The sequence below is a fragment of the Carassius carassius genome, chromosome 47 (assembly GCF_963082965.1).
Source record: "Carassius carassius chromosome 47, fCarCar2.1, whole genome shotgun sequence".
Classification (NCBI taxonomy): domain Eukaryota; kingdom Metazoa; phylum Chordata; class Actinopteri; order Cypriniformes; family Cyprinidae; genus Carassius; species Carassius carassius.
The window spans coordinates 23,605,474-23,743,068 of record NC_081801.1 but is presented as its reverse complement, the minus strand read 5'-3'; the positions used below and the strand labels follow the sequence as shown (position 1 = coordinate 23,743,068).

Sequence of the window (137,595 nt, the reverse complement as noted above, 5' to 3'; positions counted from 1 at the left end):
AGCTGAACAAATACTTAAACTCAAATGGATACCTGGACATTTTTCAATCTGGTTTTCGACCGCATCACAGCACAGAGACTGCACTCATTAAGATAATAAATGATATTTGCTTAAATTCTGACTCTGGCAAAATATCTGTGATGGTATTGCTAGATCTCAATGCTGCGTTTGACACTGTCGATCATAACATACTTCTACAGAGACTGGAAAACTGGGTCGGGCTTTCTGGGATGGTACTCAAATGGTTCAGGTCATACTTAGAAGGGAGAGGCTATTATGTGATTCTAGGAGAGCATAAGTCTAAGTGGATGTACATGACATGCAGAGTCCCACAAGGCTCAATTCTTGCACCGCTCTTGTTTAGCCTGTATATGCTCCCACTAAGTCAAATAATGAGAAAGAACCAAATTGCCTATCACAGCTATGCTGATGATTACAATCTGCAACTAGATGGATGTACTGTTACTTCCTCTACAGTCAAAAATCTGGGTGTTATATTAGACAGCAACTTGTCTTTTGAAAATCATATTTCCCATTTTACAAAAACTGCATTCTTCCATCTTAGAAGCAATGCCAAGCTACGAAACATGTTATCTGTTTCTGATGCAGAAAAGCTATTTCATTTTTATGACCACTAGAGTGGACTACTGAAATGCACTTCTAGGTGGTTGTCCTGCTTCTTCAATAAACAAGCTACAGGTAGTCCAAAATGCAGCAGCTAGAGTCCTTACAAGGTCAAGAAAATATGATCATATTACCCCAATTTTACAGTCTCTGCACTGGCTACCTATTAAGTTCCGTATCAGTTACAAATTATCATTACTTACCTATAAGGCCTTACATGGTTTAGCTCCTGCATACCTAAATAGCCTTCTACCACGTTACAATCCATCACGCTCCCTAAGGTCACAAAACGCTGGACTTTTGGTAGTTCCTAGAATAGCAAAGTCCACTAAAGGAGGTAGAGCTTTCTCACATTTGGCTCCCAAACTCTGGAATAGCCTTCCTGATAATGTTCGGGGTTCAGACACACTCTCTCTGTTTAAATCTAGATTAAAAACGCATCTCTTTCGCCAAGCGTTCCAATAATGTATGTCTTAAATTGTGAGTGTAGTTGCATCTGATCAAATGTGCATTCTTATTCTTTAACTTGGGTTAAACTAATTAATTTTACTTTGTTGGATCAGCAGCTATGCTAATGATGTCTCTATTTGTTTCTATGTTTTGCCATGGGATTTACATCCCGTGGTAACTAGGATTTACACAAGCTCCAGTCTGGATCCAGAACACCTGAGAAGAGATGATGCTGACCCCTCAGAGGACCTCAGATGATGCTAACCCTGAATCAACAAACAGAACTAACAAATATTGCTACAAGTGTGACGGCATCATATAATAATTATTAATTATTAATAATATTAATAATGTTCATCGTCTGGCTGACTACGTCTTGTATTAAATTTTCAAAAAATCCTGTCATACATGCACAAACTGACAGTCACCATTTATAAGCTACTACTAAATATAGTAGAAACATAATTTTCTGTAAAGTTGCTTTGTAACGATTTGTATTGTAAAAAAGCGCTATACAAATAAACTTGAATTGAATTGAATTGAAATACCCAGATTTACCTAGCCTTATCTCCAAATGACTACAGCCCCATTGACTCCCTCTGCCAATGCATTGATGAAATTAATAGTTGGATGTGCCAGAACTTTCTTCAGTTAAACAAGGAAACAACTGAAGTCATTGCATTTGGAAACAAAGATGTAGTTTTCAAGGTGAATACATACCATGACTCTAGGGGTCAAACAACTAAAAATCAAGTCAGGAATCTTGGTGTGATTCTGGAGACAGATTTCAGTAGTCATGTCAAAGCAGTAACTAAATCAGCATACTATGATTTAAAAAACATTGCAAAAATTAGATGTTTTGTTTCCAGCCAAGACTTCCAGCTCCTCACCGGCCTTCCCAAAAAGTCCATTAGACAGCTGCAGCTCATCCAGAACGCTGCTGCCAGGATTCTGACTAGAACCAGAAAATCTGAGCATATCACACCAGTCCTCAGGTCCTTACACTGGCTTCCAGTTACATTTAGGATTGATTTTAAAGTACTTTTACTTGTATATAAGTCACTAAATGACCTAGGACCGAAATATATTGCAGATAGGCTCACTGAATATAAACCTAACAGACCACTCAGATCATTAGGATCGAGTCAGTTAGGGTTCACCAAGGGTTCACAAAAAACAAGGGGAGTCTGCCTTTAGTCACTATGCCGGCCACAGTTGGAATCAGCTTCCAGAAGAGATCAGATGTGCTAAAACACTAGTCACATTTAAATCTAGACTCAAAACCCATCTGTTTAGCCATGCATTTATTGCATGAGCACTGTGCAATGTCCGAACTGATTGCACCATATTTACACAGTTTTTTTTTTATTATATTTTTTTAATGTAAAATCATTTTCTAACTGTTTTTAAATTCATTTTAATTAAGTAAATGTTTTAATCATTTTAAAATTGCTTGTTTTATTTTTGTTATTTTTCTTCATGATTATTTTACTTTCTTTTATGTAAAGCACTTTGAATTACCATTGTGTACAAAATGTGCTATATAAATAAACTTGCCTAGCCTTGCCTTATTCTTGCCTTCTCCTCAGCAGTGGTCCTAGCTGCTGCCACCCTATGCTCCGTAAATCCTTGTACTTTGACATTCTGCGATTGGGTCTTTCCTTCCAGTGCCTGACAATAACCTAAAACGGATCTTAAGAATCCTAGTTTGTTGAAGTCCCAAGGTAAAAGTGTCCACCGGTGTGTGTATATACAGTCCACATAAAGTAATAATCTAAAATAAGTGAAATACTGGAATGATTAGTCTATAAAATTACGCCTCAATCCAGATGCAGTGTTTGGTCAATGACCCTGACTGTTTGACAGGCTGTTTGCTTTGTACTGGTTTACTTCCTTATTCCTGTCATGTGATTGATCACATGACAGGTAGACCCATGAACATTTTAAAGACATACACACATAAAATAATTAAGAGGATTAAAATGGCTAAGACAACATGTAAAACCGTTAAAATTAAAATGTATAGATATAAAACCATCTTAATATAAATTGAGCGGTAAAAACATGTCACTGATGTGACATGGATTATATAAACAATGCCCTTACTACTTTTCTGGGTCTACTATTCTGGGTTTTCTCTCTCTTGTTAATTCATTTTTAAAAATATCCTCTTGGTGCTACTTCTAATTTCACATCTAATGAGCTGTAGATAAAATAGCCTAACAAATTCAAATTACTGTTATTTTCCATTATTTATCCATTCGGTAAGAGATTCATGACAAAACATCCATGATAGCCATTGTCCATGCTGGCTCGACATGAATTATATAAATTTGAATAGCACGGCCATTCAAAGCCTGAGGGTCTACCAAGTGCATAGTAAAGCGATAACTTCAGACGATCCTTTTAGCTGGGAATTAATTTAAACACAGATACAGATATCGGATACCAATCGTGTCTAAAGTGAATGTAAACAGAGGCGGGCCAAAAAATCGGATATGGTCAAAAGATCGGATTTGTGCATTAAGACTTGCAACAGCCAAGGATATACATCAAGACCCCTAAACCAAACACAGAATGTGGGTGCCAGGATCTTGTCTCCAAACTTTAAACAGAACAAACCAAAAGTGACAGGATCCTGACACTCTCATACCTTACTGTCATCCCAACCCTACAAACATATAATCAAATGCATTTACAGTATGCGTGTACATGATCTATAAAGATGCTAATGCACAGCAAAAGTAGGCTATTAAGCTACAGTAAACACACAGGCCCATTTACATAAAGGTATGGAATCAGTCATGCATCTACAGCAGGCTTCACAATCGAGGCAATCAACAGTGAGATCCTGTGTCAGCAGTTTAATAGGAAGGCTGTACTGCTCCTCCTGAGATGCTAAACGTTGTCTCCTAATGGTGTCCTTCCTGCTCCCACAGTTTCCAGCTTGGTGTATGCAGTGGGATCAACTGTGCTGATAATAGCTTCACCTGCTAAAGCTGTCGCATTGCCAGCACGCCCAATGGTGCACTGCACCACACATGACCTAGAGCTCAATTGTATTCAACACATATGCTACACTCAAATTAGTTACATGGGGGCAGTTTAGAGGCTGGTTAGGCAGACTGGGCAATGTATAAGCTAAACTTCCATTACTTTTATAACTTGTATAAGGTCATTGATAAATTATATTAAATTATAATATATATCTGTAAGCTCTAAAGGACTTTTATTTTTATAACACTGAAAGGTAAAGTATTGCATTTTGTTAGAGGCCAGGTGGAGGCCTCATCAGAGATTGATTGGCCATAAAGAGGACTGAAACTGTGTCTGCTGGGCTTGCTGAAACCACAGTTATAATACAAAGAGGGAAGAGGGAGAAATGTAAGTTCCAGTTGTTCATCTTACTTGGCCTCTCAGTCCAAATTCATGGCCACCCATTATAAAGTAAAATCGCAAAAGTTCGAAAAATAACAGGAAGGAGTTGTTATGGATTGACAGTGCATCATGAAATTTAAGCTTTAGTTAAGGAAAGTCAATAGAAAAAAAATAAAATAAAGAAAAGTGTGGTGAATAATTGTATACTGCCATAACGATCTTTCCTAATTGGTAAATGGTAAATGGACTGCGTTTTATATAGCGCTTTCAACAGACCACATGGCCATCCAAAGCGCTTTACAATTTGCCTCACATTCACCCATTCACACACTCATTCACACACCGACTGCGGTGTCAGCCATTCAAGGCGCCATCCAGCTCGTCGGGAGCAGCTGGGGTTAGGTGTCTTGCTCAAGGACACCTCGACACTTGGTCAGGTGGAGCCGGGGATTGAACCACCAACCTTCCGGTTTGTAGACAACCTACATTTAGACCATATTATATTAGAGCTAGTCGAGAAGAAACAAAACAAAAAAAAACTGTAGTTAATTTTCACTATTTTACTGATTTTGTGAGAAGAACACATGCATATTTAATTTGGATGAGATTAAAATCACATAATATGCTTGCAAAACTTACATTTACCAAACCTACCCATGCAGGAAAAACTAGTATTGTCCAAATATTATCCTACAATGCACACACACACACACACACACACACACACACACACACACACACACACACACACAACCACATGAAATAAATATATATAACTTATTAACACTTTAATTGACATTTTATAACAAGGCTAAATCCCATTTGTTTAGTCTTGTTATGGTGAAACTAATGTTAGGGTGAAATTGACTTTCAAAGCAACACCACAAACACAGAGATGGCTGCTCTCTATTAAGCTATTCTCAGCAGAGCAACCACTCCAGCAAAAACCAGTCATTAGGCTTTGATTAGAGTGATTACAGCCCAATTTGATCAGTCAGCACATCACAATTGTGTTGAATCTATTTCAGCTTTTCCTCTGCTGCAGAACCAGCTGGTCAAAGAAGAAGCCCTCTCTGGGTCTGTGAAGGCCAGCACAGCATAGCACAAGTTATTAGCGAATAGCCGTCAAGATCTTAAAGCAATCAAAATACTTTATCTCTACCATACACTTTCAGAAGCATTTATTTTTAGGGCCTTTGGAGAGTTTTCATTCTGCTCTTTTTCATACAATGAATGTCAGTGGTACCCCGGGGGTCACACTGCAAAAAAATACTTCAAGTAGTCCATATAAACTTGTGCACTATAATTCAAGTTTTAAAACCCAATTCTTATTTATTTAATCAATTATTATTATTATTATTATTATTATTATTATTTATGCATGCCCATATTCGAACTGTTTGTTGTGATTACATGAGAATGAATTTGCTTGTCACAATGTGTCATATTATATATGTGATAATGTCATATTTTTAGGGTGTATTTTGTTTCTTTTGGAGCTTGGAAACCCTCGGTCACCATTTTCTTTCATTGTATGCAAAATAACAGTTAGGAAATTGTGGCAGGGGAGGTGTGGTTTAGTGAGGTCTGCGACGGGAGAGAGAGTGAAGAGATCAGCGGTGGTAAGTGAGTTAAGTGAGAGACAAGTGACACCTGCTTCTCATTGCAGTGATGGAGCAGGGGAAGCAGTATTTAAGCCAGCCGCTAACCGGAGACGAGAGACCTGAGGACTCATGGGAGGAAGCAGCATCAGAACGCGAGAAGCACCTGAGAGTATCAAAGTGAACGTTATTATTTATGCGCATGTGGCGCGAGTTTGTTTTTCCTTCCTTTTATTTTGTGTGAATAAAGTTCCCACGAGTCTTAGCACGCCGACCCTGGTCTCCTTCCTTCTCTGTCATACGAACATTCCTACACTGGTGCCCGAAACCCGGGAAGGAAGGAGAACGACGCCGCCATGCTAACCTGTCAGGATCATCGGGAACGCCGTTTGCAGAGCTCATTACATCGCTTGCGGGCCTGCATCAGGAACAACATCAAGCCCTGCTGAAGATGCGAGCCGACCACGAACATCGGTTTCAGGCAATGATGCAGGTCCAGCGGGAGGACCGCGAGCTGTTCCGGAGCATGCTGGACCGGGAGGTTCGGACGAGGTCGGCCTCCCCCAGTTCCAGCCCTGCTGCCCACTGCATGCCTCTTACGAAGATGGGGCCAACAGATGATCCGGAAGCGTTGCTCGATCTGTTTGAGAGGACGGCCGAGGCGTGTGGGTGGCCGAAGGACAGCTGGCTGGTCCAGATAATTCCTCTGCTGTCTGGGGAGGCCCAGAAGGCTGCTCAACAACTGCCCGTCCAGAACCTCCTGGTATATGCAGACTTAAAAAGAGCAGTGCTCCAAAGGGTCGGCCTCAGCCCCGAGCAGCACCGTCAATGCTTCCGGTCGCTAGAACTGACCGAAGCGGGCCGGCCCTTTGTCTTAGCCCAGCAGCTCCGGGACTCATGCCGCAAATGGCTGTTGGCCGGAGGAAGCGACGCCGAGACCATTATCAACACCGTGGTGCTGGAGCAGTTCATCTCACGACTCCCGAAGAGGACTGCTCAGTGGGCCCAGTGCCACCGGCCGGCGTCGCTGGATCTGGCCATCCAACTGGCGGACGATCAGCTGGCGGCGTGTTCTGGGGTCGGCGAACCCCTTCCATCTGTCTCTCTCTCTCTCTTTCTCCAAAGCCTGTCCCTTTACCCAGGTCTCGGTACACGGGGCCACCGAGGGCGCACCCCGCTGGAGAGCAGGGACGGAACCGGCCGCTATGTCATGGGGTCCTGCCAGAGGAATGGGGCCGCCGCACGGGGAGGGACTGGCTGAGCTACTTGCTGCTTCCCCACGTCAATCACCTGACCCTCTTCCAACCACTAGGGTGGCGGGAAGGCCTGGGCCGGCCTGCTGGCGTTGCGGGGATCCGGGCCATTTCGCGGACCGGAGCCCGGTCATGGAGGTGGGGACATTGGTCCGGATCCCGGACGACCCGCAGGCTGCCCCCGATCAAGCCGGGTTGTACCAAATACCCGTGAGTATTAAGGGGGGGTACCTATCAGGCTTTGGTGGATTCTTTGGTGGATTCAGGTTGTAACCAGACCTCCATCCACCAAAGCCTGATACAATCCGGGGCATTGGATACGGGCCGCGTGGTTAAGGTGAGGTGTGTGCACGGAGATATAGTGGAATACCCCGTAAAAACCATAGGCATCAAATTTAGGGGACTAGCATTATGTGGAGGTGGCTGTTAGTCCGTGCCTCCGGCATCCACTAATCTTGGGGACCAATTGGCCAGCTTTTGAACAATTATTGGGGTGTTAAACAGTGGATGCCTCTGGGAAGAAGAGAGGCCCGGTGGGCGGGGCGAGCGCTCAGGTGGGAGAATCTGTACCAGGACCCAGTGGGGAAGCTTCAGGGGAACCGAGCGATTTGGCGAGGCTAAACCTTTCCAGTCGCAATGACTTTCCTCTGGAGCAGTCCCAGGATGAGACCCTTAAACACGCATTCGAACAGGTCCGTTCCATCGATTGGCAGGTCCTCCATATTTTGCCGTTATTAAGGACCGGTTGTATCGAGTGACCCATGATGCTCAGACAAAGGAAGATACGACCCAATTATTAGTACCTATGACACATTGTAATCCAATGGCGGGGCATTTAACCACGCTAAATCGTCTAATGACCAGATTTTTTTGGCCGGGCATTCACGAGAACGTCCGCAGATGGTGTGCGTCGTGTCGGGAATGTCAGTTAGTTAACCCACCGACCACCCCAAAAGCGCCGTTGCGCCCTCTACCTCTAGTGCAGGTCCCCTTCGAACGAATTGGTATGGACCTCATCGGGCCATTAGAACAATCTGCACGGGGACATCGTATTGCGTTAGACATAGTGGATTACGCAACACGATATCCCGAAGCAGTGGTGCTCCGCAACATCTTGGCGAAGAGTGTGGCGGACGCCCTGTTTCGTTTAATCTCCCGCGTGAGAATCCCAAAAGAGATTCTCACGGACCAGGGCACCACGTTTATGTCACGCACATTACGCGAATTATACGAATTATTGAGCATTAAAGCGGTACGGACCAGTGTCTATCACCCACAAACGGACGGACTGGTCGAACGATTTAATCGCACTTTGAAAACAATGATTTGTAAATTCGTACAAGAAGACGCAAAAAAGATATTTTTTTTTTTGAGTGAAATATCCCTTGTGAGAAAGAAGTGTACTTAAATGTATTGAATGTGTACTTCAAATCTTATTATCATTAAACTAATTACATGTATATTATAATGATAATGAAAAATAAGAGCACTTAAAGAAAGTACACGATGGCTAATGTTGTCTACTAAGTAACGTTGACTAGCTTGCAAACTTAAATTTTTTGAAAAGTACATATTGTAATCTACTTTAAAGTTCATTTTAAGTCATTAAGTTGACTTGATCTGTTGACTACCTTTAAAGTCAAAATATTTTAAATTTACTAAACTGCTGCTTCATTTGTTGGTATGAAGGAGTACAAACAAAGAGTTCTTTTAATAATCCATAGGAGAGAATGGGTACAACCAAACACAAATCCAAACATAGTAGACAAAGCACCAGTGAAAAAATAAAAAAAATAAAACAGAACTTAAGTACTAAGTACTTTTTTGCTCTTTTTGTTGTTTTTGATTGCTTCCACTGTCCTCATTTGTAAGTCGCTTTGAATAAAAGTGTCTGCTAAATGAGTAAATGTAAATGTTAATGTAAGTACCAGAAACTTAATTGGGAGAACTGAAACAGGTGTGGAGCTTATTAATCAAAAACCATGGAAACAAACTAGGCAGGAGACAGGAAACACAATAAACTAAACTAAAACAGATCATACATGTGACAATCATCACAAATGTGTAATTATGAATATACTGAATATTTAAAAATATGCAAGTATTACATAGAAATAAGATTAAACTATGTTTTTGTTTACCATTAATTCTTGTCAGTACATTCATCAGTGCACTTTAACCATATTTCACAGAAAACAGAAGTTATAAAATTGCATACAAAAAGATACATAAAGCCTTTTTAAAGGTGCTCTAAGCGATGCCGGGAGTCGTAACGTCTTGTTGACGTTCAAATTGTTGTCAAACAAAACGGAGGCTAGCTAGACCCTCCCTCCTCCTCATCCGTGCACTAACCCCCCAAACCCCACCCCCAAATATTTCTTGTCGGTTATTGGCTGGAACAGTTTGTTATGTTTTGTGGTGCGGTTGAGCCTAGTTTGTTTTTCTTGTTGTTTGTTGAGCCTGTGGTGTCTAGAGAGACCCCGTTTTTTACAGTGTGTTCAGGGGACAAGCAGCTAACGGATAGTGAGGAGATGTTTGCTGGATGTGACAAAAAATGTTTTGGCCTAAAAAATGTGTGACATCACTTAGAGCACCTTTAAGTAGGTTAAAAAGCAATGTTGGTTTGATATATTGGATTTAATATACTTAATAATTTAAACTAATTAGATTTAATATGCTTAATACTAAATTAAAAAACAATACACTTTCATTTAATTGTAACATGCAGTCAAGTGTCCAGAAAGATTATATCCAATTTGCACTTAAGCATATTCTTTGACACTATATTGTTTCCATTAAAAACACTCTTTCTAAGTATGTTAAAGTTTATTTGTTAAACTTTATTTTCACAAGGTATTCCTTTCTATAAATTTGCAAGTAAGATATACGAGTCAAAAGTCATGTCCTGCCAGTTAGACAAAGATAACTATCATCCTTGAAACCAAAACTACAACTGTCCTCCACCTCAAAGCTATCATTTGAACGACAAATTTACACTTCTAAGTAAATCCATTAAGTGACAAGAGGCCAGGACCTTGGCATTGGTCCCTTACTCTACACTACAGTAAAATGCTGCAGACATAAGCCAGTCACTCGAGCGTGTTGGCACCTACTCACTCGCCCGTCTGTCTTCCCATCTCTACAACACTTCCCATCTAACAACCCCCCCCCCCCCCCCCCCCCACCCCCGCAGCAGCCAGCCACGGTCACCTCACTTCATGAGGATTCTGTATGCATCGATACAATCTCCAAGAGTGCTTCTCTTGCAAAAATAATAATATAGACCATCTAATGCATGGGAGTGGTGAGAGGGTCATGACCTCACCGCAGACTGAGTGACAAGTAGGCAATCTGCAACAGATGTCCCAGGTCACGCGCCACTGAAATACTGCCTGATCAATAATGGCAATGAGAGGTTACTGTTAGGGGGGCTGCCTGTCAATAAGCAGGCTTAACTGCCTCCCAATGCTGAGGGCAGAGGAACGACTCACGTAAATCAATCTTGTCATTCAGGTCGGGATGTCTCTCTGAGTCTTTGGTAATCTGGAGATGAGATGAGGCAGGTGGGGTTGTCCACCCCCATGGTGGAGTGATATGTTTGTGCAATGTGGGATGCGGCTTCCAGGAAGTGCCTCTTGAAGGGGAAAGAGAATCATGACGAACTACATCGAGCCAGATGTAGTGCTTACTTTTGAAAATTCCAGTGGATTATATATCTGTTGTAAGTGCATATTTATGACATTACAGCCTTGCCATATGACTGTCAACAAAGTGAGGTGCATATTCATACACATGCCGAAATAGTACAACCAAGCATTTAATCTGACCTGGTTATAGCTTGACTGTCTCTTTTTTTTTCAACAATAAAGGTGTATTTTACAGGCATCGCTGCCAAAACTAGGAACCAGAATAATATATGCTATGGGGTGGGCTTTTTGTTGACTGTAGCAACAATGTCCTGAAAAATACAATCATGTTTGCAGTTCAATTTGGTGCTGCTAATGGTGCAGAAATTGTACATAACAGCTATAAACACCATACAAGTAAAGAGTGCTTATTTATTCAAATGCTAAGCTGATAGATGCTATGGAATGATATTCCGGACATTATTCAAAAGGAATTGCAAATTGTATTTGCAATTGCGTTTTCAATTTGTGGACGCATAAAATGTGACATAATCCAAACGCAAATGCAAATCGCGCATTACCGTTTGCATTTTCGTTTAAGCGAACGCACAGTGTCTGCCAAATTTAAAATGGAAATGCAAAGTCCATTTGCAATTGTGTTTCCCATATCTTACGAGCTATGAGCCTGTCATATTTAAATAGCAATATTAATTACCACATTTGCCTTTTCACTCTCTCTGCACTGTGCATGTAAACTGCCAAAACTGAAATGGAATCGTCTACACGGAAACCTGTCAATCAAGTGACAGGGGTGGGGCCATTTTTTTATTGGGCGTGTTTGCATTGGGAAGTGACGTCACTCACAGTCGACGGTAATAAATAATTATTAATTAATTAGTGTGGACTTTGTCATCAAAATACTTAATAACCAGTAAGGTTAAGGATGTGTCTTAAAAATTACTTCATCTTTTCTATCCTGTGAAGCTTTATTTAAAAAAGATGTTTTCTGATATTGACACTTTATGTTCTTTTTGTGGTGCTGAACACGAATCCATTTCTCATCTCTTCTGGGAATGCACATATACAAGTCTGTTCTGGAAAATTTATTGTATCTTCGATCATACTAAAATGTACCATGTTTTATAATGGTAAATATGAGTTATCGATAGTGTTTATAATTAAACCACAGTAGCCACAAATGTACAGTTGTCTGAGACGTTATGAAATGTTCTTTAACATCATGAACCATAAAATGTAGTCAGTGGTCTGCTACGGTTTACATTCATAATAGGTAAACACAGGTCACGAGTTAACACGGTCACATTTCCTTGATTCAGCAGCTGCACGATGTGAAGCCGAGAGTCCTGTCTTCAATCGAGAGATCTGGAGCTAATTTGGTGTAGCTCGATAGCTCGGTGGTTAGTGACTCGCAGCGCCGTCTTTTAGCGCGTGTTCGAAACCCGGGCCAACACAGACGTTCTTTATTCATTTGTTTATCCTACTTACTTCAGCTGCGAAATGGGCGATCATACTAATAACTTGTAATCTTTACAATAATATCTGAATCATGCAATGAGCAAGTCTGCGTTAATTAAACACTTAATATCGCGTCAGTTTGTGCTTTCAGAATCGCCTAATCTGCTGCCGTCATTCCAGCACATCTGCAGCAGAGACCTGAACCAAGTTGGTCACCAGATAACACGGTATATATAATGTCAAGATGGCGGCGCGCATAGTCGCAGCGGCTCAGTGCTCCTTAAAACAATGCGTTATGTGGCTGCTGTTTGTATTATTTTTTGTTGTTAAGACTTCCCGGGCTACACCATATATAATCTACAACAGAGAGGAATTATTGTATATCAGGAGAATATGCAAAGTTCCTGTAACGAGTGTCTTCCAACACTCGCATAATATCTTACCGGGAATAGCCAGAGCACCGGCGTCCCCATGGATTGTTACACCGAATGTCAAGCGCCGGAGGCGGCGGAGGGAACGAAAACAAAAGCGGGGCTGCAGGTGAGGCGTCTTGGCTAGGCTAAAGAGGGCTCCTAACAGACCACCACTTCCTAGCCTGTATGTCGCGAACGCCCGATCCCTGAGGAATAAGATGGATGAACTACATCTAGACATATCAAGCCGGACAACCACACGGGACAGCTCTGTGATAATTATCACTGAAAGTTGGCTACACCCGGGGATCCCGGACGCAGCAGTTGAGCTAGCGGGTCGCTCATTACATCGGAGCGACAGAACAGAGAACTCGGGTAAGAGCCGCGGAGGCGGACTGTGCATATATGTGAACAAAGACTGGTGTACAAATTCTACTGTTATTTATAAGCACTGCTCACCTGATCTAGAGCTGCTAGTTGTTAAGTGTAGACCTTTTTATTTGCCACGTGAATTTACTGTCACCGTGGTAACAGCGGTCTACATTCCACCAGACGCAGACCGTAATTTAGCATTGGGTCATGCACTAACAGCTATAGACAAACAGCAAAACAATTATCCAGAAGGCATTTTTATTGTGGCTGGTGATTTTAACCATGTTAATCTTAAAACAGTGTTACCCAGTTTTTATCAGCATGTTAAATGTGCAACACGAGGGAATAACATACTGGACTGTGTATACTCTAATATAAAAAAGGGATACAGAGCCTTCCCCCTCGCACACCTGGGCCAGTCCGATCACTTGTCACTATCCCTGATTCCGGCATATCGCCCTGTCATTAAAAAGCAGAAGACTACTGTGAGAACTGTTAAGAGGTGGCCTGAAGACGCATCTCTACAGCTACAAGACTGCTTTGAGCTAACAAACTGGACTTTGTTTTTTAATCAGGATGTGAATGAATATGCTTTTACTGTTCTCTGTTACATCAGGACTTGTGTTGAAAATATTACTATCAACACACGCATCAAGATCCCTCCTAACAGAAAACCTTGGATGACGGTGGAGGTCCATGCCCTTCTGAGGGAGCGCAATACAGCATTTAAATCTGGGGACAGAGCACTATATAATACATCAAGGTACAACTTGAAAAAGGGCATCAAGCAGGCAAAAGCAGCATACAAGGAAAAGATAGAGGGTCACTTTACTAATAAAGATCCAACACGTGTGTGGCAAGGAATACAACAAATAACTAATTACAGGGCCAGCCGTGAACCAACTACAAACATCAATGCCTCCTTGGTAGAGGAGCTCAAACACTTCTATACCCGTTTTGAAACATCAGGGTCAGATAATGGAGCTGCTCCCCCCCCTGCTGATACAGATTTTACATTTACAGTAACAGCAGAGGAAGTGAGATGCAGCTTTAGGTCTGTAAACACTAGAAAGGCAGAGGGACCGGACGCGATCCCAGGAAGAGTGCTCAGAGAATGCGCCTACCAGCTCGCAGATGTCTTTGCAGACATATTTAATATGTCTCTGGCCACATCAACCGTACCGACCTGCTTTAAAACAGCAACTATCATTCCAGTGCCTAAGAAAAGTCACATCAGCACCTTGAATGATTATAGACCTGTAGCGCTCACCCCCATTGCTGCAAAGTGCTTTGAGAGGCTGGTGATGAAGCATGTTAAATCTGTTCTTCCCATCAACCTGGACCAGCATCAGTATGCCTACAGGGAAAATAGGTCCACAGAAGATGCAATCATTACAGCCCTCCATAAAGCGCTAACACATCTGGACAAGTGGAAGACATACGTGAGACTACTTTTCATCGATTATAGTTCAGCGTTTAATACTATTATTCCTAATCAGCTGGTCACTAAACTTCTTGACTTGTGTCTTAGCAGCAGCCTGTGTATGTGGATAAAGGATTTCCTGACAGATCGATCACAGACAGTGAGACTGGGCTCATACCGATCTTCATGCCTGTCCGTCAGCACTGGAGCACCGCAAGGCTGCGTGTTGAGCCCGTTGCTATATTCCATCTACACGTACGACTGCATCTCCACCCACCCCTCGAACACAATGATAAAATTTGCGGATGATACAACTGTGGTGGGAGAAATCTCAAACGACGATGAGAATGCATACAGAGATGAAGTTGACAGATTGACAGGATGGTGCAAAAACAACAATTTGACCATGAATGTTAAGAAAACAAAGGAGATAATAGTGGACTTCAGAAGGTGTAAGGAGGACCCTCAACCCATCATAATTAATGGTGAGGAAGTGGAAAAGGTATCAAATGGGAGATAAATACTACCGCTATGGTTAAAAAGGCGCAACAGCGACTTTACTTTTTAAGAACACTCAAAAGGAGCCATTTGCCTGCTGAGCTTCTTAAGATCTTTTATCAATGTGCCATAGAAAGTGTCATAACATACGGGATTTCTGCATGGTATGCTAATAGCACAGGGAAGGACAGGAAATCTCTTGATCGAGTTATAAGATCTGCTGAAAAAACCATTGGACTTCCCCTGAACCGACTGGATGATATTTTTAAGATCCGCTGCCTCCGCCGAGCACGTAACATTCTACAGGACGAGACACACCCTTCAAACCATCTTTTTTCCTTGCTTCCATCTGGCAGGCGGTACCGGGCTCTTAGTGCACGGACTTCCAGGCTGCAGAACAGTTTCATTGCAAGGGCCATTGCAGAACTGAATAATTATACACTCCTACCTCCCAGTCAGCACAGTTGCACTTTATAGGAACGGACTTTATGTAATGGAACTTAAGTGTAATGTTGGATGCCCTGTTATTTTTAACTATATTTATTGTGTGAATGTGTATATGAATGTGAGCATTGTTTTCTTAGAGGATGCACAAGCAAATTTCGTTGTATGGTACTACTGCACAATGACAATAAATTTACTTACTTACTTAACCAGTTAAACCGTAACACCCGGAAGATTAGGCAAATAGACTGGTGATGTAGGTCTGTGCGCGTTTCTCAATACAAAGTATGCTGATTTAGGACTTGCATCCTCGGTAGTTCAGACGTTGTGCATTCGACTCGGGAGTGTGATATCTGCGAGGACGCAGGTCCGGTAATTCTGCAAACAGCAGCATACTTGATAACTTCAATCAGCTCGCCTTGACTACTGCAATTTTCGTCACTGTATTTACAATAAAACAAAAAAGAATATGAAATACCACTGCCTCCTTTCATTTTTCATTTAAACATAATAATAGCAGCAGAAATGTACTTAGTTCAGGGAAATGTGTATATATACAGTCATTACAAATGAAACTAAATATTATATCAATTGCCTCTTTTATTAACGTCGACTGTGAGTGACGTCACTTTCCAATGCAAACACGCCCAATAAAATGGCCCCACCCCTGTCAATTGATTGAAAGGTTTGCGTGTAGATGTTGGAAATTCAAATGCAAAAGGAATTGCGATTCCATTTGAGTTTTGGCAGTTTACATACACAGTGCAGAGAGAGTGAAAAGGCAAATGTGGTAATTAATATTGCTATTTAAATATGACAGGCTCACAGCTCGTAAGATATGGGAAACACAATTGCAAATGGACTTTGCATTTCCATTTTAAATTTGGCAGACACTGTGCATTCGCTTAAACGAAAATGCAAACGGTACTGCGCGATTTGCATTTGCGTTTGGATTATGTCACCTTTTAATGCGTCCACAAATTGAAAACGCAATTGCAAATACAAGACAAACAAAACAGGTTATTTACTCTCTACACCTCATTCTTTTGCATTTAGCATGATCGTTTACTTTCAACTCTTGTTCTCTGGAAACTAAAGTGGTGATGTAAGACATATGATGGAATCACTAGATCGATAGACATAGCTTGCTACCCGGGACGAGCTATGCACGCTTCATTGCTTAGTAGTTAGTTCCTCCCTTTAAACTGGGATTCTGCTCAGTTGTAACCTTTGGATCTTTGAACAGGATGGATGCTACATGGGGGCGGGGTGGGGGCTGTGCTGGGGGTTGGTGGGTTTGTGTCCGCTGTATGAGAAAAGGAAGATGATTTACTGAGTTCTGATGCCCTCTACCTGAAGAGAGAGTAGACCCAGTGTGTCTTTATTTGAACCTACATGTGTAAATGTGGAATACTGCACAGTGTGGATGATAGTAATGTTACATTTGGATGGTCCAATGCCTCATAACAGTAAGCAAATTTATATATACATAGTGGTTAATAGCGGATAACAGCTCACTGGAGGGAAGGATTATCAGTGAACTGACAAAGACAAGAAGCTTTTTCAGAGATAATGTTACAAAATACAGACCAAAGGACATGTATTATTTGCGAAATTGATGCTTCATCAATACGTATTTTATCATTTTTGTGTTGTCATAATTGATGATGGTGAATGTAGTTCCGTAGTACAAGCCCATTGCTTCATAAACCAATTAAATAAGTACTATTTATTTACTCTGGCAAGGTTTGTAATTATTCATCAACAGTGACAAAATGCTTACTAAAATTGAATATAATTATTAAAATAATTCCAACTCCAGTTTATGGCTGCATATAACCCTCAAGTTTTGCCTGAGGAATTGTGCAAAGCAAATATCTGCTATAATTACTGTACTACTTATTAACTTATAGACTCATGCACTGCTCCATACATGGAACCAGATTTTCCATTTAATGTGTATGCCATCATGATACACTTACAATTTATTCAAGAATGTTAAAATGTAAATATTTGATATGAAGCAACAAATAAAATAAATGATTGGTATTCTAATTATTTATCACTGCTGTCATTTCATGTAGTTCATAACTTTATTTTTATAAAAGTTTATAGAAAGCGGACAATCAGATAATACTGTAAGATTTACAAATGTGAACACGCAGGGGACTAGTGATATTACACATGTTTGTATGCATCTGTCTATTTTCTAAGACAAGGGCACAACTCTGACCTTTGGTCTACAAAGTACCCTCTACTGGGAAATCAATCATGCACGTGTCTGGACATATACTTGTGTGAGAGATGGCAAAGTGACAGACAGTATTCATAACTCCCCCAAGACAATCTCTTCGCAAATGATCATGCCATTTTTTTCCCACCTATGTTGGTCAAATTAAAATTAACACAAGTCAAAAATATAAGGCATGTCTTCCTTTCATTACATGTCTTGCAATAAAAATAAAATAATAATAATAATAATAAAACATGTATTTATTTATTTATTTATTTATTTATTTTCAGTATGGCAAATGTGGGGAAAACATCAAATAAAATAAAAGGGATGATATAAATGCGAGATCTTGAGTATTAGAATGTTGAATATCAATTTGTCATAACCATTCACCATTATGATATAAAAAGACAAAAAAAATAAAAATACTATTTGCCAAATGATATAAAATGCCAAAATAGTGATATATTTATAGTGTAACAGAAAGTTATTTATGATTCTTATTTTAAAGCAGCAAGCAAGATAATTTTAACGCTCCATTTCAGCCATGTCACCGGAACTTGTGCTTGGCAAAAATGTCGGCCAGTTCCCAGTGAGAACTGAAAGCACTTTAGGCAGCTGCTAACCAAGTGTCCTTAGAGAGAGACTCTCCGCTAGACTGAATTAGATGAGCGGCTGAAGAAAAGTAGTGTTTCTGAGATTACCTCGTATTTCTGCTGCAGTTCATTTGTTTAAGCTCATATGAGATGTCCCCTGACATAGACAATTTAATGACCTTTGCACTTACTGCTCTGTTGTTGTTCATAGTTGTGCTGAAACATGTTGAGACAGGAATGCAAAGGCGATTCTAAATCAGTTGTTAAGAGCAGGGAGCCGTTCAGACCCCTTGGGCCACGGGCACATCAGGTCATGCAAGGACTTGGTCAAAGTAAAGGACAAGGTAAATGTGCTGCTCCAGTCACTGTGAAGACTATGGCTGCATCCCAAAATGTATACTTCCCTACAATATAGAAGGCGAACAGTATGTGAAAAGAGTAATATGACTGAAATCACAGTGCTCATAAAACTGTAGGCAAAAAAATTACCGTATGACCTACTACTTCCAGTGAGATTCTGAAGTGCGCATCCAGTGGACACTTTACTATCCCATTATACCACGAGAGAGGAATTGTGAATGGCAGTGAAGCGTCGAAACTGACACTGGTTGGACACATAACAATGACAAGTTGAGGAATGTAGCATGTCCGGTTTATATTTATACACACATTCATACTGTATCAAGCTCAATCAACACACTTGCCTGGAAGTATCTAGTGACCGTGAAAACATTAATTAGGTGGTTCAGATGTATTTAACTGGGGATGGAGCTAAACTCTCAATCAGCTCCTCAGTTCAGTAGTCAGGGCACTGATAAGAATTGATCATTTTAAGGGCTGTGTCGATTGCAAAATCCTTCCAGTGCACTGGAACTTTTGTTCCCTGAAAAATCCCATAAGGAAGCACCAATGCTCACTATATTCTCCTTACTGGAAATTATGTCATATTTCTCAAGCACAAAACATAAAATGCATGAGCCAACTCAAAAATATAATTAACTTATGTATGTATGTATGTGTCTGTGTGTCGGCATAAAAAGTTAACATTTATAATTAATATTCAGCTAAAAAATTGTTAGGATGTGTAACAGAGCAATGTGTTTAAAGAACATTAAAAATACTATCAAAAAGATATAGCTCCAGCCTGTTGTTAATTAATACCAACAATATTGTACATTGACTTTGTATGTACTCATGTTGGCAAAGATCGATTGTTCACTGTCCCAGTGAGTAGTGACCCAATGGTTTTTGTGCCATGTAATGGTTTAGAAATCAAATACTCCTTTGACCTCCCATTTAAATCCCTTTGCAGAATTTATTGCATACTGTATACTATTTGCATTTTATTAATAATAAGCTATATTTATAGATCCACATAGATTACAGTCCACCTGTACAACAATGTTTCCAAATTGAAACCTTTATTACTGAATTTCTCTATATCTTTCATAACACATAGGGAAAAGAGCCTAGAGCGTTCAAATGTGTTTCTTAACATTCAGTGCTGTTGCTGCTGCTATCGGCTGGGGAAGGGATTTGTCACCATGTGTTCGCTTCTGTCTCAAAAGATTCAAGATTCAAGTATGGGGCCTGACCCAACAGAACCAGCCCCTGGCTCCAGCATTTCGTCCATCCGCTGAGATGTTGAACTGAATCTATATGTGCCATTATACAGCAAGCAAGGCAGAACAAAAAGCCCTAGGGAGGTTCTCTACCCCCAAATTAGCGACCATTGAAGGCTGCATTACGGAAGAGTGCATAATCATCCTTCGAGAGTGCTTAGTGCAATGCTGACCAATAATAGAGACAAACACACGCACACACAAGTATGCAAAAGAGCAGCCATTCTCAACTGGTTTTTCTTCAGGAACCTTCAATTTCATGTTGGGTATGGTGACCTAACATTGTCTTAAAACTGTTTATCACACAATAACATCAAATTTAAAAATGTTTTAGTCAAACTAATTTCATAATATAAGATTCATATTATCATTTTTGAGGATGGTTGGGGTTCGGGTGATGCAGCCTGCCCATTTTGTTGTCTTCTTAATTTGGCCACCTTCTGAAAAATGTAATTACTTAACATCAAAATAATGCAGAGCTTATTTAGACACATAGCCTTAGACATCACCAGCATTAGAAATGTGAAGAGTTTCCCCTCCTTTTTAAAAACTGATGGTTAAATAAATGATTCACATTTTAATTAAGTACATTTAGCTTTGTATTTTATAGGGAGCTATCAGTGATCTGTTATTGGTGTTTAACCTACCAACTGAGAACCCTGCAACAGTGTTTGTCCTTTGTTAAAGTACTGTGACCTTGATACAGCCATGCAAAAACCATGACTATATTTACATATGTAAACAAAACATGTTTGGTTAATACAAGCACTTTGAAGATGAGATGTATAAGAAAAACTTTTGTGTGCTGTTGATTAATCTATGAAGAGCGTGTCCAGTTTAAGCACTTCGGTGAGTGAGGAGCAGCAGCTGTCCTCTAAATGCAACAGTCCCCGGATGTGATGTTCCTCCAGTCCCCAGACAGTGACTCCTACAGCTGTTCTTCATGGGAAAACATTCCACGATTGGAATGGACAGCCAATGTCCACACCCCATGGGCAAACTGCTCTGGCAAAACAACATAAATATTTACATTTGGTATGGCAGTAAGTCAGCAAGGAAAATAATGAGCCTGTTTGAAGAAAAGACCAAAATTATGTTTTCAATTATCTAATTCAATGATAATGTCTGAAATGTAATTCATGTTTAAGTCATACACTTTAAAGGGGTCATATGATGCGATAAAAAAAATGTATTTCTCTTTGGAGTAATACAAGCTCTTGGTGCATGAAGAAGATCTGTAGTTGCAAAGACTAAAGTCTCAAATCCAAGGAGATATTCTTTATAAAAGTTAAGATTCATTAACGCACTGACATCGGCCATGCCGAGTCTTTCAGTAAATGCAGTTAGTGTTTATGTAGTCATGTCAGGGAGATTGTGTGTTTCTAGGCAAAAGTAAAAACACTTTATTTGGCCTTTCGAAAGTACATGCATTTAGGAATCTTTAAGGTGCTTTCAAACTTGATTCGCTTGCCTGGTCCGAACCAGAGTTCGATTGTACCCCCCTCCCCTGCCACCACTGGACTGCGTTCATATTATTTTATTTGGGTCCGAACCGCGGTTTGCTTTGCGTCATCAAACCAGCAGCTGTTTACCCCATTGCTTAGTAATGATGGCGCAGGAGAAGGCAGCAAATGCATAACATTACTCTCTGCACTTTTATGTATTTACGTTTTTGAACCGTTCGATTTGTTTACAAAACTTCGGTACATAACGGCACTTGCGTCTTTCTTACGAATGTACTGCAAATGCTCTAAAGAACACTGAAGGCGAACAGAAATTAGATATACAGCTCTCTGCTTGCAGGGCGTCAATCACGCTTGTGAGGAAAGAGAGTGAAACACACACACAAACACATTTTCATCAAATAATACTTCAGTGATTGCGATTCACTTCGCGATTTGGTACGATTGCATTCACATCAGCAACGAATCGTACCGGAGTTCACATGAGTTCACTCGGGTGTGCACCAGCGAACCGTACCCAAGTCTGCTTAAAAAGTGTGGTTTGGGGTACGGTTCGCTGGTGCACACCCGAGTTCGGAAGACAGCGTTCACATCATCCAAACGAACCAAACTCTGACGAATCGAACAGCAACACATTTTATGGATGACCGTTTCGTGATCCTAGGAGAGGAGGTCATTCTGACTGTGCTACGACAATCTGGCGCTTCTGAATCAGCTACTGTAAGTATGTTTTATTATTAGTTTAAGTATTTGCTATTGAATGTTCAGATGCAGAGTTTTGCATGTCATGTATGTCTGTACGTGCATGCATGTGTATGTGCGAGAGAGAGAGAGAGAGAGAGAGAGAGAGAGAGAGAGAGAGACGGTGCAAATACATAAGAGCTTCATCACTGTGTCTATCACGCTACTCTGTTCCTCTTTAGGCTTGAACTGATGGTAAAACTAAGAACATTATGTATGTAGCTCACGATTATGGAAAGGGGTGTTACATTTCTGATGAGTGCTTGCGGTGTTAGGCCAATCACAATGCACTGGGTCAGTTGGCCAATCAGAGCAGACTGCGCTTGTGGAAGGAGGGACTTTGTAGAAAACTACGTGCTTGAGAGAGGCAGGGCATAGAGGACCTACAATAATGTATAGTATTTTAAAAATAATGTGTTTTTGAACATAAAAGCATGTCAACATATTCTGTTACACAAAATAATGATCTTTAAAAAAGCATATGACCCTTTTAAGGTTAGTTGCATGTAATTGTGAATAATTTAATATACTATAATAAGTACATGTAACATATATACAAGGACACTGTAAAATAAAGTATTGCCAATGATGTTACTTTAATAAAACCATTCATTTTGTTACCAAATATATTTTATAAATTGATTGTTCAATTTGTATGCAAAATTGACTATTGGACCATTGCAATTCCCTCTTGGCAGGTCTTCCAGCCAGTTCTATCAACCTTTACAATTAATCCAGAATGCGCAGCAAGATTAATTTTTAATGAGCCGAAAAGAATACATGTCACACCTCTGTTTATCAGTTTGCACTGGCTACCAATAGCTGCTCGCATAAAATTCAAGGCATTGATGTTTGCCTACAAAACTACCTCTGAATCTGCACCCGCTGACCTAAATTTATTACTTCAGACTTATGTGCCCTCTAGAAGCTTGCATTCTGCAAGTGAACGTCACTTGATTGTGCCATCCCAAAGAAGCACAAAGTCACTTTTACGGACTTTTAAATTAAATGTTCCCTCCTGGTGGAATGACCTCCCCAACTCTATCCGAGCAGCTAGAGTCCCTAGCCATCTTCAAGATTCGGCTTAAAACCCATCTCTTCCATCTTTATTTGACCCTCTAACTTTTTCACTCACTATTCTAATTCTATTCTAAAAAAAAAGTCTAATTACCTTTCTAATCTTTTTGTATTCTATTTTATTTTCATTTATTATGCAATATATATATGGTACAGACCAAAGGTTTGGACACACCTTCTCATTCAAAGAGTTCTTTTACGAGAGCTCTCTCGTACTGCGTCTTAGCTAAGACGCTACGGGAAAAGTCTCTTTTCACGAAATACTGAAGCAAAAAATTATCCTTAATTTTGTATTTTTGTAAAGCGCATTTGCAGCAGTACACAGCCATAGGCGAGACGGCTCGTTCGCTCATTGGCTTGTTCTGCGGCAACTGCACAGCCTATCAAGCGCGGGCTGATGCAACATCAGACCAATAAGGGCGCTTCGCGCCCTTCTTGCCACTTCCCGCCGAAACGGGTGTGGCCCAACCTATAAAAGGAGCTCGAAAAGGCTGACTCACCTGATTTTTCATCTCTTCAGCGAAGCTCACGCATCGCTGGATCACGGAGGAAGCAAGCGCCGTCTGAGAAAGCACATCAGCAGGACGAGCCATTCTGAAGCTGCTGGCATCGCCGCCTTCCACTGCCGTTCCTGCTGCGCTATCCGGCGCCTATATCCTTTCAATCCTGTTATATCCAAGCTTTTCTTTATGTGTGTGTGTGTGTTCGCCCTGCGACACACACTCGTAAAAGAGCTCGCGTCTTTTTTAAGATACCTTCCTGCGCCTCGTCAGAGCCCCACTCAGCGAGGGAGACCGGTACGTCATCTGTGTCTCCTGCCTGGGTGAAGATCATGCAGTGCTCGCTCGCTGACGGCGGATAACCCCACTGCGAGCTGTTGCCATGGTGACTCTGAGGACTCGCCTGGCCTTTTTCTCTGAGCCTGCATTCTCCGCTGCGCTGAGGCGCCGTAAAAGCATCGCTTCCAGCGGATTCCGGAACCGTCTTCAGCTCAACCGAGCTCGCCGGTTCGCCCTGCTTCACCGGCCCCCCCTGCATCGCTTCCCGGTGGGCAGCGCCCGCTGTTTGCCGGCGCGTCGTCCGAGGAAGTCGATCTCAGGGCCGCGTCGGGGGAAGAGGACACGCGCTCTCTGCTAGCTTCGGGCAGTGAGGGCTGGGCGAGCTCCGAGGATCTCGCGCCTTCTGCTCAGAAGCCCAGCAGACGAGCTGACATCGAGAAGGAGCTGGGGCGAATGCTCGTGTTGGCCGCGATGAGTCTCGGCCGCGAGTGGTTTGCACCAGCGCCCCCCCCCCTCTCGTTCCCGGCTGGATGGTATTTCCCTTTCGGATGAGCGCACTTCTCAAAGCCCGCCTCTTTTCTTCCTGAGCTTCACGAAGAGGTGGCGAAGGCTTGGAACGCTCCATATTCGGCACGAACTCGTTCGTCTGTCTCACTAGCATTCTCCACACTGATGATGCTAAAAACAGGAACTACCACTCACTTCCGCCGGTGGAACAGGCGATAGCGACGCACCTTTGTCCGCCCTCTGCTGGACGGCGGCAAAAGCGGTGTTGCCATCTAAAGCCTGCTGTGTGACGCTGCGTCGGCACTACTAACGATGGCTGCTTCATCGAAGCGCAGGTGTACGAGTTCCGCTGTGGCCGAGCTCTCACCCAAGCGCGCCGCTGTTTCAGTTCCAGGAATTGTGACTGTCTCAGCGTTTTCTGCAATGCACAAGCCTGCACAGTTGCCCGCTTGCCTGCACACAAAAGCCGTTATCACAACAGCTTCAGCAACGCAGCTCGAGACCCCCGTTCTCGCTCTACTGGCCGTCGCCCCGCGCCGCGGGGACAGCGGCAGAAGATTACGGTGAGGCCGGGAGCCCCGAAGCCATCCTAGGAAAGCCATCTACGCATGCTGCATGACGCTGCGTCGGCACTACACACGATGGCTGCTTCATTGAAGCGCCGGTGTACGAGTTCCGCTGTGGCCGGGCTCTCACCTAAGCGCGCCGCTGTTTCAGTTTCCAGAGATTGTGACTGTTTCAGCGTTTTTTGCAATGCGCAAGCCTGTACGGTTGCCCGCTTGCCTGCACACGAAAACCGTTATCACGGCTACCCAGATATTTCCCGAAAAATGTGTAATTTCTGGTGTCCCGGCCACGGCCGATGGTGCTATAAATGTAGTGACGATGCCCACTGCTCAGTGCCCATCTCCACATATAAGCACAGCCCTTCACACAGGGCTCGCGCCCATAAAAGCGACTCAAGTCGATCACGCGCACTACATAGTAGACGTGCCCACTCCTCAGTGCCCACAATCACTATGTCACACGCGTCATGTGGTTTCTGTAAAAACGAAACCCGTGCACGTTCGTCCGGCCACGGCCGATGGTGCTATAAATGTAGTGACGATGCCCACTCCTCAGTGCCCATCTCCACATGTAAGCACAGCCCTGCACACAGGGCCTGCGCCCATAATGTCGACTCAAGTCGGTCACGCACACTGCATAGTAAACGTGCCCACAATTACTATGTCACACGCGTCATGTGGTTTCTGTAAAAACGAAACCCGTGCATGCTCGTCCGGCCACGGCCGATGGTGCTATAAATGCAGTGACGATGCCCACTACCCAGTGCCCATCTCCACATGTAAGCACAGCCCTGCACACAGGGCTAGCGCACATAAGATCGACACAGATCGGTCGAGCGCGCCGCATAGTAAACGTGCCCACTTCCCAGTGCCCACATACACTATGTCACATACGGCGCGGGGCTTCTGTAAAAACGAGGCCCGTGCACGTACATTCTGCACAGGCAGACAGCGAGTTGAAAGTGGTAAAAGTGCACACATGCAGCCCACGGTTACTCGCAGATATATCGAGTCCCACGGGACCCGCTCAGCCTCCCTCCAGTCGGTTAAGTGCCGGAACGGGGTCGAGGAAGAGCGATCTGCCCGCTGTGATCAGCGCGCTCCCCGCCTCAGATGCGCAGCACACTCGAGCGCCGCCGTTGCCCAGTCAACAGAGCGCGTTTCGCATCCAGCCCTTAGCCATTCATGCAGATGCATGGTCAGTGCTTCCAGGGGTTTCGGATTGGGTGCTAGGCATTATAAAGAGAGGCTACTCGCTACAGTTTTCTCGACGCCCACCGCGCTTTTCAGCGCGCGTCGAAACTACGGTCAAAACAGAAGTAGCACACATACTTCGGGCCGAAATATCAAAACTGTTGAGCAAAGGGGCTGTAGAGCCTGTGTCTCAAAGCGAGGGGGGGCTGTACAGCAGATACTTTCTGGTGCCCAAGAGAGACGGGGGTCTCAGGCCCATACTGGATCTAAGACAGCTGATGATGAAACGCAGTTTCAAAGTGCTCACGACCAGGAAGCTCCTCGCGCAGATTCGCAGAGGGGACTGGTTCATGTCAATAGATCTGAAGGACGCGTATTTTCAAATACAGATAGCGTCAAACCACAGGCGATATTTGAGATTCGCCTTCGAGGGCCAGGCATACCAGTTTGCAGTCCTGCCATTCGGCTTGTCCGTAGCTCCTCGTACGTTTACGAGGTGCATGGATGCAGCGCTCGCTCCTCTCAGACTCAGAGGCATACGAGTGCTGAATTATTTGGACGACTGGCTGCTTCTGGCCCGATCATGAGCGGAGCTCGTGGACCACAGAGCCATTTTACTCGATCACCTCGAGAAGCTCGGCCTCAGTGTCAATTGGGCGAAGACTTCGCTGAACCCCAGTCAGACGATCCTGTTTCTGGGTATAGTTCTGAACTCGTGTTCCATGACGGCGCGGCTTTCACCACAGCGCGCGATGGGCATTCAGCGTGCAGCGAGTTCTTTCCGCTGTGGCGTGACTGTGTCGCTCAAACACTGTCAAAAGATGCTGGGTCTCATGGCCTCAGCATCTCCGGTTCTGCGGCTGGGCCTGCTCCGCATGTGCCCCCTGCAGTTCTGGCTGAAGGCTCAGGTGCCGCGCAGAGCGTGGGCGTCTGGCCGGCTGCATTTCAAGGTCGATCAGAGCTGTGTTGCGGCTCTAGCACCTTGGACAGCGAACGGCTGGTACCGATCAGGTGTAAGCCTGGGGACTTCCCCGAGTGTGAAAGTGGTGTCGACGGACGCCTCCACTTCGGGATGGGGAGCGCTGCTCGAAGGCAGACCGTCCTTTGGCCTATGGACAGAACGGGAAAAGCTCCATCATATCAACTGCCTGGAAATGCTGGCAGTGGAGAACGCGCTGACGCGCTTTTGTCCCCATATCAAGGATCACCACGTCGTAGTCCGTTCGGACAACATGTCCGTGGTGTCCTACATAAATCGCCAGGGCGGTCTCGGGTCCCGAAACCTGTGCAGGCTGACGGAACACCTCCTGATTTGGGCTCAGCGCAACGTGCGCTCGCTGAGAGCAGTGCATGTGCCTGGACTGCAGAATCTGGGTCCAGACAGGCTATCCAGAGGCAATGTTCCTACGGGCGAATGGTCTCTACACCCGCAAACAGTCCGGCTGTTGTGGGAGAGATCTGGCATGGCGGAGGTGGACCTCTTCGCGTCCCACGAAAACGCTCACTGCCCCGCGTTCTTTCCAAGAACAAAAGCGCGCTGTCACGGAGATGGCCGTGCTGCCCGCTTTATGCGTTCCCTCCCGTCTCCCTCCTTCCGCAGGTGATAGAACGGGTGAGAGAAACGAGATGTTCAATACTGCTTGTAGCACCTCTTTGGAAGAACCAACCATGGTTCCCAGATCTGATGCAGTTAGCAGATGTCGCCCCGTGGCCGGTACCGTTGAGGAGAGACCTCCTCTCGCAGGCCAGGGGCTCGATTTGGCACCCTCAACCGGAGTTGTGGTCCCTCTATGTATGGGCACTCAACGGTTACCCGCTGATCTCGCAGTGGGAGTGCTAAATACCATCACTCAGGATAGAGCTCCGTCGACACGACGTCTGTATGCCTCGAAGTGGTCGGTGTTCTCCAGCTGGTGCACAGCTCGAGGTTATGCACCCCTTAGTTGTGAGGTGACGGAGGTCCTCTCCTTCCTTCAGGAGCTGTTGGATAAGGGCAGAGCCCCATCCACGCTCAAAGTTTATGTGGCTGCCATCGCGGCGTTTTCTGAAACGGCGTCCGGTCAGTCAATAGGAAGGAATGATTTAGTCATCCAGTTCCTCAGATGAGCTAGGAGGCTGAATCCTCCCAGACCTCCGTCAGTCCCTATGTGGGACCTCGCGGCGGTTTTGGAGGCCTTGAAGGGTCCCCCTTTCAAGCCTATCCAATCGATTAGCCTTCAGCATCTGTCGTTCAAGACAGTATTCTTGTTGGCTCTCGCTTCTGTGAAGCGTGTGGGTGATTTGCACGCGCTCTCGGTGAGCCAGTCGTGCTTGGAGTTTGGGCCCAATGACTCAAGAGTCATACTCAAACCTAGGCACGGTTATGTGCCGAAATCCCTCAACACACCGTTTCGGGCTCAGGTTATTGCCCTGTCTGCCCTGCCGGTGTCAGGGGAGGATGGAGACTCGAGTCTTCTTTGCCCTGTCGGGGTTTTAAGAGCTTATGTGTCTCGCTCTGCTGCCTTTCGGCAGACGGAGCAGCTATTTGTCTCGTTCGGTGGGCGTTCCAAGGGAATGGCTGTTTCGAGACAGACGCTATCCAGATGGATTGTTGACGCCATAGCGTTAGCTTACGCTTCCAGGGGCCTTCAGTGCCCGTTGGGCGTCAGAGCACACTCCACAAGAGGCGTCGCCTCGTCGTGGGCGTGGTCTACTGGGATCTCCTTGCAGGATATATGTATGGCGGCAGGTTGGGCCTCGCCGTCTACATTTATCAGGTTCTATAACCTGGAGGTTCCCGCCTTGCAAGCAAGGCTGCTGTCGGTATAGGCAAATCAGGGCCCTGAGGGGAATTCTGAGTTCACGAGCGCTATGCGCTGCCGACTGTTATATGGGCAGTATTGCGTAAGACCCGCATTGCCACATTGGTCAGGCCTTGCCTCGGCTGTGTGATGTCATATTGCCGCATCTACGGATGCTGCTAGATATGGGACGGAGGGCTTTTTCCCTTTTCTGTCCTGGACTCTCTGTGAGTCCCTCAGGTGACTGTGCACTGTAAATCCTGGGCGTTGCTTCAGGTTTATTGGTGTGTGATCCCTGCGTGCACGGCGTTTTACATTGGGTTCCCATAGCGTCTTAGCTAAGACGCAGTACGAGAGAGCTCTCGTAAGAGAACGTACTCGGTTACTAAACGTAACCTCGGTTCTCTCTAGAAGAGCGAACGAGTACTGCGTTCTCTGCCGTGCGCACGATTCACTCTGGTTCACTTCGGCGATGAAATAAATCAGGTGAGTCAGCCTTTTCGAGCTCCTTTTATAGGTTGGGCCACACCCGTTTCGGCGGGAAGTGGCAAGAAGGGCGCGAAGCGCCCTTATTGGTCTGATGTTGCATCAGCCCGCGCTCGATAGGCTGTGCAGTTGCCGCAGAACAAGCCAATGAGCGAACGAGCCGTCTCGCCTATGGCTGTGTACTGCTGCAAATGCGCTTTACAAAAATACAAAATTAAGGATAATTTTTTGCTTCAGTATTTCGTGAAAAGAGACTTTTCCCGTAGCGTCTTAGCTAAGACGCAGTACTCGTTCGCTCTTCTAGAGAGAACCGAGGTTACGTTTAGTAACCGAGTACGTTTTCTTTATTTTCATGACTATGAAAATTGTAGAATCACACTGAAGCCATCAAGGGCTATTTGACCAAGAAGGAGAGTGATGGGGTGCTGCGCCAGATGACCTGGCCTCCACAGTCACCGGACCTGAACCCAATCAAGATGGTTTAGGGGTGAGCTGGACCGCAGACGGAAGGCAAAAGGGCCAACAAGTGCTAAGCATCTCTCGGGGAACTCCTTCAAGACTGTTGGAAGACCATTTCAGGTGACTACCTCTTGAAGCTCATCAAGAGAATGCCAAGAGTGTGCAAAGCAGTAATCAAAGCAAAAGGTGGCTACTTTGAAGAACCTACAATATGACAGTTGTTTCACACTTTTTTGTTATGTATATAATTCCATATATAATTCCACATGTGTTAATTCATAATTTTGATGCCTTCAGTGTGAATCTACAATTTTCATAGTCATGAAAATAAAGAAAACTCTTTGAATGAGAAGGTGTGTCCAAACTTTTGGTCTGTACTGTATATATATATATATATATATATATATATATATATATATATATATATATATATGTAAAGACCTCTAACACTAGCTTGCTCTATTCTTTTTCTATTTCTATTTCTTCTATCTGTTTTCTTTTTATTTATTATATTATTTAAAAGCCCTTGCTACGTGTACTGTGTGTGTTAAGCTAACTGTGACTTGTTATAGCACTTATATATCATTGCTTTTTTTGTTGTTTTTGATTGCTTCCTCTTTCCTCATCTGTAAGTTGCTTTGGATAAAAGCGTCTGCTAAACGAATAAATGTAATGTAAGAATAAAATTGGAAATAAAAAAGGTAGCATCTAAAACAACTGGCTTTATTCAAATAAAAACTATTATTAGGCATCACTTAATACTGTAAATTTATTTAAACAAAATGTATCTTTATGGGTTAAAGGTACAGGTTGTAGGAACTGCCACAAGAGGGCACACTACCAAAACAGACGCATTCTCGCGCCAGTCTAGAAACGCAATGCCCCGCTTTTAGCGCCCCATAATACTAATCTTGTTGATCGTTACAACAGCATACGTTTTCTGTAAAGATAGGAATCAAAACAACTCACCTTTTGTGTAAAACACAAGCGAGATCGGCATCTCTTTCTAGTTGAAGTTTGTCGCGAAGCTACATCCGCATTTGTCCACGACACTGTTGTCATGTGGTTTCTACGTCAGTAAAGGCAGTAACAAAGAGTAACTAACGTCATCGATAGGCGACTGGACTGCCCCGTGTCACTGTTTAGACTGTGAATTTTTTCATGATTTACAAGTAGTTGATAACATTAGAGCTATTGTTAGTAATCAGCTGGACAAAATACAGTATATAACACTAAACTAGTGGTTTTTGGATATTTTACTGCAAAAATCTTACAAATAATACCTTTAAATCAGTTAAAGTTTGTTCTTTAATGTACTACAGTTTACAGTAGTTCAAACGCCCCCAACATGACCTCTATATTGTTTACGGTTTCCTTAGTGTTGTGGTTTTTAAAATGGCAAAAAATTATAAAAACAAAAAAGTCACTTAAAGGGTTAGTTCACCCAAAAATGTAAATTCTGTCATTGATTACTCACCCTCATGTTATTCCAAACCCGTAAGACCTCCGTTCATCTTCGGAACACAAATTAAGATTGTTCTTTTTTCCTATTGTGACATACTGTATATCCAGATGAAACTGCTTCTTTCATAGCACATGACAAGAAAAGAAAATACGTCGTTTGTAGGGGGGAGGGAAGGTTAATGTATTTGTTTAAAGATTATGAGGACACATGAATAAAAAATAAAGTGCACAGATAAATCATTTATAATAAACACTACAATATTACATATAAACAAAATAATTTTTCATTTGTGGCTCAAGTGGTAGAGCATTGCGTTAGCAGCACAAGGTTGTGGGTTCGATTCCCAGGGAACACGTTAGATAAAAAATGTTAGCCCGAATACACTGTACAGTAAGTCACTTTGGATAAAAGCGTCTGCTAAATGCATATATTTAATTGAATTTAATTGAGGTAAAATATGGTCAGAATAATAGCAACTAGTTAATAGTAAGGATTGGGCCCAAATATAAAGTGTTACCAATGTTGTAATGTAAACAAAAATGCAAATAAAATGTTGTTGTTGTTGTTTTTCCTTGGGATTTTTTTTCTCCCTTCCTATAGAATTTCCCATTGCATGCCTAACATGTCTGTGTGACATAAACGTGACTCTAAACAACTGTTTCCAATCCCCTTTCCCTGCTGTGGCTATTTATATCCTAATATCATGGCAAGTACTTTATCTTGCAGAGTTTAATTGACCTTACGGGGGGGCACAGGCACCCCAGGACAAAGCTGCAGTAAGATTAATGCAGCAGAGTGTTCAATGGGCTGGCGTTGAGGACTCTCAGAGGACACTGCATGCTGATTCTATACATTGCCAAGACTTGTCTCGCAGGCTCTTTAGAGAAGGTGGATGTTCCTGCCCCTGTTTCTCTGGTCGGAGGCCCATGTGTCCCAGGCTGCCGACTGCATGGGTGTCTTATCGGAGGGACAGTCCCTGCAGCTTTTGTCATTGTCAGTGTTGACATTACCTCTTTCGTCCATCCTTTTGTTTTGGTTTTAATTACATGTCAGACGATGAAGAGCCTGTCAGTGTATTTTTGTCTAGAGAGCATGCTAGTGTTTGGGACTCCATTGTTGTTGTGAAGCTTGCAAAGATTAGCTTTTTACCATATCAGTAGGAAGTGCATTATTTTAAAAGCACTATTGAGATTCTGTGCTTTGTACGAGCCACAATAACAATGCTTTTTATGACTTAGGTTTCAAATTTTGTTGCATGATAAGGTACCTTAACCTTAAAGACACGAGTTTGCTTGTATTGCTTGTATCAAGACTTGCCTGCAAAAAAAAAGTGTTTATAGTTCCGCTGTTTGTACAAAATTGGAATAGGAAAGGCTAATTTACTAGTCTTTAAACAAGTGATGCTCACTAAGGAGATTGTTTAAAATATATACATTTATTATAAACTGAGTTAAAGTATATTTTTGTTTGAATATCATTGAGCAGCAGTATGTGTAAAGCTGAAGTGTGTGCAAAGCTGAAAATGTGACTGTGGATACAAAATGGTTACAAAATAATTACACCTACACCAAAACCTACCCCAAATCTAACTGATAGTGTTACCAAAAGCAAAAGGGAGATAAAAGCACATTGTCTTAATCAGCAATGCCATTTTAGCTTCTTTATACAAAGTTTTTATCGTTTTTTTTTTTTTTTTTTTTAAGTGTTGTAGTTCGTATTCCACTGGACTTGTTCCAAAGTGCTTCGCACCACCATTGTGAAGTACAGCGCAAACTATAAAAGCAATATAAAGCATTTGCAGCAGATAATGGCATGCAAAGGTTTAGAAATCATGCATGGTAAATGTTTTATGAGGTAATAGCATAGTTTTGTGCAGTGAACCAAGCAAATAATCTAATAATCAATGAAATCATTGAAATGTAAAATTAAAATGAATACTTTTTTTAAATGACAACAATCAAAATACAATGCTTGATAAAAATAAATAAATATAATACCAGTTTGCGTGCATGTCATGTGACCCTGTGAATAATATGTAATCATGTAATTAATAAATAATAATAAAAACCTGTAAAAACTGTAGCCTAATTATGGGTATTTTAAAATTTAATATAGTCTAATTACAAGTGCTTAATTTTTGGGAATCTGATTACATAATCCAGATTACATGTAATCGTTTACAGCTCAGCACTTTATACTGTATATTATTCTGGGGTATGACACCACACAGATGTAGAGAAGAAAAAAAAGATAATATATATATGAATAGGAAATATGAATAAAAATACGTAGTTACACATACCTGGCACAAAAAGCATTACATGTTCTCAAATAAATCAAATAAAATCAAATGTCACTTGCACCTACACAATGGCTGGGGAAATGCTTTTAAATGCAGATACAGTACAACATGTAATCTCACTCTACCTGTCTTGCTTGATCTTATCGCATCTGTTAATCCCTCCCCTTTCTATTTGTGACCATGCCATGCTTAAATGTCACGAAACATGTGGTCTGTTTTGTCACCATAGGCTTATAAAAGCATGTATTTGTTTGGAAACAATTCTGTCCTCCACACATATAACTCTTTTCCTGTCTGTCACTCTCTTCCGCTCTCTTCATCTGTATGCTTGTGGGGACAGCCGGCCAGTGACTTATTTGTGTAATCCATCCCTGCTGTGCATTGCTTGTCAAATTAATGAGTCATCATTCACTAGGTATTAAGGATCGAGAAGGCCTCAAGTGTCAGTCCCCTCCTCCTTTATCCACTGTTCCATCAATGCATCCATCCATTCCATCAGTCCCAGTGTGGGACCTGGACATGTCAGTCCTCTCCATTGATGATGACAATATTCACTGAAGATCATTCAAACATAGGATTCTAATCCATGTTTCAAAATTAGAAAGTCTGATTCACCAGCAATTATGAGATTGGACAAAAAAAAAAATAAAAAAAAATAAAAAATAAAATAAAATACATTAAAATAAAATAAAATAAAATAAAATAAAATAAAATAAAATAAAATAAAATAAAATAAAATAAAATAAAATAAATAAATAAAACATCTTAGGGTCATACGCTATGGGATACTGGTTTATTTCGAGGAGTGACTGTCAGGCACGTCAAAAAGTGAGTTTTCACTGAGTTAATTGAAGCTGAGTCATGTCATACCCATATTATTTCTATATTAGCCTGATTTCTATGGTATTCTGGTAGATATAGCTTGGTATTGCATACAAATACAAAATTGCTCTGCTGTTGTCAGGGTGTTTTGGGTGGTTGCTAGTATGTTGTTAGGTGGTCACTACTGATGCTTTTAGGGTAATGTAATTGGAAGCTTGGTAGTGTATTCTGGGTGTTTGGTAGGACATTGCAAGGCTCTTGCTAGGGTATTGCAAAATTGTTTCTTACTGGTTTAAGTCAAAAGTGGTACAGGGTAAGAGGTCTTTATAATTCTTGCACTTTTCAATTGAAGTACATATAGGGACATTTTTGTTTACAGTTATTTTTTTTATTTTTTTTGTCTTCCAGGCAATATTTACTTGGGTCATATTACAACCCTTCTTAAAAAGCCACATTTGTGGCATATTGTAACATGGAGTCAGAGACGTTCAGATACATATGCAGTAGTTTATTATGGAGAATGGTCAAACAGGCAGAGATGAGAAAAGAGTGTCAGGTATATCAGGGGATATGCAAAATCAGCAACAGTAACAAGCAGAGGTCGGGGCAGGCAGCAGAGAATCACAGTCGGTATAAAAAATCCAAAGTCAAACATGGAAGGAACAAACACGGGGAAAACACTCGGAAATGCTAGACAGGACTGAACAAGACTTTGCAGTGAGCTGTCATGACTGTGCTGCTTATATATATATATATATATGTGTGTGTGTGTGTGTGTGTGTGTGTGTGTATTAGCTGCAGGTGTGTGTGTGTGTAATCAGTCCCAGGTATGAGTCAGGATGGGAATTGAAGTTCGGAAATGGGAATGGCTCAGAAATGCCAGAGTCCTGAGTGGAGTGCCCTCTATTGGAGTTTATGGGCACTCCAGCTGATGATCGTGACACATATGTTATGTGCAAAAGTTTTATCTGAAAAATAATAATAATGTTTTTTTTTGTTAGTTTTTTTTGTTTTTGCTTTGCAAAAACCACTGATTAAACAGAATCCAAGATGTTCAGAGAATTCCTCACTGCCAGCTTTTGTCGGTCTCTCTGGGTCCATGCCCTCCCATTCCTGTTTTGCACCGCCCCCACCCTCCACCCCGCTCTTCATAACGCCTGCGGAGAAATGTGAAAAAAACATCATCACCGAGTCTCCAAATATAACCAAGCTCACACTACAGACAGATGCAGCAGCAGATACAGGAGAGCCTGCACTCTGATATGTGTGACCTCAAAGAAAGTCTTGTCCATGGATTCATAATGCACAAACAAAACACATTTCCACTCTGTGACATATTCCCAGTCCACTGTGATGTCCAGGGTCCTTGGTCAACAGATGATGTGATATCCTCCAGCTGTGGATACAACTGCAATTGTAATCGCATGACTGTGCACAAAGTGTACAGGGATTATTTATAGCCCATCTGTTTCGGTCTCCAAAGCGGGTCCGCATGTGATGCTTCCTAAATGTGAGGGATATATATATATATATATATATATATATATATATATATATATGTGTGTGTGTGTGTGTGTGTGTTCATGCACACATTACTTTTATTACGTATGGCTGTTAGTGGTGTTGGCTGATCACAATGGGTCTGCAGACTTCAGATGAAAAAGCTTGTCTATATAGGATTGATACAGTCTTGTGCTGTGTGTTTTATTAAGGAGATGGCCATGCTTCTCGGTAACCTCAGCTGAAACCATAGTTCCAACAAACATTCAGAAACAGCATTGCAGACTTGTGTAGTTGGACCTACAACATAATACCTGGTTAGAATCTTCCAGTCTGTATGTTAGCATGTCAACACTGTGTTTTTTTCAAAGGATGCATGTGCATAAAGCTTTGTGTGAATAAAGTATAATATTCCATCATTATTTGCAGTCTGGGTTTCATTTTATTTTGATGGTCCCTTTAAAACGTTCTGTTGATTATAAGTAACGTTGTACAGTACCTATATGTCTACTAACTCTCATTAGAGTATTAGTAGAGTACTAGTAGACTGGTTGGGTTGGGTTTATAATAAGTTGACATGTACTTGCAAAGTTAATTATAGTCAGTAAAATGTCTGTTTTACCATGACAATAAAGAGTTAGCAGATAAGAATTAGTAGACATGTAGGTGCAACATTACTTATTGTCAACATAATGTTAAAAAGAGACCATCAACATAAAGTGTTATTGCGATCTTGAATCCATTAATTAGCAGAAGTTATTCCTCTACCACTGCACATGACATAATTTCTATATTACTGAATCAATGTAGTTAAAACAATGGAGGTGTGACAATGTTACAGTATTAAAAAAAAAAAACGCTGTGACTGGCTAGTTAATTTCTCCAACTGTGCATTGCACTATAGCAATTAAGCAGTGTGTTATGTTTTTGTGTGGAAAATGCACCCCAGATTGTTTAAAAAATGTACAAACAATTATTATTATTATTTATTTATTTTTTTACCCAAAATGTATTCACTACCTATAATGTATTATAATTCCATGGATGATAATAGCACCATGCTAATTGTGCAAGGTACAGCATATAGTGTTGAGTTTTGTGAATAAAGCACAATCTATAATTAGCCTAATTACTTAAATGAAAGTAATTGACTTAAACTCATGTGATTAAACTAGATTAGGGCACCAAGACACCCTAGCGATGCCCCTGTGTGCAATAACTGTGCTTTACGATGCTGCATGTCATCCATGTCCTACTTCCAGTTGCGATCTCCTTTAACCATGATTTTTACATTGAAAGTATTCTGTAGCAGTCAACACAATGCAATAAATGTTTATTTACCCTAAAAAAAAAATTACTTACCCATACAGTATGTCAGACTCATAATACTTTTGACAATCTACAAAACACAAATTAAGATATCCCTCTATTCAAAATCCATGCAACCAAAGCGCTAGTGCAACTCTTGAGATTTGGGAGTGAGGTTTTCCTGCACAGCTCTTAGCAACTGGCCTCTGTTAAACATGCATACACCATCAAATATGGTAAATGGAAGCTCAAACATACTTGTTTGACACATATTGTAAGAACCAATAAAGTTTGTATTCATGTGTCATGCAAGAATGTTTGAACTTCTGCAAGCATCATCAGGGTTTTTGGGCAAGTGTGGTTAAGCTTCTGTGTTTACCATACATTTAATGTGCTCTATGTATGTGTTTTGATCCTTTGTATGTGAATAAAAGCTTAAATTAACTAAGCCAAGTCACTTTTAAAAGACTTGTATGAAACCTCTTGATTCATATGGATTCATTATACTGCACAGTGTTTTTATGAACTTTTTGAATCGTCAAAATTTGTCTTGTGTGGACTTTCAGTGGAGCCTTATGGGTTTGAAATGACATGAAGGTGAATAAATGATGACATAATTTTCATTTTTGGGTGACCTAACCCTTTACCTCATACTAAACACAGAACATTCCTTTAAGTGTAATAGGAATCTCCAAAGTCATTTTTTTAACCTGTAATGTCTATTTAATTGCAAAAATCAGATCTCATTGACCCTTCTTTATGAGTCACAAGGAAATATAACCATTACTTTCCATTTGTTTTGCATGCACAGGCACATGAACAGTATAGCAATCTTTATGGTCAGTAACACGTTTATGGTCTTATCTGTTTGTTCTCATCATCAGACCGATGCTAGGTGATCACTTCTAGAAGTCAGCATTAGTATCCCTGCATCCTGGAGCAAAAATACATAATTAACATCTGCCTAATGTAGGAAACTCTATTTTTAACTATATTTCTAAGTCTTCTTTATTAAGAACATGATATGTGGCGCTGAAGTTATCAAAGGTCAACTAAGTCAGGCATACAAATATATTTTAGAAGCATTCAGTTCTTAAACCAAACCCTTAGAGCCACTCCGACTGTGAGCTCCAGCAGACTTAGTCCCTTAAGATAACAGTACCCCAAAGGGTTTAAGCAGCACCTGTTCACAAAAACTAGAGCCAGCCATCATGTTCACCTTGAACGGCCAATCCGTTGTAGTACACCTTAGTTTTCCACGTGATTTTATGTCAGGAAGAAGGATCAGCAGATCTTATAAAGACTCTTCAATTTGTGATCCAACACTAATTAACAATATGCTCAATGACTTTGTCAGTCCACATTGAGCATGGCCCTTTAGGTGCCTGCAGGCCTGTCATCATACTAGTTTACCCTTGCACATTACTATGCATATAGATAGGTCATCATGTACACACACACACACACACACATGCTATTCAATTAGCTTCAGCTGAAAAGCTTTAAAACAGATATGGAGGAGGTATTTCACGAACCACTTGCTCCTTGGCTCTGGATTCATGAATGGACTCCAGTGAAGTGGTAACATTTCTTGACTGATTGCAATCAATTTGGGTGACCTCTTGCAAAAAAAGAATACTCAACAGTTAACTGAGTGTCTTAGTACACAATGGAAATTGGATGCATATCAGGGTGCACCCAAAACATCTTCTTAAACATGTAGTGAATGTAGAATTGTTGTCCCATTGGCGTAACTTCCCTGTCAAGTGGCACACAATGATGCATGATTGATATGAACACCCCTGGCTTTACACTGGTGAGTCAACAACTGTTAGACCCCCACTGGATGCAAGAACAGCAGGTTTAGGCCGGAACACAGCCCATCAAGATCTATCAACATTATGTGACATTGAGTTCATCATAATCCTGGCTATGAGATAATGCAATGAGCACCGCAATAGAATGCCCTTGTTCAGCTATAAGTCGATTTTGCATATGTGAGTCTCACATTGGGTTTCTATGACAATTTACGTTTATGTTTGTAGCAGATTTATATTTAACATGGTTAAAGATGTCCAAAACTATTGTCACACAAAAATGTTTCAATGCTCAATTTAAATTTCAATTATTTGAAGGCTATTACCCAAAATAAATATGTGGTTACAATGGTTATTTATTGTCACTAACCCTGAGCCAAACATGAAAATTATACTTGCATCAAAACAGCACTATTAAATTATTATTTTTTCTAAACATGTTTTATGCCAAGATTAAAAATATTTTGAAATTGAATGGTACTGGGTTGAAGGTAAGTGTTACAAACACGCCAGGTTCCACCTCCACGCAATCCCTATGCACGCCCTCACCGGAATACTAAGCACATCCACCTGATCCTCATCACCACCCAATCACCTCAGCACCATAAAAACCACACACACGCACTCAATCGATGTCTGGTCTCGTTCGCAACAAGGTCTTACCTGTATGCTAACTCTAAGGACTAACTCTTCTTCTACTTACCTCTCACCAGCGATTCTCCGAAGATCCAGATCCCCAGTGTGTGTGTGTGTGGTTCACCTTCTTCCTCGGACGTCTTCCCCCAGCCCGCACAGATTCATCCCTCACTCCACCCTACACTACCTGCTCCTCTGCTTGTGTCTGTTCAATAAACCATTCTGTCTGTTACTCCTCAGCCTCCCGAGTGATCCATAACAGAAGACCGGACCAACACCGCCAGACACAAGCATGAGCCTCACGGACCCCTTTCAAGATCTGGTTAATGCACTCCAAAGGACACTCACGGCTACTCTCAACTGCAATTTCCAATTTCTCAACTGCAAGGTAGGGCACAACTGTGGGCAAATAAGGATTACACACACTCTGCTGCTCTGTGTTTCACGGAAACCTGGCTGAATGACGCCATACCGGACAGCACGCTCCATCTGCCGGGCTTTCAGCTGTTTAGAGCGGATCGCGACGCAGAATCAACGGGGAAATCGCGCGGCAGCGGGACATGCTTTTACATCAATGAACGGTGGTGTACAGATGTAACTGTGTTAAAGAAGATGTGCTGTCCTAATCTAGAAATGCAGTTTGTCAACTGCAAGCCGTTCTATTCGCCGCGGGAGTTTCACTCGTTCATTCTGGTTAGTGTTTACATCCCTCCGCAAGCGCAAGTAAGCCTGGCTTTACAGAAACTCGCTGATCAGATCACAGACACAGAACAACAACACCCGGACTCTGTTTTAATCATTCTTGGGGACTTTAATAAAGCCAATCTCTCCCGTGAACTGCCAAAATACAGACAGCATGTTACCTGTCCCAACAGAGACAGTAATATATTGAATCACTGTTACACAACAATAAAGGATGCATATCACTCAGTTCCACGAGCAGCTTTGGGACGTTCTGATCACCTTCTGGTTCATCTTATACCGACCTACAGGCAGAAACTAAAATCAGCTAAACCTGTATTAAGGACTGTAAAAAGATGGACTAATGAAGCAGAGCAGGATTTACAATCTTGTTTTGACCTCACTGATTGGAGTGTTTTTGAAGCTGCTTCCACCGATCTGGATGAACTCACAGAGACCGTAACATCATATATCAGTTTCTGTGAGGATATGTGTATTCCTACCAAGACTCAACTAAATTACAACAATGACAAACCGTGGTTCACTGCAAAACTCAGACAGCTCCGTCAGGCCAAGAAGATGCTTACAGGAAGGGGGACAATGTCTTGTATAAACAGGCTAAATACACACTGGAAAAGGAGATCAGAGTGGCAAAGAGGAATTATTCTGAAAAAATAAGGACTCAGTTCACTTCGAACGACTCAGCATCAGTGTGGAAAAGTCTAAAGAAGATCACCAATTACAAGACACCACCCCCCAGCACTGTGGAGAATCAACGACTGGCAGACGATCTGAACGAGTTTTACTGCAGGTTTGAAAGAACACCCATCACCTGCCCTGAACACCTCTTCACACAACCGTTCACACCATTAACAGCTCCTGCAACCCATCCTGAACACCTCTCCAATCAAGCACTCTCACCATTCACACCTCCTGCATCCCCCCTCTCCCCCACACCTGCAATACAGATCAGCGAGGATGCGATGCGCCAGGTCTTCCGGAAGCAGAAAAGGAAAAAAGCACCAGGCCCAGATTGTGTTACACCAGCCTGTCTGAAATCCTGTGCTGACCAGCTGGCCCCCATCTTCACAAAGATCTTCAACAGATCGCTGGAGCTGTGCGAAGTCCCTTCATGCTTCAAACGCTCCACCATCATCCCCATCCCAAAGAAACCCAAAATTACAGGACTAAATGACTACAGGCCTGTGGCTTTAACATCCGTAGTCATGAAGTCATTTGAAAAACTGGTGCTGGCTCACCTGAAGGACATCACTGGACCCTTGCTGGATCCTCTTCAGTTTGCCTACAGAGCAAACAGGTCTGTGGACGATGCAGTAAACATTGGACTGCATTATGTTCTGCAACACCTAGACAGACCGGGGACCTATGTGAGGATCCTGTTTGTGGACTTCAGCTCGGCTTTTAACACGATCATGCCAAACCTCCTCCTGCCCAAGCTAACTCAGCTCTCCGTGCCCACCTCCGTCTGTCAGTGGATCAACAGCTTCCTGACAGACAGGCAGCAGCTAGTGAGGCTGGGAAAATACACATCCAGCACCCGTACAATCAGCACCGGAGCTCCCCAGGGCTGCGTTCTCTCCCCACTGCTCTTCTCCCTGTACACTAATGACTGCACATCTAAGGACCCCTCTGTCAAGCTCCTGAAGTTTGCAGACGACACCACACTCATCGGCCTCATTCAGGACAGTGACGAGTCTGCTTACAGGCAGGAGGTTAAAGAGCTGGCTGTCTGGTGCACTCTCAACAACCTGGAGCTTAACACGCTCAAAACAGTGGAGATGACTGTGGACTTCAGGACAAACCCCCCTGCACTCCCCCCACTCACCATCATGAACAGCACTGTGACTGCAGTGGAGTCATTCAGGTTCCTGGGCACCACTATCTCTCAGGACCTGAAGTGGGACATTCACATTGACTCCATTGTGAAAAAGGCCCAGCAGAGGTTGTACTTCCTTCGCCAGCTGAGGAAGTTTAACCTGCCACAGGATCTGCTGAAACAGTTCTACTCCACCATCATCGAATCCATCCTCTGCACTTCAGTAACTGTCTGGTTCAGCTCAGCTTCTAAATCTGACCTCAGAAGACTACAGAGGGTAGTCCGGACTGCTGAGCGAATCATCGGTTCAACTCTCCCATCTATTCAAGAACTGTACTTATCCAGAGTGAGCAAAAGGGCTGTTAAAATCACTCTGGACCCCTCACATCCAGCACACTCCCTCTTTGAACTGTTGCCATCTGGTCGACGCTACAGAGTACTGAGCACCAGAACGACCAGACACAGGAATAGTTTCTTCCCTCAGGCAATCCATCTTATGAACAGCTGATACACACTGAACACACTACACTTTATATGTATATACACATACACTTAATTTATCTAACACACATACTTAGTATACACTTAAATTTTGCACATAATATACATGTACATACATAGCTGCATTTTTGGAATATACCTGCCTACAATTGTCAATTTGTATATTGTCATTTCTTATCTACTTATTTGTATTTTTTGTATTTTTATATTCTTTTATTATGTGTTTTATGTTCTGTCGCTGTCATTCTGTTGTACTGCGGAGCTTCTGTCACGAAAACAAATTCCTCGTATGTGTAAACATACCTGGCAATAAAGCTCATTCTGATTCTGATTCAGATTCAATATGGACTCAAAATAACCCAGTTACCCAGTCTTATTCCAGCTTCATCTACCATTTCTGTGAAGTTTTCGGCAGACCAGCTTGGGACTCTTCCATTGGTCAGAAGCTGTATAATCTCAAACAGGGGAAAATGTCTATCAATGAATATGCCCTTCAGTTTAGGACTCTAGCAGCCTCCAGTGGCTACCACGGCAACGCCGTCAGCCTACCAAGTCCACATTATCACCGGCAAGCCGTTAAGCAGGAGATGCGTGCGTCATAGTGTGGGTCCCATATCCCTCCAAACCGGACTACTCCAACATGAGGAAATCCATCTGCTGGTTCTGGAGGAATCCACCGCTGACGTGATTCTAGGGCACCCATGGTTAGAGCAGCAGAAACCCGTAATCTTCTGGAAGACAGGTGAAGTCCTGAAGTGGGACGATGCCTGTTTCAAGAGCTGCATCTCAGGTTTTCCAGTTCCAGCCACACCTTCCCCTGAACCTCTTCCAGTCTGTTCCACATCAATAGAGAGCCCAGTGGAAAACCAATCCATCGCCATCCCTCACTGCTACGCCCCCTTCAGTGACGTCTTCTGCCCCAAACGGGCCTCCAAGCTGCCTCCACACCGGCCCGTGGGACTGTGCAATCGATCTGCTGCCGGGTGAACCAGTGCCTAAAGGAAGGATATACCCCCTATCCATTCCTGAGGAGAAGGCCATGGAGGAGTACATCAAGGAGGCGCTGGCTCAGGGTTATATTCATCCATCGACCTCCCCTGCTGCTTCGAGTTTCTTCTTTGTGGAGAAAAAGGACGGAGGTTTAAGACCATGCATTGATTATCGGGCTCTCAACAATATAACAGTGAAGTTCAGGTACCCACTTCCCCTCGTCCCAGCTGCCATGGAACATCTCCGTGGTGCCACTGTGTTCACCAAGTTGGACCTCCGCATCGCCTACAACCTCATCTGGATACGAGAGGGGGACGAGTGGAAGACCGCCTTCATAACCCCCACAGGCAACTATGATTACTGTGTGATGCCGTATGGACTTGTTAATGCCCCCTCAGTATTCCAGGACTTCATCCACAAGGTGCTCCGGGAGTTCCTCCACAAGTTCATCCTAGTCTACATTGATGATATCCTCATCTACTCCCAGAGCCTGGCAGAACATCAACGCCACGTTGCAGAGGTCCTGCAAGGCCTGAGGGCCTACCAACTGTATCTCAAGGCCGAAAAGTGCTCTTTCCATCAGCCCACAGTGCAGTTCCTTGGATGCAACATCAGCAGCAGTGGCATCCGGATGGACGAGGGGAAGGTAAAAACCGTCAGAGATTGGCCCACTCCAACCACCATCAAGGAGTTACAGCGGTTCCTTGGCTTTACCAACTTCTATAGACGGTTTATACAAAACTTCAGTACCATCACCAGCCCTCTGACCAGTCTCCTCCGTAACAAACCAAAATCTCTCTCCTGGACTCCTGTCGCCACAGAGGCCTTCCACATCCTTAAGGAGGCCTTTACGACCGCCCCACTCCTGGTCCATCCCGATCCCGACCGACCCTTCGTCGTGGAAGTCGACGCATCAACCACCGGAGTGAGAGCGGTCCTTTCTTAGCAGCAGGGGAATCCCAGTCGCCTCCACCCATGCGCCTTATTCTCCCGGAAACTCAACCCGGCAAAGGTCAACTATGATATCGGCAACCGGGAACTGTTGGCCATCAAACTGGCCTTGGAAGAATGGAGGCATTGGTTGGAGGGAGCCAAACACCCCTTTCTGGTCCTAACAGATCATAAGAACTTAGAGTATCTTCGAGTGGCCAAAAGATTAAATCCGAGACAAGCCCGCTGGGCGTTATTCTTCACCCGCTTCCATTTCACCATCTCATACCGCCCAGGGGTAAAAAATGTGAAGGCTGACGCCCTCTCCAGGTGTTACGCTCCCGAAGAGAATCCCGAAACTCTGGAAACCATTCTTCCAGAAAGAGTCATCGTCTCTCCTATTACCTGATCCGCTGAGACCCTTCCTCCTACCGAGCCTACCACCAACACCCCACCGGGTTGCCCACCGGAACTTCAGTATATTCCCAGGACAAAGCACACTCCACTCATACACTCCGCTCATCGCACATCGCTTGGCACTGGTCAGCTGGGGGTCAATGAAACCCTCTCGTTGCTGAAGGAATGCTTCTGGTGGCCCAACATGGCCTCAGATGTCAGGAGGTATGTGAATGGATGTACAAGCTGCGCCATATCCAAAAGCCCTCACCATCTTCCATCAGGCAAGCTCCATCCTCTGCCCGTTCCCAATCGCCCGTGGTCACACCTAGGGGTGGACTTCATAACCGATCTTCCTCCTTCAGATAACAATACCTGCATTCTTGTCATAGTGGATAGATTTTCTAAATCCTGTCGTCTTCTACCTTTGAAGGGTCTGCCCACAGCCATGGAAACTGCTGAACTGTTATTTAATCATGTCTTCAGGTACTTCGGCATCCCAGAGGATATCGTCTCGGAACGAGGCCCCCAGTTCATCTCCCGAGTATTGAAGGCTTTCCACTCACTCCTAGGTTTGGCCATCAGCCTGTCCTCCGGGTACCATCCCCAGTCAAACGGGCAGACGGAGAGGATGGTTCAGGAGATTGGACGCTTCCTCCGTACCCTCTGTCACGGCCACCAGAACTCCTGGAACCAGTTCCTTGGGTGGGCCGAGTACGCATAAAACTCCCTTCGTCAACCTACCACCGGACTCGCTCCATTCCAGTGCAACCACCTCTATTCCCCTGGTCGGGTGAACCCTCGGATGTCCCTGCCATCGACTACTGGTTCCGGGAGAGCGAGAGGGTCTGGGACTCGGCACACCACCAACTCCAGCGGGCTTTACGCAGATGTAGAATGATACCCGACCTTCGCCGATCAGAGGCCCCAACGTACCAACCCGGTCAGAAGGTCTGGCTGTCCACCCGGGACATCTGCCTGCATCTGCCCTGCCGCAAGCTAAGTCCCAGATTCATTGGCCCATTCACCATCATCCAGCAGATCAATCCGGTCACGTACAAACTCCAGTTACCCTCTGAATACCGGATTCACCCCACATTCCATGTGTCTCTCCTTAAACCTCACCATCCTTCTGTCTCTCCCTCCACAGAACCTGGCAAAACGGAAGCCCCTCCTCCACTCCTCCTAGATGACGGCGCAGCCTATGCAGTGAGTGACATCCTGGACTCCCGGCGGCGTGGTGGACAACTGGAATATCTAGTGGACTGGAAAGGATACGGTCCAGAGGAAAGTTCCTGGGTCCCACGCAACGACATCCTGGATCCTAACTTACTCGACACCTTCCACTTCAATCATCCTGACCGACCAGCTCCCAGGGGAAGAGGACGTCCACCACGTCGTCGGGGTCCTCGGCCCTCAGGAGTGGGCCGTGGGGAGGGGGGTACTGTTACAAACACGCCAGGTTCCACCTCCACGCAATCACTACGCATGCCCTCACCGGAATACTAAGCACATACACCTGATCCTCATCACCACCCAATCACCTCAGCACCATAAAAACCACACACACGCACTCAATCGATGTCCGGTCTCGTTCGCGACTAAGTCTTACCTGTATGTTAACTCTAAGGACTAACTCTTCTTCTACTTACCTCTCTCCAGCGATTCTCCGAAGATCCAGATCCCCAGTGTGCGTGTGTGTGGTTCACCTTCCTCCTCTGACGTCTTCACCCAGCCTGCACGGATCCATCCCTCACTCCACCCTACACTACCTGCTCCTCTGCTTGTGTCTGTTCAATAAACCATTCTGTCTGTTACTCCTCAGCCTCCCGAGTGATCCGTAACAGTAAGTGCACAATTGTTGATTACAGACTTAAATATAAATTATTGCAAGCACATCAAGTTATTTAACAACACACTGTTTATCAATTGACTATTGTGTTTAAGACAGCCAAAAAGTGCAAACATAATGAAATACTGCAATATCAGAGAAACTAACATCTGTTTGAACCATATGGACATGAAAACAAAAACAAAACATGATGTCAGTCCATCAGATATAGGCCTAAAATATGTATTATATTTAAAGGTGGAAATGTCACAGCATGAGCAGAAAGTGTGGTGTACTTATGAATAAACCATTTTTAGATTATTGTGAAAGCATGGTAACAAACTAACAAAAAACATTAAAACGTAATGTGATTTATAAAGACGTATTTGCTTCTATTCTAAAAGATATCATTAAAAAATAATAATAATTAATGTTTTATTATAATTATTTTTTATGCATCATGTTCAGCATCCAGTTAATTGTATTACTCACAAATGGAATACACTGTTTCCTGAGCATGACTCCAAATGCCAGGACAGGAGGCTGCAAATAACACAGTTCATAACTTCGAAATGCACAGATCAAAAATTAGAAAAAAAAAAATAAGGGTCATGTTTATGCATGTTTTAAGACCTTATGACTAATGTGAGGTCAGGACTTTTAAATAGTGTTTTAAAATAGCAATGTTCGCAGCTAAATTTGTCTTTTTTTTTCAGAAACCTGTACAGCACTAGTCCAGTCTTCCTGGACAAAAGCCTTCAAATAAGCTTTGTAATATGTATACCCTGACATTTTTTCTTTCCTTCATTGTACCATTTACAATAAAATGTCCAGAATAGAAAATCTTTTGTTTTAATAGATTTATGTGAGGCATTTGTTATTGTAGAGAAAGAACAGATATGTTTTATTAAATGTGTAACAATAATGAGAGCAGCGATGTTGCAAAGAAACAAGGGGCTATATTGAGCTAATTCTGGAACTCAACTGGATCTAGAACACTCAGTGACCTATTGTGATATAGAACTTCTCTTCCCTTCTAGATAAGCCATTCTTTCACACTGAGCATCTGGCACATACTGTAGAGTGTGCCGTACCAACAGTGTTTACAGTGAATAGTGTGCCTTTCAATGGTCTTTAATGCATTCTCCCAGTTGCCTCAGGCTGTGAAGAGAGATTCTAAATGTGTCCAGAGCACCGCTCCAATGACTGAGTCAAACACAGCACAGCTCAGCCAGCACTCTGAGGGGAAGGAAGATAAATAAGATGGAGGGAAAATCAGAGGAGGAGGGTAGGGGGATTCTCTGTGCCCCCTTTTCTACGTCATCGCTTCTTTCATCTATTACTTGCTCCTCGCTCTCTCTCAATTTGCTCAAGCCACATTGCCTCAGGTTTTGCACTCTGGCAATTAATTAATCAAGTTATTAATTTATTTATAGTCTCATCTTGCATTTCTTGCATTTTAGCATCAACAGGAAGTGCGGTGTCAAAGCATGCCGGACTGCACCCTGCACAATGACTCACAAACCTGTATGCATGTTATGTCTTCCTTTGGATCACACTGCATGGATACACTGAGTATAGGAAGGGAGAGATTGAGCTGTACTCACTGACAGCTTCCTTGATTTCTGTTTTCCTTTTCTAATCAACTCCACACTTCTTAATTCTTAAACACGAGCTAAGTGTGCTTTGAATGTCAGTGCTCTAAGAATTGCAAAATAATTCTGGCACTATTGTTCTGCCTTTGCTTCATTCTCAACAACACCAACCCCCCTTGCCTGTGTGTAGTGAATACAAGCTGCAAGCAGTCACGCAGCTGTTTCCATGGCAATATCTATCTGCGAGAAAGATTTGTTAACCCTCTCTCACAGGCATTCCTCACCACAATGTCTATGGCCAAAGCAAGTGCGCTGCTATTTACAACAGACTGTGTTACATTTCAGACACACATATGTCATATTTTTCAGTATGAGCTTTGTGCACACTTTTCATTTGTGTGGGAATATGTGTTAGGGTTTCCATTGTGGCTGATATATTATTATCCACTAGGCTGAGTCCACATGATTTACTGTACTCTGAATACACTCTATGCTATAGAAGAAAATAAGATTTTGTGTGTCAGGAGAGAAAGCCGTTGCTGCTCAAAGGGGTTTTTCTTAGTCGTATTGTGTGGAGGAAATCAATTAGCAGTGGCTGCAACTTTTATCGCCACCCTCAGATTTTGAAGAGAAAGAAAGAAACAAGTTCTATAGATTAGTGGTTCTCAGGTGTATGTGCTTCAGGACTTAGATTTTACCAAAACTGTTAAGCAAATATGAAAATGTATGGATGTTAGTACGGCCTGCTTAAGCTCAGTAATACATGAACAATTCATTAATATAAATTATTTAATGTTCTCTGTAGTCACTAATTCACCATGCAAAACATATAAACCTTGTGAACATACCTGCAGTGTAGTCAAGATCACATTTTCTGTGGTTTTGGTTATGGGTTTTGGGGATGAAGTTATAGTATCTGTCTTATTTGCCAAGCTTTGCCAAGCCCCACATCCGTAAACCCATTATAAGAGTTTAAAAATGTTTCTTTTTTTTTTTTTTTTACCCAATTTTATGTTGTGACCTCCCTGTTAAGTTCGCAGTCCTAATCCTGGAGTACCCTCAACTCTGCACATCTTTGACGTCTCTCTAATCTGACACACACATGTGAGGTCTTGACTTAAACTGAAAGGTATTTGCCCTTTCAAAGTATAAATTTTGATGCTGTGTCTTAGTGTTGATGCTATGGGAACTTGTTTACAAAAAGTCAGTCTCAATTGGCTGAATGTATGGACATGGTGACACAGCAAAGGGGGTCACCATGGCCCTAGACAGACACCTGAAATTCATGTCATTAGAGTCATATGTTTGTTAAGCAGGTGTTTGAAAATCTTTGTGTGTGTTTGTGAATTACAGTACACAGGAGTTAGTTAGATGTTATTTCAACACTTCATTAAGTGTGTGGCCTTTATGGGTGAGGAGCATGCATGGTCAGTCCTTGAAGGGGCTGACTGTGTAAAGTCCACCCATTGACCCAACCATCGAATCCAATGGCATGGACAAAGGTTAATCAGAACAAAAAGTGTAGTTTGTTAGGTCACTTGCTAAGTCAGCAATAGACAGAATTCAAAAGATCTTTGATGGCGTGCTTACTACTCTTCTCAGTCATGAGCCTTTAGTCTGTCCTATCCTGGACACAGATGTGAGGTAACATCAGCCTGCACATGCTCTACTAGTCATAATGATTTCAGGAGAGTTCAGAATACATCAGACATGACATTTTATCTGTCAGGTAAAAATATTTCATGCCAGTTACAATTAGAAGCTATTTCAGAAAAAAAGATACAATTGTGAATCACATTGTAGCCACGTAGCAATTATTTGTCCTGAACATGGATTACTGTAGATATATGGGACATAGCCAAGTGTTTCTACATAGAAGACAAATAAATTCAACATAGTCTGACATGTAATTTGAAATTGCTGGATAATTCCAGTGTTTAAGTTATTCTAATTTTACACAAGAAACGTGGTCTAGACCTAGACCTAGTTGAGTGCACTTTTGCACTTTATTTGTGGCCTCTGAACAATACATTTATGTGAACTTTTTGTGGCCCATTTTTTGTGGTTGGATCTTATTATTTATTTATTTTATTTTATTATATTTACCTTCAGTGCAAGCATGGATTTGGCACAGATTGGTAACAGTATATAAACGAATATATATAAGGATTTGAAATTGGCAGAATTCCACTGTCTGATGTCTACTATTTAACTAAATAAAAGCTAAACACCTGTGAATGATGTACACAGGTAGGATAATTTTCAGTTAATATGCTAATTGCAACTCATGTACCATGTCTGTGTGAGAGCAAAAATGGTTAAATAATACTATTGCGTAAATTAACCCTTTTTTTGTGCACCGTACAAGCACCTAATTGACAGTGTGTGTTAGATAAATGAGCATTGTATATGTGTACAGTATGTTATCCCTGTTTAACAAATACAAAGTGTGAGACAAATCTGCCTATATGACCCAAGAAAACATATCTACTGTAGTTCAGTCAAGAAACTGTAAGAAATGGTACAGGCTGGTTGGTCCTTTATATGTAATCTGCTAGCAGACACGTCATTTACTACATGGGCAAGCTAATTGGCCTCTGCTGATTTTTACAGCGAATGACTGCTTCCTCAACATTTAAATTAAAAGTCTGTTTCACTGAGTCTGGTTCACTGGTTCAATGGTCTGGCTTGCTTGCTTGCTTATGTATGTATGTATTTATTTATTTATTTATTTATTTATGAATTAATTAATGAATTAATAAATGAATGACAAATTCCCTCATCCACTCGCACACCAACAACTCATTATGTATGCCTATTCATGCAGCAGCATGAACTTATTTGAACGCAGTAGTTTGTCTGTGTATTTACTGGCAGTTCTATGTGTAGCAGATCTAGCCTGCCAAAACGAAATACATTAACATTGTCATAAACATTAACATACTTTAAAACTACTGAAACTAACAGGGAGTGATCATGATTGAAATTATATATATATGAGCAAAGACGACAGAAAGTATGTTACAATCTTCCGTTTGGTCATGTGCCACCTGAGCAACTGGCATTGACATGAATGAAAATGGTCAGTCCTCGTAACTCATGTTGAGTAAATTGGCACTGCATCAAGATCAGACCAAGATTGGGAATCATATTAATGATTGTTGTGTGTTGTTTTCCTCCAAGGTAAGTGATCTTACTATGAGCTAAAACAGAAAGTATTAAATTTGTCTAGTGCACTATATTCCAATTCTTCTAAAGCTGTACAATATCTTTGTGTCAGGAACTGGCTGAAATTTATTTATTATGTCAAACATCACTGGGTTCTTCGTGTCTCATGAGAAATGATCAATGACAGAATTTATATTTTTGGGTGAAATGATCCTTGATATTCATAAGCCCATTGAGTTTGAACACGATGACTGCAGTCAGAGCACTCCATCTTATGACCACCCATATGCCATCATGTACAAAGGGAAGGGGGTTGTGAGATTGGCTGTAGGAAACAGATGAATGAAAGCCTCACAGAAAGTCTTTAGTGAGATGATACGAGAGTAAAGTCTTGAACATTCATCAGTTTTACAACCATTGATTTTCACATGCCACAAGCTCTCCTCCTGTGACGCTTACCATCAAGGTGAGGCTGTTATCTGGATGTATTTTTCAACCTTGTGTCTTTGACGTGACGCTGGAACGCTCTGTTCCCTCTTGAGGCAAGAGGGAAAATTATTTCAAATTTCATATTAAAATCAGTTTAGCCTGGATTAGAAAAATGACTAACATTAATAGTGATGAGTTTACAGATGTTATGTTAGCTAAAAATGTTAGAGGCCTACAGCCAACTTAACTGAGGTTTAAGATGGAAAATAAGGGGAATTATTTCTTCAATCTGTGTCCTTAATCACTACCAGCCATAGTGGCAGAGCCTACGTATAACCATAAGAGAAATTTGCGTGAAACTTTTTTTAACATACTTACTTATAAAGGTTTTGATTTAAGTTAATAAAGGACCTTTTTTTATCTTGTTTGACCAATGAAGTAATGATTTCAACACAAGTAGCACAATTTTAGAAAACCGATTTTATAAGATGGTGTCAAAATCATTCCAAAACACATGACACTAATCAAATTAAAATCAAATATTAAAAATGCTAAATAATCAAATAATTATTATCACCATGAAATCAAAATTATCTACTGTAAAATGCTGAAAACGAAAATCACATTACTTTTTGCATATAATTAAGTGTTCATAAAAAATAAAACAAAAAAAAAATATATATACATATAAAATAAAAATTGACAACTTATGCAAGCTAATTTGTTATTACTCATGCATTAAAATTACATGGAACATGCATAATATTGAGCTAACAACAGTTTAACATAAATATTTACCAAAAGTGAGTCCTCTGTTTTGATGTTGGATGACTTTGGTCTTTTATGACTAGTCCCACAATGTTCTAGATTGTTCCAGAAAGCACTAGAATATTGAAAAATTATACAGAATATTCTACTAGAAGAAAAACAAAAATGTGCAAAATTAGTACAAAAACTTGGAAAACTTCATTTATTTCCGTAATTCAACACAAATTGTGATACTCATGTATTATATAAATTTAATGCACACATACTAAAGTCGTTTAAGTCTTTGGTTCTTTTAATTGCCTATCAATAACATGATTGGCAATTAAATTTCACATCCAAGCATGTTAACAGAAAGTTGAGTGGAAGGAAAAAGTGTGGAAGAAAAAGATGCACAACCAACCGAGAGAACCACAGTCTTATGAGGATTGTCAAGCAAAATCAATTCAATAATTTGAGTGAACTTCACAAGGAATGAACTGAGGCTGGGGTCAAGGCATAAAGACATGTCAAAGAATTTTGCTACAGTTAAGCCTCTTGTTAAGCCACTCCTGAACCAAAGACAACGTCAGAGGCATCTTATCTGAGCTAAGGAGAAGAAGAAATGGAATGTTACCCAGTGGTCCAAAGTCCTCTTTTCAGATGAGAGCAAGTTTTGTATTTCATTTGGAAACCAAGGTCCTAGAGTCTGGAGGAAGGGATGGAGAAGCTCATAGCCCAAGTTGCTTGAAGTCCAGTGTTAAGTTTCCTCAGTCTGTGATGATTTTGGGTGCAATGTCATCTGCTGGTGTTGGTATATTGTGTTTTTTGTGCAATGGAGAACACTTTCTAGGAGCAGGCACTGGAGAACTGGAAGCACCCTCATGGCTGGATGAGGAAACCAAGGATGAAGGAGGACTGGATGGGACCAGCGGAGACGACGGAGAGGAGAGGAGGCAGTTCAACTTCCAGTTCCGAATCCCAGTCTATAAGATCCACCTCCTCCTTTTGGCACACCATATCCAGCTCACCCTCAGCCACAGTGCAGGGGGCAGAGTTCCTCTCAACGCTCACCCTTTCTGTGTCCCTCTCCCTCTTGGCCGGAGGTGTTGACGGCTCAAACACCTGGTCTGACGTCACGAAGTCTGGCTCCGTGGTGATCCTGATCGGTCGCGGCGGACTCTGGCTCTCCATCAGCGTCGTCTGGGTAGCTGGTGATGTTAGCTAGCAACAGGAACTGCCTCGTATGGTCCTTGAGAGAACGTCCTTCCTACTTCAGGAGGATGAGGAATTCGGGGCGAAGGAAGGGATCCATGAACACAGTGGAAAGAAAAAACATAAAACAAACGGAGGGTAGACAAACGGAATAAACTGTTGTAGGTCTTTATTAATCCAACACAGGGGTAAATCCAACATGGAATACAGGAGGAAGACACACGTACTGAATTGGGGAATCCCAGGTGAGAGGAATGACTAAATTAACGGGGACATGGAACACATTGGGAAGAAACTAGACACACCTAGAATCAAATTAACCAACCACAGGAGACAGAAACTGGGTCACAGGGGCAAAAACATAGATAATGAGTCCAGGGCTGTGTCATTGAGATCGGTGGGTTTTTGTTAAATGTGAGCAAAAATTATCACAATAAAAAAAAAAAAACAAAGACTTAAACTACTTCAGTCTGTGTGCATTAAATTTATTTAACACAAGTTTCAAAATTTTAGTTGAATTACTGAAATAAATGAACTTTTCCACAATATTCCAATTTATTGAGATGTACCTGAGTGTATATCTGAGTGAAATGACTTCTCAAATGAGAAAAATATAGGATAGGACTTTTGTCCATCTGGAATTGACTGGACTGAGGTTCAGAGTTCAGTGGTGCATGAGGAAAAAAGGGGAGGGGAACCCGTGGAACCTCTAGGAACCTGTGGAAGTCTGAGATCCTTGTGTCCTAGTCCCACTGACCCAGTCCAAAACCCTGACCTGGTAGAAGGCTTAATTTGATTGATCCACTGATAAACCTGTCATGGAAAGACAATAGGTGCATTGCAAGTCAGCAAATCTTGAGGGAATGGTTGTTGGAATGGCCATGATTGTTTACTCTGAAGTCACGTTTGATCTCGAGGGATTTTGCGAGATTTCCCGTCTGACCTGGGAATGCTCGGGAGTCAAATCGGTTCGTGTGTGATGTGTTGATTTTGCCATGTGGCTGCACACCACACACTGTACGACCAAAACTGTTAGACCCGTGATTTTTTTTATCGCCGTGTGTGGGGTCTCTCAGGTTTGGAAAATCGGCCGACAATTTTAAAATCGTCCCGTGTGAACCAGGCTTAAACATTAACAATCATATTTTATGTCTAGCTATGTGAATATATTAAATAATGATCTTTAAAGCATTAAGTAATGTCTATTAATGATGTATTAAGGAAAGTTATTAAACGGTGTTACCATTTGTTTTAATATATTTAAAAACATAACTTATTTTGCTTGATGGCAAAGCTGATTTTTTCATCATCATTACTCCAGTTTTTAGCGACAACATCCTTCAGAAATTATTTTAAATGCTGATTTTGTGCTCAAGAAACATATCTTATTTGTGAAAAGTATTATTATATATTTTTTTTTTATGTTGTTGTTGTTGTTTATTTTTTTAATGATAAATCAAAAGCTTAAAAGAGCAGGATTTATTTTAAAATGTAATTTATTTGTACCAATGTTAAAATCTGTCAATATCTAACTGTTACTTTTGATTTTGATACATCCTAGCTAAATAAAAGTATAATTGTGTTTCCAAAAATAAATAAATAAATAAGTAATATTTATATATCAATAAATACAATTTGTAAAAGTCCCGATAAAGACACAGACTCATCTTGGATCACCTGAGGGGAGATACATTTTCAGGAATTCTTATTATCAGGTAAACTATTCCTTTAACAGGGTGAATGATGCACCCTGTTAAAAAAAAAAAAAAAACTGAGTGACATTTTTAATAAGAGATTTTGCAACAAACAGATTGAAGTGTTGTAGCACTTAGAACGTGCATACGTTCACGTATGCTTTCCAAAGCATTTTTTTTTTTTTTTGTGAGTCAGCACTGGTGAATTGCTGTAGCTATTGGAATTTACCTCATGATTGCCTTTAAGTTTCCATATATTTAAATGGAGACAGAAATACAATTTCTTTTCACAGCCTCCCCTGGGACAATATGCAACAAAAAGTAAAGGGCATGAACAATCCTACAACTGATAATATATGAGTGTGGCTTAACATTTAATAGGCTCTCTTTACATTGTGAAGAAGGATTATAATGATTTTTTAGAAGAACAGCTGGGTGTTCCATGTTATTTATTATATAGTTTGGAGATTTGTAGCTGGAGTTTTTAAGTTCTGTCCTGTGACTTGACTTGAAAGTGTGTGTGTGTGTGTGTGTGTAGCATGTGGTGCTAAAGAATTTGAAGACGATGACAGTGATGATCATCATTCAGCTAAAACTGACTTCATTTGCTTTTACAATAAAATAAAATACAATTTGAATAAAATAAATAATTAAATAAAGGCATCAGAAATCTTGGTCTCTTGTGCCTGCAGCCATGTTTCTTCTATTGCTTGACTGTAAAGCAATTTAGATTCAAATAACTACGCATACAGTAGTGTCAAAGGAGCACTGTCATTTCCATTGTCATTATCCCAGTGGTGTTTAATATCGTAGCGGTCATTCTTATTCATTAAAGCATCTTATGGCATTCGGACAGCCTGGAGCACTCACTAAAGTACCTTACATTAATGAGATGACTGTAAAGATGTCTTGCATCCAACCCGAGGTTGAATAGAGGGTGAAACATAAAAGTAACCAGGCAATGTATCTTAATGACCTTCTTATTCTCTACATGCACTTGAAAGAGGTGTGTCAGGTTTTTCACCATTTTACGAGAGAAAGCACTTGTATCAGTGTAGGCTCAATCGACCCTTGGGTCTATGGGATTAGCAGGACTTTACTTGTACAAACATGACTCCATTAGGTAATCACATGATACATTTGCTCCGTAACTCTCAAACACAGAGGCTGACTAATGCATATTCATTGTAAAACACGTGCATGTTGGTGATGATAGCTCTACCAAAAATGACCATATGATGATGCCACCATTTTGAATTGTATCTAGAGACAAACAAAACGTAGGAATGTATTTATTTAAAGCAGAATTTTGTATTTTGTTGGACGTTTAAAATCAAGACACAACTATTAGTTGTTAGTAGATTGGTTTACCTAGTTAGCTGTCACAACAACAACAGTATATAGTTTGAATTGCTTAAGTTTGCCATGATGGATGGAATGATATGCAGTATTTTATGTTTTAGATTATGAAAGTGAAAGGTTGCTTCACCCATTTCTCCCACCGGAATTTCCTCTCCAGAACAGTAAGCACAACAACAATGGACTGTCCAAGTGAATAACATGGAACATAAGGAGAAGATTAGTTCTAAAAGACAAAGAAGCTTGTTTTGTGTATCCAGAACATGTTTACACCATCTATTTTGGGCTTGTGACTACTGTGTTTTGTACATGCCCACAATCCATATGGATTTTTGGGGACTGTTCTGAAATGAAAACAAAGACAACCAGTGTGTGTTTTTTGAGTATTAAGTATTTAGCTTTACATCCAAACCCTTGTCCGTGGTCCTGAACACACTCTTCCTCAGACCACCTTGTCCATGGTCCTGAAATTCCTATTCTGACATAGGCATTTATTTCAGAGAAGACAGAAATGGACAGCCCAGCAGAAGTATTTAATAGATTTGTGATTAATAGTAAGAAAATTATCATATATGGCAGTTCATTAAGATTACATATACCCAAGACCACTGACGAGCAAACATTTGAATCCACTCCACATTAGACCCAGTAAACATATAATGTAAATTCAGGGGGTGTTACTTATGTGGCTTGTAATGCCTCATTAAACTAATCTTGTAAAGTGCAGCTGAACTTTGCAGATAGTGCTGATGGCCATCTATCTCTGCCCTTCACATACATATTCATCATGTTTCAGTGGGGACCATCAAGGAGCTAACTGGGTGTCGCGGATGCCCAAATCACCACTGGGGCCCTCATCTCCAGGAGATGCAACAGAGAAGCTTTAAATGTGCCATGGAAACACTGCTGCTCTGCATCACTGCTAGCATGGTTGCCTAGCAACTAGACAGCAAATGCCTGCATCCCTTATCTTCTGAGTAAAAATACATGGAAAAGAAATCACACCTCTTATGTGTCTGTGTAGTATGCACAATCATTTTTATAATTTAATTTGATCAGTAACCTTGATCCGAAATCTCAAACTCCATGTTAGCGCATGCAAAGAGCGGCTCTGATTTCAAATGGTTATTTTATCCACCCGTTGTGTTTTTGAGGGTGTGTTGAGCTGAAGAATGTGGAAAAGTGGAAGAATGAAAATGCACCGGGATACTCTCGCAGCATTTTAATAGGTTGCAGCTCGCGAGCTGACAAGTACAGGAATCATTCCTCCGCTAGACAAGCGCGTGGACAGACTGCCTTTCCTCTTTAGTTCGCTTCCGCTTTTATTTTTTTCAACAATCACCTGCATTTTATTCCGCACATTTAAAAAAGGACAATGTACTTTTCTCTTGTTTTGAAATCCAAACGTGCGCGTCGGAGATTTTTGTTCCAGACTTGATTATTTTCTCGGTTCCTGGAGGTGTTATTGCAATTGAAGTGTGTCATAATTTGCTCTGAACAAGAGCAGGAACATGCTCGGGGATTCAATCGAGAGATAAGGAGGCTTTTCCAATAGGCTAGACAAATCTTGGACATTTGCAATCGTTTTATTGTGATACATACACATATCGCGTTTTTTTTTTTTCTGCGTCTGCTTCATATACGGTTGTACTATGGACTACAAGCTTTGACGTCTGCATCAGATTTTACTGCTGCATCTCTTTACATGTGCTTCTTTTCTCCCCTGTGACTTTGAGAGGAACATTTCTACCATCAGCAGTAGGGGATGCAGATTTCATTTTCCCCCCACCTCCAACCTTTATAGCTGAGGGGGAAAATAAATAAAAATACCACATACTGTGGAGCACCCCCTCTTTGAAGGAGCAACACTGGAGCCATGGCTTGTCCACAGCTTTGGACCTGGAAACTGCGACGACAGGAGTAGAAGGAGACTGATACTCCTTTTTTGATATTCCCTTTTTTTCATCATCATATCATTTATTTTTATTTTTCATCCATGGTTTGGTTGAAGAAGACTTTCCAGCACTTTTTTTTTCAGAAGTTCTGTCGAAGCTGAAAGATGTCTGATCTTCTAGTGTTGATCGAGGGGGTCTCTGACTTGCACGGATTTCCATAGCTGAAGAAAAACAGCTGGGACCAATTAAATATTTTTTGTTTGTCTTTTCCCACTTTTTTAATTTTATATTTATTTTTTTGTTTGTTTGTTTTTTCTTTTTTTGTTTATTTTCTCCTTTTTTTTCTCCACGGGGCCATCACAAATGTGTGCATTGATGCTTTGATCTCAGTCATTCATTTGGCTTTTTTTTTTTCTCCCATCCCTTTCTGTTGGATTTTTTTTCTTCTTCTTTCTTTCTTTTTTTCTTTTTCGACATCAGTTTGGATCACGGACGGTTGGATTACTGAAACTGAATAAACGGATTTGTGGAAATGTTGGGTCCTCAAGAAGACAAATTATGTGGAATTATTTCTGCTCTGGCGGCCTTGTCCTTTGTCTGCTTTGCACAAAGGTAAGAAAATTATGAATATTGGAAATTATGACTGGTCAATTAAATGAGCCCACGTGTCGGTCAAATTCTAATAGACACTCAGATGATTGACAGATAGGGAATAATGACATAATTCTTAATTTTCTATGCCACTTTGTTGTTGTTGTTGTTTTCTTTTTATATGGATAAGTCAAATCTGTTTGTGTATGTGTGAGCAGTGTTTGAGAGTGAAGTGGGGGGGGGGGGGGTTGAGAGAGAAATCATATGTGTAAGAAACATGCTCTCATCGATTCTACAGTGCATATAGGCCTTTTAAAAATCCCTGTTCAGTTAAACAGTAAACTAATTAAATAGTAATAATAATAATAATAATAATTAGTATATATATATATATATATATATATATACTGTATATTACCATTTTTCTAACTAAATTCTACGTCCACTTGGGCTTGTGATTTATCAGTGACAACTCAGTATTCTGGCATCAATTAAAATCAGGTCATAAAGCTGTGTTTTGAATCTCGTTTAATCAACATGTTGTAGCAACACTAACGATTTATTTATTTATTTGATTATTTTTAACATCGTTTGCCAACATATTTAACCCATAATTATTTATTTATTTGTTTATTTATTTATTTAATTATTTTTTATTTATTTTTTATACATTTATTCTTTTGATTCTTTTTTATGCAATGATCCATTGAGTGAAATACAAAAGATCAGTGTTTTCTTCTGATCTACCCCCACCCATGCCACCATGTCGCTGGCGGTAGGAGAGATCCATCATCACTCAGCCAATAAGAATAAAAACGATGACACCCATCAGTCAATAATGGTTAATGACATGTGTTCACTGGTGATCATTGAGATGACGTGGCTTTGAAGCCTCGGAGGCCGAATGCACATACCCTTTCTCCATGTCATACTGTGTTTGTGGAACACCTGTAAGACAAATGACAAGCCTGATTATACTTTAAACATCGCTGCCCATACTCGTCACACTCGTTTATTTATGATTAGTCAGTAAAAACATGAAATCAACAGTGGTGGCTTAAAACCCAATGCCATTTATTATTATTATTATTATTATTATTATTATTATTATTATTATTATTATTATTATTATTATTATTATTATTATTATTATTATTACATTTACAAATAATTCTAATACATTATTAAACAAACAAATATAAAGAATACGTTTCTATATTTACAGGTAACTATGTATTTTTGTAAGCTGATACATCCTGCTGTGTAACATTCTATTTCTATTTTATGTATTAATTAATAGGCATACAGTTTTAATGACCTCATAGTAATTGAGACTGAATATTTGCACTTTAAAAAATAAATTGTCAAACAACATAACCATAATATATATATATATATATATATATATATATATATATATATATATATATATATAGTTAGGACAAAGTGGTAAAACGGACTACAATTTCATCTAAACATTTTATCCTAAATGCTTGATGTTGATGAAGAAAAGGAATATGTTATGCATCAACTACCCATCTGTTCACAGAGCCTCAGGGGTCCCTGGACCTGGCTGTAGACTGCATGTTTGAATCAGATAAACCCAGTCATACCAGTCGTCAAAGTTGCATGTTGAACTGACCACCCTCTGTTGATTGCTGAAAATATAATGCTTTATGGTTTTTGTTATTCAGAAAAATGACACAGTCGTACATTTTTGTGAAGTGTGCTTTTTGTAGGTGTTACTTTTTTAGATTAAATGGGACTCTCAATAACATATGCCCTGAAAAAAAGCAATGAATTGTTCAATCCTAAAGATTGATGTTAATGATTATGTGTTGGTTATATTGATCTAGAGATAAGCCTCATCGTATTGGCAACATTCAAGAAAAAGAAAACCTGAATAAATACAAAATGCAGTGCAATAAAATCATCAATAAAATCTGATTTAATCAAATCACATGAATTGACAAATTAGCTGCACGTTGTATAGTTTGCTTTAGCTGAATTTTAACAAAAAGTTCTCTCAATTCTTTCTCCTGCAGCACCTCAACCGGAAGTAGCGGGATATCTGTGGCCAAGACGACAGTGGACAAATTGCTGAAGGGGTATGACATCCGTCTTCGGCCAGACTTCGGAGGTACACATGATTCTTTATTAGAAATCATATATACTCACCAGTCACTGTAGAAAAGGTTACTTATCTGGAGTATAGTGATAAACATTATCATTGACTGATGCAGTATGTACATAATCACGCAATGCAGTGTTGTATGTTACTTGTGGTCTCATGTGAAGACTGAATGTTAAAGTGAATGTACGAAGGCACACATTTTTTAGAAATTGCTGAAATGTCTCATTGTTTAATAGCATCAATCTCAAGGTTAGGAGCTACTGAAAGAAAACAAAGGGCTGTTTGAGATGGAAAGGCACTGTGCTGTACTGTAACCCCCCGCCCCCTGTGAAAAGTTGTGTTGGTACAGTTTCACAAAGGCTGAGCACACCGTTTTAGGTTGCTGCTCATGGTCCATATTTCTGCACACGTTTACATTGTTGAAGGACAACAAGATGCTTTTAGAACCACAAAGTCGGGGGAAATTTTGTTTCACCACACCCAGAAGTCAGCTTGTCCGGCTATTTATCACAAGCCTTCTGTTTGTCCGCTGATATTGCAAAAAGACTATACATTTGCTACAGAATACTCTTCAGTTCAGCTGTATTCAAATATCATATATGTAGATTTTCTCAGAATATAATTATGTTTTTACCATAGCGGCTTTTTTGTGTTTTTGTATTTGTTGGTAGAAATGTCAAGTGCTGCATTGTTGTCTGATTTACAGTATTTTAGAATACAATGACCAATTTGAGATCATTAACACATTCTATGTTCTCTTCAATAAAGATAGATTGGGTAGATTACTTACGAATTGTAGTTTGTTACTGATTCCATATTACATGACAAAAAGTGTAGTTAGTAACATAATCCATTACGTAACACGTTTTAGGTAATATAATCTGACAATTTTTTTATTACTTTTAGATTAAGTTGTTTATCACACTGTTAAATAGGATAATCTTGTACATAAAAAATACAAAGAGTAAGAAAATATAATACATTTCTTGTTATTTACAACATGTGCATTAAACATTACATTATGTCAGGGTTTCCCAAATTGCTAAAAAAAATAAAATCTAAAATGATAATAAATAATTTTATAACGTCAATCAAAATAAAACACTTACAAAATATATTATGCTTACTGCTAGTTTATTGCTGTTGTGTGAATATGCAATCAATAATCTGCAGTGTGATTCCAAGTAATTTAAGAAGTAATCAAATTAAAGAATTTATTTTTTTGGAATCTGATTACGTAATCCAGATTACATATAATCAGTTACTACCCAGCTCTTCTCTTCAACACAGTGTACAACACACAAATAATTTTCAGTCATTTCATCAGCAGTTATGGCCCCTCCACAGAGCACTGATGTGAGGTCAGTTACCCTGCAGCGCTGCTCACTTGTATCGCTCTGATACACACCAGGGAACTGTAGTCTATCACATCCTGATAATTCCATCATCAGTCAGAGCCCAAGTCTCCTGACACAACTGCTGACCAACTTCAGCTTTGGAGCACCATGCATTTTAATTGGACACAGACCACAGCTATGTCATAGCCAGCAAAGAGAGAGAGAGAGAGATAGAGAGAGAGGGAGGGTGAAGAGGGCAGAGAGGATAGTGATGGAAAGAAGGAAAGAGGCCAGTTAGGTGGTTGAGAAACCAGGTCATCCTAAAAGAGCTTCATCTCTTTGGTCGGCTAGAGCGATAGCTGCGGGGTTTGGTCGTTGTGTATTTGTGTATGTGCGCACCCCTCAAATCGCACCAACACATGAATGCAAAGTCTACTTACGCATGCGAGCATAGTTTCACAACTTTAGTTTGCGGTATTACAGTGCAAAACATTTGAATGCTATGAAATATCTGCAATTTGTTGACAGTTATGGTTGCACCTGCAAACTGTACTCATCACAAATCTTTACATTTCCATGCTATTTAGCAGACTTGATATGTAGATTTTGTCTCTCCAAATGTTATGAATGCACTTATTATTAAATAGAAAACAAAGCTTCACATAATTTACTTCTGTTTGTCTCAAACACATAAAGTTTCCATTTTATGCTCATTTAGAAGTTCATAATTTCATTTTTTGATTAGTTTAAATAGATGAGTCTTTTAGGAATAAAGTGTCTCTCTTTATGAATGGGCTATTGAGTTATTGATTTACTCGATTCGGTCAAAACGCTGTTTCATTCAGAAACTGTGTTTTGCTCGGAAGTTGTACAATGTTTGGGTTAAGCAAAACTGAGCAAAACAGACAATATTGTGTCTAAAAAATAACTGAATATCAAGTTCTTATTTACTAAACTGTTGTACAAAATCAATATCACATTTGTGCTTTGTAATATTGCACTCGTTGCATGTGTTATATAATAGAAATATAAGAGACAAAAACTTCTTTAATATCTTGAGTTTGTAAGGATGTGTTCAACTTGAAGCGGTGCTGCGCAGACACATTGGACTATGACATCAAAGTACAATGACCAAAAAAGCTTTTCATTACTTTGATGTCAAACACTGAATGGTCTGCACAACACCACTTTAACTCAAACAGACCTCATGAAATGTAAGATGACATACATATGGCGGGTGTGTTAATTGCATTAAAAAATGTATGTATTTTTTCCCCATTACTAATTTATTAGATTAATGTGTTAAATCAACAGCCCTAATTATTAGCATTTCTACGAAATACCATTAAATATTCCACGGGTGGCTGTGTGAGGCTGAGACTAACATGTACCGTATAAGATTCTAACATTCTCACCCTGTTCGTGTTCATTGTTTCAGCAGTAGATGATGAGTCATTTTATTCAGCTTTGCTTTACACTCGACGCCGTTTCCTTAAGTGTTTGTATTGTGGTTACTGGCTTTGGCTCCCATTCTCAAGAAATAGCCCGATGTGGTGTACAGTCTATTCAGAATTCAGATTACATTTAATGTTTGAGTGAGATGTCTTTATAAACATTGATGAATCCATAGAATTTGGAGACCATATTTGATGCTGATGTTTAGGGTGAAATATGCTAGTAGTTGTCTATCTACTTGTATTCATCATCATAATCATTCCTCATGAGATACTGTTGTAATTTTTCAGAGACATTTCAAGGATTCGATATGATTAATGGTTTGATTGTCACTGGATTTGAGCTTTATACTTTTTATGATCTTTATTATTATTATTATTATTAGTAGTAGTAGTAGTAGTAGTAGTAGTAGTAGTAGTAGTAGTATTGAATAAAAAAAAGAAAATACTTTGAAAAAGAAAATATTTGATCTATTTATTATTTTTATTTTTTCACAAAGGATAAGCACACTACAGCTTTAGTATATTATATAAAAATTAAAACCATACAGTGGATGCTGCTTTATTGGGACCTAACCTTAACCATTTTGGTTAGGTCCCAAAATTTAACCTGCTGATCAGATCCAATTTCAATTCTAGAGCAATTAAATATCTGTTAAGAACATCATTATTCATTTTTATTAGCATTAGCATCTTTTTATTTTGTATTCATTAGGTAAGCTGCTGTGTACAGTTAGCTGGCTATTATTGTGAAACAAAACCTGCTGCAAATCCTGATCACCATGTCTGGGTTAATTTTTGGCTTGTGACCTGCTGTACATGATCACTTATGAATAATCTCCTAAACAGTGTGAATATTCCATTGAAAACATGACAATGGAAAATGATCATTTTGATATGAAACAGAATTCCCCATTGTATAATAGAGTTAGACAGTGGAATAATTACAGTCAGTGCTGGCCTTATTTACAACCTCAATAATCAGGGCAGCCTATGAAGGTCTCTGAAGACTTTGAATTTACAAGATTGCTGTTTCTCATTTCAAGTCATCCTCTCTAACAAAAGATACCTACATGTTCTCAGGTCTGGTTCAGGCCGGCTATGTCGACGGGGCCTGTTTATGTGCTGCTCATAAAAAAAAAAAAAATAATAAAAAAAACATGTTGAAAGTTTAATCAACAGAATGGAACATGAATACAGTTGCCTAGATACGCAACATGTCACACCCAAGGCCATAAATCAACGACCTTTTTTCCTTCTTTTGCATCATAAAGAGTTATCTTTTATATTCACACTATGGAAATAAAATTACTCAGATTTTCTAAAATATTATTAGAATATTAATAATGAATTATGATTAATTATAATTAACTGTGTTTTCAATGCAATTTGACATTAAAACAGGATATTGCAGTGCTATTTGTAAAATAATTTAATTAGTCTGATTAGTAATTACTGTAAGTGATAAGTAAGATCACTACCTTTCTAAAAAGCCATCCATCTATCCATCCATCAATCCATCTATACAGTTAATAATAATAATAATAATAATTAGCTTTTGCTGACTGAGTGTAGAGGTATATAAGGTATTTATAGTATTTACAGCATGTCAATTTGTCATATACAAAAGCATTATTTGTAAAAAAAAATTAAACACATTTACATTCACTCTCACATAGCAGGGTCATAGTTCTCTCTCATCTGTATATATGTGTGAACATCAACACAAAATTTACCTGTGTGTGTTTACATTACATAAGCAGTTCATGCTTCCCGGCACCCCTCCAGACATACAGCCGCCCACACACAGGGCATTCTGACAGAACAAGCTCCTGTCTGTTTGTCTGAATCAGAGGATGGTTTGACTGAGATTCCTATTACAATCTGCCTGCACAGAAAGATTGAAAGTGCGTATCTCTCAATTAACCACATTTATCTGATTTAGTGACAAGGCCACTGTTAATGCACAAACACAAACACCGCAAGAATCCCTTGTGGGAAAAAGTAAAATTTTGGTATATTTTTGAAAAGAAAATAATACAGAAATAATAAGCTTTTAAAAAATAGATGTAAGTGCAAAATGATTGTTCTGTTTTAAGGGCACTTGGACTAATAGCATGTTGATAGCAAATGTATGTAATGGATGGACAAATCAGACACGTTGTTATTTGTTATATTTAATAAATAATCCAACAGACCCGAATCTGACTGGGTGCCGGGATCTCTGTAAATGACCACCCAGGACACTGGTTACCATGGCAGTCAGGACACCTCAGCCTGATAACATAGCTTTTATGGCCCAATGGGATTGACCTCACCCCACTGGAAGTCACTTTGAAACGGACACACACTGCCCATAGGAAAGGACTTATTTCATGAATTCATAGCCAGACATTTCTGTGAATGAAATGCATATCCCCAAGTCAGTGTGTGTGTGTGATTATTACTGTCTTGTATAGATTATTTTGTATTGTTTACTGTTTTATGTGTGCTTATGATAGAACCACTAGTTAATGTAACCTCACCTATACCATATTTAGTATCTGAATGTGTATTTTGATTATCTAAATGAGAATGTATAATATAGGTTGATACCTATGCCACATATTAGTGTTCTAAGATTCTTTAATAGTTTTTGCATCAGCCCCCAATCCAGTTACATATGCTAAATACCATGTTTAAATGCAAAGAGTCGTAAACTTTCCCTCCAAAAGTATAAGTCAGCATTGGCTCACTGACCTCTTTTATGAGCCGATCTTGTTACATGCTCTAATTCAGTAGTACTGTAAAAAAGTTATTTTCTGTGGCCATGAAAATATAATTTCTTAGAGTTGATATTAAATTACACTGAATGTTCACAACAGATTAGTTGATGGTTATATTACTTCTGCTACAGTTACTACTATAATAATTAATTGTAATTATGTACATTTCCCTTTTGAGTTAATTTGCTACATGTACTATTTATAATTGAAATATTATGTTTATTTAATATGCAGTACATTTATTTTAAAGTTTATTATAAATGCAATTAGTTACATTACTTAAGTGTGCTTTTTTTACCCAATTAAGGAGGACCCAAGTACATCTTTATATGTAATTTCATAATTACTTCTGTCTTTGAAGTGGTTAAATTTTACTTTTGATGCAGTGACAAGCATTTACATTAAACTAAAATTACTTTAGAGTCATTTCTATTCAAACTTGCATGCTCATTTTTAATGATGAATTTGCAATTTAGTACATTTAAAATATATTACCTTTTCGCATGTTAGAAAATACATCAAAAATAACTGTTCTTTAAATTGTTATTAAAAGCAGTCCAAAAGATTTTTGCATCATGTTCCAGGTCTTCGAAAGTCATATGATATCTCTGTCTGATGAACAGACCAAAACTGAAGTTATGTCATGACAATCCATCTACTGTAGCTCTTAAATTTCATTTGCTTTTGTTTATTCAAATATGCTGTGCCACCTTTAATATGTGGATATAAGATATAAAACCCACATCAGATTACAGTCATTCACAGTATGCTAGATTCCCTCTCTTTGTCTCATTGGTACTTCAGCTTCATATGAAAAAGATGGGTGTCCTGCTCCCTGAGGAATAAGGCCTGTAGCCTAAGAGAGTGACCACTGAAATGAAACTATGAACTGAAGGCCGCTAATTACATTATCATTGAGGAGCTTACCATTTTACCCAAGATGTAAGTTGCCCCCATGGACTGCAGGGAATCTAATAAAAAGCAGTGGCCTGTAAATTGTAGCAGTAAGTGTTTTTCCTGTGCTGGGTTATCAGTGTCTCTTACAATTTCAGTACTATTGGCAATGTTTTAAAGTCTTTGTTACATCAACACTTTGTTTATTCACTTGGAATTTGGAGAAATGTCACAAAAAAATATCTCAGATGTGCTATAACTATGAAATAAATATGAAATAGAAAACATTTAAAAAGCATGTATAGCTTCTCGGTATCATAATGCAGAGACAATACCTAATTTCAAAAACTCAAAAGCCTTAACAAAATTGAATCATAAACATTTCAAACAGCAAGGATGAAAAACATGAAATCACATTAGATTAATGGTGCTTCTACTGTTAAAGTGGTCAGTAAAAGTGGTTTCTGTAGATGCAAACATATAGGAGTCCTAACTCAAGTGCTATATGGCACCACAACTAACGTGTACATTTACATCACAGGGCCGATATATAATCCAAATGGTTGCTAAGTCCAAAGACAAATAGCAGTGCAGAGTAGCCAGAGGGCAGACCATCTCGTTAGCAGTGTGATTTACTATCACCGGCCCTAGACAACAATGTATGTGGGTGTGTTTGATGATATGTGGTCACTCTGATGGAACGAACAAGCTGACACTTCTCCTTCAAGCTTAATGCATTGCTGTGCATTACATGCAACTGTCACGGGCAAGGAGCTTTGGATAAATCTTAACTTGGGATGATGTATATGTCTGTACACTGTCTTTAAGGGGTCATATGACGTTGCTTAAAATAACATTATTTTCTATGTGTTTATGTGGTTTAAGTTTAAAAAAGAACATTCTTTTTCACATACTGTAAATTATTGTTTCTCCTCTATGCCCCGCCTTTCTGAAACACGTTGATTTTTACATACTTAGACATTCTGAAAAGCGAAGTTTACGCTGATTGGCCAGCTATCCAGTGCACTGTTATTGGCAGAATGCCTCAAGTGTGTGATGGAAATGTTACACCCCTTACCATACTGTGATGATGTGTGTCCCAGTAAAACAAATAAAACCCATTACAAACAAGGCATTTGTTGCATCCAGTGGGGACATAATTACTGATTATAATGACTTATACTGTCTTTTTACACGTTGTGTATCGCGCTGCGTAAACAAAATCATGTCTGCATATGTGACTGGAGAGACGACAAACAACAAGCTCTACACTACACTGCTCAAAACCCGCGTTTGAATCATCAATGGCAAATCTTTTACATATAAAAACGTACTGACAGACTGTGGGCCCTATTTTAATGATCTAAATGCAAAGTGTAAAGCGCAGGTGCACTCAGGGTGTGTCCAAATCCGCTATTTTAATGACGGAAAAACGGTCTGTGCGCCAGGGCGCATTTTTGGAATGGGTTGTCCCTATTCTTTTAATGAGTAATGGGCGTAACGTTCAATAAACCAACCAGAGTGTCATCTCACATTCCCTTTAAGAGCGAGATGCGCTCGCGCCAGGGCGGATCGCTATTCACATGGTGGAATTTGTTGGCGGAAAAGCTGAATACTTCTCAAGCGAAGAAACCGATCTACTAGTGCGCAAAGTTAAAGCGTGCGAGCAGATCATCTACGGGACAAGCAGGCATCCACCAAAGCTCTGCGTGATGAGTTAATATATATGTGTGTGTTGGCACGATTGTTCAATAGCCAATTGCATTCATCATTATAAGCAGTAATAGGCTGAATTGCAAATGGGTAGCCTAATTCTAATACACGCAATGAATATCCATCATTACATTTTTGTATTTATGTAGCCTAATATTCTTTTACACTGTAATCCTTTTGATTTTAATATTTGGCATGTTTGTGTGATGTGCATCCCTGTGTGTAATAAGCAAAGTCAACGCGCACTGTGGACCCACCCAGAGGCGCATTTTCTACCAACACGCTCTTTAAATAACAAAAAAAATATTGCGCCATTGACTTTAGACTTTAGACCAGGTTTGAGTTGGTCTATGGCGCAGTCTGTTTTCAGCTCCTTAAAATAGCAATGCGCCAGCAATGCGTCTGAACACACTTATTTTTTAGACTAGCACGCCCATGGGCGCACAAATGGGCGCAAATGCATTTGCTAATTAAACGACGTGGTGCTGGATGAGAAAATGCGAATGGCGCCGGACTGAAACTAGCAAACACACCTTGCGTCGCATTGCGCTGGGTGTATGATAGGCCCCTGTGAGTCAGAAGCATCAGACTATCCTTGCAAAAGTTGTAATTGCCCCACTTTATAGAATCAGACACCGGCATTGTAGGCTACTCTCACAGGAAACAGTCCTCATCCTCCGCAAGATGCACTGCACAAATCTGAATATTTGGGATGAACAGTCCCGGAACAGTGTTGTAAATACAACTTAACTACTGATTTCTAGTTCAAACAAAGTAGTTTCGCTTTCACAACGAAACACACAGGGTCTCCACAACATGGCGGCAGCAACAGCAAGAATAAAAGTTATGCCTTCTTTCTTTGCGTGAATATTTGGGGGGCATTATGAAAATCTTCCCATATCATGATGTAGACGTGGGAGCGTTTTAGAATAAGCCATTTTAGGTAGGCGTGGTTTATTCTCCTTATATGTAACAGCATATTCACTGGGCTCCTTTAAAATGCCAGGAAAAGGGACAAACAGGTTTCTGCTGTGTTTAATTTGGTCATGAAGTACAGGTTCAATGATTCACTGGCCAGCAGCAGAACTCCCCCAATGTCAGGAAAATGGGAACTGCTGTGCAGATTTTTTGCACAATAATTGCAAAAGAGAGGACTTGGTTACTTACCCTCTCCTAGCCTTCCTGTTTGAGCCCCTTACTCTGGGGACAGTACTTTACAGTAAATCTAGCTGTCATCACCTCTAAAATGGGTTTTATGGTCTCAGATCCCGCCATTAACAAAGGTTGAAATGGTGACGACACATATGTAAAGATGTGAACATGGACTCTTTTCCCTCAAGAATGAGGCTACTCTAGGCCTTGGTTTTGCCATGTATCTTGATATTAAACCAGGTCACAGTTACCACATAGACGCATTGGTGTTCTCTGCAAGTGAACTTCATTTTTAGTGGCGTTTAATAAGGCAACCATCACAACTGCTATTGCTTATTCTTAGCCTTAGGGATTTGAACAATCCCCACACCTTAAAGTGTTTTTTTTTTCGTCTAAGTTCTCAATTACTCAATGCTATATTTATCATAAGATATAATTTATTTATTCCATAAATGAAAAAAAAGCCATCATTTAATTAAAAAATGTAATTTCTACAACATAGGCTAATTGGAAAAACAAGTCCTCTACCTACAATGTGCCCCCGTAAAACACCAACAGGTTTTATTCCTTTTCACACAAATATCAACATAATCGCAACATAATATCATTTTGCAGAAATGTCGCAATGATCGTGTTTTTCCAATGAGCCTGGGTTGCATTTCTTTTTTATGTGGAACACAAAATAAGACATTTTGAGGCACATTCTTCAATCATCTCCCTTTGTGTTACACAGAAGAAATCCAGGAATTGGAATGACATGAAAATTATTTTTGTTCATCCCTTCGTTTTGGGATGAACAATTCCTTTAAAGGGTTAGTTCACCCAAAAATGAAAATTAGCCCATAAATTACTCACCTTGAAGTCATCCTAGGTGTATATGACTTTCTTCTTTCATACAAATCCAGTTGGAGTTATTTAAAAAATTGTCTTTGATCTTTCAAGCTGTTTAATCCCACTTAATGAGTGTTGCACTGCATTGGCCCTTGAGAAGTTTAACAAAATGCGCATCCATTAAGAAAAAGTGTCTCACACGGCTCCGGGGGATGAACAAAGGCCTTCTGTATCGAATCAATGCTTTTTTGTAAGAAAAATATATATATTCTAATAATTTAATAATCACTTTAATCTAGCTTGTGCTCACTGTTGTAAAACGGAAGCAGTTCCAGGAGCATGAAGTATGAGGTCAGCATTGTGCATGCGTCGGTGAGTCTTGTGAAAACCAACGTTTGATGACAGGTGCAAAGGAAGTAAAGTTTCCTTAATTTAGCAAATTAAAACCAGTCTCCTTTTGGCTTATATCGAAATCCTTCGACATTCTTCTTTACAAATCCTCGTTTTGTACTGTTGATTAGTGACCATTGTTTTTTTTTTTCATCTCTCCACTGCGTTTCCTCGTGCATCATTTCTGAGCGGCGCATGAGCAAAGCTGACCTCATAAGTAATTTCCCTGGAACTGCTTCGTTCCCTGGAACTGTGAGCGCAATCTAGATTAAAGCGATTATTACATTTTGAATATGGATATTTTTCTTACAAAACTCATCAATTCGCTAGGAGGCCTTTGCTCACCCCTGGAGTCATGTGAGACACTTTTTTTTAATGAATGCACTTTTTATTAAACTTCTCAAGGACCGATGCAGTGCAACACCCACTGAGTGGCATCAAACAGATTGAAAGATCAAAGACAATTTTTAAAATAACTCCAACTGGATTCATTTGAAAGAAGAAAGTCTTATACACCTAGGATGTAATTTATGGCTTAATTTAAATTTTTGGGTGAACTAACTCTTTAACATGTCTGTCCACCTGAGGCAACCTGCTCTACATAGAAGAAAAAAAAAAGTGACAAAAATATTATTTTTAGCAACCTCTTTAATGAAGAAAAAATTACTGAGTGCACATGAATGATACCTCAAACCGTGGAACCTGTGCATGGCAGACAATAAAACTTGCAAAACAGTTTAACAGATGCAAACTGAACGAGAAAACCAAGCCACATTTAGGTATCAGAATTATGGGTGGACTTTTTTTATTCAAACCAATGAGCAATCACCTACTGTAGCAGCAGTATGACAACAACATAGAACAGAAACAAGTTGAAATACTCTGATATGTAGTACATTATATCATGTTGCTGCAGTGGGTTTGCTCCCACCTAAGGTTTAAGTTGTTATGGACACCAGTAACATTCTCTAAATAGTTTGCACGAACTGATAACATACACGATCATTTTGCAGACACTGGCCTCAATGAGGTCAGACTAGATGGCTTAAGAGACTCCAGTTTTAGATGGAATGTACTCTAAAGACAGGAGTATCAGGCTGAAGTCTTAACAGCATGGGTGGTAATGGTCAGTGACTGACCATTAATTTATGGTATCATTATTATTAATAATAATAATAATTTATGTGGTAAATGTATCATGACTTATAGTTCTGAACAACTGCTTCTGATAGAATTAGTACATCATGGTGGTCAATCACCTGATAAACACAGTAGTGTTGGGCGATATGGTCATTTTTCAGATCATCATATCGTCAGCCCGTGAGATCGGCAAATCACGATATTATCATGCATGGGTGGAGCAAGAGAGAGACTATTTGTTCTTATCATAGCATTACTATTTGTGATTTCAGTTAAAGTCCAACAGTTTTACACTAATATTGGACATAAACGAACACGTTAAATATAAAGTGTTCAAAACAGGTAATTAATATATTTGGAGTAAAGTTCAATTGAACTGATGCATTAGGCCTGTGTTATATGTTCCGCATGAGCGATCCGGAAGTGCACACGGACAGCGTGGACGCGGACTTCTTCCATTTATATTTCCGAAAGTGTTTGCTGATGGTCAGCTCTGCAACAAACATGTGAACAAAGAATTGCCCAGAATTGTTGCACATCTGGCTGTCTTTATATTCTTTTATTGACGGATTGCACAGGTTCGAATAGCAATGGGCTTCTTCACATTGCCTGCACATGTGCAGCTGTGCTTTTGAAATGCAGTTGTCCGCACTGTCATAAAAAATGAGAGGCAAGCGGTCGTCCGCTCAGAGCCTCCGCGCACACTCTCCAAATATTTTCACGTCTTGCCTACATAAGGGTCCATAGTCGACTCACGGACGTGGAAAGAATAAACAGAGGCTTTAGTCATACAGCGCTCCGGACCACGCACCCCATGTCGAGCCTGACGCACCACCATAGAAACAAGAATGAGATGCATTCTAACATAACTGTGGCATTAAACTCGCTTAAAATGTTGCACATATATAGGCTGTTCAGATTACTTGTTAAAGTGATATGAAATACCTTATATCTGCAGACGATGTAGGTCTGTTTGTGGATGGAGGCTTCTTCATCAGCTACAGGCTCATCCTCTTTTGCGCCTGTGTGTGTGCGTGTGTGTGTGTGAAACGCGGTGCTGAAGTGAAATAGCTGGGCAGTTTGATAGCCGAATTATCATAGGCTGCCTAATAAAAATAATTATTATTAATATTATAATTTAATAGATTTATAGGAGAATGGGCCTACTGGAATCTGCATTGTGCCACGTCTTGTAAAAGGTAAGTGTTGTTTATACAATTTATAGGGTGAATGCCAGAAAGTTTTGTTTGACACCCTCATCAGTACTTGAATTAATCAATCAATTAATTAATTGATTAACTAAAATTAGTTTCTTTTTTGTATCTTTGCATTTGATTTGTTTTGATTGCCAAAGCCAAAACATTTTGATCACTATCAGGTGGCTGGCTGCAGTATAGGTCGTAAAACTTTCCCTCTCCATGTAAATGAATAGGATGTAAGCCAATAAATAAACAAATAAATAAATAAAATCACACTTCAAATAATGGTTTCCATCATCAGTAACTACTAGTTGTGATGCTAATGTTACTACATTTTTCAGTAGCTTGACAGTAGCTCAGTTACTTTTAAAGCAATGTAGCTTTTCCAGTAGCTAACTACTCTTTCAGCAAATAGTGGTGTAGTGAGACAATAACCCTTTTCATACGTACAGACTTTACTGGTAAATTACCGTTAACTGGTCATGTATGTACAAGACCTTTTCAAAAATACTGGTGAAGTCCCAGAAGAAATTTTGTTGAAAGTTGTAACATTAACGCATTTACTCCAAGCTGTGTAGTTCAGTTTGAAGTAATCTATTAAGATGTTTCTGGGCCAAAAGCAGCTGCATGACTTTGTGAACGTTTGACACAAAAATGAAAACATCAACAAAAACACTGACCACATATGGCATTTCCAGTTGATGATGTCACAGAATTTACCGGTATTTCAAAATCGATGTGTGAATGGTGCTTTATCGGTAAAAAGAGGAACGTCGTTGCCTTTGTGAACAGCACATTTTTGTATTTACCAGTAATGTCGTTCCAGTAATTTTATGGCAATTTGAAGCAGCACAGCGCCTTTTATTAAGATCACATGCCAAAATAGTGCATAACCCCCATCTACTGGTGTATCTTGCAGCTTTATGTTTATTAATTATTATTATTTTAAACATTTTGCAAGGAACAACAGTTGAAATTCAATCCATAAAGTATTCTAACATTTGGCAATTAACAATAAAAACTTTGTGTGAGGGTTTTTTTTTTTTTTTTAAGGAAAGAGTCAGATGTTTAACATAAATGACATAATGACTTTCAGTAGAAGGTTGATATTTCATGTTTGGCACTCCCTACTATGATATTTTCAATCCAACAACAAGAGATGGCATCAGAACAGGACGATGGAGAAAATCACTGAATTATTGAAGGACACTGCATCTTAATGCTCAGTTGATTAGCGTTGGATTATAAATTTACTTTATTATTATGAAAATCCCCAAGATGGCTTGAAGAAAACAGATAAACCATATATGTGTGACTTGTTTACTTGTCTTCATGTTTAATAGGTTCAAGCATTTCTATCTTATTTTATTCATTAACAGTGATAGCTGGATGTCTTTATTCATATTAGGGATTTCCTGGAACATCATGAGTTCTATTACTTCTGTGATGCATTTGTGGAGTTTCTGCATGAGGGCGCCCTCTGGTTGCCAGTTGGAATGAAACAGACATTACATGAGTTAAGCACTCAGTAATGCACACTCCCCACATAGCAAACGTACTTGGCCCACATGTGGCCTCAAGGTGGCACTGCTGGCCTCCTGTCGGCAATGGCATGTACCCTTTCAGCCAGAGCTGGGCCATGTGTGGCAATGACGGCACGGCGGGGATCTGGCAAACAACATGAGGGCTGATTGTTGAGGAGTGTGGCCCAGATCAGTCAGGTGATATGTGGCCCAAGGCTAAGATCTGGCAGCATATTATGTGACCCATGATAAACAAGATAAATACAATATTGCATGATAATGGTTAAATGATCACACACATTTGAATGAAGTGTAGTATTGTTAAAATGAAATAGCAAGTCAAAACAGAATGAAACATTATCATTTAAAAATTAAGCAAATCAGTCAAGTGCATTAAACTGCACTTAATTATAATTTTATTAAATTTTATATTATTATTATTGGTACAAATAATCATAGAATCCTTACATGAAAAAAGAGAAAGACAGAGTATTTAACCATTATCATGTAATATTTATTTGGTTTACTATGGGACACACACTGATCTATAATAGAGAGTGGGGGGACATATTTTTTATTAGTATGCTGTCATGCACAAGCATTAAATAAAATGATCATGAAAGTATTTTATTTTTATTTAAATCCTGTATCCATGTGATGCTTGGTGTGAGGAACAGATATAAAATTAATACCGCATTCATTGGCGATATGTATCACCTTCCTCTGTAGCTATAGTCACTGTTTAAAAATAAGAGGTTTGACAACAATTTATACGGCACCGATATCAAACTTCAATTCAATTCAGTTCAAGTTTATTTGTATAGCGCTATTTACAATACAAATCGTTACAAATAAACTTTACAGAAAATTACGTTTCTACAATATTTAGTAGTAGCTTATTAGTGGTGACTGTCAGTTTGTGCACGTATGACAGGATTTTTCAGAAAAATGAATACAAGACGTAGTCAGCAAGACGATGAACATTATTAACAGCAATTATTATATGATGCAGTCACACTTGTAGCAATATTTGTTAGTTCTGTTTGTTGATTCAGGGTTAGCATGATCTTGGGTCCTCTGAGGGGTCAGCATCATCTCTTCTCAGGTGTTCTGGATCCAGACTGGATGTAAATCCCGTGGCAAAACATAGAAACAAATAGGGACATCATTAGCATAGCTGCTGTTCCAACAAAGTAAAATCAATTAGTTTAACCCAAGCTAAAGAATAAGAATGTGCATTTGATCAGATGCAACTACACTCACAATTTAAGAGATGCATTATTCGAATGCTTGGCGAATGAGATGCGTTTTTAATTTAGATTTAAACAGAGAGAGTGTGTCTGAACCCCGAACATTATCAGGAAGGCTATTCCAGAGTTTGGGAGCCAAATGTGAAAAAGCTCTACCTCCTTTAATGGACTTTGCTATCCTAGGTACTAACAAAAGTCCAGCGTTTTGTGACCTTAGGGAGCGTGATGGATTGTAACGTGGTAGAAGGCTAGTTAGGTACGCAGGAGCTAAACCATTTAGGGCCTTATAGGTAAGTAATGATAATTTGTAACAGATACGGAACTTAATAGGTAGCCAGTGCAGAGACTTTAAAATTGGGGTAATATGATCATATTTTCTTGACCTGGTAAGGACTCTAGCTGCTGCATTTTGGACTACCTGTAGCTTGTTTATTGAAGAAGCAGGACAACCACTTAGAAGTGCATTACAATAGTCCAGTCTAGAGGTCATGAATGCATGAACTAGCTTTTCTGCATCAGAAACAGATAACATGTTTCGTAGCTTGGCAATGTTTCTAAGATGGAAGAATGCAGTTTTTGTAATATAGGAAATATGATTTACAAGTTGCTGACTAATATAACACCCAGATTTTTGACTGTCGAGGAAGTAACAGTACATCCGTCTAGTTGCAAATTGTAATCTAAAAGATTCTGTGTACTGTTTTTTGGTCCAATAATTAATGTCTCTGTCTTATCCGAATTAAATAGGAGAAAATTATTGGTCATGCAAACTTTTACATTTTTAACACACTGTTAGCTTAGATAATTTAGAAGTTGAATCTGGTCTCGTTGAGATATATAGCTGAGTATCATCAGCATAACAGTGGAAGCTATTTCCGTATTTTCTAATAATATTACCAAGGGGCAACATGTATATAGAAAATAGAAGGGGACCTAGGACAGATCCTTTTCGGCACTCAATATTTTAATGGTGATAAATGAGATGCCTCCCCATTTAAATAAACAAAATGGTAGCGATTGGACAGGTAGGATCTTAACCATCTTAGAGCCTGCCCTTGAATACCTGTATAGTTTTGTAATCGATCTATGAGTATTTCATGATCTATGGTGTCGAACGCAGCACTAAGATCAAGTAAAACTAGCAATGAAATGCAGTCTTGATCTGACGCAAAAAGCAGGTCATTTGTAATTTTAACAAATGCAGTTTCAGTGCAGCTCCAACGCTCATTGGCTCTCGCCAGTTTCGTCAGAGATTGCGACATGCCGTGTTTCCAGTGAAACGCGTGCCTTGACAGAGTGGATTGGGATCGTATTTTCAGTGTTTAACAACTTAAATTAGTCCTGCTCCTCACACTACTATTATATTCTGCCAGAGAGGACTGCAACTGCAATGCATCGTCATTTGGACTACTGTGGTACTGCTCTTTGACACATCTGTAATAAATTCTTATGATTAAGTTACATGTGTCTGTTACGTTTCTCTTATAGACTGTATACTTTATATACTCACTCTTTATTGGTTGATTTGTTCTTTATAAAAATAAATATAAATACGTTTATTTATTGAACAGTTAAATGACGTGTAGGTTTTAATTCTGATTTTCTTTTCAGTTTAATGTACTTTATTGGCATAGTTTGTGTCTACATTAAAGCATGTCACAAAATGAATAATTGCGATCATAGTAATATACAAGGTAATAATATGTAATATTAAAATCCCAGACAGCAATATAGTGTTGGCCCAGATCCGACTCACATCTGGCCTGCGTGAAATCCATTTGATCTGGGCCAACACTGCTTGCTGTCTGGGTTGGGTCTGGGCTATGTAAGGCTCAGGTGTGGCTCAGATTTGGGGATTATGGTTTACTTAAGGCGGAGAATTGGCACCAATAATAAAACCTGTTTTGGCCCAGTTCAGGGCCAGCTAAGGCTCATTAACTGGCTGAGATTTAGGCCAGTTATGGCCCATGTGTGGCCCGAGTCTTTAATCCAGTTCTGGGCAACTTCAGGGCTGTCATTCTTTGCGGTACTTGGGCCAAGGGAAAAGTCATTGTGTGGCCCGAATCTGGGCCAGAAGACATTTGCTATGTGGGTCAGTCATTTTGGCATAAATAGATAAAATACTTCTCACTAAGTAATTTGAAGTAAAAATATGATAATCCTATTGTAGTGAGTTCGTGTGAGGAAAGGAAGAGGACAAGGGTTGGCTGGACTGCTGACGAGTTTATTATGATTTAAAAATAAATATTCTTTGCAAACACCAATGGTGACTTTTTCTTTGACAACAATATACTCTAACGCATAGCACTTCCGGGTTACTTCTTCCGGTTCTCAGGTCATGTCAGCAGTCCGTCTCTCTCTCAACTGCTCCCGTTTCTCCTACCATTTTATACTCTCTCCACGCCAATTACTGCAGCAAGAAACAGGTGTTGATCATTTCGTCCTAGCCACTCACTCACCGCTCGTCTCCTTATTCTCTCTCCCGCTGCAGACTTCGCTAAACCACGCCCCCCTGCCACACCTATTTTTCTCCAGTGTATAGAAGTATGCATGTGTTGCTTTCCCCCCACAGTGGATGCATATTTAATATAAAATACATGGACATGGGTTTTTGATTTTACCTACCTCTTGATAAAAGACATTACTGTCAAAGTTTTTTTTTTACAACAAAATTGTACAGTATCATTGTGTGTATTTTTTGTCTAATTATTATGCATTCGTTGCAATTTTGCACTTTGACAGTCTGAGATATTTGAATACTGTGTGTAATAAAATAAAAATAGACTGAAATAATAATTAGCATTGCTGTTTTAAATACCAAATATTTTACTTACATTCATCATTGACATGTATTCAGTTACTTGTAATATATGCAGTGCAGGCCAAAACTAATAATTGATATAAGTGGTTGCATAGGGCCCTGTGACCACCAGGGGGCCCCATGTCAGGGTTCAGACAGTAATGCTGGTGTATAATAACTTTGATAAAGTTTCAGTCGGGTGATGTGCTAGTCTTTGAAAGAGAAGAGGCATCACTATAAAACTGGTGCAGACTGCAGAGAAGTGGGAAAAGAGAAAAGAAAGTGATCAAAATAAGAGTGAGGGATTTTAAATATGTATTGTTAAAATGGCAGTTGCTGCATCGTGCTGTGAGCGCTTTGAAGTCGTGGTGTGGATGTAACAGCAGTAATGAATATGTACGGTATTATTACAGTGGGCACATCAAAATACGCAAATAATTCTACAGATCTTATTATCCCAATGGTTTGGATTTTTACAACGCATATATTATCTTATTTTTCATGCACCAGTTAAGTTTTACAACACTACTGGTTTGTTGCGTAAAAGTTTTTCTCATTGATCTAACAAAAGCAGCAGAAGTGCTGAATTGAAATGCAAGTTCACTCTCTGACAGCAGATGGCGCTTTAGGAATAGCAGCAGCAGTTACCATGGTTACCCCTCTTCACAAAGCAGCGCCTGTTTGTCACAGAGGTCAGAGGAAGCCAAACAGTTTTTACATTTTCAAACAGCTTTTCAGATTATTTTTTTTTATAAATTTTGGTGTTTATCCAATAACACCAAATATTTAAATACCACACCTTTATTCAAACATTTGTCTACATGTATACAGTGTTCTTTGAAAATCTGAAAACTTCTTTAACTACTTAACTACTTTAACTTATAAGAAGCTTGTAGTTTATCAAGCTACAGTTTCAGACCAGCTTATCCAAAACTGTCCATCATTTTAGGTAGTTCTTATCACGCTAATGTATATTCAAGTGTTCATTTTTCTAATAAGTTTCCTTTAATTAGTTATTTGAAGCTTTAAAAATGGGGTGTAGTGTCACGATTGTGAGTTTTCGACTGGGTCTGTGGGAGTTTGGGGGGTTCTTTGATAACGCGGCTCCAGCTCACGATCACTACTGCGCAGACACAGGCTCCAAATGAATCACTACTGTGCAGACTCATGACAGTGGTCATACTGGGATGTTTTGGCTTCACTTTTCTATAGTGGAAGGAAGTGGAGATGTGTCTTCTATCTTTTTATACAGTTTATGTACAGTATTCACCCTATAGCTTATTTACTTATTTACTTAATTAAATAAATACCCATTATTCACATGATGCCCATGTAGTCCAGTTACATTACAGTACAGAGTAGAAAATGAACTTATTCTGAGAAAAACAAGAATAAAGTAATGGTATGATAAACCTGCATGACTCAAAGTGTTCGGTGATTACACTGTGTCTCACAGGGGGCACACTCCCACATCCAAGGACAACTTGGATGCAGACGTGGTAAATGCACACCGCAAAATCTCCCCTAATTGCTGACATCTCTCCCAGCTTGCATAAAGTCTCTTAATTAATATTGAATACACCTACAATGCTCCAGCTAGTTTCCCTATTTATTAATTTGACTCCTGAAAGCAACCACACAGCTTCTTTCCCATGTGCCAAAGCTTAAAAGAAAAGGAGCCTTTTTGGCATGTGTGGGCTGAACGTGCATCAACACAGGATGCAAAAGTAGCGCGCATTCAGCACAAAAGTGCGGCAATGTCAAAGCAGGGCGATAAATGGACAAGCACTGCACAAATGATCTCTATCCTGATGAGCAGAAAATGCCATCTGATTTATGGGGAGAGAGCCAGTCGAAGATAAAAAACGCTTGAGGAGGCTGTACCTTTCGCACCCTCTTCTTTTACTTGATGAATGTGTTTTGTATGTGTGTGTTAGGCGGTTATGCTTGGAAGGAGAACAAGGATCCCTATTAGCAGGTATGCAAGCATAGAAAGCACACTTTTTTTAGCAGCTTTGATGAGACACATTGTAGGTGAAGGTGCAACAAAATAGCACACATCCAAAATAACCCACGGCACCCTCTCCGCACCCCCAGTGATGGATGGGGAAGACTAGTCCTTGGGAGTCAGGAGGGATCTGTCAAGGACAGGATACAGCCCTCTGATCGTCTCAGATAAATACACAGTAAAAGACATGTCATTTATCGCAGGGCCTGAGATGGAAAACCCATTTCATTATTATACCTCAAAAGAGCCTTTGGGAACCATTAACCTTCCGGATGCAGTTAGAATAACCGACTCACCGATGTCACTAGGGTGGCCATCCGCCTGGTTTTAGGCTGTACAGTCTGGTTTTGAAATACCACGTCTGCATACTTGCACAGCCTTGAGCCAGATGCTCCTTTGGCCTACTTTTAAGATTATCACTATTTTTATACTTTATCCAATAGTTTACAATTAAGAAATAATATGCTGTGTTTAAGTTAATACTGTATACCCCCAGTTTCACAGACAAGGCTTAAGCCTAGTCACAGACTAAAATGTAAGTCTGAGCTGTTTCAACTGAAAGAAACTTTCACTGACTGATCTTAAAATATAGCAGTGCCTTTGTTTCATCTCAAGATGCATGCCAGTAATGTTTTTCTTCTAATGTCCTAATTGAACTATGGCCAAGTTGAACCAGGCCCTGGTGTCATACTAAATATTGTCAATATCAGCTGTTATGCCAAAGAAAAATAGTAATAATTATTATTTCATAATCAAAAGGATCAGGTGAATTAATCCATGAGCCATTCATAAAGACAATTACTTGCTTTATTACCTTTATTCCTGATTTTGAATGAACTAATTGAATAAATGAATTAACAACCAGATGCTACCTAGTTTGTATTTAGTTTTCCCATTTCAAATTTTTCTATTTAATATATTTTAGATTTAAAACATTAATATCATAACATTAAATAAATTCTACTGCATTGTGTAAAAACATCTAAATGCCACTTCCGATGCTGCTTTGCAGTGAAGGGTGGATTTTGTTGATACTGATTTGATTTATAAAATATGAAATCAATAGCATCCTATTATTCAAATTACATTTATATCGAATTATATTAAATTATTTTATATCATTCTAATTGCATTTATTGAAGACATTTGAGAATTTCCATGAAATGTTAGAAAATTTGCACTTATAAAGGTAAAAATGCTTCATAATGCTTATACTAAGGTTTGAGATTGTTTTTCTATTTCCCTGTGTCCTCATTACCTATATTGAGTTTTTTTTTTTTTTTTTTTGTAGACACAAATGTAACGGTTGATTTACCTGAAAAGTATAACTCTGTGTATTTAACAATCCTGGCACAGCAACATTTACTAAAAGTCATGGAATTTTATAGTAAATGTAAGCAGTTAGCATTAACTGCATTGTGTTTTAGTTGGTGAAGGAAGGTCATTTTTAATCTGACCATAACCTCAAAATCATCCTGTAAATCAGTGGTTCTCAACCTTTTTCAACTCGTGGCCCACACAACCAAACACATATGTTTGCGCGGCAAAAAAAAAAAATGTACTGACCCCGCTATTGGGTTAATAACTTAGTACTCAGAACCTAGATTGCTATCTGTATTTATTGAGTGAACTAGGGCTGTGCGATATAAAAAAAAAAATAAAAATAAAAAACCTATTGCGATTTCTGATCAATTTTGCGATTTCGGTTTTAATTACGATTTTGACACACACAGATATGCTTTACAGTTAAAAATGCATTCAGGATGAATTTAAAACATATTTCCAAAAGAAAACCAATAAGAGCTTTATCAAAAAGTTGTAACATCTCTAGAACGGACATTAGTCAAAATAATCACTAAAGCAAAGGTGTGACAAAATTTCTAGACTAATGGCAAAAAAATATAAATATCCTAAATAAATCCTGTGTCCAGGGAATTTTTATTTTTTTTTGCCATGCAATGTTCATAGAGCTCATTTATTGCAGCGGTGCCTCAGGTGTTGAAATAGATTTGTTATACATTATACAGGTTCACATGTAGGCTTACTCCGTCTGCAGTGCGTATACAGTATGTGTGTGCAGTGCAGAAGCAGCAGCGAGAGCACATTAATGTAACACAAAGGCACATTAAAATAATGTACGAGCGCATTAATGTAACATTAATGTAACAAAAAGCACATTAAAATAATGTACGAGCGCGAATCTCTCTGTTCGCACACAGATTTCCTTTGCTCTGTCACAAAACCAGACGCGTGTGCTCAGATACATGCTGCTCTCGCCCGGAGAGAGTGTGCGCACTTAAAACATGTCTCCTCTCACTTAAACTGCATCCTGGGCTCTGAAAAAAGGCGCATCACAGACAGTGTGTGAACCTGGAGTTAGGCATATGCCCAGTCTGTTCTGTTCCCATGCTAGGCGCGTTGCATTCTGATTGGATCGTATAGCATACTGCAGGAGGTCAGGGCTGCAGAAAATCGTGCTATAAAGCAATTTAGAAATCGCGCACGCTCAAATCGTGATTTTATGATGATTTCTATTAATCGCACAGCCCTAGAATGAACTGGCAATGAACAGAAAATAACTCGGAGATAAATTGGTGGTTTATTCTTAAACCAATAAGCGAGCTCAAATAGTGGAAGCATAATTACAGTTTAATATATATTTTTTTGTATTTAATTATATATATATATATATATATATATATATATATATATATATATATATATATATATAATAATGTTATTATGTTATGACTTAGACATTTTAACATATATTAACAATATTATTATTTCTTTTAATAGTAATTGGCGGCCCACCTGCAACGCGGCCTACAGGTTGAAAACCACTGCTGTAAATGAACAGTCACTACACTCCTATAATATCTGCTCTATTCACACTGCTTATTTCTTTGTACATACTGTACAGGATGTTGTTTTAAATATATCAGAAAAAGCATGGCATAATCTTGAATGTGTACTGTATGTTGACGCAGTTCGGCTAGGTGTTTCTTCTTCTTGCTGATGTGTATTTCTGCAAATGTGCAGTGCCATATGGCTGCCTGCTGAGTTTCCTAAAACTTGTAGAACTCTACACATTTATCTCTTTGTTCTGGCCTCTGAGTTTGCAGAGAGCTTTAATTCATCAAGACCATCAGTGTCACAAAGTTGTTTTGTTAACCACAGATACACAAATTACCTCTCCAGATGTCCCTTTGTGCTGAAGTACTATTAATTCAAGAAAATAATTAAAAGTATTTTGACTATTTCCATATGAAGGTTAACAAACAGGGTCACGGCACTGACTAAATAAAAGTCGAAATGCATAAAGTGATGAGCACCATTTAAATCAATGCAGGTGACACTTTCTGTGAATAGGGTACAAAACAGGTACTGGAAAAATAGGGTTAAGCTAAAATTATTTGAGTGTTTTCATTTTTCTACTCATTTTTTAACAAATATAGTTTAAAACTGTCCAATAGACATTAAATTGAATGGCTATTCTCAGCCTGCCTTATAGTTAGTGTTCTTTTTAGAGTAGGTGATTCCAATGACTACTTACGCATAATAAATACGTTGTTAGATGTGACTCACCACATCCAGAGACTTTTAAATGTCAATAATGCGTCGATAGCTATAAATGCCAGGTATAGAGGAACATATAAGTATTTTTCTTTCATCCTGACATATGTGAACACTTCATGTTTTAAACATGCACCTGGAGCATCTATTAATATATTTGTCCTCTCCTCAGTGTTCCATCTCTAATGATTTAACAGAGCCGTTGTATATATGTTCCTCATCTGACAAAAGAACACGATGCCAACGTTTGGCCATTCATGAGAGGGAAAAAAGATTGAATACAATGTGTGAAAAGTACCGTGTCTCTCGTTGCAGTGTAAGAGTGACAATGCTGCCTTGTTGCTATGGTACCCCTCTGTTGCTAAGCAATGAGTTGATGATTAGAATTTTGAATCGGATGGAAGAGTGGTATTTTCTCCACCATTCTATTTCTCCATGTATGGTGTTGTGCGTGACTGCAGTGATGAAAGGCATGTGTGCCTGTCCTTACTCTAATTCAAATGCAATGGCGTTTTTCTACCATTCATTATGCAAACATTTACCTATACTATGGTTTTAAATGTATAAGTATCTATCTATCTATCTATCTATCTATCTATCTATCTATCTATCTATCTATCTATCTATCTATCTACACACACACACACACACACACACACTTCAGTCCTAGTGAATTGATATCTGGTATCTTGTCTTTGCAATGAAATAGAATGATTTACAGCAAATGCAGAAAGATGCGATAGCCCTACAAGACCCTTTAGCATCAGTAGAGAGTGCTCTAGGGCACCTCATAAAATACAACCTATGGTAAGGGACTCCTGACCTATGTATTTGTTTAGTACAAACTGAGACATATTTATATTATGCTCTGTTATGCTGTGAAAGCTCATCAACTTCTGAACTAATTGGGGCTATAAATTCTTGGCAATCCCCTGTTATGCCAAAGACTTGTGGCTATACGTCACCCAGATAGACTGCTATGAGTTTCCTTTGCCCCCCACCAGTAAGCACTTTCAGCTCTCTCCTAAGGAAAGAGGTTATACACAAACACTAGACATTACCGTCATCATTACCTGTAGGAGAGATACATTGCTGTGTCAGTCAAAACCTGCTTAGGGAAAAAGCGGCGACCCATGAGAATTCAGCCCAGGACAGTATCCTTGGCACTTGTGTTCCGTCAGAAGTGCTATTTTTGCTGTTTCTACCTGCTTTTCTCTTTTTTGCTGTGTTGGGACCGGGCTCCATGTGATCTGCCTACAGTTTAGCAAAACAAAGGCATTGGGGGAGCAAAGTGGTCCTCTGAAAGTAGATAGCATCTCTAGAGAAGCCACCTGCCTTACATTTGTCATTGAAATATGTATACGGATGACAGTGCCATCAGCCAGTGCAGATGGAGAGGGAAAAACTGGTGAAAACACACTGAACTCCTGAGGTGGTGGTGGTGGGTTTCAGAAAGAGGAATGTACAGGTGCCCTGAAGCATCAACCAAAAAAAAAAAAAAAAAAAGTTAAGGTATACAATGATGGAAATAGTCCTATTGAACATTAGACAGCTTCAAGTCGGAATGATCAGCCATGTTGTGCTCTCTGTGTTTCTTTAGAAAAAGCAGCATACTTTGCCTCATGCAATTTCATTTAAAGACATTAAATAAAGTGTCATTATAATGCAGTTGAAATATATTCCTGATGAATGGCCTTGTTTCTTTTTATTATCATATCAGAGGAAATATTCCCAGATCAGTACAAGTTAAGATCCATCAACAATATTTGTTGCATGATGTTGATTAAGACAAATAGTTTGCTTGTCTCTCTTTATCCTCAAAAAAAAAAAGAAAATTGACATACAATTGAAGTGAATAGAGCCAATTTGTAAACATTAAAACATTCAGTGTTAGTATTATAGCCACCTGACATAAACAGTATGCATATTAACATGATTTTAGTGTGAAAAAAGAACTTACTAATATTTTCTGTCAAAACCATTTTTGCAGCTTTGTTGCAAGAGAATGCAAAGCCATTAACAAACTGTAAAAAGTATTATTTAAACACCCGTATTGCTCAAGTAATACACACATTTTGACAGAAATATTATTATTTTAAATAAAATTATAAGTTTCACATTTATGTTCTATAAAGTGATCAAATAATCTTTTTACTTTTTTTTTTTTTTTAATGACAAACAGATTCCAGACTCATGCCACTGGTTGTGTCATGCCCCTGGACTCATTATGTTGTGTTTTCCCTCCATGTGTTCTGTGTTCCATGTTTATTGTGTCATTATGTTCAGGTGTGTCATGTAATTACCATTATTAACGTTTGACATGTAAGTTGCATTCTGTTCAGTGTTTGGTTGCCTGGTCTCATCAATGTTTGCCTGTCTTTCTGCTTTGTCCCTATGGATTACCCCCTATGTGGATTATTAAAGACTTTGTATTATCATCTTCCTCATTACGTGCTTCTCTCCCACACCACAACATGGCAGGTTGAGCCAATGCTGTACATTTCAGGGGAATCAGCCAACAAATGACTTACATACTGTATAGCTGCCTCTGCATATTAAACTGGGATGAGGAAAAGTATTTTAACATGTATATAAACATTCTGCGTTCATGCACTCTTTATATTTCTGCCTTTGCTTAGTCAACCTGATAAACTGCTAATGACCAGTTTCTTTTAAATAGAATTTTGTTGTTAGGGACTTTTTTTCTTTTTTATATAACTCTTTCACCCTCAATAAACTTCACCCACAGGAACTACATCATTAGTGCATTAACAGAAATGTGTTACTGCAACTTTACATTTAGCTTTAAACCCCTTTTTTTTTTTTGCAAATTAAAGGACCAGTTATAATTGTTTGGTAAACGACATAATATCACAGATCTTGAACCTGGAAAAAAAAAATTAAGCTGTTATTATAAGTGTTTATAAGGAAGATGGCTAACATTTGCAGCACTTCCTAATGACTGTAGGAGAGTAGGCAAAAACACTCTTTCTCTGTAAGAGCCTCAGACTCAGGTAAGTGGTTTTATTTCAAGATGCGGCATGGAAGCCGAGGGAGAGCATATCCAGTGCAACGTTGTCCAATGTTCCTTTGTTTTATAGAAGCCTGGGTCAAAAAATATGTAGTGGCAGAAGCGTGCAGAAGATTTCAGGCTTTGCTGTTTACAACTAGCCAATGAGTGTTCTTTAACATCTCTTGGGAAAATTCTTGCTGGATGCCTTCACAAAGCGCACAGGAAAATGGCTCCATTATTACCTTTGCTCCACGAGTGCCGTTTCTCTCTTTCTCTCCATTTTCTATTTTATGAGGTGGGGTGAGAGAGTAACAGAACTGCGGGCATTTAAGAGTGAGGAAGAATGCAGTGCAAACGTCAACGGTAAAAAGATTGGGGTGAAAAGTACCACTGCTAAAAGAAGATGGAGAGGATACACAGAGATGGAGGACTGCACTCTCAGTCAAGTGCTCAGTAAATATTTCAAAACTGCAGTCAGAAAAACACTTTTTTTTTTTTCAGTGGGTCTGGATGGCATTTTAGAGATATTTTTAAGACTGCACAGAAGATGGATGACCTTTAAACGACCATACATTTTACAATTCTAAAGGTATATAATTGAATCAACTGATTCATCGAATCAATGATTTTCCTGTGGCAAATTTTATATTTTAAAAATCTTTTTTAGGCCGGTCATAGATACTTTATGATGACAATAAAACCAGCAGTAGGTGGCATCAAACTCCTGTTTTGATGAATGATATTTTTTAATTGTTCAAATGATTCGTTCAATACAGCTGATTCAATTAGAAACGAAACAAGCCTGCATCCCAATGTGCAAGCTGTCCCATCCTTAATTCTATGTGATATTAGTAATTTACAATACTATTTAGAGCAGATAGGCTGGATAGTGTGCTCATTGGGAAGCAGGGAAAGTATCCACCTGAATGGACGGACTGTTAAATCTCTTGCTCACTTGATTAATTTAAAAACTGATTCATTCAAGGAACGATACACTGTGTTATTATGCACTGTTGTTTAAAATTAATAACACATTTATGCATGCGCATGTAGGCGCATGCATAAGTGTAAATTGTTTGAATTATAAGGTTATTTCTACGCAGTAAATGCTTTTGGACAAGACGTGCTTTTGTTTCATTTTTGCAAAAATCTCTCAGTTCCTCACAGTTACACATAGAGCACAATAACATTATGTCAGGGGAATGTTTTTTAAATTCTAATGAAGGAAAAATCATACCTTTTCTGTTGTCTTCTTTTTAAGGAAATTCAAAAGTTGCGCTTGAACCATACCACCTAGCTTTGATTGACCAATCGCCGTTATTCATAAAATTATGAGATATTTTAACATTTCAGTAGCATGATAAGTTTTACATAATACATGTTATTAATCCAAAGGGGATGGTCATGGGATGATGGTTTTATTGATGGGATGCTTTTTGTCATTTTTTTCAACCAGGTGGATGCCATGCCCCTGTATCCCCCCTCAATTCGAGCCTATTGGAAAGGATTTTTTTTGTGTTTGTTTGTTTGTTTTTTGTAGCTATGTGGGCTTTATTCAGTTTTTTGGAGCTTTTTGTAACACATGCGTTTTCACTTGCACCCACATAGAGAAAAGGAAAACTCCAATGTTTAGAAGGTTGTTTTTCTCACAATAGTCTGTCTAAGACCGCACACCCACAGTCTGTTCATTGACCGTCTGATGCATATTGCACACAAAACTGGAAAGGTTTTTTTTTTTTTTTTTTTGGCAAGTTATATTCTGATTGGTGAGCTTTACAGAACTTTCAGGAGTAAGCACTCAGGATTAAGTCCATCTGGAAACAAAGTTGTGTTTACAAGATTCTGGGTTGATACAATGAGTAGAGAATTAAATAATCACTAGAAAGTTTCCCACTTTAGAGGCTTCAGATTTACTCAGATTTTTGAAAGCACTCAGTACCATGTAACATGGATATCAACAAGCTGAAGTGTATTTGGCTTATGTCTGTGAAAAGGTCTCCACTTTAGAGTTTGTATTATGGTGATGCTGCAATACACTGATTATATAATTGTCTAAACTTTTCTCTCTCTTTCTTTTCTGCAGGTCCTCCAGTCATTGTGGGAATGAGTATAAATATTGCCAGTATTGACTCCATCTCAGAAGTCAACATGGTTAGTAACACTGATTTGGCATTACTGATATTGCTGTTGTTGCCAACTGTTGTTTTTGTTATTCATGATATGGGTAAAACACCAAAGTTCCTTTATTTTAACAGTACATTGGGCTGAATTTGACATACTTTTTGAGAATAAGTTAGCCGTGTTGCTTTAGAATCATACAGTGTGTTTAAAGGCTGTTTTATTGAGTCTTCATGGTAAGAAAATGATCAGTATGGATGATTATGTATAACTGCGGTCATGACCAATTATGTTGCACCAGTAGACCTTTTGGCTCTGGACCATCACCTCAAATTAAACACCACCCTGGAGCCCTTAAAAAGCAGTTTACTTAAAGAGCAGTCATCTAAATTTCTGCTGACAACTCCCTATACATACTTACCGTGGAGACCCCATGCAGACTTACTGCATTCATCATTTCTTCATGCAGAGTCAGGGACTTTGGTTTTATTAGCGCCTCGGCTTCAATGCCTGCGTCCTGAATCCATAAAGTACCCCAGCGATGAGGTGCTGCACCTGGATCGGTTACTGTCAGATAATAATGGTTTTGACAGTACGAAATATGTAGCCTGACTACATCAGACTTCGTACTTCCGCTCAATTTCAGTTCGCTTCTGTACTTAGTCTGAGATAGCGATCTATCTCCCAGCTTTCCTCCAGCTCCAAAATCGCCGGCCAATCAACGAACAGAGGGCAGGCTGAGAGCCGTGATGTAGACGCTAAGAGCCGAATTTAGGATTGTAGTTTAGGTTAGGGAAATCAAAAATGGACACGGAGACATGGGATGCTATTCGCTCTGTTGTGGACAATATTCCCGGCATTTGCCAACTGAAGCCCGAACAAGAAAAGTGTTTGTTTTACATTTTGAATGGAGGTGAAGTTGTGGACCTACTCCCGAGTTACTGATTACTGATCGTTATTGGGAAACTGGGGAGGCCAAAGTCTGGCAAGGCCGATACTTGTGATTGTAAACTGCCATGTTCACTCCGGTATTTCGCTCAATGGTTTTGTTTTCGCAACATTCCTGTGTTTACAGTGGAAGTTCGAGGCGGCTGAGCCGGCGAATAACACATGTCATAACCAAACGTAATGTGATTGGCTTACGAGTAGCCAATGATTTTAAACTTCAGACAAGCGCCCCCCCCCCCATAAGAAAGAAAACACTTGTCAATTATGCCCTTCCAGACTCTGTCTACGAAGCAAAGCAAAGTAGCAGAGTTTGGTATTACCAGGCTAGGAAATATGATCTAAAATTGAAAATTTCCCAATAAGAAATCTAGAGAACACCTGGAAAATAAAGCTGCTTCCACATTAGTTTGATTCAAAAATCTGAAGTCATGGTTTTTGATTAAAACAATCAAATAACAATCCCCATTAAAATTATATATAAATTAAATAAATTTAACCCCAAATTATTTTTGGTTATTTTCATGTATCCTTAAATTAAAATTAGCTAATTATACTGTATACACACATTGCCTTCAAAGGTTTGGGATCAGTAAGATTTGTAATGTTTTACATGAAGAAGTTTCTTCTGCTCATCAAGGCTGCAATTATTTGATCAAAATTAAATAACAGTAAATTTAATTTAAAAAAAAAAATTCTATTTTAAATAAATGCGGTTCTTTTTAACTTTACTCATCAAATAATCCTGAAAAAAAGTAACAGTTTCCAAAAAAATAATCAAAAATAACAGTACTACTACTACTACTACTACTAATAATAATAATAATAATAATAATAATCAGTTCAACTGTTTCCAAAAACATATTATAATGATTTCTGAAGGATCACGTGAAACTGAAGAGGTCATGTCAACCTGTCAAGTGGACTTGGATGCGATTCGCTACCTTAAGGACCTCTGTGTCAATTAGATGGCTGAACTTCTGGCACTTCTGAGGACTTCAGTTTCCAGAGGACCCTAATGCATGCCGTGTCCTCATTATCAGTGAGGGTCCTTCAACAGTCATCACAGGCAGCAGTTTTCACCTGACTAAAATAAACCCAGCTGAGTTTATGTGTGAATAGAAGACACTATGCTCAGAATACATTAGCTCCTCATTTTTAGGAAACAATTTCACTTCTTTTTCACAGAAAATGTCATAACAAAACACTTCTTTCAAAGAGGTACTTTGAAGATTATGTACTGGTCAAGTTCATTTACCTCTCTGACATTTCTCACGGACCAGTTTTGCCTCCAAGAAAAAGGTTGATGAGGGAATAACTTTTTGTTGTGCCGAAATGTTGGTAAATGAGGAATCACATGCAAGTGAGTGTGCAGTCGTATGTCTCTTTATGCTACTTTGATGTCTTCTGACCGACACCTCAGATGGTGTGCATATGCATGCTTATTTTACTAGGGAATCCATATTGACATGATAGTGTCTGGCACCAACAATCATTCCACATTCAAAGTCACTTAAATTACCTTTCTTCCCCATTCTGATGATCGGTTTGAACTTCAGCAAGTCATCTTCATCACATCTAGATGACTAAATGCATTGAGTTGATGCCAAGTGATCGGCTGATTAGCAATTTGTGTTTATATATATGTGTGTGTATATATATATATATATATATATATATATATATATATATATATATATATGTATATGTCTATATATACAGTACAGACCAAAAGTATGGACACACCTTCTCATTCAAAGAGTTTTCTTTATTTTCATGACTATGAAAATTGTAGATTCACACTGAAGGCATCAAAACTATGAATTAACACATGTGGAATTATATCTGGAATTATATACATAACAAAAAAGTGTGAAACAACTGAATATATGTCATATTCTAGGTTCTTCAAAGTAGCCACCTTTTGCTTTGATTACTGCTTTGCACACTCTTGGCATTCTCTTGATGAGCTTCAAGAGGTAGTCTCCTGAAATGGTCTTCCAACAGTCTTGAAGGGGTTCCCCGAGAGATGCGTAGCACTTGTTGGCCCTTTTGCCTTCTGTTTGCGGTCCAGCTCACCCCTAAACCATCTCGATTGGGTTCAGGTCCGGTGACTGTGGAGGCCAGGTCATCTGGCGCAGCACCCCATCACTCTCCTTCTTGGTCAAATAGCCCTTGATGCCTTCAGTGTGACTCTACAATATTCATAGTCATGAAAATAAAGAAAACTCTTTGAATGAGAAGGTGTGTCCAAACTTTTGGTCTGTACTATTTATATATATATATATATATATATATATATATATATATATATATATATATATATATATATATATATATATATATCTCACTTAAGACAGGTAGCTATTTTAGTGCAAGTACAGCAAAATTAATTTAAAAAGATGTTGCTGATTGGCTAATGTCACTATAAAGACATGTCCCTGTCCCAAACTATTCACTAGTGACAGGCCAGTTACATTAAAGGTAAACAGTGAAGAAATATGCATATCCATTGTACACTTGTAAGTCATCCAAAAATTTGCTACTCTTCAACAACAGTACAGTACTTAAAAAACATTCAAACTAAATTGTAAAGACTAAATTGTAGAGAAGTTTGGAGCTCAGAAAAATCGACACTGGCAATGAGAATATAATGTTAGCATGCGTAAATGCAATCACTCTTACATCAACTGAATGTAGCAGGAACATATATTGTAGTATTTCCTAGATGTGTTTTAACTAGAAAACAGTTTTATTATCAGTCTGACTAATTAATGTGAGTATCACTGCTGAATAGTTGTAAGCCCATCATCAGGTTTAGACAATGTTGTTTATGCTATCTCCTTCATGTGATGCTTGCATTAAACTGCAGGTGTGTTAATTAGCTCTGGTTGCAGCATTATTAAGCTCCAAGTGAAATTTAACTAAATCCAATGACAGTAAGATTTTTATAGATTAAACTTCACATAACATCGCTCCCAGGCATTGAAGGGACAACACACTAGCTTCACAAAACGCTTTATTTCTAATTGACAGAATGTACAGACATAACAGTCTAAAAAGCTAAATTTACTTGAAGATGAACTAAGATTAAAGGGGGCATATAATGTGATTTCAAATTTTTCTTTCTCTTTGGAGTGTTACAAGCACTTGGTGCATAAAGAAGTCTCAAATCAAAAGAGATATTCTCTATAAAAGTTAATATTCAACCAAGCCTACCTTAAACTGCTCATTATGACACGACCCGCGATTGTCTACGTCACAATGTGGGAAGATTTGCATAACACCGCCCAAATGTTCACACAAAGAAAAAAGGTGTAACTTTTATTCCCGGTGATATGTTGCCGCCATGTTGTGGAGTCTTTGGGCCCTATAATACACCCGGCGCAATGCGATGCAAGGCGCAGCACAAATGTGTTTGCTAGTTTCAGTCCTGCGCCATTCGCATTTTCCCGTCCAGCGTCACGTCATTTAATTAGCAAATGCATTTGCGCCTATTTGTCTGCCCATGGGCGTGCTGGTCTAAAAAAGAGGTGTGTTCAGGCGCATTCCTGGCGCAATGCTATTTTAAGGAGCTGAAAATAGACTGCGCCATAGACCAACTCAAAGCTGGTCTAAAGTCTGGCGCAATGTTTTTTCTTTGTTATTTAAAGAGCGTGTTAGTATAGGTGGGTCCGCCTACACGCTGCTTATTAAACATTATATATATATATATATATATATATATATATATATATATATATATATATATATATATATATATATATATATATATATATATATATATATATATATATATCGATCTATTTGCTCGCACACGAGCAGCTCCGTTTCATCTCGGAGACGCGTTCTGTCTTTGTGCTTGCCAAATTCCGTCGTGCCAATAGCAAATCTGTCATGGCACGAGCGCAACTGGCTCTTAAAGGGAATGGAAGATGAGACTCTGATTGATTTATTGCACATTACGCCCCAAAAACACCCATTACTCATTAAGAGAATAGGGACAACTGGTTTAGACCATGTGCTCGGGCGCGCTGACAGTTTTTCCTTCGTTAAAATAGCAAAAGTGGATTTGGACTCGCCCTGACTGCACCTGCGCCATGCGCTTTACACTTTGCGTTTAGATCTTTAAAATAGGGCCCTCTGTGTGTTTTGTTGTGAAACGAAACTACTTAGTTTGGCCTTCCAAAAGAGGACACGACTAGAAATCAGGGCTTAAATTGTATTTCCAACACTGTTCCAGAACAGTTCAAACCAAATATTCAGATGTGTGCAACGCATTTTATGAATGATGAGGACTGTTTGCTGAAACAGTAGCCTACAATGCAGGTGTCTGTTTCTATAAAGTGAGGCAGTTCCAACTTTGCAAGGACAGTCTGACGCTTCTGACTTAGATTAGATTAGATTAGATTCAAATTTATTGTCAATATCCAGAGTACAAGTACAGAGCTAATTGTTCATAATTAATGAAAAGAAAATAGAATATAAAAAGATTAGAAAGGTAGTTAGATTTTTTTAAAGAATAGAATTAGAATAGTGAGTGCTAAAGTTAGAGGGTCAAATTAAGATGGAAGAGATGTGTTTTAAGTGCATTTTTGACCAGGGTGGAGGTGTTAAGGGACCAGGTGAGGTCATCAGAGAAGTGGATGGCAAAGAACTTGAAACTCGAAACACACTCCACTACAGCTCCATTAATGTAGATGGGGGTGTGTGTATGACTCCTAATCTGCCTGAATTCTACAATGATCTCCTTTGTGTTGGTTGTTTAGTTCCAGATTGTTGATGGCTCACCACACAACCAGGTGCTGCACCGCTTCCTTGTAGGCTGACTCATCATCATCTTTGATCAGACCTACCACCGTGGTGTCATCTGCAAATTTGATTATGTTGTTGAAGCCATAAACAGGAATGCAGTCATGGGTGTAGCCTATAAGTACATTTTCATATTTAAAGAATTTGCCACTGATGATTTAAATGGGAGTTTTGAGCAGTGTAGAGTAGTTCATGTTGTTTGTCGTTTCTCCGATCACAAATGCAGACATGGTTTTATGTTTACGCAGCATGGTATGCAACGCAATGCGTAAAAAGACTTATGGATGCAACAAATACTTTGTTTATAATGGGTTTTTATTGGTTTTGTCTTGTCATGCAGAGAAGCCGTCACAGTATGTTAAGGGACGTAACATTTCCATCACACGCTTGAGGTATTCGGCCAATCACAACACACTGGATAGCTGACCAATCAGAGCACACCTCGCTTTTCAGAAAGATGAGCTTTGTATAAATTAACACGTTTCAGAAAGGTGGGGCAAAGAAGAGAAACAATAATGTACATTATGTAGAAAATTATGTTTTTTAAGCTTAAACCGCATAAACACATTTAAATACACCAAATAAACAAAATAATGTTATTTTTAGCAATGTCATATGACCCCTTTAATAAATGCTGTAGAATTATTGTCCATGCTTAGTACATGTTAACTAAAGTAGTTAACTAATGTTGACTAATGAACCTTATTGTAAATTGTTACCTCCTCATCTGTAAATATTAATTAATAATTGTAAAAAAAAATTGGATTTTGGTTCAGCTTCTTTGTTGCATACCATTCTGTGCATCATCGGAGCAACTGTTGTTCACTTGAGGGCAGATTTACTTTACAGTTTAAAATTCGCAAAAATTATTAGAATTTAATAGAAAATTAAACTCATAATATTTAGTTTGACATTCTGGGTAGAGTGTCAACATTTGTTAAAAAAAAAAAAAAAAAAAAAAGTTTCAGGAACTATTTTGTACAGTTTAACGAAGCCATTAAAGAAAGTCATAAAAAGACAGATATCAGAGATGAAAGATGAGAGACATGTGGGGAGAAACACAGAGTTATAATGCCTTGTTTTCTTCTTACCGCAATCCCTCCACTTGGAGCCACTGGAGAATTTCCATCCTGTTCCAGGCATTTTATTTTAATTTGTTCAAAGTATTCATTCAAGTATGAAGTTGTTTTCTTTCACTTTCCCCCTTCTTTTCTTCTACAAGAACAAGTATGTCTCTTTGATTTATCCATCATGAAGGTACTGCCAAAATTTATTTTGAACTCTGGTGTTTTGAAGATGCCGCACCACAAGGTCTTCAATCGGATGTTTTGTTTTACTTCCCTTTCCCTGGATATTAAAAAAAAAGTAGTGAAAATGTGCTGTGCTACATCTGAGAGGCAAAAGGTTGAAAATAATCCAACAACTTAAGAGTTACAATGAAATGGAAGTAGTGACAGATCTTATTTATTTATTCATTTATTTTTTTCAGCATATCCAAATGCAATGTATTAGACAATGAAGAAATGTAGGGTCGATGACCTGGTTCTATGCATTGATTATTTATAGTATTGTAATATGTGGGCATTGAACTAAGATAAATCTGAGTTTGTAGGGGGAGGACTTCAGTGAACTAAAATATTGAAGTCCTGTATAGTGTCATTTTCACCATAAGGTCTAGATATTACATTTCAATTAAACATTACAGGGGCAAAATAATTATAATAATAATAATAATAATAATAAAAGTCAGTGTCATACCAACTTAAAATAAACTGTCATATGTAATTTCATAATTACTTACAAAAATGTATGGTTAATAAAATCTGTCATTTCTCTTGTAACTTGTAGGTCTTGTATTTAAATAGTATGCTACAAGTGCACATTTACAATACAATACAATAACATACAATTAAGCAGACTTTGTTTTTTTCAGAAGGGTTATTGTTATATACATTATGGCAGGGTATAATGTTAGACCTTACAAGTTCAATGAAAATTAAAATGTATGTATAAATTCAGAAAAAAATTAATTAGGCATGTATTCCAACAACTTGAAATTAGACCTGTATCCCCACCATACTGTCAAAAGGGTCCAAAAGATTTTACTTTCTGGATGAAATCATTTTATAAAACATATATACTATATTATTATTATTATTATTATTATTTTAAAGATGTATCTAACATATCTAATAGTTTTTAATCAGCTTAACAAATACTTATACTCAAATTGATACCTGGACAATTTTCAATCTGGTTTCCGATCGCATCACAGCACAAAGACAGCGCTCATTAAGATAATAAATAATAATAATGATATTAGCTTAAATTATGAATCTGGCAAAAATCTCAGTGCTGCGTTTGACACTGTCGATCATAGCGTACGTCTACAGAGACTAGAAAAAAAACTGGTTTAGGATTTCTGGTATGGTACTCAAATTGTTCAGGTCATACTTAGAAGGGAGGGGTTATTATGTGAGGATAGGGGAGCATAAGTCTAAGAGGACATCCATGACATGTGGAGTCCCACAAGGCTCAATTATTGCACCGCTCTTGTTTAGCCTTTATGTGCCTATCACAGCTATGCTGATGATACCCAGATTTCCCTAGCCTTATCACCAAATGACTACAGCCCCACCGACTGCCTCTGCCAATGCATTGATGAAATTAACAGTTGGATGGGACAAAATATTCTTCAGTTAAACAAGTAGAAAACTGAAGTTATTGCATTTGTAAAAAAAGATGAAGTTCTCAATGTGAATGCAAACCTTGACTCTAGGGGTCAAATAACTAAAAATCAAGTCAGGAATCTTGGTGTGATTCTGGAGACAGACTTAAGTTTCAGTAGTCATGTCAAAGCAGTAACTAAATCAGCATACTATCATCTAAAAAACATTGCAAGAATTAGATGTTTTGTTTTCAGCCAAGACTTGGAGAAACTTGTTCATGCCTTTATCACCAGCAGGGTGGACTATTGTAATGGTCTCCTCACCAGCCTTCCCAAAAAGACCATTAGACAGCTGCAACTCATCCAGAACGCTGCTGCCAGGATTCTGACTAGAACCAGAAAATCTGAGCATATCACACCAGTCCCAGGTCCTTTCACTGGCTTCCACTTACATTCAGGATTGATTTTAAAGTACTTTTACTCATTTATTAATCACTCAATGGCCTAGGACCTAAATACATTGCAGATATGCTCACAGAATATAAACCTAACAGAATAGAAATAACAGTTAGAAATACCAAGGGTTCACACAAAAAAAGGGTAATCCTCTTAGCTATTTTGCCACTGGCAGCTGGAACCATCTTCCAGAAGAGATCAGATGTGCATGCTAAAACTTTAGTAACATTTAAATCTAGACTCAAAACTCATTTTTTAAGTTTCAATTTATTGAATGAGCACTGTGTTATGTCCAACCTGGTTGCACTGTATTTTATGTATTGCGCTGTCATTTTCTATTTTTAACTGACTTAAATTCATTTTAAATCAGTTTTAAATCATTTTCAAAGTTTTTAAAATCCTTGTTTTGTTTTTGTGATTATTATTATTATTTTTATTATTAGTTTACTTTATTTTATGTAAAGCACACTGAATTACCATTGTGTAATATAAATAAACTTGCCTTGCCTTGCCTTGCAACTGATAGCAGCAACATTCACAAATGCTTACAGAACAAGCGGGAACCCAATGTGCCTGTAGCTTTCTCTATCTCAGTTTTATCACGTGATAAAAAGTCTAAGGCCTTCTCAAGCCAAAGGGCAAACTCATTTAATCTGCGGCCTATTATGCATCAAACCAAGATTGATGTAAAGACACAAAGCACTGCCATCAAGTTAGCACTTTTAAACATTTGCTCACTAAAAAATAAATAATTTCTAATCAAGGACTTTATAACCACAAACAATCTGGATTTTATGTTTCTAAATGAAACATGGCTAGAAGACAGCTGCAGTGCAACAGTCCTAAATGAAGCAGCCCCTCCTAACTTCACTTACATGAGTTTCTGCAGGACTGTTAGGAGAGGTGGAGGTGTAGCTGCTCTATTTAAAGATGTCTATCAATGCAAGCAAGTGTCATTTGGTCAGTACTTGTCTTTTGAATATCTAGGGATTGTGCTGAAAGGTGCTCCACGCATTTTGTTTATTATTATTTACAGGCCTCCAAAATACTCTTCAGCATTTGTTGAAGAGGTCACAGAAATGTTATCAATGATTTCCTCAGAGTTTGACTGTTTTGCAATTGCAGGGGATTTTAATATTCACATAGATAATGCAGAAAACAAAACTACAAAAGAAATGATAACGGTTCTAAACACTTTTGACCTGATTCAGCATGTGCATGGACCCACACACAAAGGTGGACACACTCTAGACTTAATCAGCAGTAGGGGTCTAAACATTTCATTCATTGTTACTAAGTACGTAGCACTATCTGATCACTTCTGTATTGTCTTTGATATATTGATCTCTGCTACCACTGAATCTAGATCTGTCTCTGTCAGAAGGAGATGCATAAACAAGAACACAAGTGTACTATTTATGGAGGCTATATCCTTAACACTAAGCATTTCTGCAGACTCTGCTCCAATAATAGTCAGTTTGGAGAAGATCAACAGCAGTTCAGACTATGAAAAGACAATGCAGAAAAGCCGAGCGGATGTGGCAGAAGACGAAACTTGAAATTCACTATAGCATCTATAAAGACAGCCTTCATGCTTTCAATGTGAAACTAGCCACAGCTAGACAGAATTTCTTCTCGTTCCTTATAAACAGTAACTTAAACAACACTCATACTCTTTTTGCCACTGTTGAGAGACTGACAAACCCCCCAAGTCAGATTCCCACTGAAATGCTCTCAGACAGCAAATGCAATGAGTTTGTTTCCTTCTTTTCTAAGAAGATTATCAATATCAGGAAGGCGATTAGCACATCCTCAAGTAATGCAGAGGTCAGACAGATTCAGCCACAATTAGCCTTGGTAATCCTAAAAACATTTATTAACTTTTTCAGGTGTGTTTTATTAGGGTTGGAGCTAAAATTTGCAGGGCAGCGACACTACAGGACTGACATTGTCTATCCCTTGTCTAGTGTCTGTACATAATGCTTTTGCATTAAAATCCAATTCACAGTAAGCACTGAAGCAGCGATGAATCATACCAGTAGTGGACCTTAAGAGTGTTCCCAGCCAATTCTGTTTTCCCAACATTCTAAAGTCACTGCTCAAATTAACCTTATCCCATCAAACCTGTATATTTGAGTTGCTTATTTAATCATCAACACTGGTACACATCTCAATCCATTCCATAATGTTTTCATTACCTTCTTGTTAAGTAGAAAAGTTTGTTTAAAAAATAACTGTTAATAATAAAGACTTTCAACCCACCTTAACTCTCTATCTGATTTCTTGTGCTCTTTGCAGGACTACACCATCACCATGTATTTCCAACAGAGCTGGCGGGACAAACGGTTGGCCTATTCTGAGATGGCTTTGAACCTCACTTTGGACAACCGTGTGGCTGATCAGTTATGGCTCCCAGATACCTACTTCCTGAATGACAAGAAGTCTTTCCTGCACGGTGTGACGGTGAAGAACCGAATGATTCGTCTCCACCCAGATGGCACAGTTCTTTATGGACTGAGGTAAATTCCATTGCTGTTGTAACATCAGGGTCTTTAAGTCTGTTATTGCACATTACTAGTCTTGTGGTGAACAATTAATCAGTGCAAGGTAATCCACAGAAGAAGTGTTTGCCTGCGTAATCTTTGGTTAAAATCTGAACATTTGCTTCCCTTCAGAAATGCTGTTCCTTCCTTTAAATTGACATCCTCAAATGTCAGTCTGCAGAGAGCTAGAGATGTCACGAATATGCGCTAAAATTTAGCCCCGTCCTCTTATTTTCCTTATTCAACATTCTAATACGTCACAATTTGGTCGCAACTTTCGGTTAACACAGACTTTAAGCTGAAACTGAAAATCATGAAAAGGTTTCACTCACTCAGTCCAAGCTCACTTTTCGTATCTAACCTGAACTTTGCAGCCATATTGTGTGACATCATTCTTGAATTCATTATTAATATCAGTATCAAAGTTCTTTGTTTAACTTTAATAATAGGTAAAACTTCATGTCACACTTGCTAGCACAGTTAGGGACAGGTTATCAATGGGAAGCTTCTATTTGAGTTGTGTGAAAGATCTGTTAATGGTTCACAGCACTGTCAAAATGAAGGAGCTAATGATATTGGGTGTGCAGGGGGTATGTTAATTCCCAACACAATAGAGCATTAATCTTTAAATCCCCGTATTAATGTAATAAAAACATGACCAAGGTCACGTATTGAACGTGCATTTTTGCAAAACTCACTGGACATTTCACTTTGAAACTGCTGCGAAACATTCCGTGAGGTATACATAATATCTGTGTTGCAGTTATGTCACCACAATCACGTATTTCCAGTGAGCCTGGGTTACATTTGAACCACATTAATTCAACAATATAGTGTAGGATTGCCATTGTATAGGACAACAATATAGGTTGCACAGTGCCACATCCAGTGTAGACAGCATCACTGATTATAATGGGTTCTAGCTGCTTTTGATTCATCGTATGATGCTGCTCATTCCCTTACAAAAATGAACTATGGTTTTACTCCAAATAAAAACAACGCACGTTTACTATAGTTAAATCATGGTGACCACAAATTAAATATGGTTTTGCAACACTAACCATAGTTTATCCATGACACTTGTAGTAAAACTGTGGTTATACAAATGGTAATCAATAAGCCAAAAAACCATGGTACTGTAACTACAATTTTACTATAATAAAATTCGACCTTATTTTCATTTATTTTTTAATTACAAAAAATAATCAATTTAGACAAAGTGTAAAATTTAAAATTTGCTACATTTATTATTTAAACTTATTACACGGCTCTGTGGAATTCTTGATTCTGATTGGTCAGTCGCGATTTCCGAGATATGTTATCCCTCGATAACAACCAGTAAAAGCTAATAACAAAGGCTAATCTAAGTAACTGAAGTCAGCACTTAACACTCTTCTTTAACACACAAGTTAAGTATACCTTAAATGTCATCTAGTTTGACTTGCTGCTTACTCGCAAATGCTGTCTTCATGGAAGCTTTGCATTCAAATATTTCAACAATTTTGTGTGTCTAATTATTTACTTATGTGGCAAGTAGCCATGCAATAAGCAGGATAATGTACATCCAGAACAACCCCCTTCAGGGTGATATTATCCCTTACTTAATATATAAAACTAACAGTAGACCATCTGAACTCACCCATAAAATCACCTCTAAATGGTTACACAAAATATGGAACATCTAAGAATTGCTGTCTCAAATGTCATCCTTTCTTGGACAAAGAGAGGCACAAGTAAAAAAAAAAAAACACTCTCCCTCCTCACTGTCCTATGCATTAACCCAGAACCGCACCAGCGAGGCAGAGAGTTCGCTTTGGGTGCCCCACTTAATCAAAATATCAATAATGAAAGATGACAAACTGTTTCCTCTTCCAAAAGGCTCTGGCACAGGTGGAATGGACGAATCTAAAATGCCACAGTTGTTTACTTTTTTTTCAGCATCGCTGTAGTGAATTAAAATGTTGAGGAACTACAGCATGTTTGCAGTATTGATACATCCACTCTTAATAACGTCTTAAGATGGGTCTTTTCTGGCAGTAAATTATTCAAAAGTCAGGGCTGTTGTTAATGTTTAATTATCATAGCATGCCCTGCTGTGTCTAAAAAGGGATTTCGAATTGATATGCCTTAGTCAGCTTTAGTAGAGCTACAGTATGTATGCAAAGGATCCTCCATAATATGACCCACAAATGTACAGATTTACAAATATGCAGTGGTTTGTACTTTATGGGGATTTGGAGGAGAAAGCTAATGCACATATTAAAGGGTTTTAAGCAAGCAAAGTATTTTATAGATTGTTTACACAGAGCATCTAGGGTAACTGACTGTTTACTCCACATTTCTAAGAATGCATGATAATGAAGAACTATGATTGACACAAAATTAAAACAAATAAAAAAACACAAACAAGCAGCTGTTATTGCATAAAGTATGTTATATATAAATAAATTGCTTTAACAGATGTTGTTTGCTCCTTAGCCACATATAGAGGTTGCATTTTGAAAGGTTTTGAAGCTAAAAACAAACACAAACCTGCATCTTAATTATAGGATGCTCACAGTAAAAAGCACAGAAGGCAATATAATAGCTACATTACTATGTTATACCCATGCTCTGTTAACTAATTTAACTCCACTGTCATGTGTATGCCGATTGCTGTTGCCATGTTGCCAATTTATAGTTATATAGCACTTATATAGTTATATAACACTACAAGAAATGAAAGGGTATTGTATTTCCAATACAAGTTACTAATGACTTGCTATACAGTCGTGTTATACAAATATTACAATATTGAAGTAATACAAAATTACTACTTCTGGATTACCTCAAGATCATAGGGACACATAAATATATATATATATATATATATATATGTATATATATATATATATATATATATATATATATATAATATTCTAAACTCTTTCTATTCTATTTTCTATTCTAAACTCTATTTCTATTCTATATTCTATATATATATATATATATATATATATATATATATATATATTATATTATATTCTAAACTATATGCATTTTTTATTTCTTATTTCCTTATCACAATGGGATTATTTATCTCTTTTCCTTGCATATAAGTGACAGACTGAGCAGGTCATTTTTCACTTGCAACATCGTAGACAAGATGAGTCAGTCTCCATCTCTCAGCAAACTGGCAGCTGTCACAAAAATGCATAGACGCATCATGATTTTGCTCCTATTAAATTTACTTTGGAGGCTTAATGCAAGGAAAATTCACATGTGTTGCTACATTGAGTTCTGTGGAAAGGCTTCCACCATGTCCTTACTATGTGACAAGATTCTAACAAATTTGTGATTTGTCTAGCCACACCAGACACACGACAAAATAAATCACAGCCAATCAGAAGAGGGTCTGGGTGGGCTCTCTCTGCAACCACACTGCTGTCTAAAGTACATTCTTTTTTTTATATATATATATATATATTTTCAAGATCTGAAAATGATCTACTGTTGCTGTCATTATGGCTTTTAAAGTTAAACACAATGATTTACAAACTTAAATTAAACCATTATTATATTTTACAAAACCCAAACAGTACCTGAGCTTTCATCTGCAATGTCACATCCAAAACTAGAATCTCCTGTTAGTCATCATGGGTGATTAGGGCAAAAACTCACATTAACACTGAAAAGATATGTTTAATAACATGTTGTGGTGCTTCTAGTTATGGCGTGGTGTTAATCTGAATTCCATGCAGCTTTGAAGAATCCCTTGTTGTCACTTTATAGACTACAGTCTTGAATGATCTTTTTTGACCATCACAATACTCCATACATCAGAGCCTTTCACTAAAGTGCACACGTCTGTCAGCATCAGATTTTACCAGCTAGTAGGTCCTTGGAGAGACTGAGACAGCACTGAGTATGTGGCTCCAATAATTCCCAAACCCAGCATGTCAGACTAGAGGAATGGGATAAGAGAATGAGGTCAGTGGAGAATAAGACATATTGATGATTAAATATGGTATGGATATACTGTATATGAAAAAGTTTTTTTATTGTTAGGGGAATTAAGAATACTCATGCATCTCATCTGCACTGAAGAAAATGTGTTGAAACAGTTTTCATAAATAGTAAATTTCACAGACAATTTCAAAGAAATGGCAAGTGATACATTTAATTTAACATTAAATTTCTCTACCTTTTCTTTTTTTTTTTCTCAGATGTGCAATATGTTGAGAAATAAGCTCCATGTTTTGAAGCATTGTCAAAATGTTCTGCATAGCTGTTAAAATCTGGCCAGTTCTTGCAATTGGTTGATTGTGTGCTCTGAACTTAGCGTACTTAGTGATTTAGTGATTTATGTGTACACAGACTAAGCAGGATAATACAGGTCCTTCTCAAAAAATTAGCATATTGTGATAAAGTTCATTATTTTGCATAATGTAATGATAAAAATTAAACTTTCATATATTTTAGATTAATTGCACACCAACTGAAATATTTCAGGTCTTTTATTGTTTTAATACTGATGAATTTGGCATACAGCTCATGAAAACCCAAAATTCCTATCTCAAAAAATTAGCATATCATGAAAAGGTTCTCTAAACGAGCTATTAACCTAATCATCTGAATCAACTAATTAACTCTAAACACCTGCAAAACCGCAATCATGGGTAAGACTGCTGACCAGAAGGCCATCATTGACACCCTCAAGCGAGAGGGTAAGACACAGAAAGAAATTTCTGAACGAACAGGCTGTTCCCAGAGTGCTGTATCAAGGCACCTCAGTGGGAAGGAAAAAGTGTGGCAAAAAAAAACGCTGCACAACGAGAAGAGGTGACCGGACCCTGAGGAAGATTGTGGAAAAGGACCGATTCCAGACCTTGGGGGACCTGCGGAAGCAGAGGACTGAGTCTGGAGTAGAAACATCCAGATCCACCGTGCACAGGCGTGTGCAGGAAATGGGCTACAGGTGCTACAGGTGCCAAGTGTCAAGTACCCACAGTCAGTGATGGTCTGGGGTGCCATGTCAGCTGCTGGTGTTGGTCCACTGTGTTTTATCAAGGGCAGGGTCAATGCAGCTAGCTATCAGGAGATTTTGGAGCACTTCATGCTTCCATCTGCTGAAAAGCTTTATGGAGATGAAGATTTCGTTTTTCAGCACGACCTGGCACCTGCACACAGTGGCAAAACCACTGGTAAATGGTTTACTGACCATGGTATTACTGTGCTCAATTGGCCTGCCAACTCTCCTGACCTGAACCCCATAGAGAATCTGTGGGATATTGTGAAGAGAAAGTTGAGAGACGCAAGACCCAGCACTCTGGATGAGCTTAAGGCCGCTATCGAAGCATCCTGGGCCTCCATAACACCTCAGCAGTGCCACAGGCTGATTGCCTCCATGCCACGCCGCATTGAAGCAGTCATTTCTGCAAAAGGATTCCCGACCAAGTATTGAGTGCATAACTGAACATAATTATTTGAAGGTTGACTTTTTTTGTATTAAAAACACTTTTCTTTTTTTGGTCGGATAAAATATGCTAATTTTTTGAGACAGGCATTTTGGGTTTTCATGAGCTGTATGCCAAAATCATCAGTATTAAAACAAGAAAAAGACCTGAAATATTTCAGTTGGTGTGCAATGAATCTAAAATATATGAAAGTTTAATTTGTATCATTACATTATGGAAAATAATAAACTTTATCACAATATGCTAATTTTTTGAGAAGGACCTATACAATATAATATAATATAATATAATATAATATAATATAATATAATATAATATAATATAATTAATATAATATAATATAATATAATATAATATAATATAATATAATATAATATAATATAATATAATCACTGATCCTATTGCAACATAAAAAAATAAAGAATAGTAAAAAAGGGCATTTTCATGCCAGGTCAATTTGTAAATCAGTTTGGCCAATTAACTGAAAAGAAACTAACATACACAATGGCTTGCACGTTTCAGAGTTGTTGTTTTGTTTTTGTTTTTTTGTCAAGCATCCTTGTTTTTACTAATAATCATTGTCTAATTTAATGAATAAGTATGCAATCCAACCATCTAGGATGTTATCATGCCTGCGGCCCAAGACTCTGAGCATCACAGCAGCCCAACACTTAATATTGTGATAAATATTTTGTGAAAAATATGGTAACAATTTATTTTGATGGTACCTTTTGAACATTCTGTTGACAATAAATACAATTGCACCTACATGTCTACTAACTCACATTTGAGTATTATTAAGCTGTTTGGTTAATAATATCTGCTAACTCTTTATTGTGATGGTCTCCCAACAGACATTTTACTGACTATAAGCATCTTTGTGTTAAAGGGACAATCAAAATAAAGTGAAACCAAAATTACACATTGACATTTAAAATGAGCAAATATATGAAGTGGCTTTTTTATGTGTGTGTGTGTGTGTGTGTGTGTGTGTGTGTGTGTGTGTGTGTGTGTACATTTTTTTTCTGCTTCTCATTTCATATATTTCTCTTCTTTTTATCTATCTCACCTTACAACCAGTTAACATCCAAAACCTCAACACAATTAAATAATGACATTTTCATCCTTTTTTATTTCTTTTTTTTTTTTCTTTGAATAAGAGAATAGATTCCAATCGTTCCAATCCAATCACGTGGTGCAGTCAATGCTAAGCTGTGATTTCCTAAAGGTTACCAAGGTAACAGTGTCTCTCTTTCTCACTCTTTTTTCTACCCATTCCTTGTTTTTCTTGCTGTCCTTTTTTCCAGAATAACTACTACAGCAGCCTGCATGATGGACCTGAGACGGTACCCGCTCGATGAACAGAACTGCACCCTGGAGATTGAGAGTTGTAAGTGAAAGGAAATGTGAACACATACACATACTGGATACTTTCTAGATGTCTAGTGTACTACACCCATAGAGAGCATAATTTGCTGTGTTCTGCACAACTTTCTCCGTATATATATATATATGGTGAATTGAGAAAAAAATAAAATTATATATATATATATATATATATATATATATATACCCTTTCTTTCTTTGTGAGATGAATCAAGGCAGCAAAAGCATGAAAATTTAATTTACAATAAATACCCTTTTTAAAACAACGTATAGATAAAACACAATTAATTCTATCCCCACTAGAGTTGCCAGCCACCACCAGTATTTTTGATCAACTTTCATGGGCCAGAATATTTAGTTGTATCAACATCTGCAATATGTCAAAAGAAAGAACTGAGCCTCTGATTTCAAACAAACAAACACAAAGGTTTTATGCTAGCTTCATGCATTTTTATTTCTACATTTGTTATAATTAAATTAACTGTGAGCTTTTTAGCAGCTCACAAACTCACAAGCCTAGTTTGGGAAACCCCTTTGCTTCTTCATGTCAATATGGTACATTTAATGGTAGGTAAAAAAAAAAAAAAAGTAATCTAAAAGTAATCCAACAAGTAATATATTACCTAAAATGAGTAACCTAGACTACATTACTAACTACAGGTTTCATAATGGAATCTGTAATTAGTTACGTAATACAATTTGTAAGTAATCAACCCAGGTATATAAAAATCCTGGGAAAGAGTAGGAAAGAAAAAAACATGATAAACAGCAATGTGTTCCAATGTTGTGGCTGTACTGGAATTCTTTTAGGTCATAATATGCCAAGCTAGGAAATCAGATGCTATGCAATGAACAGATTTTTCCTTTGAACTAGATCATTTAAACAAACTGTTTAAAAGAACAAATATGAGAAAATGAATAAGAATCCCCATCACCGGCATGATAGTTTAATCTTCATTTATCATCCTCACAACCTACACAGCACAAACGCCAACTTCTAACCACATCACCTTGAAGAAACCATGACCATGGACAACAGCAGTTTGAACTCATCCAGCACATCAATTTCACTTTTGCTTCTTATCTCTGTCCCACTCCACAGATACCTAATGTAAGCAAACGTAATCATTAAGCCCATAGAGCAATCACCCATATCTGCAGTCCTGCCTACTCTGTCTTTGGGTGTCAGTAGTGATAAATGTTCTTGAAGGGGTTTGACACTGAGGGCTCATGGCACATTTGACAGAGGTAGGTAAGATTGAATGTATTTGCCGGTTTATCAATGAAGTGCCCTGCACTATCGATCAGTCAGGCGTACCAGGATAGTGTGCCCTGTCTATCACGGGTACATCAGAGGAGCCCAGTCAAATAGCTAGATTTGTTTTTTGAATGATTACACCATGCACAGTGTTTTCATGCCAATCAGTGGGTCAGATGTCACAGCCTGCTGAGGCATGACATTTTTTTTTTAGATTTGCTTGTATCAACATTTCCTTACTTTTTAAACTAAAACTAGCTATTCCGATAACTATTCGTTAGCTGTCACTAACTGCACTGTGGCCTACATTTATGAAACATAAGAAAAAGTTTATTTGTAAATCATTCATAAAACACAGTCAATGCAGAAAATGTTCATTAATGCATAAATTATTTGTAAAAACATTCCTCTGTAAATTGTTGCATTCATTGCCTATATCCATCATAAAGTTTGTCATACGTCTCATTTAATACATGCAATTTTTGCATAAATGGCCTAATTTTGTGTAAATTATTCACAAAATCATTTAAACGGTGTATAAAGCCATTCTCGTGTGATTCAAGATTCAAGATTTTTATCTGTCACATACATGGTTATATGGAGAGCATATGACCAGCAGTGAAATATAAGTAAATGTAAGTAAAATGTGAATTGTCTCATTTCATAAATTGTGCAGAAGAAATCTCTGTCTGAATTACGTAATTTGTCTAAATTAAAGAATGTTTTTACAACTTACAACAAACATTCTTATGCTTTTCAATGTGTGACAACAAGCTGCATCATAATAATATATATAAGAGGATGGAAAAGCAGAGACAGAGGATTATTATTGATATTTATTTTAATTAGGTAATTATTTTTTTTTGTCACCACTGATGAAGGAAATAACCTACAGTAATTTGCTCTGTGCCTTCCGGTAGTGCCATTAAGTTCAGTTTTCATTGTACAAAACACCTCTGAGACCTGTCTGCTAGATGTAAAACTGGCATTGTCCAGTGCAATGATTGTATAAGATGCATACATAACATTCTATTTAAACATTTATTGTACTGTCTACAATCTCTGCAGATGGATACACCACAGATGATATCGTGTTCTTCTGGCAAGGAGGGGACAATGCCGTGACAGGTGTGGACAAACTGGAGTTGCCTCAGTTCTCCATTGTGGAGCTACGTCTTGTGTCCAGAGAAGTGAGGTTTACTACAGGTATGGACGAATCACTTGCATGTAAAATGGGGTTAATACCAGCACTAAATCTATGGCAAGAGCAAATGGTCATTGAGAACAATCCAGTGAAAAAGATTCACTGAATATTTAAGGTTATCGCAATGCACTGCTCAACTTAAATTAATATAGAAAATGTGGCTATCATCTAAAGTGCTCTTTCTCGTAAGCACTCTTATTTATTTCATGGGAAGATTCACGGGGAGGTGTCCAAACAAGGGTGAATAATAATAATAAAATATTGTTGTGATTGGCGTCGGGTACCGTTCATATTCAAATGCTATTTAAATTACAGCTTGATCAAGTTATTTCCCTTTCTCTTTGATAAAATTGCTGCTGAAAGGCTCCCAGTGGAATTTGTTCTATTGCATCCTTATCTGAAAAACCGCAGTGAGATTGAAACCACTGGGAATAAACAAGAATATTCATTCTTACGTTAATAAATAGCCATAGCAATTTGAATAATCAATTGAATGAGTCAATTATTCAAACCACACCTGACATTAAACTACATAGTTTTTAAACAGGCTTGTGCAGGCCAATTTTGGAAAGGCTTCTTGAAACATGCTGTTTACAGTTGTCTTAAACCACACACCAGATTTTACACATTAACGGGACATGCTCTTCAGTTACATAATTGATTTTTTTTTTCTCTCGTTCTCAAATTCTCTGTATTAAAAAGCTAAATGGGAAAAAAAAGACATTGCAGGCTTTTGTGACAATTCTTAGAGGAATATAGACAATGCCTGCTGAGAAGGGAGTTTCAAAAAAATCTGCCATGTTTGCGACTTTTTGCCATGTTTAATTGGAATGGAACTAGTCCCTGGGAAGGAATCCATTGCTTTTGGGAAATTAAATGCTCCATCTGAACAAATGGGAAAACGACTGTTGTCAAAGTGCAGACTTTGACAATTGCAAATTGTAGATATATTTTTTCCTGTGCTTGCTCTTTTGTGATATCACTTACATGTTGACATCTCTATTTTTATTTATTCATTTTTTTTGCTTCTGCTGTGTACTTTTGTCTCCTCAGGTTCATACCCTCGGCTGTCGTTAAGTTTTCGCATCAAGAGAAACATCGGCTACTTTATCCTGCAGACTTACATGCCCTCCATCCTGATCACAATCTTGTCTTGGGTCTCCTTCTGGATTAACTATGATGCCTCTGCTGCTCGTGTGGCCCTGGGTAACCTTTAACGTTTGGTTCATCAGGAAGTTATTTTTTTCCTGTATAAAACCGTATCAATAATTTTGGTTGTCTTCTGCTCAAAATATTCTTATATTCTACTTTTTGTCAAACATGATGAGCCGCGTGAATGTTCCCCAATGCAATAAACTTGAGCAAAGACTTAAGCTTACATGATGCTCAAAGTTCAGTTCGGTTTCAGCTTTGACTCCATTTGCCACTGATTTCACTGGAAGATTTGCTTTAAGTATTGTTATGTGAGTGATGCAGGTACAATTGTTTTTTTTTTACAAAAATAACAAAATTATTCCAATGTTTATGTAGATCAAGCATGTCTAAAATATATTGAGAAAACTGTCCTTAGCATTTCCATTCATCTCTTTGACAATTGCTTAGCTAACAAATAAAATGTGTGTGTTTGTGTTGTGTAAGTATTTGGCTATGCAAACCAGCCCAAAGCATTCTAGGAAAAAAAGCTTTGTGAAACTATGTCTATTTTTTTCTGCAATATATCACTAGAATTTTTATCTTTTTTAGAATTGAAATTGTTACATCTTTAGTTTGTTTTAAAAAATGAAGAGTTCAGTTATTTCAGGCTTAAAATATAGTGTCACATTCTACAATAAACCTTACTACTAGACTACTACGTAGGGTGGCCATATGCGGCATTCATAAGGGACACGTTCGGACAGGATTTTAATATTGCCTAAAATATCCAGGTTTCTGCTGTTTGCATTGTGCAGGTTGATCGTTGTGTGACATTCATGAGAGCTCTAGAGAGCAGAGCAGATGGCTCCTGATGCTTTCGAATTGCTCGATCACCTATTCTGGTGTCTTTTTTGATCGGTGTGCAGCAACACTTCAAGTGAAACGAGTGAATAAACACGTGATATATTTGCATAGCTTTGATCGTTTTCTGTAGATCTCACTTTTCACATGCAGCCTCAAGATCGGTCGATTATGTTAAATATGTTAATTGGCATGTTATTGGTCAAACTGCTTTGGATGTTTTAGGCAATATTAAAATCCTGGCCAGGACGAATGCCAGATTACGAGCTTCATCTTTCAAAATAAATGTAAAGACAGTTAATAATGTCCTTAGTTTTAATATCAGTTCAAGCTCAAGTGATGAAGCTCTTATGTGTTTGCAGTACACAAGCCACGGACGGTTAAGACAGCTGACTCCACTGTGTGACCCTGTCTCTCTCTCTCTATTACATGTGCACACACACAAACACATACGACATGCAAAACTCCATATTTGAACATTCAATAGCAAATACTTAAATGTATAACAAAACATACTTACAGTAGCTGATTCACAAGCGCCAGACTGTTGTTGCAAAGTCAGAATTACCTCCTCTCCTAGGTTAACGAAACGGTTGTCCATAAAATGTGTTGCTGTTCCGTTGTAAGTAATTTTAAAGATTCCTAAATGCATCTACTTTCGGAAGGCCAAATAAAGTGCTTTTGCATTCACCTAGATACACAGAGCATATCTCTGACATGGCTGCTTCAACACTAACTGTGTTACTGAAACCAAGCCTTCTTTCTTTGCGTGAACATTTGGTCGGCATTCCACAAATATTTACACATAGTGACGTAGACATGTGGGGGCATGTTTGAATGAGCCATTTTAGGGGGGCATGGCAGAGTCTTAACTTTTATAAAGAATATCTCTTGGGATTTGAGACTTTAGTCTTTGCAACCTTACAGATCTTCTTCATGCACCAAGAGCTTGTAACACTCCAAAGAGAAAGGGAAAACTGAAATCGCATCATATGACCCCTTTAATGTCTTTTGGGTATGTCTTATTTCAACTTGGGCCTAGAGTAGGAGTATGACGACCTTGTTAAGTGGTCCATGAAAGCCCTGGCGCAAGTCCCGTGAACGTTGAACGTTTTCATTGAAGTGACTAACATGGCTTTATTGCAGGTGTAACTACGGTGCTCACTATGACAACCATCAACACCCACCTGAGGGAGACCCTCCCAAAGATCCCCTATGTGAAAGCCATTGATGTCTACCTCATGGGCTGCTTCGTCTTTGTTTTCCTGGCCCTGCTCGAATATGCCTTCGTAAACTACGTGTTCTTTGGACGGGGACCCCAGCAACAGAAAAAGATCAACGAAAGGCTAAACAAAGCCACCAACGAGCGTCCCCGTTATGAGGAGAAGCGTCTGAGGGAACAGGTATGCAAGGTCTCTTGTAAACCATTTATAACAGTTGCACAGTTCATTTTTGTGCTAATTAAAAGCTAATTTAAATTAATTTAATAAGCAATGACAATGTTCATGCATGTCTAAATGAATATGTATTCACTTAGTTTGTAAGCTGAACAACAACTCTCATCAAAGTAACTATTGCCTGAATGAATCGCTGCACTTCACTGCTAAAAACGAACATTCAATAGCCCATTAACCATGACTTTACTTAATCAATGACGTATTTCATTTGATTGAAGCTGCATTTCATTAATAAGAGAGGTTTCTCTTGCTTGGAAAGTTACAAATTACATTGTCATTATGCTATCAGAATCTAGTCTGCTTCTTGCCGCAGGCTTCTTTTTCAATCCAAGCACCGTAATGTATTGTGAGACAGACAGATTCATTTCTCCCTTCTCAAACTGTGTCAGCCATTTACATACATATAAAAACTGTGTGGACTAAGCTCAGTTACTAAACCAGAGTAATGAGAGTTTGACTGAATAAAGCATTTGTGTCTGTGTCTATTATGCAAGCTTTTTCTTCTTCACCCTCATATTTATACACTTTTGAATTATTCGAAAATTGTTTCTTGATTGTCAGTTTATATGGGCATTTTAATGTTCTCTTCATTTTTTCTTTCACATCGCAAGGACTCCATTTCAGCGCCGTTTCAAAGCAACACCCTCAGGTCATATACACAGAGAAGAAATCTGTATCTCGAGGAACAAAGAAAAGTTGGGGTACATCCATTTAGAAATCATATCAAAAATGGAAATTTAAAATCAGAAGTTGATGAGATATTGTCATTAACTACTTTGTGTTAATGCATTTTAACATTCTGAATAATTCTTGTAAAGTTTCCTCTTCCCAAGTAAAGTTTGTTGTAACAGTGACATCACACCATTGTTGCATCTGCATGAAGTAATTAGGACCGTCCGTTTCCTGTGGCTGCTCATGACCACCCTTCTCTGTCTTTTACTGTCTTAAGGTGGATGCTTACGGAAACATTCTTCTCACCACTTTGGAGATGAACAATGAGGTGATGCCATCCGATGTTGGCAGCAGCGTCAGTGACTCACGGAACTCCGTCATGTCTTTTGACAGCCCCGGAGTGCAGTTCCGCAAGCCCATGGCTTCAAGGGATGGGTTCAGCCACCACTCGTTGGACCGCAGCGCCATGCGCAGTCGTGCCAACTGCCGGCTAAGAAGGCGCTCGTCCAAGCTGAAGCTCAAAATCCCTAACTTGGCGGATGTTAGCACCATTGACAAGTGGTCCCGGGTCATTTTTCCTATCACTTTTGGATTCTTCAACCTTATCTATTGGTTGTATTATGTGAATTGATATGCGTTCCCCTAGGAAACATGGGCCATATTTTGAGAGCACATTAAATTTGTGGCTTTGATACATTTGGAAAATATGTGAACACATATATGAAAAGTTGATACATATGTATATGCATATTTCTATATATTATATTTCTATATACACATGCGTGTGTAAAATCTAAAGGACTTTTCTGGTTTAAAAAAGAAAAAAGAAACGTATTATACAGAATGACTTGAATGTTTATGAATAATACAAAAGAAACATTTCAAGTATCTGATTTTTTTTCCTTCTTAAAACAAACAATGAATAACATACATTAGTCCCCTGTTCAAGGCTTCGAAACTAAAGACTGCATGATATTTTTGCTAAAAGAAGAGATAAGAAAAAGCATCTGCTTTTTATTGATACTGTAATCAACCTCTCCCAACCGTAGCTCATGAAATCAGAAGTGGCTTGTGCATTTCGGGGCATCAACAGAGCAGGCCCCAGGACCCGATCCACTGCTTTCCCCATGCCCATGGAAAAAACTGACGGAAATGTACGTTTCTACACTGTACAGCAGCCTCTTTTGGAATTATGTATCATTCCTTGATTTTGCAAGTGACAAGCGTTCTCTTTATCGGACCTCTCAGCTCTGGTCAATGGTTTACACTGGATGGCCATCTTGAGTTTGCCCTGAGTCAGTATGTTTAATTTTCTGTCTTCTCTTTTTTGCAGATTCTCCTTCCTTTCATTATTGAGCTATGGGTATACTCATATTTTGGGGGGGGTTCACCTAAACATGTTCTGGAGGAAGTTCATTAATATATATATATATATATATATATATATACATATATTGATATATATAAAAAAAGAGTAAATTCATTCATTCATTCATCCCGTAGCCTTATTGACATGGTCAGGTAGTATTGTTGTTCTTTCTTTACTATTGTTCCTAGTGCATTTCATCTGTTCTATTGATACAGTATTCATGAACATCTTGTAGAGCGTTGTGTTGTTTGGAATGGAGGAAAACCCTTAGTAAGCTGTAACGTTTCTTTAGAACTTGGATTTGAAGTAAGTCCAAATATCTGAAAATGTACAAAATAATGAGAGAAAATATTACTGTGTATTCAACAGGGGATGTGACCATGTTTTTATCTGAGTCAACAACTCAAACCATAGTGTGACCTGATATTGTATATATTCAGTTATTGTAGTGATCCATCCTGAGAATGATATACGCTGATGTTTTTAGTTTCTCTAAAATGTGCCTGTCTGAAACCTGAAGGATGTGTCCTCAGTTCATCAATCAGTGAAAGAGGGCCGAATGACCCTTGATCTTTGACCTTTCACTTAAAGCACTGCAGACCCACCCACAGCTCTGACATTTCGCATCTTGGGATTGAATCTCAAAGATGAACGACATCAGCACAATCAGGAAAAAAAAAGCTTCTGAGTCTTTTCGGGGCAAAATGACATGTACGATAAAAGCCATGAACTGAAGTGACAACCAAAAAGGCCTATAATCCATTTCTCTTTAGACCATTTACCACTGAATCACCACCCACTATTTCTTTTGGGCTTCACCTCATTATGATTTACCTCAGTTTCATTGACATTGAGTTGGCAAGATCTTTCTCTATCTCCAGGTGACCACAAACTCCCACCTAAATCCATATATCAATTCATCTACCATCCATGTTCATTCAAATCTCATTTGTGGTAGGGTCTAGGTGTCGCAATACTCAGAGAAGAGTAGAAGCATCCCAACAAATGCTTTTCACAGCAATGTTGGAACAGTTCTTGAAGATGTGGATGAGAACTGAATTGCTGAATAACTGAACAAGGTGACATTTAAAATTGAGTAGGATCCAGTAGTGGTTTGAGAACACGAGAGCCCAGGATTTGCTTGAGTTCCCTGAGGAGGATATCCTGAGCTGGCCTCAGACCTCAGAGATCAGCACAGTCCCTTGGCTATCAACCCCCACACCAGAACTCCCAACACTTGGTAAAATGTGGACCAGCCACCAAATCGCCAACAGATCGCTCATTCCATGAAGAAACGAAGGAGTCAGGGAAATCTGAAAGTACAGAAGGATGTAACTCAAGGTACTTGAAAGGTCCTACGTTGCTTGTCAGCAGTTGACCATAGAAGCACGTTCCTAGGATTTCCACTTATTGTGTTATTATATGTTTTATTGTGAGCATGACCATAACACCTGTGCAAGGGAGCCAGTTCTCTCCAGTGCAAAGCAAGACATGCACATTTGCATGAACAGTGTAGCAATTATGTTAAGCGCAAATCTGGACTAAAAGAGGATGGAGGTCAGAGTGCATTTCTTGAGAAACCCTAGCTGTTATGAGAGTTATGGGGATGCCTTGGCCAGTTGAGACTCCCAGTAGGCATTCAAGATTCTGCAATCCTTTGCCAATAAAGGTTCAAAGGCAGAGTAGTTAGGTATACACATTTAATCTATAGTGTTTAGATGTGAATTTACAATGTAGATCAGACATTTTAAGCTACAATTTCAATCCACCTCTACTAGTGCAGTGTTGTAGACAAGTGTAGTGATAAGTTGAAAATGCCAACTGCACCATTAGCAAACCTTTCTCTTAATGGTTTCAGGGGAACTGGACCAGTTTTTTTTTTTTTTTGAGACTGGAAAATAAGAGTTTGCTTTGCCTTTGTCAAATGAGAAAAGGTTGGAAAGTGGCATGACTTCTAGGTGGCATTTACTTTTAAGTTTATTATCATTTGCGCGTCAGCCGCTATTAACTGATAAGACTGCACACATAAAAGGATGTTGATATATTTTTGTATCAGATATTACAGCTCTGATTTATCAATCAGTGTCCATAGGTGCTTTAATTGTTTCCTTAGAGTCACTAATAATAGAGGGAGAGGGGGGAGAATGCTTACAGCATCATAACCTGTGGTTCAGTATATTATCCATGAGAATAATTAAAAATTCTTAGTAGTAGTTTGTACAAGAGGTTTCTTAACTATATACATATATAGTTAGCACTCATTTACTACATAACTTCATTACGTTCTAGTAGACTTGTTGGCACTATGCAGTCTTTCTTGCTAATGATCGGTTTAATGTTCCACAGGGTAACCTGAATCATTATTGGTCCATGCGTCCTGACCAATCACCATAGGCAAGGGATGAAATTTTCGATAGAGTAGGGATTAGCGAAATGCTAAAACAGCCATACTGTGCCACTGAGACATGTTGGATGTTGAATTTGTTCAAACTGATATTGTGTTCAACATGTTCTTGTAGCACCAGCACTCTGTTTATTCACAGTAAACTTACACCTAGGACAGATATTTGGTAAGATTCTGGTTTGTGGGCATTTGTCCCTGCAAGATTTGCCTTAACGAGATCACTAAGCATTTTTCATGAAATATTTCTGAGCAATACAATGCAAATACAACAAAGTTCATGGGAGAGTGATTCTCTTTCAACTCAACTCAAGACTTAATCATGGTTATAGAGCATTATAATTTGATCATTGGACATTTGGGGTACAATTAATTTAGCAGTTATAGAACCTAGAATATACGGTGACAAATAAGTCCCCACAAATGTCTCACACAGGTACTCTGTCTATGTTTCCACTGCGTAACCTCAGAACCTCAAAAAGTAAAACCCAGTATTTACAGGTATAGGATTCTAATGTCTCACTTTTTTGCATCTTCATCTTACAATTATCACTTTTTCCCCCGCTAATTAAACATTTATATTTCACATTATTCACAATTTCTTGTAATTGTGACGTAACTGTGAAATTTTCTAATTGCGACTTTATTTCTTGTAATTGCATCTCTGTATCACCCCCCCCCCCCCCCCCCCCCAAAAAAAAAGGTTATTTTATTGTTTTATCCTGGTTATTTGGTTCTGAGTTTTGTGAGTGGAAACATGGATACTGTAGAGTAATTCAGATCAGAAATGATGGTATGAATAACCTATTGGAAAAAAAAAAATAAGATAAGTGATCAGTTTTCTAAGTGTGCAACCTACTGCAGTACAAAAACATTGATAGATAGCTCTATCAAATATCTTATATCTACAATGGCACAAGTTGCTGTTTTATAAATAGCTACTAAGTTACTATCTAAGGGAGTTGGTGCATGCAACAAACCATTCTAGCATTTCAGCTTTTTTATTTGAAAGTTTATAATTTCACCATAGTGCTAGGATAGATAAATTATTATTAAGACCAATTTGCCAGTTTACAAGGGTCATTTGGCCAAAATACTCAGATATATGTAGCAGCGTTGAGTTGAGAGGGTGATGGTAGTCAACTCTTTTTTTTTTATTTATTTTTTTTTTTTGTTAATAAAATTGTTTAGGTTTTTAATCTTAATTTCAAAACAACAAATACTAGATTATTACCAAGTCAGTATGTTTTTGTTTTTTGTTGTCTGTTTGATTTTTTATTAAATTTATTGATCTTGAAGGTTGGTGGCTCTGTTATCAGTCTATTGAAGAATGTGTCAGATGTGTGGGCTTTAAATTGTGATAGAAATTGCTGCTAATTACCACTTTTAGCTAGTTATAATCAAGACAGCATTCAGTCTTGACCATTTTATTACACGTGTCATTTATAGTATTTGGACATTCTTTGCCACCTTAAAAACTGTGTTTAAAAATGAAATGGGCCCTCTGTGTCTATATTTGTAACAACTAATCTTGCTCACTCTCTGAAGAATAGTGGCTCAGTCATAGATACACTGTTGTAACACAAAAATGGCAGGCTCGGTATATGGAGATGGACGTTATATGGGAAATAACGGGACAAGAATAGCATTTGGAATAGCATTGTGTCAAGGTAGCATACTCTTGAGCACTGATGGGATTGTTGGCCTTTTTATGAGAATGTGACTCATCGTAATTATTAAAGTATGAATACTTCTGTGTAATTTGCTATCTGGTTAGGGGATAGGAGACACATTTTCCTTTTGCCTTGCACTTTGCTTTAGTTCTAGACAAATATATTGTTTGTTAATGTTTTTGTCCTTTTTTTAAAAGAGCTTTGCACAAATTATGGGGGGGGGGGGGGGGTATGGCAGAATTCAATGAGGCTAATGTGTTCTGATGACAGTGAAGGACATAATAAGCTACGCACTTCACACAAATCGCCCCATAAGTTCACTTCCATTTTCATACAATGAACATAACTCAACAAATCATCAAATAGCTTTTACTTGAGTACATTGTTTTTGTCTTTTGCTGCATCAAACCATAAAGCAGGAGAAAAGGAAGTACAAAAACTGTTGAACTGATTTTAATGTGAATTTTCTTGCCTCTTGTGTATATGTGTAATTACATGTGAATTGTATTGTAAATATGATATCTTTCACTTATATTTCTTAATGCATGAACAAAACAGGGCAGTTGGTAATAACAGCTAGCCTCAATGCTACTGGCATGGACAGCTTTTACAGCACTGGCATAACTTCTGCAAACGAAACCTATCCCTGAAAAAAAAAAGAAATGGAGAAAAACTCACAAAAACGATACCGGTTTTGTTTTGCATGTCTCTTTTCGGAAAGGTTTATTTTCATAAGTTCTTTTCTATTCTAAAACTGGCCATTCCTTTCACCCACACATACAAAGAAAGCTTTTTGCTTCTTCTTGTGCACAGAGATTGAACCAAACACTGTAAATCTTAAATGAAAAATAGAAAACAAAAAAGAAAAATACTAACTATATCAGAAGAGGAGCGTTATGGAGAAAATTACTCACGGAATCGTCATTTGAACAAAGAAAAAAAAAATACATGAAGATATGCACATTTTCATCCTCTCTAGCTTTTTTTGTTTGTGTGTGTATCACATGCAGTTGAGAGTAGATAGACACACCAATTAATCCATTAGTTCAAAGTAGATTAGACCTGCTTACATTTCATTGAACAAAACAGCAAGTTAACATTCCATGCCATGAGAATGCATGACTGGCAGAGCAAATTCTAAGAGTTTGTTGAAATGTATGGGCCAGTGACTTTGCTGTGCTGAATATTTTTTTCTTCTTTACGCCAGGATAGCGTTACTGATATAGCGGATTATAACACATAAACACAGCACCCACAAGCAAAATACTAACCTGAAGAGAAAATCCTATACAATTTTTTTTTTTTTTTTAAATTGGCAGATATTTAGGGCAATCACTCCATACCTAATTTGAGAATTAAATTGCTATTCAGTACTGTTCCGTTTCATTTCTATTTGTCTGTATTTGTTGTATTCTTTAAATGAATTGTTAATTCTTATTGTTGATGTTTTCTCATAGCAAGGAAATATAGTTCTACTTTACATCCTGCCCTGAAAGTGAAATCCATTCTGTTTTTGTGTTGTACTGGTTTTGTTCTCATTAAGCTCTTGGTTTGATTCTGTTGAACTATTGAGGTGTGATGATTTTTGATGATCCATTTGGGGGTATGACTTGTCTTCATGAAATCAACATTTGTAAAGTATAAGGTTGTGTTCTCTTATTTTTCTTTACTTTGTCTTTCTTTCTTTCTTTTTTTCTTTTTGTCAGTGCCAATTAATGTAATGGTGTCAGTCAGCTTTTCTAGGTGTTTGAGCAAAATGTGTTTTTTACTAATACAAGATGTTACAGTATGTGGTACAAAAAAAGGGTTGAGTAACCAACTGACTTTTTACAAATAAAGGCTTATACAGTAAATAACAACAATGCAGAAGTCTTTTCATTTGCCATTTTTGGACTAATGTTTTCATTTCTTTTCTGCTGGCTATTGGTTTAAACTCATTAGTCCCCAAATGGTAAATCATGTATTGTTTTCAGAACATGATGTAAGGAGAGACATTTAAATTGCTGCAGGTCTTCACACTGTCATTTTCTTTTCATTCTGTTTTTAAAAGGGCTGCAAACATATTTAGGGCAAACTGAGTTTGCAATCAGACGCAAGTGAAGACCATTTCAATGTCTTGTATACTCAGTTTGAATTTGATTATAATAATGACACAATATTAAAGATACACCTCCCGCCCAACCCTCGGTCCTGAATAAAGTACCATCAGAATCCCTGTTGGAAGAGTGTAATCTTTGCCCCATAACAACGTTAGTTTGGATACTCATATTTGGCAAGATTCTGCAAGAGAATCAGAAGAAGAGACATGTATATTAGGGCTCCCATATGTCGTAAGAAGAGTAGTCTAACTTGCCTTGATGAGAAACTGAAACAGTTGCATCACTTTGTAGAAACATTTTAAAACACAAAACCAAATGAAGAAGTCTAAACACAGGAAGTACCAAGCTGCAATGCAGTGAATGGAAAATAAGCTCTCCTTTTGTTTCATAGTTGATTCAATTCATTAACTTTAACATAGATTTGAATCCCTCTTTGCTATTTTGTGGAAAACTGGAACTTTCTATGAATATTATACAAACGGGTGTCTTGTTACATGTTTAAAGCATTAGATATACCAGTTCCAAGTTTTGTGATGGGAGAACTATTAGATTTAGGTTTAAAAAAATATCTAACCAAATTCTTGGAAGTATTGACTTTCTTGACTACATACAAATAAATTGAAAACAATTTCATAAATTTGATAATCAGTTGAATTTATATTCAACACATTGGGGGGCTATTATTTGTTATTAACTAATATTAATGACCAAAATCAATGTTTGCCACATAATAAAACTGTATTGCTGCATGATACTTTCACTACAAAAATTTTACTTATTATTATTATTACACCCAACAAGTAAAATAATTAATAATTATTGTAACATCTTGTCAGTTTTACACAAAACTACTCTTTCTGAAACTTTGCTCCTTAAACATAGCTTTAAGGAAAGCTTTAAGGTGGGAGTGGGGTGGGGGGTGTTTGCATGGGATAAGACAGAAAAAAGAAAAATCCCATATAGAAGCTTGAGGGAAATACAAAGTTGTTGTTTTTGTGCTCCATCTTGCCTCAGTAAACTTTGAAAATGTTCCCAGTGGAGGAGAGACACTTATGGGGCTAGGAGTACAGAGATCTGTTGGGAAGATGGAAGAAGAGCACTGAACTAGATCAGCGAAATGTGCCGGCCATTTCCTTGTTCCATTGTCAGCACTCCATGAAAAAAAACATTAAATATTAAGAGGATGCATTAACATGGGCCAGAAATTGATGGCTGTGAGGGGTAAAAAAGAGATGAAAACACTCAAAGAAGTGGAAGATTCCATCATGACTCTACTCTGCTGGTTTCTGTGAGCTGTCGACAATTCTCTCCATCTTGAAAAGTGGTGGTCTGTCCGGTTTGGTATGTGAAAACAACAAGAAATATTGGTGAATTATTTGTTATAATTGGCGATGTTAATATAGATGGATGACTGATATACTGTATGTACACCAATCAAATTTTGTTTCCTTTAATACATTAATGCACCCCTCGCAGAACCAGATGGAACTGCAAAGACTGTAATTGTTTTCAAATACATTTTCCACAAACAGTCATCGGTCGTCCACTGGTCAGAAAAATGTATAAAACTTACAAACAAATTATTTCTTATAGCCATTGCTAGCTAATATGTAAAAACAGGGCCTGTACTGTTAATATAAAGACATTTTCTGAATTCATTTTTCACAGGTGTTTTAATTACGCATCACATTGTGCCATGTTTTAAAGGTTTTATGGCAGAAAATGACCAGAACCTTTCCTGTTTCTATTGTTTTTCTCACAGTGAAGAATCTTTATATTAGTTTTTCTGCTATGTATCCAGTCAGGTGTCTAATATGCAATTCCTTGGTGTCCTGTGAAGCTATAAATAGATTGCAGAAAGTCACTTGGGGGATTAAAGTGCCTAGCTTGAGGCCAGAAAGCTTCCATAATAATTATATTTATAAATGTGCTGCATGTGATGTGAATATAACAGTGAAACTTATCACCAGCAGAGGAATTTCTGTTGATAAATACACTCAATACTCACACGGGGAATCTGTTATGTAAGATGCGAATCAAATTAGTGACCCACACATGCTCTTGTGACCACACTCACAAATGACTTTGCAGGCATAAAATTGTGGATGTTTGTCTACTAGAATCAATGTTGTCTTTTATGTTAAGTGCTTACACAATAGGACTGAAAGTTTACTGTATTTTATATAATATCTTCATGTATTATAGTCGTATTTTGCAGACTACAGCTGTGCTTGAGATTTTCTATATGCTTTATATCACCCTACATGACTATATGTATTGGGCTGTTACGATATGAGACTTTTCACTACATGATTGTAGTGGGCAAAGGAATTCACAGTAATAAAAATGGTCACGTTTATCTGTTTCAGAAAAAAAAAACTGAAGTGCACTTTTGCACTTTCCACTCACTTTTAGTGTATATTTCACAAAATGTGCAAGAAGAAAACAAAATCATTTAGCAGAAATGTTGCTATATCAGTGTCATTTCTTAAAGTGTTACTCAAGTACTTTATATATATATATATATTTGGGTATTTTTGGTAAAAAAAAAATGATTTGTGGGCATGACAGTTATGTCAACATATAATCTAATGTATAAAATGTGTTTAGCATTTCAGCAATTTTTCTTTTCTTTTCGCATCTCATTTGGTTATAAATTATGTATCATTATTGTATTCTACATGGATATGCTTTTTCAGCCATTGGGCATCTGTTGTCTAGATATCTGTATTGATAGATTTGAAAAATCCATATACATCGAGCACAAGATTAAATTAAACAATTCATGAAAAAGCATATATTGTTAGCAATAAAAGGGTTGATTTATCACTCAATGGTTACAGTTATTGCTTACATAACATAATGCAGTATATGTTAACAATATTGTGGCGCAACCATTTTGAATTAATTTGATGGTGCATGCTCAAAAAAATAAAAGAGAGGATGAAGATTTACTTTGGGCAGTATGACAAAAAATGGCGTGCCTTTGAGGTTGTCCCACATATCTCCAATGCACACATTACACGGATGCATAAATGCACATACACACTCACATGAGCGTGCACACACACACACACACACACACACACACACACACACAGTGTAGTACTGTTCAGTCAGGAATGAACAGATAAGGAATGCAGCTGATAAAATATTAAGACTTGGCGCTCTTTTATATTTATCATATGACCAATGCTGCACAAGTGAATCTATTTCTGTCTTTCTTTCTATCTGTGTCCCCTTCCTCCCTCACAGGCTTATTTGCTCATTTTATTTTCAAGCATTAAAAAATGTCTGCCAATCGCTTCACATGAAACATAATTACACTAATGGAGACTAATGATTGGCTCAAATGATTCATAGTAATTCCATGGCAATTTCATTGTTTGATTCAAAAAAACACACGTTTCCTTGGGGATTGTATGCAGCCAGTCAGATGCCTTTGGTTTTATTTGACAAAGGAGCCAAAAAAAGGTTTCATTAGATGTGCAGTGCAGTTGTAACAGTGACTGGGACAAATCTCCATTAAAAACACTGCACTGTTTTTATTAGTTCTGTTTTACACATTGCTCTGGCATGTCACTTGTGTTTGTGATGTGCTATGGCACAAAGATCGAATATGGCTGGAATATAATCACAGCTAATGGCTAGACTGGTTTCTCTAGAGAACAGGAGATGTAAGCCATTTTGTTGACTGAGGCACACACATCTTTGTCATCACTTGGCTCCAACTCCCTGCAGCTCTGGCAGCAGATGGTTGACTGTTTTCTTAATCAACACCACCCTCTATTGGCAAGAATGGTCATACAGCAACCCTACAGCAAATTAAGATGTAGTTTTGCAAGATTTGCATTTTTGAGAGTGGAAAGAGCCTGGAGAGTTTGAAATCAAGAAAGAGCACAACAAATATGATTTCCCATAGACACACCTGGAATGCCACTATAAAATTATTATTATTTAAAAAATGACTACATCAGCGTGTGTTGCGGCTAAAGTTTGTAGTTACTTTTCGTCACAGTGAGAGCACCATTTTGGCAAAGCCTTTGCTTTTATGTATTCCCTGTTCAAACAGGAAAGTTGGGTTTGGGTGGTTTGAAGGGCTTGGTTCTTGAACTATGATTTGTGACATGCTTTTGTTAGTCGCGTTTTATACTTTAAAAATGCATATGCATCCCTGAGTGCTGATGACTCCATATTCTATTCTCATTTTGCACAAAGATAAAGACTGTAAGTGATCAAATCTGTAAATGCATGTATCTGCATATACAGGTGCATCTCAATAAATTAGAATGTTGTGGAAAAGTTCATTTATTTCAGTAATTCAACTCAAATTGAGAAACTTGTGTATTAAATAAATTCAGTGCACACAGACTGAAGTAGTTTAAGTCTTTGGTTCTTTTAATTGTGATGATTTTGGCTCACATTTAACAAAAACCCACCAATTCAATCAACAAATTAGAATACGGTGACATGCCAATCAGCAAATCAAATCAAAACACCTGCAAAGGTTTCCTGAGCCTTCACAATGGTCTCTCAGTTCGGTTCACTGGGCTACACAATCATGGGGAAGCCTGCTGATCTGACAGTTGTCCAGAAGACAATCATTGACACCCTTCACAAGGAGGGAAAGCCACCAACATTCATTGCCAAAGAAGCTGGCTGTTCACAGAGTGCTGTATCCAACAGAATGTTGAATGTTGAGTGGAAGGAAAAAGTGTGGAAGAAAAATATGCACAACCAACCAAGAGAACCGCAGCATTAATGAGGATTGTCAAGCAAAATCGATTCAACAATTTGAGTGAACTTCACAAGGAATGGGTTGAGGCTGGGGTCAAGGCATTAAGAGCCATCACACACAGATGTGTCAAGAGATTTACTGAACCACAGACAACGTCAGAGGCGTCTTACCTGGGCTAAGGAGAAGAAGAACTGGACTGTTGCCCAGTGGTCCAAAGTCCTCTTTTCAGATGAAAGCAAGTTTTGTATTTCATTTGGAAACCAAGGTCCTAGAGTCTGGAGGAAGGTTGGAAAGCTCATAGCCCAAGTTGCTTGAAGTCCAGTGTTAAGTGTTCTCAGTCTGTGATGATTTGGGGTAAGGTGTCATCTGCTGGTGTTGGTCCATTGTGTTTTTTGAAAACCAAAGTGTTGGATAAACCAATAAATCTTGGAGCACTTCATGCTTCCTTCTGCTGACCAGCTTTTTGAAGATGCTGATTTCAATTTCCATCAGGATTTGGCAAATGCCCACACTACCAAAAGAACCAAAAGTTGGTTAAATGACCATAGTGTTTGTGTGCTTGACTGGCCAGCAAACTTACCAGACCTGAACCACATAGAGAATCGAGGCTATTGTCAAGAGGAAGATGAGAAACAAGAGACCAAAAAATGCAAATCCATACCACATCAGCAGTGTCACAAACTGATCACGTCCATACCGCACCGAATTGAAGCAGTAAATAAGGCAAAAGGAGCCCCTACCAAGTATTGAGTACATGTACAGTAAATTATACTTTCCAGAAGAACAAAAATTCACTTAAAAAAAAAAAACTTTATTGGTCTTATGAAGTATTCTAACTGTTGAGAATGTGAGCCAAAATCATCACAATTAAAAGAACCAAAGACTTAAACTACTTCAGTCTGTGTGCATTGAATGTATTTAATACACGAGTTTCACAATTTGAGTTGAATTACTGAAATAAATTAACTTTTCCACAACATTCTAATTTATTGAGATGCACCTGTATATGGTTAAATATAATGTTACATCTTACACTAGAAAAGAGATGGCTTCCATGTTCATAGGCATGGATTAAAACTAAATTTTGATTTTATGAGGAATCATGCCATCATGCCACAGGCTTGTAATGTGTGAGATGTGAAATATTTATATATTTACACTTGTTAACCCAATTCATTCTTGTGCATGTTCCGTAACTTTTGAGCATGTTCTTCTTTCTCCCATAATACAAAGCACTATTGGCAAAGGCTGATTTCACCAGAAAACAACACAATGTTAAAATGTTCAGACTCACCCAAATCATATGTCTGCTGCATGCTAGTCCTTTCTCCAAAATATATTATTTACTCATTATGTAATAAATACACTTTCAGTTTTAAATGCATATCAGTATCTTATCTATAGTACATTATAATATTGTCCAGTAAGACTTCTCAGAAAGCAAACCCAATGATCCTCGCCTTATTAAAAACCACTAATAAAATGTGTGTATGTATTATTTATTTATTTTTTTAAAATTTTGGATGTATTTGCATGTGTTTTTCTAAAAGACTGCAGAGGACAAGACATCATATTATGACCGTTGCAGTGTCCATAGAAATGTTACATACTCGAAGTCTAGTGTGACCACAGCTTGGAGTCTCCTCGAATGCCCTGAGGCTCCCAAGAGGAATTTTTCATTTGCATTTGTATGTTGCTCTTGTATTATAAACATGATTCATGAATACATTTAACTCAAACTGGCACTCAGAGGCTGGGGTGCAAATAAATAAATGCGGTCACTGCAGATTTTACATTCCATTCACTCCCATTCATATAATGCTTTACACTAACCAGTCTTGAAAATAAGATATTTGTCAGTATATCTGTCACCCGGTGGCTTTGTGTGCACCTGTGCAACCCACACTTCCAAACTTATCTCTTTAATTGACTCCAGTTAGATTTTGGAAGCAAACACAAGTTCACATTTTTTTTTTCCTGCGCTGTGAGTTATTACTCTGTGTATTCAATAAAAATCATGAAAAGTACAACTTTTGTTGCTATTAGTTTTGTTAGATTGTGTGTCTATAAGTAGGAATTAAACTGAGATCAGACCACTTTTTCTTTCTTTTTTCCTTTTCTTTTTAGAATAAGCAATGCAGAAATCCATATATAATCAAAGGGCTCACAGACTTATTGCTGTGACTGTAAGACAGAAAATACATTAGATATATAGAAGTTAGAAATAAAACCATTTGATAAATACTTTGAAACTCCCAAAGTGTTTCCAAATTTGTGTGCTGTATTCATCTGACGTTCAGCCACTGGTCTGTGGGAGTGATGTCTGAGACTGAGACTAACTTTCATAATTCCGGCCTGTATTCAATGTTTTTCAGTATTTTTAAAATTTGAACTTTTTTAGTTGCTTCCTTTTTTCGACTTTTATTTTTCGACTTTTAGTTGTTTATTTGTAGTCAGTTTGTAGTTACAAAAGTTAATCAGAGGGCACAGCACTGAACAATTTCTCTTATTGTTCTGTTCTTTGAAGAAACTTGTTCATGCCTTTATCACCAGCAGGGTGGACTATTGTAATGGTCTTCTCACTGGCCTTCACAAGAAGACCATTAGACAGCTCAGCTCATCAAGAATGCTGCTGCCAGGATACTGACTAGAACAAGAAAATCTGAGCATATCACACCAGTCTTCAGGTCATGAGTACTTTTATTATGTATAATAAGTACTTTTGCTAATTTTTAAATAACTCAATGGCCTAGGACCTAAATTCATAGAATATGTTCACTGAATATAAACCTACAGACCACTCAGATCATTAGGATTGAGTCAGTTAGAAATATCAAGGGTTCACACAAAAAAAGGAGAATCTGCTTTTATAGTTATTATGCCACCTGCCGTTGTAATCAGCTTCCAGAAGAGATCAGATGTGCTAAAACAACAGTCACATGTAAATGCAGACTCAAAACTCATCTGTTTAGCTGTGCATTTATTGAATGAGCACTGTGAGATGTCCGAACTGATTGCACTATATTTTATTTGTAATCATTTTCTATTCTTAACTGTTGTAAATTCATTTTAAACCCCTTAAATCAATTTTTGAATCATTTTCAAATATTTAAATTCCTTGTTTTATTGTCGTGATTATTTTTTAATATTATTATTTTCTTTTCTTTTATGTAAAGCACTTTGAATTACCATTGTGTATGAAATGTGCTATATAAACTTGCCTTGCCTTGACTTGCCTATACCTGTATACAGTAAACAAAAAAAGCCTCCTATTTAAATATGAAGTCTCTATATTCTGTGTCTGGGGTAAATTAGTGGTGCAGTTTCTCATTGTGTTTACAGTGTTCAACGTTTTCCGGATTCCTCATACATATTTTCTGTTTTTCTAAAGTTCTTAACCAAAAGTCCTGCAGTGAGAATTAAAATTGATTACTGATTCTGAGCCATTATTGATTATCATATTGTTCCCCGTTATGAATGTAAAACTGTACTTAATGTGTAATGGAGATTCAGTGAGCCAATTTTAAATGTCATTTTGATTCATAGAATCCAATGCAAATGTTTGAAGTGCCAAAGATACACCCACAGGCTCATTAGAGCTTTCTGACTTATTTCTTTACAATGTATTTTTAGTAGATTTATTTCAAAGTAAGGGGTGTTCAATCCTGCACCTGGAGGGCCCGATTTGCTAACATGTTGCACCAGTGCACATCCTATTTTTTGCTAAAAAATAAAAAACTACTGTCAAAATTCACTAAAGATGCCCAGTGAGAAATTAGTGATGAAAAGGCATGGGGACAGTTATTTTTTCAGCTGACCTTATTGCATATGCATTTGTATGAGTTTCTTTTTCGGACGCAAAAGGTATGGGAAAAGAGTTCAGTTATTTGCTTGTTTCCTTACTGATTATTTATAGAGTTCAGTATCAATTATTGAGTTCAATATCAATAATGGTGATTGTGTTAATCATTATGGAAATGTACTGACTGGTTCTGTGTTCCTTATTTTGTGCATTGTCAGTAAATAAATTTCTACTTGGGGTTTGGGGGCATCTTACCCCTCTTTTAGTATTTTACATTTTGTGCTATAACAGATACATTTAAAATTTTTATATGTATTTTCTATAGTAGCACACTGGCTGACGCATCTTCATGCACATGTTAATTAAACATGATATGTTAAATATATTACATTTTAAAAGAAAATCCACATTGTCCTACTATCCATCTATCTATATGTAGCAGGGAGGGTTATAACCCCTCCTACATCGTTTAGTGTTTAGCCAATGGCTAGGCGTCCAGGGTGTATAAGAGCATGAGCTACCAGTTCCTTGGCATGCGTCATTTATCCGGGGCTGTGACGTCGTCCATGCGCCCTGTTACTTTCTGTTGGAGTTAGCGTAAAATGTGCTGCTTGTAAAACTTGCTGAAGCTGTTTATCCACTGGCGGGTCTATGTGCTTGTTTGGGGAGTTGAATGTGGACACTTGAGACAGTGTACGATCTATCTGTGCTTCATGCCAACGAGTTTATCGGAGACTTTCGGCTCAATCTACCGCATAGTTTGGGGATAGTGATTCTGAGACAGCATGCTTTGCATGCGCTAAGGACCGTACCGACTTTCCGAATGAGCATTATCTGCTCTGTGCTTCATCATAAGGCTTTATTCGTGCTGGGCTTCATCAGCTGCTGTTCTGTTCTGTTCTGTTCTGTTCTGTTCTGTTTTTTTCTGTTTTGTTTTGTGTTTGTTTAGTTTTTGGTGTGCTGTTCTGTCACGAGCGAGTCGCATCGAGCTGATTGAATCGTCTGATTGAATCGTCTTGGGTGAACCGTTCTAAGTGAGCTGTTCGAGTGAATCAATTCAAGTGAACTGTCCAGTGAACGATGACTCTGTTTCCGTGATTTGTTTGAGTTTTGTTGTTTTCTTTTTTTTAGTTTATTTCTTTACTTTATTTAGTTTAGTATTTTCAAAGAAAAGTACTTTTGCATCTGTTGTATTAGTAAATTTACTTTTCTTTTCATTTGTGATTTGAATTATACTGTTGCATTTATGACAACTTTCATCATTTTGTTTTTATTTTGTTTTGCATAACACTGCTCTTTAATGTTGTTTTTGTTGGCAGGGCCTGGGCACCCGGGGGGGCAGACGCATGACCAATTACGTGGTAGGGTCTTCACTGTAGTCGTGGTCTTCTCTGACATGAGTCGTGGAGTGTGTGCTGTGCTGGTGTGTGTGCACTGGATGGGGTGCTCTTCATAGAGGTGATATCTTGAGACTGCCCTTGGGTATGCCCAGGATCCTCTGCAGCCAACGTTAGAACTTAATAAATTGAAAAGAGTGATTGCTGGTCAACACCTTTTACCCGAAAGGACTGTCTTTTTAACAATTAAATAAATTGTATATGTTTTTCAATCACCTATGTCTCTGACTCCAACTGTGGTTAGGATCTGTGTGTGCCTTAGCTTAGGGGTTATATTAAATTCTTGGGGCGAACCCTCCCAAGTGGCGTAGACGGAAATAATTAACTGAATTGAGCGTGGGTATAAATTGTTCCGCCCAATGTCATAAAATAGAGCCGTCACTCCCGAGTGCTCTGCCACATTTTGGCGTAGTCGGCAGGGTAATCACTAGATTGGGTCAGAGACCATAGGTTTTTGTTGTGTTTGTATTGTCTTTATGGTTGTGACTTTTTTTTTTTAGAAACAGAACAGCAGCTTGGTGTAAGGGCAGGTGGCTTTTCTCCAGGGTGGTAAGTTTACTTTAAATTTCATTCGAAATGGAGGAAGAATTACAGGGGTTGCGGGAGTTGGTAGCCCAGTTAAGGGCTGATAATGCCAGGATGCAACAGCTACAGGCGCCTGTGGTTGGTGTTTCCGGGGATGGTGAAGCCTTGGCTGGTGCTTCGACTGCTCCACCTGTAGGGCCCCAATCTTCTGGTGCTAGTTCACCGGAACGATTAGTTTTTGTGCCGCGAGAGCGTCGATGCCCAAAATTTAGTGGTAAATCCGGTATAAGTGTCGATGAATGGGTCGAAGAGGCACGGGCTTGCATGAGGGCGCGGTATATGGGGACCGCTGAACAAGCTTTTCTTGTATTCGACCACCTGGAGGGGGAGGCCCGAGAGGAGATTAGGTATCGTCCTGAGGCAGAGCGCGGAGATCCTGATAAAATTATTAAAGCATTGCAAGAGCTTTATGGGTGTTCACAGTCGTACGTCGCGTTACAAGAGGCTTTCTTTTCAAGGAAGCAACAGGAAGGTGAGACACTGTTAGAATTCTCCCTTGCGCTTATGGCTCTTTTAGAGCGGGTTAAGAACCAAGCACCCAATGCTGTCGTGAATTCTGAGATTGTATTGCGGGATCAATTTGTGGAGCATGTATCCGATAATACTCAAACTCAAAATACTCAAAATACTCGATAATACTAATAAACAATTAGTTCGTCGTGAGCCTACTGCTACGTTATTAGAAGTTCGTAGAGAAGCAATTAGGTGGGAACATGAGGGGATGCCTGGGGGTGTAAGGGCACGTAGCCAGTCCGTCCCGGTAGCCTACGGCTTTCAGTATGGGGTACGTGGGGCCACCTCTGCTGATAGGCAAAACCCCCCACAACAGTCTGAGATGAGCGAACTGCGCGAAATGTTCAGACAGCAACAGCAACAAATGAACCAGCTCACACAGACCGTTGCTCGTCTCCAAACCCCGTACGTGCACGCTAGATCATCAGGTCCGGGTCCAGTTATATGTAGACGGTGTCAGCGCCCGGGTCATTATGCTCGGGAGTGCGATGGGGGCCGGGCTCGTCCTCCCCAGCCGGTAGCCGGTCCCTCTACTATTACACACGGTCAACTGCGCTCTCCTCGGCCGGCGGAAAACTAGCTCCCACCAGGTCGCAGAGTCACGACCTTGGTGGGGAGGTAGCTGACTCCCATCCCATAGATACACGTAATCCATTCTCTCGCTTGATCTCCTCGTGTCCACATTTGACCGTCTCTATAGGAGGCGTGTTAGTACCCTGTTTAGTCAACACTGGGTCCATGGTGTCGACTATTGTAGAAAGTTGTTTTCGTCAACATTTCGAGCCTTGGGGGCGGGACCGGTTGCAGGGCTGTCAGTGGTTGCAGCTTCGAGCGGCTAATGGGCTGGAGATCCCGTACATCGGTTATTTGGAGCTGGATGTAGAAATGTGTGGCAGGTTGGTTACGGGGTGTGGTGTCCTGGTGGTTAGGGATCCTCCTGGTGGGCTGAGTGCAGGCATCCCCGGAGTATTGGGGATGAATATACTTAGCCGGTGCTACCAGGAGCTCTTTGGCCAACACGCCGCGGCACTTTTTGATCTCCCTGTGGTTATGAAATTTCCAGGTGTTTTGAGGGCTTTCCAGCATTGTCAACACGTGAGTGAAAAAGACCACTCTAAACGGGTAGGTGGAGTGCGGATGCGTGGGCGTAGAGCGCGACGCATTCCTGGAGGCACCATTAAGTGGGTCGCTACAACCTGTTCGGACCAATTTGAGGGCCGAACTGTGTTGTTCGAGCCCCCCGAGTCTGGCCTTCCTGCTGGGCTTTTGGCCTCGCTAAGACGAGGCACTGCATATGTGCCCGTGGTAAATGTTGGGGCAGCTGATGTGGTGCTCCACCCTACCACTGTGGTGGGGAGTGTGAAGGAGGTCTACTTGGTTAACCTGCCACAGGGGGTCGTTGAAGTTAAGGCCACGGTCGCCACAGTTCAGTCCAATAGTGCAGGGGGGGAGTCTCCTTTGCTTAACCAGATTGAGTCCCTTGACTTATCCGCTCTGCCTGCTGCAGAGCAGGATCAAGTTAGGGACTTCCTACGCAAGTATCAAGCAGTGTTCTCCTGCCATGAGGGAGATTTAGGTTGCACCCGTCTAATCTCTCATGATATACCGGTCTTGGATGACGTCCCCGTGCGCCAGCGGTATAGGCGCATTTCCCCTTCAGAATATGAAGTAGTCAAAACTCATATTAATCAATTGTTGGAAGCTGGTATAGTACGTGAGAGCAGTAGTCCATACGCATCGCCTATCGTATTGGTAAAGAAAAAAGACGGTAGTCTGCGTATGTGCGTGGACTACCGTCATCTGAACGCCAAAACTAGAAAGGATGCCTTTCCCCTTCCTCGTATCGAGGAATCGTTAGATTCATTGTCCGGGGCCCGCTGGTTTTCCACACTGGATTTAGCCAGCGGGAACCTGCAGGTCCCGGTGTCGGAACATGATAGGCCGAAGACCGCATTCTGTACACCCTTTGGGCTATTCGAATTCAATCGTATGCCGTTCGGCCTCTGCAACGCGCCAAGTACGTTTCAGAGGTTGATGGAGCGTTTGTTCGGTGACCAGCAATGTCAGTCGCTTTTGTTATATCTTGACGACATCGTTGTGTTTTCTACTTCGGTAGCTCAGCATTTACAGAGGCTGGAAATGGTCTTGGACCGGTTGAAGAGAGAAGGGCTGAAGGCAAACTTGCAGAAATGCGTTTTTTTCCAACAGGAGGTAAGATACTTGGGGCATGTTATATCGGCTCAGGGAGTGGTGACTGATCCGGGCAAGATTAAGGCCGTGGCGCAGTGGCGTTGCCCTACGGATGTCTCAGAATTGAGGACCTTCTTGGGGTTCGCAAGCTATTATAGGCGCTTCGTTGAGGGTTTCGCCAAGCTGGCGCCTCCCTTACATAGACTGGTAGCTGAAGTTGTTGGAGGTAAGTCAGGGAAAAGGAAGGGGCAGAGTTTAGTTCAGGTGTGGACGCAACAGTGTCAGGAGTCATTCGAGGCATTGAAGAGTAAGTTGATCTCTGCACCGGTACTAGCTTAAGCAGATTTCTCCCGAACCTTTATCTTGGAGGTAGACGCTAGCCATGGCGGCTTAGGCGCTGTACTTTCCCAAGAACATGACGGGAAAGTGCGCCCCATAGCTTATGCCAGTAGAAGTTTGAGGCCCACTGAGCGTAACCTGAGTAATTACAGTTCCATGAAATTGGAGTTTCTGGCACTTAAGTGGGCCATGGTGGAGAAATTCAGGGAGTATTTGTTGGGACATAAGTGTCTTGTGTTTACCGACAATAACCCCCTGAGTCATTTGACCACGGCAAAGCTTGGGGCCACTGAACAGCGCTGGGCTGCTGAGCTAGCTGCCTTCGATTTCGAGGTGAGGTATAGGTCCGGGAGGAGTAATGGTAATGCGGACGCTCTGTCCCGCCAGAACCCTGTCAATCTGGACGATGTTAAGGGCTTGGCCGCCGGTAGTTCGGTGCCTGAGTTACTGCAGCAGGCCGTAAAACCATGTGGCATTGTGCAAGCTGTAGCAAATGAGATGACTGTCTTGCCTAGCTATTCTGTTTCTGACCTGCGTATTATGCAGGAGGATGACTCCATCATTGGACCACTG

General features: G+C 39.0%; 1 protein-coding gene across 1 annotated transcript; it reads left to right on the top strand.

The window, feature by feature from the left end:
- The first annotated feature begins 59,680 nt into the window (after nt 1-59,680).
- On the top strand, nt 59,681-116,708 carry LOC132130234 (gamma-aminobutyric acid receptor subunit beta-4-like). Its single transcript, XM_059541941.1, has 10 exons — nt 59,681-59,788; nt 61,813-61,907; nt 91,030-91,097; nt 102,244-102,464; nt 109,252-109,334; nt 111,657-111,794; nt 112,846-112,998; nt 114,934-115,190; nt 115,856-115,945; nt 116,194-116,708. Exons 1-10 carry the CDS (start codon nt 59,709-59,711, stop codon nt 116,545-116,547), a joined length of 1,539 nt encoding a protein of 512 aa, XP_059397924.1. The 5' UTR covers nt 59,681-59,708; the 3' UTR covers nt 116,548-116,708.
- The last annotated feature ends 20,887 nt before the right edge of the window (nt 116,709-137,595 follow it).

Excerpts from the sequence above, each read along its gene's own strand:
- LOC132130234 (XM_059541941.1), top strand. The coding sequence starts at position 59,709 with ATGTTGGGTCCTCAAGAAGACAAATTATGTGGAATTATTTCTGCTCTG. Across the intron at positions 61,908-91,029 it reads TCTTCGGCCAGACTTCGGAG|GTCCTCCAGTCATTGTGGGA; the intron begins GTACACATGATT and ends TCTTTTCTGCAG. Across the intron at positions 91,098-102,243 it reads CCATCTCAGAAGTCAACATG|GACTACACCATCACCATGTA; the intron begins GTTAGTAACACT and ends TGCTCTTTGCAG.